At 43.0% G+C, this 143,796-nt stretch overlaps 2 protein-coding genes across 4 annotated transcripts; both read left to right on the forward strand.

The window, feature by feature from the left end:
- The first annotated feature begins 7,346 nt into the window (after positions 1 to 7,346).
- Positions 7,347 to 54,000, forward strand: MRPS6 (mitochondrial ribosomal protein S6). The gene is made up of 3 exons (XM_032181956.1): positions 7,347 to 7,592; positions 41,511 to 41,650; positions 53,381 to 54,000. The coding sequence occupies exons 1-3, from the start codon at positions 7,548 to 7,550 to the stop codon at positions 53,559 to 53,561; spliced, it is 366 nt and encodes a 121-aa protein (XP_032037847.1). The 5' UTR covers positions 7,347 to 7,547; the 3' UTR covers positions 53,562 to 54,000.
- On the forward strand, positions 7,533 to 23,902 carry SLC5A3 (solute carrier family 5 member 3). Of its 3 annotated transcripts, XM_032181934.1 has the most exons (3): positions 7,533 to 7,592; positions 16,919 to 17,052; positions 20,865 to 23,902. In XM_032181934.1, the coding sequence occupies exon 3, from the start codon at positions 21,167 to 21,169 to the stop codon at positions 23,306 to 23,308; it is 2,142 nt and encodes a 713-aa protein (XP_032037825.1). In that variant the 5' UTR covers positions 7,533 to 7,592; positions 16,919 to 17,052; positions 20,865 to 21,166; the 3' UTR covers positions 23,309 to 23,902. The 3 variants fall into 3 exon arrangements, with proteins under 3 accessions (XP_032037825.1, XP_032037816.1, XP_032037833.1); XM_032181925.1 differs by lacking the exon at positions 16,919 to 17,052; XM_032181942.1 differs by lacking the exons at positions 7,533 to 7,592; positions 16,919 to 17,052 and adding an exon at positions 20,406 to 20,463.
- Positions 54,001 to 143,796: the final 89,796 nt, after the last annotated feature.

Consider the following 143,796-nt stretch of genomic DNA (forward strand, 5'->3'; position numbering starts at 1 on the left):
CAGCTGCCTTTTACATATTTCAGGACCGTTATCACGTTTCTTCCCAGTCCTCTCTTCTCTAGACTAAACAAATCCAGTTCTTAGAGATTTCCCTCCAGGGTTAGCTTCTTAAGACTTTTAGTATTTTTTGTTGCTCTCAGGACTTTCCCTGATTGCCCGTTCCCCTCTTAAGCCCAGAGTGAGCCCATTTTCCTGACTGAGACTTCACCAGTGCTGGGTAGGAGTGGAGAAATTTTTTCACATCTCACCTAAGCAGTTTATACATTTCAGCACAGTACTTGCTTTCCCACACCGGTATAGCATTGCTAATTCGTAGTCAGCCTGAGATCGACCAAAACCTCCCAGGTTTATTGCCCAAGTGTTAACAGATTACACCTGTACTTGCTGCATGGACTCCTTGTGTTTTCAGACCTTTTCCTCTATTAGTCAGGATGCCAACCCTGCTCACAGAACTTTCTCAGCAAATTTGATAGCTGTTCTCTACACATCGCCTTCCTAAACACAACAAAAGTAGTGAGTGGTGCAAGTCCCAGAAAGGGCATCTACAGAACTGCTTTCTGTAATTCTTCCACATCAACAATGAGTTGATGATAATTACTCTTCTAACACTTCTTTTTTTTTTTTTCCTTTCCAAGCAGCTCTGAGTCCACCTTACAGCAGTTTTGTTCTAGCTCACTTACAAGAAATCACAACAGACTGTGTTGAAAGCCTTGTTCAAGTGAAGATACGTAATATCTATTGTCCATATGGCCCGCTACTTGTCAAAGAAGAAAATCAGCTCGGTTCGGCATGATGTGTTCCTGGCAAGTCTTTGTTGGCCTCTACTTATCCAGTCATTATCGCCCATGCACAAAAGAAAAGTTTGTTGAATTACTTGTTTCAGTGTATTCCCAGGAATTCCAGTTAGGCTGTTTTCTCTGCCTATGCTCCTCAGACTGCTTTTCTTCTTTCCTTAGCATGGGTACTGCCATCGCCTGTCTCTGGTCTCCCGTTCTCCAGGTTGTTGTGGGAAAGGATCCCAGTTCTCCACGTTCTTTCACGTGAGTTGTGTCAGGTCTGGCTGGCTGGAGAATAACTCAAGTAGTCTGTTCTGTTCTTCCTGTTATTTAGCCTTAGACATTAACAGTTCGTCAGCTGGTCATAACTAAATCTTTTAACTGAGGAATGAGGGAGAAAGGCATTAATCACTCTGGCTTTTTCTGTGGCACCTCTTACTAGGTTTCAGTCCTGGTCAAAGGGTAGATCATTGCTTTGCCATTGTTTTGCTCTGATTTGTAACGTACAGAAGCACTTTCCTGTTACTCTCACTTTCCTTTGTTAATTACATTGCTTTTTTTTTTTTTTTTTTTTTTTTTTTTTTCCCTGGTCCTTTCTGGTTTTATTCCTACAGGCTCCTACTATTCTTTTATTCGTGTCCTTAGTTTGCTGTAGCATATGATCACACTGGAGGACCCACTTGCTGAGGTTTAAAGAAGTGGCTGCCCGTAAGCTGGGGCACAGAAGCTGACAGTACACCTACTGGGGCTCTGAAGCTTTCTTTCCAGGGTCTTTTTCTACATGCTCATTTTATAGAGGTGTTTCCTTGTCATCTTTTATCCCTGGTAAGCTACCATTTGCAACCTGAACGCTCCTCCCCAACCACATCTTGATTTCCGCAGCGCCAGAGCCAGTACCTTCGTCTGGAAAAACTGGACACCGTCAGAGCCCCCTGACCCTCCACCACCACTCCCATCTCCATGTAACTGTGTTTGACCTGTTCACAGCAGCCTTCCCACACCATCTGGGATTTGGGATTTTGGTGGGCAGGACACTTCCTTGGATATCAGGCTGGACAGCACGACTCCTCTTCCTCCTCTTTCTGCAGAAAAGAACTCCCAGCCTTAAATACTTTTTGTTACCTCTTGGGTGCAATGGTTTCAGGATGGGCTTGGGTTGGAAGTATCTGTAGTTTAAGGGTTTTGTAGATTTTGATGGCTCAGTTTGAGACAGTTAATATTTCAACTGAATATTTCAAGACATTGCTATGCTCTCTGTTCAGAGCACTTTATATGTCCAGCACCAACTGAATTCAGTTTCAGCTGGGATCATTCAGCACTTCTGCAAATTAGACCACAAAATCTCAATTGAGATACCCAGAAACTAGGAGCATGAAATTTATGGCCACCTGCAAAAAGTGTGGTTTAACCGACTTATCCAGCGTTAGAGAAGAACTGTGCAGCAAAGGAGGGATTGAATCCATCCCTAAGGCAAAGCTCAGCTGTTTTAGCCAGGACTTCATCCTTCTTTTTCACATGATCCTGTACTGTCACTTTGCTGCACATCTTCTGTTTTCTGAAATAAATGTGAAAAAACTCATGAAGATGGTGGCCTTCCCCACTATGTAGCGCCTGACATAGCTCCAGAGCAGCTCCACCCTGAGAAGTAAATGTAGAATAGACCCCATGGAAAGAATAGTATGCAATTATATTATTTGCAATTATTTGAAAATGCGTATGCAAGTGAGAGGAAGGATAAAATTACACACATTATGTAGTATTGATTTTGCGACCTAATCCTCATTTAAAGCAGATTTTATATGTGCAATTAGCTAGCTTTTTAAAAAGCAAACAGTTAAAAAAAAAAAAGAGAGAGAGAGAGAAAAGAAAACCCCTTCCATCATGTGGCATCATATTGCTGTAAATGTCATTAGGGCTGGAGCCTTTAGATCTATGGCAGAGAGCCCTGCCACTCTGAACTAACAGGGAAGCTGATAAGAGCAGTGGCTTGTCATCCATGTGTGGACAGGGGCAATATTAGACAAATTACTTTGTCAGGAGATTCACAGGTATTTGCTGACAGAGGAGGACTGGTGGCTGTGGGTAGGCGGGAAACCCAGACGTGCATTTTTATGAGAAGCTCTGAAGTACACGATTCAGCCTGGTCACTTCTAGCATGGCCCATTCAACTTCCTACTGCCCCATCTTCCCCTACCCTAGTCTTCTTCAAGACTGCCCTATCTGAACCCTAGTCTTTCTCCATCCATTCCTCCCCTTTCCCCCCTTTTATATCCTCCCTTTAAACCCTACTCCCAGTTTGAGAGCATCACACCCCAATCTGTTCCACATTCCTTCCTCCTTGCTCCTGTCAGCTCTGCTCTGGGCTTTTTGCCCCAGACTTTATCCTTTTTCTTCTTTGATTTTTCCTTCATTTCTTTCTCAGCTCTGTTTCCTTTCAATCCTCCCTCCAGGGAAAACCCTTCCCATGTTCCCACAGCTCCAGCTATTACTATCATCTCCTTCTCTTCAGCCTGGCTTGCTCATCTTCTCCCTCGGATCAGATGACTTCTGGCATTTCAAAGCTCTGATCCAGCTCCACCCATCACTTCTCTGGAGTAGGTTTAAACCACAATCACTGCCACACTGCAGAGCCACACAGGTATTCCCATGATGGCTTTATATGAGCTAGTTCACTTCCTGTTACTGCAGGTATACAGTGCTCAGCTACAAACCCTGCCAGGAAGGTGAGCAGATATTAGGGAGAAGAGGCATGTGTATCTGTATCTGTATTTGTATCCGGATCTGTATTTCTATTTGGATCTGTATCTATATCCCTGTCTGTGTCTATAGACAAACACGAGTACAAGCAAACAAAAATACACTTGGCAGTGTATCAGTGTACAGCAGATCTCTTTCCACAGGCAATTCCTGTTTTCTACTAATGCCTCTGAAAGTCTGTCCTGATTTGGAGTTCAAGATGGGCAACATCCTACTACTAAACCTATGATAAATTTTGATTTTGGGTTGGTATTGTGTGAAGTATCACAGCTAGAAATTAAAGCTTTGATTAAGAGGAGAGTATTGGCTTTTCTGTGGTGCACAGAGTACTTGTTTCACAATGAGGTATACTCCATCATAAGAAAGAAATCACAGAAGCACAATATAGTTATGCTCAGGCTATTAAATATCATCTTAAGGTTTTAAAAACGCACAATACATTTTATTTTCTTTTCTTTTTTTTCCTTAATTCCTACCATACTGGACCAGCTTCTTCATCAGAAGTCTATGAGATATCGCATGACATTTCTGAATTCCCCAAAACATTTCCAAAAGCTTTTTCAGAAGATAGGTTTTGTATTTACATATGCATATAGGATGCACGAGGACGTATTTTTATCCTGTGCTCTATTAGAAAGAGTGACGTTACTCATTAGTGCTCTCTGTGCTGCTCACTGGCACAGGGATGGGTATGAAAGACACTAAGGGGTAGAAAGGACGGCTTGCCTTTGTAGCACCCTCAACCTCCAGCATGAAAAAGCCATGACTCAGGCCTCTCAAGTCACATATTTACACTTATTACTTTTTAAAAATAAAATAGAATATCGGGGGGTGGGAGCGGTTTATGTTTGCTTTCCAAGTCCTCAGGGCACGGTCACTACATGTTTCTCAGACCTTCCCCTACTAGTGTGTGTTTTGAAACGGTAAACGAGAGTTTCCTACTGTCTTTGGATACTTGTGGTTATTGCTCTGAGGAACAAACAAACCCATGAGATTCAAGGCAGCAGTGGACACGCTGCAACAGCAGTGAGAAAGTCAAAAAGTGTGAGGAACTCTCACGAAGATACGGGATGTCGCAAATGCACGCAGTAGCCAGCTCATGAGTGAGTGTGCACAGCTGGACGTGGGCATGGAGCCTGAGACCAGAGGTCTGCATATGTGGTATTCAGACACAGGTTGATAATCACTGTACCTGCGTCACTAATATGCACATCAAGAGCCCCTCAAGCATGGAGATCTTGTTCAGAGAATATACACGGGAGCATGTATCTGGGAGTGTGTTTGTTAAATCTCATGCACAACCATTTCTGTGTGCGTGAACAGATGGCAGGCCCAGGCGTAAATGGGCTCAGGCTCACTCTTATGTTGGTGAGGTCTTGAGATGTTGCGCTGAAGGACACGTGAGGGTGAGGTTCACAAACAGGGAAGGGGGGCTTGTTGGCCACATGCAGAGGTGTATTGGTGGGGCTTGGATGTGGAATGTAGCTAAAAGTGCATGTGAATGGTGAATATAAATGTACATCCAACTGAGATTAAATACTGACATTTGAGTGGTACTAGAAATTTCAGTCTATAGACTTGGGGATTTCTGTGCATGAGAAAGACTTCAGGAAAGGAAGTTGAATGTGTTTCTTTTTTTTTTTTTTTTTTTTTTTTTTCTGGAAGATGAGTGTTTTAAGCAGGTAGAGCATGGGTAAGAGCAGCAGGACACAGATTTCATTCTATGGGACGAGAACAGTGTGCTCATGTGTGACTGTACCACCACCAGCAGGGTGGGAACTGCTGTCCATTTGTGTCTGTGTGGCAGGGGTGTCTGGGCACCCTCCCCTCCATAGGGGACCACCATTTGCAGACTATGTGGATCTCCTCTGGAATAACTCAGGCAGCTGTTCAGGACAAGGAAGAAGCTCTCTCCACACAATACCATATAAAAACCAACCAACCAACCACCACCAGCAACAAAGAAAACACAAAGCAAAGTGACCCAGGGAAGGCTTGTATGTGGTAAGCACCAGCAGGCAGTAAATTATACCTGTCAGCTGGCAGATTGGCAATGAGTGCCAAAGCACAGGTGTTTACCTGAGCTGGGGGGTGTAGGCTGGGAGTATGTGTAAAGACTTGTGCACAGGCAATTTATCCTGAACAGCTGACAACCTGTGGTGGTGCACAGAAGTGCCTAATAAAACACAGCCCCTGTGGGTGCTGCCTCACCTGTAGGGAATGACCTAGAACTCGAATTTGGAGAAGATGAGGGATGCCCACGACGTTAGCAGTGCTGGCTGTGCTGCAAGTCGCTGTGGGAAAAGTTTTCAGTTAGCAGTGCTTGCATCTCGGATTCGTTTTACCAGCTACTATATCACTGCTGTGCAAACAGAGCAAAAGCAAGCAATGCCAAGTTGATGGTAATTTTTTTTTTTTTATTATTTTTTGGTAGAGACGGGCAGGGATGGGCAGCTGAGGCCTCTCTGACTGGGGTGGGGCTGTAGGCAGGTAGTCTGAGTTTCTGAGTTGGTGAAAGTACACGTCAATGCAGAGTGAGGTATGAATTCCCCTTCCATTTTACAAGGAGGTTAAAGATGTACGTAAACGATGAGTAAGAGGTTAGGCACTATTGAAGAAAAGAGCAGGGGGCGTGGGATTTCCAGCATATTTTGGAGAGAATGTGGGCTCAGTGTACAAGGGGACACGGGCATACAGCAAGAAGCTGGGGTGCCAGGATATTTCATTAAAGTTTTTTAGTCTGGAGACCTGCCTTCTTCCCTGCATCCTCATCAGCTGGAGCCATGGCTGGTGAGGAGAGGAGAGATGTGCCACCTTGTGAACATAGGCAGGGCCAGGCCAAGAGGGCTTCAAAACCCAGGGCAGAAACTCAGCACGAGATCTCTCTTTAAAGCCAGCTCTGTGCTGTGTTTTTGGGACGCTCTTAAGCGTGTGCGTGGGATTAGGTGGTACCCTCAAGGCATGTTTCTATGCTGTGGAGAACAGAAATCCTTCTGAAACCAGCCTGACCATGCCGTGAGGCTCTTCCAACGTGCCTCTTCTGGGGCCGTGGGTGTTTGTGGACTGGCAGCATGGTCAGGGCTGGGAGCTGGTGTGTGGTGACCCTCCACTGGGGTCGCCTCACCACTGTACCTCAGCCTAGGTGTCCCTCAGGCACCTACACACAACCACGTGCTGCACTGAGATAAAAAAAAGAAGGAAAAAAGGACAAAAAAAAGAAAAAAAAAATTAAGAAAACATTCACTGGGAGTGACCCCAACTCTGTGGGCACCAGGACGCCTCCACTCAAGGGCAGCCAGCTTCCCGTGAGGGAGCAGGGCGGCCACGCCGCCGCCCTCAGAAGCTTCTGGAAGGGCACCTGGGGCACCCACCCGCGGGCCCCCCTCGCCGTGCCCCCCACCCGTGAGCGTGGAGCCGTGGCCGCAGCCTCCCGCCCGTGGGCTGCGAGGCCCCGCCGGGTGCCGAGGGGGGGAGCGAGGGGCGGTCGCAGTGGAAATTTCCACTCCCTGCAGCACCAGCAGGCAGGAAGGCGGGCGCAAGCCCGGAGCCACCGCAGGGGGGGGGGAGGGTGGTGGAAGGAGGCGCGGCTCGGGGGGCTTCGCCATCGTCCCCCCTTGTCCCTCCGCCCCGCTGGGGGCCGCAGGAGGAGGAGGAGGAGGAGGAGGAGGAGGAGGAGGAGGAGGGAGGCAGCGGACCCCGGGCGGGCGTGTGCGGGGCAGCGGCGGAGGCGGCGCCAGCGGCGGGCAGGGGGCGGAGCGGCGGAGGCTGCGCAGCTGCCGGCGCCCTTTAAGCCGCGCCGCCCGCCCGCCCGCCCCGGTGTCTGTGCCGCCGCGGAGCCGCGCGGGCAGGAGCCGCCGTTGGGGACGCGCCTTCCTCTTCCTCCTCCTCCTCATCTTCCTCCCTTCTCCGCGCACCGCCGCCCCTCTTCCTCCCCGCTCGCCCTCCGCATCCCCGCTCCTCCTCCTCTTCATCCTCCTCCTCCTCCTCCTCCTCGCGCCGCCGCCGAGCCCTGCGATGCCCCGCTATGAACTGGCTTTGATCCTGAAAGCCATGCAACGGGTGAGTGGGGGGGGCGGGAGGGGAGGAGGGACGGCGCCTCGCGGACCCCCCCTCAGCGCCCTGCCCCTGCCCCTGCCCCCCCCGGGGGCACCCCCTTGGCCCTTCATTTTCCCTCCCCCCCCCCTTCCCCAGTATTTTGGAGCCGAGCTGCGCAGCCTGCCCCAGCCCCCCGCCTGCGCCTCTCCCTGCCCTCTCTCCCCCTTTTTTTATCTTCCATTTTTCTCATATTTTTCCCCCCCAAAAAGACTTAGTAGCCGTGCACCTAGCAGCACAGCCCCCGCAGGTCTCAAGCCCGAGCACCAGGGTCTTAACCCCCTATACCCCCCCCATAGCCCTCCCCAGCCCCATTGACCCTCGCCCACCCCTCAGTCCCCCCCTTGGGGTGCTGTGGGGTGCTATGGGGTGCTGTAGGGTGCCCATCTGGTGGCCTCCCCAGCCTCCTGGCCTCGCCTCAGCAGAGGCAACACTGCGGGCATCCCCTTGCTGCGGGCAGGAGGCTGCCAGCCCCGCGCCCCTCCGGCCCTCGGAAGCCTCAAAGCATCATTTTTTAAAATATATACGTACATATAGCGTAGTTAGTTCATTTAACGCGCTTATTTTCCGTTGGTAACACCAGTTGAGCCCCGCTGATAGGGCCGGCCGTATCGCCCCTCCGAAGGGCTGCCGGTGGCGGCGCGGCGATAAGCCCGGGGTGACGCGGTGCTGGGCCAGGGGTGTGCGAGTGGACCTGAGCGTAAATATTAATAACACAGAAGCATCTCCATCTAGGTAGGACCCTCTCTCTTTTTTTTTTTTTTTTGGGAAAACAGTAGCTGGTGCTGGTCCTCCGCCAGTCCTTCCGCAGCCTTTTGTTTATCTGCCACCTTCCCGCTTCATGTGCGGTGCTGGGGTGGGAATGTAGCAGCCCTTCTGCTAGCCTGCAGCCCTTCTCATCTCGCCCGGTGTGGACACCCTCGCTCCTGCCTTTAACCTTTGTTTACAGGATCACCTCTCTCCGCAGTAGCATATCAGGAAGCTAAATAGCGTTGCTCTGTTTCCTCCGTAGTTACGGGAGCACGTCTTCATGCTTTACATGTGCTACATATACTAGTACATTTCCATTCATTTTACATGTAGCATCCACATGTCAGGGTTGGCTTTTTTTTTTTTTTCAACTTGGCTTAACTGCAGAAGCTGTAGTAGACTTCTCAGGTGAGTCCCCTAGTGGAGAAATACGGCAACTGGAGCAAATCTGGTGGCATCGCTGCACCACCTCATGGAGCAGCATTCAGCCTGACAAAACACGCTTCTCTTGCTGGGCTTGTGTCACAGGGTGACTTCCATCCCCGTCCCCCCAGTCCACGTGTAAGCCGTAGGTAAGGTGATGAGATGCTTTCTGTATATATGCTGCTCGTGTGGGAGATGCACTGCTCTGTGCATCTAAATGCAGAACAGGGCAGAAGGCATAGCAAATCTGACATACTGAGACACCAATAAACTGACTGCCCTGAAAGAATGCCATAGAGTGCTGTGCTGGTGAAAAGCATCTTTGACTCCAAGTGTTTGAGCACTGAGATGCAGGGATAAGCTTTTAGTTGCAAAATGCTTCTAAGGAGCCACTGATGCACTCAGGATTTAACATCTGCAACCTTTTTCTCTTTGACTCTCTAGTACGCTCTTTCCTAGTAGTAGATGTATCTTAATGTGTCCTTTGTGGTGGTGGTAATGCACCGAGTTTTGGTTCAGGAATACTGCTGTTTCTAACCTGCCTTTGTCATAGTTCTAAAGTCAAGGGAGTTAATCTCTAGATGCTCTTTTTTTTTTTTTTTTTTTTTTTTTTTTTTTTTTTTTTAAAGTATCTTACTACTGTTGCCATTTCTGAGCAGTGAAAACACTTGAAGAAAATTTCTGTATGGGTTCTATGCTACGCAGTGTTGCTGCATCCTGACAAATGATCCTAATGATCCTGTAACAACGCACAACCTGAAGCATAATGCTAACTTTAATTAGTCAAAATACGGAGACCTGAATTCAGTCTGAAATTACACAGCGACTACGTACTTCTTTCCTGTGGAAGCTGGAGTTTTCCTATGCAGTCCTGAATAAATTACGTGGCTTCTTAACGCTAGTGCTCTCTGATACAACGACCCCAGGCAGATGCTCACCACGCTAGCGTGTCGGTCCCTCTGTGCTGTGGCTGCACGCTCTAATACCTCCTTCAGTCTGAGACTGGAGCGAGTGCTGGCTCTTCTCTTGGTGTCTGCGGTATTCTTCCTCATCTGATAGCTCCCCTGCCCTGCAAAAAAAAATAAGCCCCTGCAGCCTGTCTTTCTTACGCTTTTAGCACTGTTGTTAACTCCTGCGGGCTCCCTGGCAGCTTGAGCGCAAACCTTCGCAGAGCTGCAGTCTGGTAGGCTTTCACAGCTCTTTCTTCGGAGGCAAACATCGTGATTCTACGGGGTTTCCCCCGCCCACAATTGTTTTTAATAGTTGCCTTGGCATTTTCATAGATCTAGGCGGAATAACCCCTCCCCCCCCCAGATCATTTTTGTTGCTTTAAACTCCCTTGCTCCCTAGTACTACCTGTGTCTGAGGTGGGTTCAAGTCATTCTTCTCTTGCACGTGGCTTCTGCCGGGACTGGCAGAGTTTGTTGAGCAGCAGCAAGGCTCCTCCGTATCCAGCTAGCCTCGGTGTGGTTGCAGGGCCCTCTGCTAGGACATTGTGACCCTACAGTCCCACCTGATGCTCCTGTGTCCATTTCTTGGCAGATTTCCTCCGTCTCTTCAGCTTTCCTTTTGTTGCCTTAAAAAATGCAGTACCTAAAAGCCTGGGGGGCAAGGGGAAAAACTGAGACTTTTCAGACTTTATCACTGGTTGCCTGCATGTACTTATCTCAAAAGATATGATGACTTTATCAACCATTCTCTGCCCTGTTGTGTAGGTAGTGTATGATCAGGTATTTGACTTGTAGTAAAAATCTTATTTGCAGATTGTTTGTGCACAGAGTTCTCAGTCAGCAAGGACCCTGGTTTGACTCCCAAGAAAAATCTAAATAATAAAAAACCCTAAAAGTGCCCCCCGAAACAAATACCTTAAACAGAGCAAAACCCCACAGCATTTCTTTGTGGCTTCACTGTCTTAGAGAAGCAGCTGCAGGGGGAGGCTTGGATTGTATTGCTGTGTGTTTGAGTACGAGGAGGAGATGCTTTTGGAAAAAGAAGGATGTGAGGCCAGTGAAGTGAAATAAGTGTAACTTATGGTGGAAATAATGAATTTTGCCTATGTCTGTGGCTCTTTACACTCAAAATGCCAGTGACAAATAGCATGAGGAGCTTGGAGAGGTTGATGGCAGGCTTGTTGCTGGTTATCAGTAGCACACAGCCGTGTGTAAAGACACACTGCCAACCTTCCAGAGCTGAAGTCAAAGACTGCAGTTGTGGGGAGGGTAGAGATACGAAGTGAGGACATAGCTGTTCGTGCTCCAAACTTCACTCTCCATAGCCAGAGATGATTTTCTAATTATTTCCAACTTTTTCCCAGGAGAGCAGCTTTCAGCGGGGGGGTTCTGGCAGGACGGGACCGCCAGCAGGAAGGGGCAGTGACCTGCTAGAAAATTTGCAGGAGCTCTCCCTGTGGGGAACAGGTTGTTTTCCAGGCAGGCTTCCTCTTGCTGCCCTCCTGATCCTGCCGAAACTCCCGTGGGAGCCTGGGGAAGGAAGGAAGGAAGGGAAAGGGAAGGAAGAGCTGGAAATGGTTTCCTCGTGCTCTGCTGTTGAGCAGCCTGATAGCCAGGCGGCAATGCGAGGCGCCCTGCTCCGATCCCTGGCCACCAGGGACCCCCCCACTGCTCTCACTGCTGCGTGGCTCATGGAGTTTGGGCGCCTGTCCTCAGCCAGACAGTGCTGCAACCGCAGCTGAAGTGTCTGGGCAGCTTGAAGACTTCCCCTTATAGAAGAGTGAGAACACTGAGAGCGAGAAAGCGTGTTGAGACTTTACAAGCAGCATGGTCTTCACCCGCAGCACATCACGAATCCACAGTATGTACCATAGTCTGAGCACCTTGTTTCAGCAAAGCCCTGGGCTGGGGGACCCTCTGTGCCCCGCTGCAACACGATGGTAAACCTGGGCTCTCAGTCTGGCTAGCAGGTTCACATGGCGTGGCTGGTATTCAGCACCTCTTTGTTGCCTTCTGAGCAGGTTGCCTCATTTCAGAAATGCCCTAGCTGCCTTGGAGATCGTTCAGCTATTTTGAGAAAGCCAAAGTAATGGGCAGTAGTGTTGCTTGACATCTTGACTATTACACTTAATTGCTGCGTAGGCAGCAGCAGCAATTGGGCTTTTGATTTCTGCTAGGAGGAGGGTGGGGGACGCGCAGAGGGCAGTAAGCAGGCAGGTACTGTTTTTATTTTCTTGCCTCTTTGGTGAGCCTACCTGTTCTTGCAGCTGAATTACAAGTGCAGTTTTTCCTGCACACTCTTCCTCCCCTTCCTGCACTTGGTTGGGAAGGTCTTGTGTACTGGGGGAGGTGCTGGAAAGAAGGCCAAATAGCTGGAACCAAAAGAGGATTGAAAAGCCACAGGGTCTGTAGTTGACTGTCCTGTAGTCATCAGCCTTTTGTTTCCTGCCCTTAGCGTTTCTGTCAGAATTGCTGGAGTTGACCTGTTGGGGGAATGATACCCTCTTGGCTGACGTTTGCCGTTTTTCTATCTGAAGACCCAAGAATAGCCTGTCTTTTAAGTTTCTGCCAAGTGTGGGATATGTGCCTGGCTTGGATATGGGGGAGGTAGAGGATTATTCTCTTCCACGACGTAGTTTAAACCTTTTTATAGCAGATAGTTGTTAGCGAGATGAATTTGGCAAAGTTGTCCAAAGCGAGTACTAAGCTGATGGCAGGAATAAGATAGCCAAAAGCCTCTTGGTTTAAACAGCCTTCAGCTGATGAACGTGTGTACTGGGATGTCCAGGTTTAACTCTGCACCTCTTGTTCCCGAAGCTTTCAAGCCACGAGCCTGAGTGTTGAGGCAGGACGCTGGGCAGGACCTTGTGCCCGTGCTGGGACAGACAGACTTCGGTGGGATTTGGCTAGCTGCTCGTCAGCAGGCAGAAACGGCGGCTTAAACTTTAAGATAAGAGCTCCCCTCTTTGCCCCTGCTACCTGTCCAAGCTGTGCTGTTCTCTTTTGGCTCTGCATCTCTTCGTTTGCTCACTGTGTGTGTATATGGATATACGTACACACAGCACATATGATCAGGGAAGCGCTTGTAAAATGAATGAAGGAGAACCTGTTGTGGTGATAAAATCATGCCATTGCTCTTTGTTGTTGTAAAAACCCTTGAGTGACTCTTAAAGATGTCCATTACGTCAGTTAGACTCACCTGCTAAATTAGCTCAAGTCTGAATGTATTTATACACTTGCTTTCTTCTCTATAGTTTGTAACAATGAAAGTTCTTGCTGTCTTACCAATTCTTTCAGGATCTCATTTCTCAAAGTCCCTTGTTCCAGAGCCGTAATGCTGGTGGTTTCCACCAGAAACTTGCTTTTGGGGGTTGTTGTCTATTGATCAAGTCACTTGTCTTGTTTTTGTCAGACTCCAACCAGAGCAGGCTGTCAATTTTTTTTGTGCCACAGCTGCTCAGAGCTCCTCCGCTACAAATCTCTGGTAGTGTAAATGTTGATTATGTGCAAACAGTTGTCTGATAGTGCTGCTTGTATCAGCCTCTGTGCTGTTTAACTGAGAGCGTAAAGAACCACCAGGTTATTCCCTTCCAAGCTGCCTACCTGCTGGACCAGCAGGGCTGGCTCTGGTGTGCGTCCTGCAGAAGAGGCAAGAAAGAGGTGAAAGGGGGATTCAAGGAGGGGGAGGACAGACGGGTGAAATATACCTAGTCGTGTAGAAGAGGGACAGAAAAAAATGAGAAGTGTAAATTCAGAAAGCAGAGCAAGGTTTTTTGCAAGCTAAGGACCTGTGCCGTGGGAACACCAGCTCAAATACTGGCGCTGGAAATGAGAGACTACAGAAATGTAGGCTCCCGGTGCAGAGAGGGAACAGAAACAAGCACAGGGCAGCAGATGGCATAGAGTGTCATCAACCCTGGAAATGTGAATGGGAGGAACTACACATGAACTGCTGTTCTGCTATTTCTTGCCTTTTTAAAATCATTTTGTCCTGCTTTGTCCTGTTTTTGTAGTCTTTGTACTTCAGTTACACAAATGTTTAAGGAATAATAAGTAAAAGCAGAGGTACATGCAGAGCATGGATGGAGGGGGGGAATGTGTTCAATAAAGCTCTTGTGTTGACACTCTTTTAAAACAAATTGGGTAGCTTTCACTGTAGGTAATTACAAAGAATAGTACTAGTTGTTCTTTAATCAAGATAATTTCACTTATGCCTCATTTTGGTGTCTTGAAATGCCTTAGCAGGATCAGGAATCTGGCAAGACCATCAGCAGACTAAGAAGCGTGGTGGAAGGCCTCAAACTTGAACTCTAGGATTATATATGCCCCAAAAAACTTCGGTCTCACCTATCAATTAAACTTGTGATGCTTCATGTTGTTGGAAAGATGGTGGGCAACCATAAATGTGATAGGAATATGGCAAAGTCCTGAATAAGCTTAATGAGGGTGTGTTTTGTGTGTTTCTCTTTAGTCTGGGAAATTCTGGGAAGAATTGCTTCCTCTTCTGCCCAGTTGCATGGTGACTCTCACTTCCAGTGCTCCTTTCTCTTTCTTCAAGTAGGTTCTGAAGTCCCTACGCTCCTAGTCAAAATCCTCTTCAGATGGGGTGAACCAACACATTTTTCTATCTGAATTATGTCAATTATTTTAGTTATTGGTGAGTGCTGGTAGTAACCACCAACTGGATTGCGTCTTTGTGCCTTGCAGCTAAAGAAAATGATCATCTTGAGCAGTGGTAGAGAGATGCATTTGCTTTCTGATGGTGTGCTTCTTACAGGATGGTAACATCTGTCCTACTCCCCTGATTATGTGTTCCCAAGTCCTCTGTGGAAGTCAAATACTTGCATCCATTCTCTTGTTTTTGGTCTTAATCACTAACTACTTCATTAAACTGATTTATCCACAGATAAGTAGTGCCTGCCAGTGGAAATGTTGGCGCCTCTGAACGTCGAATAGGCCACCACAAGAAGGAATTTGAGTTTTCAGGCTCAGTGTTCCTCCACAGCTGCCAACATAGTATATCAGCTGACATCTTTACAAACTTACCTGGCATGGCAAATTCTGCCTGATGCCAGAACCTTCTCCCTTTTGCCATCTCCTGGAGGAGGCACCCCTCCGCACCCCAGTAAGAATGGCTTGCTGTCCCTCTGTCCCCTGTTGTGCTCTTTACCTAGTTACTGTTGACCACGTGCATTCTCTGTACCCTCCTTCCTCTTTTGCTTCCAGTTCCTGTGTAGGAGGAAGAAGGTCACGTGTCTATCTGGAATTGCAAAGGAAAGCATGGTTTTCTTGCTGAGGGAAGGAGCTGCCTGCTCATAGTGGCAGCCCAGCTGTGGGCATCTGAGCCTCGTGTCCATCTGCTGGAGTTCTGGTGAAGGCATGAACGATTCTGCTCATGTGCCAGAGAAGCGTGGTCCAGTCCCTCAGCGGTGCTGAGCAGCTGTACTTTCTACTCTCCTCAGGAACTGATAATATCTGTCACCTGTGTAAACATCAGCCAGCTCTTTCTTCCGATAAGCAGAAGAGGAAGTCCCTACCTATGTGTTTTCATTGAACTAGTAGTCAGTTTAACTTAAGCTGATGGACTAGTCTTCCTTAAGACCCGAGTTAGCAGATTATGGTATGCCTAGATAGGCATGGAGCAAATGGTCTTTCTCTCTGGTAGCCCTCTGTTTTAATAAAAAGGAAATTTCTGCTTCCCTTCTTCTGTCCTTGCCTTCCTCCCTGTAACTGTGTGGAGTTCTGAGGAGAACGGTACAAACAAATAATCTGTTACTCCTGGCACAGTGCTGGGGATTTATGAGGAAAGAAGCCATCCGAATGTGAAAGCCACAGGCAGTGGCATGAAGTGGCTTGCTGAGGCACTGCTAGTGATGTAGGTTCCAGAAAATAAACCATCTTCCTCTTGCTTTGTCATTCTTTAGTAGCCTTGGAGCTTCTGCTGTGCTGGGAAGTGCTGCGTAAGCACTACAGTAAAGCTGCATCCTCTTCTGCTCATTTTTTTTCCCCCCTTAATTTGTGACTTGGTGGGGGAATGAAAGAGTTATATGCTTTGAGGACAGGAGGTTGGGAGATAAATATTATATACATGCATATATATAATATATATTTATTTATATTATATTTTTAAATAATAATAATAAAAAAACAACCTTGATCTACTGTGCTAATGCTGTCAGTCATACTGGCCTTCAGCTTCAGCTGGCCTCACGATACTCTAGTTATGACTTCTGTAAGAGACCACAGTAGCATTTCCTTCCTCACGGGCAAGTGTAGCACACCTCTGTGAAGATGCATTTCTCTGTTTCTTCTGCTGAACTGCGTGCTGTGAGTTACTTACTTCTCTCACGTTTCCTTCAGCAGTCCTTTAGAAAAGAATGTATTATGGAGCAAGCTGCTGCTTCTGATGCTGCTGTAGAATGATGAAGAACAGCATTGGAGTGATTCCTGAGACCCCAGCCATAAAAGCGTGTTACATGTTTGTAGTAACTCCTTTGAGTGGCCGACTTGACTTGAACTTTGCACCTTAAATCAGGCTTTTATGGTGGCAGCAATTTACACAGGTGCTACAGAGGCACCTGTGTTCTCCAAGGTGGCAGAAGTGTTAACGTAGGCTCTGCAGCCCCGAACTGGAACTATGTGGCAGACAGGCTGAGCCAGGCAGCTGCCCTGGTTAACTGTAAGGATGTACTCCTCCACTCCAGCATGTTGAGCTGCTGGAAATGATGTTGCAGGCTTTATCTGGTTTATTAGATGCTACAAGTCCACTGCTGCCTCTGAGGTTTGCCTTCTTCCTGTGATGTACCTATGTCTGTCTCGGGTGCGATCTCGCCTGTCCCATCTGACCCAGTCATTTTTGAGGGCAAGTCCTGAAACTCAGTTCCTGGACGTTTAGGGTTGTGTTGAGCAGCCCCTGCTTTCTCAAGGTCATACATTAAGAAGGCTACATTAAGAATAAGCTGATACATATCAATTTTTGATGAAGAACATTTTGTTCTCCTTTTTTTTTTTTTTTTTTTTTTTTGTATTCTAGAGTGCTGTAATAAAATGTAATACATGGAATATAGGTTTCTTTTTTTTTTTCTTTTTCCTGAGAGATAGGCTGCCTCAGACAACCTTGTGTTTACTATGGAGCATTGAACAGGTAGGAACTTACTTGCGTTTCTGTAGCAGGTAGCCTGCAGTTTGAAAAGGACAGACAACACGCTCGAGGGGTTGAATGTTGTACAGGCCTGCTCAAGGTGTGAAATCGCGGAGAGATCAGGTGTTGAGCCTGGCAGTCTGGGTACGTTCTGCTTATGCAGGTGAGTTGTGCAATGGGTGAAATGCTGCTAGAATGAGTTACCATACCCCTGGTTGAAAAAGTGAGAATGAAGAAATGCTATTTCTGAAAAAAGACCCTCAAAACTGCTCTGTAGCCTATAAACAAAGTTAAGTATATGCTTCATTTACTAACAAGTGAGAGTGGAGGCTACTCCGTGTGATACATGGCTCTCTGTATCCTCAGGTTAACCCTTACAGCTTTGGTCATTGAGACCATCTCTTTAGCTGCAAGAGGAAAGGGAAATAAACTGGGAAACTTCCCATCTGCAAAGAAGAGAAATAGACTAAGCACAAACCAAATGGTTGCTTCAGGGCTAGAGCAGTTTGATTCTGGCATATTTAAAGGCCCATCTTATTAGAAAAGCACTGTGGAGAAAGTTTTCCTTTAAAGCAATCATATGAATTTCTCCTAAAAATCCCACCCTCAATCTGCTTCACATTATCTAGTATCTCTTGAGGGAATTGAGACTTTTCTTCTCTTATAGCATGGGCTGCCTGTTGGAGAGAGATGAGCATTGTTTCACCAGAGTTGTAGCCTTCTATCTTCACACAAGAGGGAAAAACATTGTTTTGCGTCTTTGATACGATCCAGCCAGAAAACAGCTCTAGGGAAAAAATTCACAGTCCTTGGCAGCGATGCTGTCTTTCTGTCTTTTTTTTTTTTTCTGTCAGTGCCACAATGTATGCTGCTCTAATAACTGGAGATTAAACTCGCATGGGGCGTCTCAAAAGTCCTTCTCAAGACTTGAGGTCATAACTTGCTGAAAGTTCAGAGGGACGAGTCTCATTTTTGTAATGAAAAAAAAGTTCCAGGGTTATTTTAGAATTAGGTCTAATAAGAAACTGGTACAAGAGGCTACTTTAGTGCAGTAATTTAGTGACAGTGCAGCAAATTTGTAGCGGCTACTGAAAACTTTCCACCTTCCTCCTAGAGCAAGCTGAACCCTGCAGATTTCAGATGTTGATTACAAAGGTGATGGTACAAAGCCTCTGTAGACTGCTTGTTTAAAATGCATGATTTGGCTGTACCTTCCAGTGGAAAATAATCAAGAAACTTCACGTATTGTTTATTTTGGTTAGGACTAGCCCATAGTAGTTGGCAAGTATCCTAATTGAGAAATGTCACAACTTATTCAAGGGCAGCTGCATCTTCTACTTACACATTTTGCAGAGGGATTGAATGTGCCTGTAAGTAGCCATACCGTGAGCTGGGTACCTCTTCTGTCAGGTAGATGTAGTTTCATTGAATATTGTCATGATTTATATATGTCACAGTATAGCATAGTTCTGCAAGGTCATTGATTAACCTACAGGGAAAATGTTGGAAAGTGAACTAAAGTTCAAGTCCAACATTTTTTCAGCAAAAGAGCAGGACGGTAGAAGAGGGAGAGTGTAACTACTTACAATTTCTTTATCTTGCCCATTATTCGGACTCTCTGTGTAGTAGTTTTTCTTCTTTTCCACCATGTGTCAGTTACCTCTTCTTCCACTTCCCTTAAAATGCTTGCATTGTTGGCATAAATGTTAGAATGTGGTTGCACTTGAAAACTTAGGGAAATGTAGCAAAAGAAGCAACACTATTGAAGTGTTACCTGGAAGTGCTTAAGAGCAAGAATAGCATGCAACACTTGCATCTGATGGCACCACACCATCCGCAGTGTCTAGAATTTTATGTTGGGTTAAACTAAACCGTGGAGTAGACCACTTAACTTCTGCTGCAGTTGTGGGTGGGGATAAATACGAATTCTTCTATGGAAGAATTTAAAATACATCTGTGGCTTGAGGCTTATGAGCACGATAAATTTAGCACACTACTGTAATCAGTCCATTTTGTGCCATGTCTCCATAGTCTCTCATTATTGGCTATAGCTCCCGCAGAATGAATATCTGTATTCTCATGTGGGTTTGTGGTGGTGGTGGGGAACCCTTATTATCTCGTTCTGATTCTGAGCTACTGTTGAAAAACAGCCAGCTCATACAAGTAACATGATTGTGAATTTCTCCTTAAGGCTGAAGCTGTGGTTTGCTGTAAGCTTTTTTTAAAAATGCATCTGCCTTAATGAGAAGTGCGCATTCCTATGTCAGCACCTCCACTGCCATCATGAAGTAAGGCAGAGGGTGTGTGCACACATGTTTTTCCACCTGAACTACAGCTTATTATGGTCTATTTGAGAACGTGTAATGTTTTTATTTACTTCTAAATTTTTAACAAAGTGAATATACTACAGGGGTGCTGAACAGGAAACCGCCCATATACTGGTATGTTATCTAGGTGCTTGTATTAATCAGAGATGAATTCAAGGGGAAACGTGAGCTTCAGTGATTCTGCAAATGAGATGGAAGGGGGAGTACCTAAAAGCGATGCTTATAGGACTTAGAAGGCTTATAGACATTATGGTCAGAACAGCAGTTGGTGATCTGTGTACCTACCTTTGTTAATGTGCAGGAAAGAGGAATGGGGTCAGACCCTGTTCTGAATAAGCTTGAATACCAAGGCTGTGCCTATTAGGTAATGGGACCAGAAAAACCTCATGTTCAGCCCTTTGTAAACCCATTAAATGGTTTTGGATGGGCATAGGTGAATATTTTCCAATGTAGAAATAGGAGATAGGAGCATCCTTTCTCCATGGGAGAGACAGGAATCCTAATGCAGCTCTTTAATCCCCTCATCCTTTCCCACTGTCTTGGTTATCTGCCTGTAACCCTTTTTATTATCCCCTTCCCTCCACTTTGAGTGCTGCAATCCTTGTTGTTTAAATAAGTTCCCGTGTTCACTGACATGCTTTGGTGGAATGGGGTATGACTGGGGGGCTCAGGAATAGAACAACAGGGTATGCTTGGCTTCCAGGATTTCTGCCCCTGAGGTTAATGGGATCCTCTTCATGCTTGGGTGCAAAGGGGTGGTGCTGGGAACAGCACTTTCTGACATCCTAGCAACTGGAAGCTGCCAAAATCCACCCGGTTCTTCCTCCTGGTGCCTAGAGTGCTCCCAGAGGATCCCAAAACCACATGGGTGCAGGTATAAAAAGGCATGTGGAAGACAGAAATACCCTAAAGTTGGATGTCAGGCATAGTTTTGCTTTTGTCATCTGGCTGAATGGGACTTTCTTCACCCTGTGTGTGTGTGTGGTATGTGTGAAGAGCTTTCAGAATAAAATGTAACCCTGTTGTGATAATCTGTACCCCAGACAGGTGCAAACTTGCTTAAAGCCTGCAGAATAACCTTGATTCTCCAGGGGATCTTAAATGTATGTTGTTTTTTGACAGCATTATGTCCTCACTTTCCTAGTTCTAGCAGCCAGCTGGTGTCTCCAGTGCATGCATGTTACATCAGGATCTATCAGGATTTGTGGGGTGAAGTGCTAGAGAAATGCAGGAAATGACTAGCCAGGGTAAAGTTCCTTTGTGTTTTCTCTTTTTCCTAAGATTGTCTGCAAGGGGAAGGCCTTTTTAGTGGCTTGAGAAATAGACTTGAGAGACTGTAAAGTAATGAAATAATAAAAATGCATTTGTGTTTCTTGCCTTGTTCTGGGGAATTTGGGTCACTTAATAGTCCGGAATTGCCGCGCCTCTTAAGGTACTTGTTAAAGTTGACTTATAAAAGGAATTACGTCTTAGTTTTACAAGTATTTAATGTATGTGTGTTATGGATTGCATAAATGCAGCAGGAAATATAAGGGGGAAAAATCTGTGGTGTTCAGTGATTGTTTTGCTAGACTTCAAATTTTTTCTCATTACTTCATGAAATTCTTCTCTAATTCAATCTTTGTCTTTTGTCTTTGCTGCCTTGCAGGGTTGGTACAGTAGGCCTCACTAAACTTAGCTGCAACTAAGAATTTCTCCTACATCAACTGAGTTAAGGCTGATGCTCTTGTGGAATGTGGATTAAAAGTGCGTGCTAAGTTCCAAATTTCCATTTGAGAAGCGGAGAAAGTAAATGTACCACAACCACCAGCATCAGGACAGCAAACCAAGGGACAAAGAATTTGATCCGCAGTGTTGATATATGTTAACTGGTTCACGTGTTGCTTAAGAGACGTTTGCTGGGGGGCGAGAAGTGGACGTCAGCTGTGCGAAGTCATTTTGTTTACAAAAATGAGGGCTTCTTTGGAAACAGCAGACATTGCCATTGTGGCTCTGTACTTCGTGCTTGTAATGTGCATAGGTTTTTTTGCCATGTGGAAATACAATCGAAGCACCGTAAGTGGCTACTTCTTGGCAGGGCGTTCTATGACCTGGGTAGCTATCGGTGCATCTTTGTTTGTGAGCAATATTGGAAGTGAACATTTCATTGGGCTCGCAGGATCTGGAGCGGCGAGTGGATTTGCAGTAGGTGCATGGGAATTCAACGCCTTAATGCTTTTGCAGCTTTTAGGATGGGTCTTCGTCCCCGTCTACATCCGGTCAGGAGTGTACACCATGCCTGAATACTTGTCCAAGCGTTTTGGAGGGCATAGAATTCAAATCTATTTTGCAGCGTTGTCTCTCATTCTTTATATCTTCACCAAACTTTCAGTTGACTTGTATTCAGGGGCACTTTTTATCCAAGAATCGCTAGGTTGGAACCTCTATTTGTCAGTAATCCTCCTTATTGGAATGACTGCGCTGTTGACTGTGACTGGAGGTCTTGTGGCTGTCATCTACACAGACACCCTTCAAGCTCTGCTTATGATTATCGGTGCCCTCACACTTATGATCATAAGTATTCTGGAGGTTGGTGGGTTTGAAGAAGTTAAAAGAAGGTACATGTTAGCATCACCAAATATCACGTCTATCTTGTTAACCTACAACATTTCCACTACCGATTCCTGCAATGTGGACCCAAAGCCTGACGCTCTTAAAATGTTGCGTGAGCCAACAGACGAAGATATTCCCTGGCCTGGATTTCTGTTGGGACAGACCCCAGCTTCTGTCTGGTACTGGTGTGCTGACCAAGTCATAGTTCAGAGAGTTTTAGCTGCAAAAAACATTGCTCATGCCAAAGGATCCACCCTGATGGCAGGCTTCTTAAAGCTGCTGCCGATGTTTATTATAGTTGTCCCAGGGATGATTTCACGAATACTGTTTGCAGATGATATCGCCTGCATTAATCCAGAACACTGCTTTCAAGTCTGCGGGAGCAGAGCTGGATGCTCTAACATTGCCTACCCACGGTTGGTGATGAAACTTGTGCCAGTTGGTCTGCGGGGACTGATGATGGCTGTGATGATTGCTGCACTGATGAGTGACTTGGACTCTATATTCAACAGTGCCAGCACCATATTCACGCTTGACGTCTACAAACTCATTCGGAAGAGCGCGACGTCTAGAGAACTGATGATTGTAGGAAGAGTCTTTGTGGCGTTCATGGTAGTTATAAGCATTGCCTGGGTCCCGATAATTGTAGAAATGCAAGGCGGTCAGATGTACCTTTATATTCAAGAGGTAGCAGACTATCTGACCCCACCGGTGGCTGCTCTGTTTCTTATGGGTATATTTTGGAAGCGTTGCAATGAACAGGGGGCGTTCTATGGTGGAATGGCTGGGTTTGTCCTCGGAGCCATACGGTTGGTACTGGCGTTCATCTATCGCGCTCCGGAGTGTAACCAGCCGGATACTAGGCCAAGCTTTATCAAAAACATCCATTACATGTATGTCGCTACAGCCCTGTTCTGGATCACTGGGATTGTGACCTTTATAGTAAGCCTGCTTACGCCTCCGCCTACGAAGGAACAGGTTCGGACAACCACTTTCTGGGCCGTGAGAAACAGGAATGTGAAAGAGCATACTGCAAAGGGGGAGCTGTACAAAGTGCAAGAAAAGAACATCTTGAGGTGCAATGAAAACGCTAATCATATCATTCCAAACGGCAAATCTGAAGAAAACATTAAAAATATTAAGCCTGAGGATATCAATCTTCTGGTCACTTGCAGAGATGACAGCAACCCGGTGATTTCTGTAAGTCACTCTGAAGTCGAGACACCAGTTGATTGCTATTCGAACGGACAAGCAGCTTTGATGGGTGAGAAAAAGCGCGAGGAAGAAACTGATGATAGAGAGAGACATTTGAAATTCATAGATTGGTTCTGTGGCTTTAAAAGTAAAAACATGAACAAGAGAGCTGTTCGGGAGATTGAGGAAGAGACTGTTTGTTTACAAATGCTGGAAGAGACTCCAAAAGTTAAGCTATTACTAAATACTGGACTGGTCTGTGTCTGTTCGCTTGGAATATTCATGTTTGTCTATTTCTCTTTGTGAGTGAATAGTGAACTTTTAAGGGTATGGCTAAACATACAGAAGTTGATACAGGTCTCTGGAGATTTTTTTATTTTTTTTCCAAATAACATAACCGCAACCCAGGCATTGTTTACGCTATAATTGTAAAATCAACTCAACTTTAGCCTATTTAGAGACCATTTGAGACATGTTGTCCTATCTCTGCTGAAGGCAGAATGTGTTGTGTGGTGTCTTTCCCTTTTCCCCTTTGTCTTTTTTCTTCTCTTTTCTTTTCCCCATTTGCAGTATTAACCTTTTCTTTTTCCACAAATACGTGTATAAATATACCAAAGGCAGGCAGGTGGCTGTGTTTGAAGTCAGGCAGCTCTAGAGTTCAGTCAACATGAAGGTGAAGATAACAAGAAGTAATCGTTTACCTACGTGTAAAATCTGAAACGATTAAAGCTGTGTTGAAAGATTTTCAATGTAAGGCTGTGATACACATTATTGTATAGTTGTTCTTTGTAACGTAACTGTGTTACCTTGGCCAACTTAATACATATGAATTTCGCTCACTGCTTCTAGGTGTTTCAGTTTCTCAGTTTTCTTATGGCAACAACAGGATGATATTTTTTCTCATCTTGTAGTATTTAAAATGTGATACCTATCAATAGCTTTCTGTCATTTTTCCCTGCAAGGAAATGTCTTTTCTTTTTAATTCACTGTTAATTTCATTACTGAAAAATTGGTATATCTGAAAACAAAAACACCCTGAAGATTACAAACCCTCAATGGGGGGAGGAGGGAAGGAATTCTCTTTATTGGACACTTGTAGTATGCTGAAAGATTATATACTCAACCTTGTCTGTCCCAAACCTTTAGCCTTGTGTTGTCATTGACATAATTAGGGTTAGCCTCTTTGTAGAGAGAAGCCTCCACGTAGGTTCTACCACATGGGAGAAAGAGAAACGGGAAGCTTGCATGTCTTCAGTTTGGTAAACACACCAAAAAATAACCATCTTCCTCTGTGACGTATGTCTAAAAGGGAATATGCCGCAGCCCTACCACTGCTGGATCTGTAAGGGGACAAAAAGAAGGGGGAAGGGAGGAGGAGGGGGCTGGGGAAAGGGGTGGAAGTGGTCCTTAGTTTCTAGAGTCCTTTTACCTAATGCCTTACCCTACTTCTCCTTTTGCTCCCAGACCTTTTTTAAGGAATGAGTCCTGAGGCATTCTTTGTCAGGAGATGAGGAGTGACTGCAGTAGTCATCTGTGCTGGCATTTGAGGATTCCTCAAAAAAAAAAAAACAAAAAACACAACCCCAAAACCTGAACCTTTTCCTGGGCAGTCACAGGTGGTTAGTAGGTGTTGAGGCAGTCAGGGTCTCTCCTCCCAGAGGACGGTGACGAAACCCTCTAGTTCTGTGGGGTACATGTGCTGGCGGGTCCATGGGCTCCAGCAGACCAAAAGGCAGCAGAGGGGGGGTTTTGGCCATTGCCCCCTCAGTAAAACAGGAGGACCTGTCCCCAGCCTGGATGCTTTTGCCCTTACTGGAAACCAGCAGTGCTCGGCTTGGTGGCCATCACTTAGCCAGGCCACGGCCTGGTTACGTGCATAGTCACAGGCTGGACGAAGTCAGGGCTGGGTGTCGGGCACTGAGGCCTGCTGACAGAGAGTGGCCGTACACCTTCGAGCTGCCTTACCCCACAGAACTGCCTCCAAAATTAATTTCTGCAGCTGTCTTTGCTCCTGAGCTTGTCTGGGGAATTGTATGGGAGAGCAGTAACTGGCCAGGCCAAAGACAGCCCAAGGGACCATGCTGACTGTGTAACGGTGTAGATTCAAGGGTCCAGAAACGTCTCCTCGGCACAGTCTAATTTCTTAATGTAAACTTAAGAAGTTCTGTAGAGATGAAATTTGAGTTAATCTTGCCATTGACTGCTAGAGAAAGTTTGCTTTCCATTAGAGTGGTCCCAGAAGCTGCAGGCTGTCTAAAGAGCTTATAGTAGTATGACATATATAATGCATATTTTCAGATAAACTGATCGATGTCTAGTTGTGTGGGGGATTTTTTTGTTTTGTTTTGAAATCAGTTGAATCCTATTAGTTCTGAGCCTTTAATTGGAGGATGTGATGTCTAACTTTTGTCCACTTTTAGTTGTTGCCACTGGAAAGTAGAATAACTGGAAATACGGTAATAAGTGTCCGAGCTGTCTTGGTATATATGGAGGAGAGTTACCGTACCTGAGTCTTAACGTTAATACCAGTGCGACAAGACACGTTTTCTTAGTTTGTGTGGCTGCCTTCATTCAGGAAAAAAAAATAAAATCTTTTTTAATAGGACTAGGTGAAGCCCTAGTATGTGAGGTATGTTAATGGAATCTTAATTCATAAGCGGGGGGAACTGGGAAGGATGATATTATATGTAAAGTAAGATACAAAACATAATTAATTGCTTCTATTCAGGATAAAGTAGCCTAGGATGAAACTTTATTGATCACAGTGGAGTGAAAGATAAATTTGGAGGGTAAGGATAAGCCTCAGATCAGCAATATCTCCTTGAAAAGCCTAGGATCTAGAATGTCAGGTTTTACACAAGGAAAGAGACTCAGGTGCCAGGCACTGTCCCGTAACAACTCGGTGTATTTTTCCATCAGTGGCTGGTACTTGGGTTTTTCAGACCAGTCCTCTTGGCTCTAGTACTAACAAATACATTGCCACCTAACCTGTGAAGCCAGGTTAGCTCAGGGACCCTGTTGCTTCATCCTTGCTTATTTTTCCAGGGTGCCTTACGTGGTTATGAAGCTGAAGGCATGGCTTTTATTGCCACCTGAATAGTGGTTTGCTTCTCATGTCTTTTCCCTGGTTGTTTTTCCTCATTTCTTCCCCCAGGCCATTTGCTCTTTAAACAGAGCTCTGTTTAAATAGTTAATGCATAAGATGCATGTATCCTGGGCAGTATAACTACAATCAGATCCATGATGAAATTGATTCTCTGACCATCATATGGAGTCACAATCCTCCCCAAATGTGCAGTGCAACATTTGACTGTTGAATCTGAGACACTCTGCATTCCAGTTAATATATTCCATCTTTTGCTAAACTAACAAGTTGCTGAATTAATCACAGTGATAATTGGCAGGCAGTCAGAATCTTTAAGAAGTATTACTTTGCATCCCCCCACCTTTCAGACTGTTATTGTGAAGAAGCTTTTAAGCAAATTGTTTCTCCAGTGTTTTTTTCTCTTAGTTGAAAGCGTTTCTATGCTACTCTCTGCCTAACGTCGGCCTCTTCAATTGTGTTCTGCTTGTATGTCTTAGAGGTCATAAAACTTGCTAATACTATTTGCTGCATGTAACCACCTAATGAAAACCCTTTATTCAAAAAAATAAATAAAAAATAATAAAAAAAAATAAGGCTTCAAGCAAACTGTTGGTGAGCAAGTACCTCACCTTGAGTTACGGACTACAGTGTAAGAAGCTGCTTGAGGGTTTTTTATAGCGTAAACATGCCTTTGCTAATTTTCTGGTCATGACCTACCTAGAACCCCGGTTAATATGTTTTGGTTCAAGCACCAACTTTCCAGTCTGGTAAAACCACAGAGTGTCTCCCACAATGGACAATCGGTTCCATAAATTTTAATGACTGGCCTCCTCCGAGGTGGGACTGGCTAGCTGTGCAGGGGTAGAGCCAGGAGGACACTTGGCTTCTGTCTCTGCAGCGAGGGGTTTATTTATTGCCTTGAACTTAGAATGACAGTCTTGAAAAAGTTGTTTTGGAATGACACCTTTTTTATTGTTATTCCCCTTAACTTATTTTTCTGTTAAGATATTTTAATCTTCTCCCAGAAAATTGTTAAAGCCTTTTATTTAAATTAAAAAAAAAAGTCAAAAAAAAAAAGAAGGCTTCTTGAGCACTTAATAGTATGTTCTGGGAGACTATTCTTATTTAATTTTTTTTAAATGAATGATTTGAAGCTATTCTCTGCCAAAGGTTTTTTTTTAACTGTTTTGTTTTTGTTTTTCCTGTTAGCTTTTGCTAATACCTGAAAGGAAATGGTGAGAGTTTTGTAAGAAATTAAAATGGCCTTCAGTATACCCTTTTGTATTTTTTTACTTCTCCAAATCTGTGTTTCCCTTTTCACCCTTATCCCAGAAGGGCCAGCATGAGACTTCTGATGCAAGTCATGAAAGTACTGTAACTGAGTAGTGGAAAGGATTTCCCACAAGGTTACAGTGAAGTGGGCAGAGCCGTCAAAGGATCTCTGCATGAACACTTAAAGCAGAAGATGCTTACAACTTTAAAACATACAGCTTTATTTTTTTTATATATATATTTTTTTAAATCCTGAGATAAAGGAGGTGTTGGGAGATGCTCCCTTTCAGAGAACAGGATACGTGGAAGAAGTTGGAGTTGATAAGCTCCAACTCTTTTGAGGAAATCTTTGGATTTAGCATGTATAGCAAAGCAAAAATACTCATCTGTTAATTTGGTATTCTGTATGTTCTGTGCCCTTAAATGTAATTGTTTTTGAAAATAAAACTAACCTTGTTACGTGATGTTAAAAAGCAAACTTGTGTGCAATGTTTTAAATTTTTTTTAAGAAAATGTTTGTATATAATTAAATGGTTTAATGTGCTTTAATTGGCCTAAGGTAAAGAGTAGTCCTAGAATGTAAACATATATAATTAGATTTCTGATTTCACTGTGAGATCTCTGAACTCTCTTGTTTTGCAAAGTGGTTTGTTTTGTTTACAAAACACTTTCTATGATTTCTTTTATGGTGTTGGTTCAAAGGCATTTGCTTCACTTCTGTTCTAATATTGAATTCATGGTATAGTGACATCTGGTGACACTTAGCATTATCAGTTTCACTGTGTAAAGTCAGACACTTTGAGCAAAAATGGTAATGATATGACAATTCTCTGTGTCTATGAATACACGTTTTTAAATGAGGTGGTTATAAAAATAGTTGCTGTGCAAAATGTTAGTAGTCTTCTTCAAGAAGAAAGCAAATTTTCTAATATCACTAGAGCAGTCTCTTCATTCATCTTATTTTTGAAGCACAGTGTCAAAGTGATGCTGCTTTACCTTGTATCTCTATGTTTTTTTTAAATATCTGTGAAGTATTTTTTGTTGCTGTTGTATTTTTCTGCAGATTTTATATAAAATACCAGTTAATGAACTGCCTTTTTTTTAAACTATTCTACTAAGATACATTTCAGACCAAAACCAAATGATATCATATAGCATTTGAAACCTGCCTTTTTTCCTTGTCCCTTGTTTTTTTTTCTTTTTTTTTTTTTCTTTTTTTTTTTTTTTTTAGGTTCTGTTTTGTTTTGAAATAAGCCAAATGGGCATGTAGATAAGATCGCTATAATGGATCCAGGTCTCTCTTTTGGTAAAGTGTTATTTAAAGGTCTATTAAGATCTTATAAGACAATATACTGAAAAAATTATTGTAGTAGGAATATAGTTTTAGAAGTGTTAATGAGATTAATACAGCTTAATTATACTTGTAAGTTGCTACTGTCCATAATGACAAGCTTTTTGTCATAGAAACGATGTATGATAAATTAATTTTGGTCTAGTGTATAGAATTATCATATTGCTATAAATCTTTGAAGTAAATCTGATGCAAATTTTCATAGTTAGCATTGCTGGCCCTGTGTATACTGTTCTTTGTATACTGTATGCATATTATTTTGCCTACTGCATTAGTCTTCAAACTAAAACTCTTGTTAGAGAGTATTTGGATACTTCAGACTGTGTTTCTTGCAGTTTACATTCCTTTACCATGGCATTTTGTCCTGTCTAAAAGTATTGTATGGAAATGTTTAAAACTTCTGTACAAAGTTTCAATAAAAATAGAGGAAAAACCAGAATAGATACTTGTGAAGCTATTTTGCAGAACCTGTACATAATTGTGTCTCACGGATTCTTGCCTGTGATAAGCCTCACATCTACGTGAGAATACCTCCCCCCTTGCAGAAGGGCAAGCCTCTTGAAGCAGGGCTTGGGCACTTGGTTGGAGGAGTAAAACAAATCGAGAACAACCATAACAAAACCCAAGTCCTTTAAAAACTTCAGCAAGAACTTAAGGATGCAAAATATGGTCTCAGAACTTGGCTGCAAAATTTAAGGCCAACTCATGCTGTGGGTGAGATGTGTGGGTGCTGTGATGATCTGCTCTTTCTGCAACCAGGAGGTCAGGATGCTAGCAGGGGAAGGCTAGCCACCTGATGCACCTTGCAGAACAGCAGCTTACATGCAAAACAAATTATGGGTGAGCCCTAAACTCAGTCTTCCTGGACACTGTAAAACCACATTTTTTTTTTCTCTTATAGGCCAGCTGTTGCTGCATTAAGCAGTTCTGGAATGGGACAGGCACCTTTATTCTTGGTACTGGAGTGTACTTAAATACCTGCAGTTGTGCTGCCACTATCCCTTTGGGACAACACCAGCCTTGGTGGCTTTCTTCTGTTTTACTTCTGACACTGATCTTGAATCAATCCTGGTGCCTGAGCCCTCCATCAGCCTGTGCTGGTGGTCATGCTCTGAGAATGATGAGTGTGATGCTGTTTACTGCCTCAGAGGAAGCAGTTACAGCTTGCAAGAGTCAGTGCTTACATCTTGGGGCTAGGAGGGATACCTGCTCATGATTTGGACTTGAAAAAGATTTAAAAATTGGCTCAGTTCTGGAAGAGGAGACCAAATGGGGTCTTCCGCTTCTCTCCCAGTCCTTCATAATGACGTATTTGAGCTAATAGCCATGGAAAGTGTGGTGTGAATCATGATTTCATTGCCCAGGGAAGAAAGTTCAGCAAGAAGGGGGGCAGGCCTGGTGATTAAACACCTGTTGAGTGGTGTCCAAGATCTTCCAGAACTGGGAAAAATTAAGGACACCAAACACAGATTTTCAGCTGTGCAATAAGTGATGCATCCATCAAAATTATTCTTGATATTCTCTTTTGCTGCCGTCTTTTAAAAGAAAAGTGGAAGCTTGGTTGTTGTTTGTTAAAGGAATGAGAGGAAGGCTTGGGCTCGGAATGAAAAATAAGCAGAGCTTCTTGCCTGCAGACTTAGTGTGGATTTGTGATTTCCGTGAGGGAGTGGAACCCTTGTGTTTTTATTAGTTAGCTGTTAATTAATTGGTTATCTAATTAGCTTATTAGGTGATTATTCAGTGAGCAGCTTTCCATTTCATTGATTTTAAAGGAGGTTCAAGAAGCCTTTGTCACCAGCTGGTTCTATTTGCGTTAATTAGCAATCACTCTCTCAACCCCCAATTTGTGGACGCTTGAGACCTTAATATTTCTTTGGGTGTGGAGTCCTGGCCTAGGCAAGTTGTGGGCACATTTTGCAAATGCTGCAGCAGCATTTATTTTGAGGGTGCACTGGAAAAACTGAAGGAGATGGTGGTAATGAGTACTCTTTGCCTACTGGCGCTAAAGTGAATTCTCCCTCCTTGGATGTGGTTGCCCTAGTTTGTGCTGTGTGTGCGTTGTGCCAGGAAAGTCAGCGAGGCAGAAAGTTTGAATTCGGTGCTTTTTTCCCCCTGTCTGCCTACTAAGTGCATTTAATCAGGGTGTAATTTGCAATTTGTTTTTTTTGATGTTTTTTTTTGAGGAGTATGTAGACTGATAGGGATAAGGTGATGCTTTGATTTCATGGCTGTCATGCTTATAACCCTGAGCTAGTCAATTATTTTTAATACTTACCTAAACCATGAAACTGTTTTTGTAAATTAGCTTTGAATATCTCTGTATATGTATGTGTGTATTTAAATATACGTGTTGTGCATAGGAGAATTTCACCAAGAAATTACCAAGTTTCAGTTTCACTTCTGCACGCCAACTGGTCGAAACAGTGTGATTTCCACCCTACGTGCTATTCTGGGTCAGCGTCGAGGACAGTTAATTTTCTGCATAAGCAGGAGGATTTTAAACCTATGGCCGTGGTCCCACACATTTGTAAAGTTTATTACTTATTCAGTGTTTTTCTTAGTCCTGACACTTGTTATATAGCACTAAGGATGACATTGATGTGTATAACAACTAAATAGTAGGAATCAGACCTCCTGTTCTAGTCCTTAAGTCTAGTCTTTAACATTTCTTTCATTTAAGGGCTTAGACTAGTCTGGTGCTAATGGTACACCCTCACTCTAGAGTGTTTGGGGCTTCACGTGAATATATCCCAAGACTTGATGGCTGCAGTGGATGCTTTGGACGGTTGCACGTAATTGTTCAAGGGTTTGGCTCTTGCTGGAGCTCTAAGGCTGGAAGCTTTTGACCAGGAAATGTTGAAATTAACAGTCTGTGGCCTTTGCAGCTGTGACTCTACCAAACTGGCGTTTCCCTTCTGTAAGGTGTGCAGTGCCAGCCTCCTTTGCTGCTGCGCACGTTTCCCCCAATTACAGAAGTGTGAAAGCTGACTTGAAAAATACCTAGCGTGCTGGAAGTGTCCGGTGCAATTACACTGAAAGAATCCCTTTGGGTTTTGAGCTGCCTGTGCGTGTGCTGTGTCAGACAGCGAGCTGGTCCCCGTGGGGAAAAGCACCAGGCTCAGTGTCACCTACTCAGGGCTGGACAGGGAGGCAGCCAGCATTGTAAAGGCTTGTGATGTTGTGTGCTGTTTGCAACACAGCGAAGCCCTTCTTGTTCATGATCCCTCTGACTTTGTTCCTGAAGTGTCCAGGACAGCAAAGTCACAGCAGCCACGTGACAGAGGTTTGATTCACCTCCCTCCCCTGACTTGCACAGAAGCTGAGGATTTGAGGTGATGGGCAGCTGAAGGAATTGCTCAGCTGTGCGTGTTCAGGCAGCCTTTTCCTTTCAAACACTGATGGTAAGCGGGAAAAATGGTTTTGGCTTACCTTGGAATAGCAGCCATCACTTTTGGACCCCTTCTGTCAGTTTCTGTAAGTCTTCCAAGCTGTAGTTAAATGTGTGTAAAGAAGAAAATGAGAGAAAATACTAGGGGAGTGAGATATGGACACATACACACAAAAGAAATACAATAGAAAGTAAGGAGATGGAAACAAGGATGAGAGAAGAGATACTGGAAGAAAGTGCTTTTCTCAGAATAGGTATCTTAACCCAGAATTAAAATTCTGACTTGAAATTAGTCTTGTCTTGAGAAATTTGATAACATAGATGACATTCTTGGGAAGTATGTAAGTCTCGATTTAAGTCTGCTGGGTAGTATGAATAGCCAGTTGTGTTAGCAGCAGCCTGTTTTTGTAGGAATTACGTCTTATTAAACATCGTAGCAAGTAAAATTGCACCAAAGGACCTCTTATGCAGAGAAGCCATAACCAGCTTTCTCAAGAAAGCAGTAAGCTTTAGGTCAGCAGTGATATTGGAAGATGGGGAGGAGGAAAGAGCAAAACTCTTCTCTCTGTGGTGTTTAAAATCCGGATGATGTCTAAAAATACTGTTGTGAACTGAATTTCATACTTGTCTAAGGATGACTTGATGCAGATCTTTATTAGATTAGGCTGGGCAGCTTAGTTTGGCTTTATGTTGCTCATCTCAAGGCTTTTTGAAGGTGGAGGCTGGGCAATTCCAAACCAAAAGCTTGAGGAATCAAAAGGAAAGTTTGTGAAGTCAGAAGAAGTTTCAGTTTTGTTTTATTATTGTTATTTTTTATTTGGCAGTTGATAGCTCTGGGGACGAGACTTGATTACCCAAATGGGCAAATTGTGCAACCACTTACCCACTCCTAATGTACTCAGGTGGAGGTTTACCAATGAGAGGTACTGGGATGGTAGAAGAAGCTTCTTGACTGTGGTTTCAGCTTCTGTATCACAAAATTGCAGAAGACTTCAGTTCTTCTCACTTCCCCCATTTTCTGTTCTTACTGTTAGCTTTTTGTTCCGTTCATTAGAATGCATTTGCTTTTTCATCTTAAACCTGACAAATATGGAAACAATAGGAATTGTAGGTGAACGTGTGTACATGCACATTTCAAACACCACAGAGAAAAGGCTTTTGGGAATAACTCCCAACATGCTTTTTTCCTTTTTTTTTTTTTTTTTTTTTTTTCTTTTTACCATTTGAGCCTATTTAAGCTTAATGAATATTTAAAATAAACCTGATGAAATGTTCTTCATGACTTTTAGATATGGAGTACAAGGCTTACTTGTAGTTTCTGATAAGTAGACTTTAGCTGATCAGGAGCGTTAGATTGAAGTCTGTGTTGTAATTTATTGTGATTGAGAAGAAGAGGGTAAGTTTCTAGGTGGTGTTGTAACAAAGATGGCTCTCCAGTAGTATCCAATTACTAAGTTCAATATTTCTAATAATAAACCACTGAAATGGCCCTGCATCACTGGGGATTTGGTTATAGTTGGCCAAGATGTTCAGTTCAGACTTAGAAGATACCTTCTAGAGTTCTTTTAGAAAGCATCAACTCTTATAATTTCTAAAAATGAAATAATTATAAGCTAACTTCAGTGGTGAGACTAAAGTGTTAAATTCACTGAAACTTGGTCTTTATTTGGAACTTGTATTCATTGTGTTTTAGTTCAGTTTTGTAGCTTTAATAACTTGCTTTGATGTTAAACATTGGGTTAAAAATATTGTGGAATTTAGGTTCTTTGAAGAATAAAGGTGGATTTGGGGACAGAAGAGAGGTTAGCAGCACTTTGACTTTAAAAGTTGCTTCCTTTGCATCCAGGTCCCTGGGCTTCACATTTGCATCAGGTGAAGTTGATAATGCCTTGGCTTACCCTTCATTAAAATGCAATTAGAGAGCTGTTTTTGGGGGGATGCAGTGCTGCATTTAATTCAGACAGGGGTGATGTTGGTCACTCCCGCAAACTTATCTTCAGAGACTTGCCATCTATAACTTCGCTGTTTTCCAAATCCATTTCTAGAATAGTATCATGCCTTCTTGACTAGTAAATTTTTGGTGAAAATATCATCCTCGGTTCTGTCATTTGTTCCTTATTCTATGTCTGGAAAATTACACCATCATAGTTAGAGAAATCAGTTCCTACCTAGTGCTGCTCTGTGCCCAACTTCCCCTAGATAGTTCCCTCCCCACCCCTGCCTGGCTCTGAACTTCGAATGAGGTGTCTGGAGTCCTGGTTCTTGTTGCTTGCTTTCCAGAGACCCTGCCTATTATGCTCAGAAGTCGCACGCGGGTCATTTTTAGGATGGGTGCAGCAGGGCTAGCACGCTTTCTGTTCACTTGATCTACCACTTTGATTTTTTTTTTTTTTAATACTACGTGTCCTTCCACGGTTGTGCTCTACTCACTGCTGCTGCTCCGTGTTGTTTATGCTTTTACGGTAATTGCAGCTTTGCATCTTGCACCGGGACTTCAAGTTTGATCCCTAAGCAGATAAAGAACTAACCTGTCATGAGCTGGCTTGCATGCCCGGTATGTTTTTTGCTAATATTAGCGCTATTTTGTTCTTTGCTGTCCATTCTCAACCTGCTGATTGGTTTTTCATCTGTCTGCTGCCTCTTGTTGTGTACTAAGAGAGGGTGCGAGAGTTGAATGACTCTCCAGCTTCCCCTTGTTCCTCGTTGTAAAGTTCATCATCTTTCTTTCTTGTTGATCTTGGCAAGTTCACAAACGTATGTGTTTTTATCATTTTCGCTAATAAGTTTTTAGTATTTAATTACGTATTCAGTAACGATATGGACGTGTTTTCCAGTTTTACTGCTTTTGAATTGCAGTTTTTAAACATAGTTTTTGCAGTCTTTAATTTCCGCCTCAATGAATAGTCGCAGAAGAACTTTAACTGTTTAATAACCAAAAAGACACAGTTTTATGCTACTACTACTGCACTGAAGGGAATTTGAAGACTGCTGGATTCCTTTTTGTTTGTATTTTGAAGAGGTGTGCCCACTGGTTTTTAAATGCTTTGTATTAACAGAATGAGTTAGTTCAGAAGGACTTGAGTATAGTCCTAACTGACCCTAAAACTAGGCCTTCGGTGTCTGTTTCCTGTTCTACCTCTGAAGAAAGACTCTTTTAGGAGGAGAGCCCTGGTGGCTTGAGAAAGCTTCTTTTTTAGCCAGTTCTGTTTATTTCTATCCTTCTGACTTCGTCTCTCGAGCTCCCTCTGGCCAGCTCACTAGGTGGGACATGGAGCAGTGGTGCGATCTTTTTAGGTGGCTCTAATTACAGCCACAGAGTTGTCCTTTCCTTTAGGATCGAGCGGATGGCTCCTTGGTTTTTAGGAGACATCAGCATTACAAAAGCTTTATTTCATGCTTTTACCAATTTTCTGGTCTTTCTCAGCAATGCTTCTTGTAGCTTCATAGCTGACGAGCTCATCTTCATTTGGTCTCCAGTAGAGCAAAGGATACTTTGCCATCAGTATATTGCCTGTTTTTTTTTTTTTTTTTTTTTTTTTTTTTTACTTGCTGGTTGAGTGAGTTCTTTACAACTGCTAGAAACTGTACTATAGTTTTTACTCCTGCTGGTGATGTATAACAACTTCCCTTCACAAAGAGGTTGTTGGAGCTGTGTTTTGGTACTCGTTGGTTATTGCTGTGCGTTTGCGGCTTTGCTCTTGGGTGACAACTGGCTGGGTGCCCCCCACCTGTTCCCATTTTTGCAATCTCTTGAGATCCTGAAGAAGTCTGTACATTAAATAGCTTTTTGTTTCCTCGTGACATTTATGATACACTGTAAAGAGCCACAAAGGACATACCATACAGCTGAAGATCTACCCAAACCAACCTTTGACATGGGGTGGCTTTGGGTTGCATGGAAGAAGGGGTGCAGTGTAGACAGGCCTCATTGACTTGGGCATCAGTCAGCTCGGGTCTGCATAGAGGCTATCTGCACTGGCAGGTGGTGGTGATGGTGGTAATGCTGCATGAATATGACCAAATGCCTTCCAGAGCCGGGTTGGCCCATTTGTACGGTGTGATGCCATCTTGTGCTATGGGGATTTACCATCAGGCACTTGATCTTACAGCCTGCCCCCTATGACTGGACAGAAGAAAGACTGGTGAGGAGAAAGGGACAAGCTGTAGGTATGGGGAAATGCCTAGGGCATGGTATGCGGCTGTGGTTTCTGTGATATATGGGGCTGTGCATAGCCTCTGGGCCCGCGGGAGCAGCAGCGTTTCAAGTAAACTTAGCTGGATTATTTGTGGAAAGGCGCCCGCTGATCTTGTGGCATTGGCAGCAGCAGCACCAGGTTCACCCTGCTAAGTGTGGCCACAGCATTCCTCATCTCTGGAGACAGCCAGCCCTACGCAGAAAGTGTCTTTTGTAACGTGCCTCTGCTGTTTTTGCTTGGTCAGCCAGCTACAGGCTTGACTTGCTAGTTGACACGTTTCCTCTGGGCCGCTCTGAGTTTAAAAAGTGCAGGGCAGAGGGGTGAGGAAGGTTGATCCATGGATAATTGTCCTTCAGTTATGTTTTCCAGGGGCAGTTTTCCAAGTAAATGCACTTGGAAAGTCTGCGGTGAGTTCCCCTGTCTTCCTTCCACAGCTTTGGTAGGCTCAGTAGATCTGTACCCCTGAGAATAAGGTAACTCACTCATGACCAAACAATGGGGAACTGAGTTCACTAACGAAGTTCATCAAGTTCACTAAGGGTGAACCCATTCGAAAGGGCTTGATTATGCGCCCAGGAGGGTGAACAAGAGCTAGAATTACATACCAAGGTTTACACACTCTTTCTAGCACTTCCTGCTCTCCAACATGGGTATTCTGGCACTGACTGCCATTTTCCCCTGCCTTTTTTTTCCTTTTTTTTTTTTTTTTTCTTTCCCCTCCTTGTTTCCCCATATCTGTGGTACTGGAATTGCTGCTGGCTGTTCAGGAAAAAAATGTTGTGGCTCCTGGGTTGGGAGCCAGGCAATACCATTTCCTATGTCCTCAGCTGGTCTGGCTCTGAGGCAAACCAAGGAACCTGTGTCTGTGGATATTATGGTTAGCAAAGGCTAGCCTATATATAGTTTGGTTGATGGCTTTAGGCAAGCTATGATAAACCATGATCTTTTTTGGAGAGGAGGAATGAGAGGGATTACAGTGACAAGCTTTCAAAACCAACAGTTTATGTTTTCAAAGTACTTCCACAAATGGGGAGGTTGCAAAAAAGCGTAATATTTTACAATCCTGAATGTAGAAATCTGTGGCTTTCTTTTCTTGTTCTTTTTGTTTTGTTTTGTTTTTAAATATATAGGACTTTGTCTTAGGCTTCATTGTGTTTGGAAACTGCACATCATGTTGGACATGCTGCCACTCAGGGAATGTGCTGATCTGTTGGCATGTATAAAAGAGACGAAAAGCTTATGTGTCATTTGAGGGTAGGAGGGATGCAGAACAATAAGCTTATCCAACACCATTTAACTCAAATATGCATGGTTGTTATAGCAGGGTATGTCAAACAAGTCCACAGCTGGACGTACAGCTGCTTGTATAAAGGTCTCAATCAATTACGGTCGCTTTCGACCAGAGCTCTTTTTATGGATCAGCATTTTTTGTTTGAGTGGGAGACAAGCGGCAACAGTAAACTTAATGGTATTTTTATTCATTGACCTGACAGATTTCTCCTGTGATAATTGCCTGAGCACCACGAAGGCTTCTGCAACCGAAGCATGCACAGCAGGAGAAGAGTTGAATGGCAGATCCTGTTGCTTTCCAAGTGTATGTTTCCCAGCCTAGTGCTGGAAGCTCTACAGGTGTGCTGTAATGCACAAAATACTAAAGCTATTAGATAAGTTGCCCTTTCTCTCCTAAAACTGCTTTTTTCATTGTAATATGGGTAAGTAAAACCCTAATGGTCAGTGTCAGATTCTCGTTTTGAAGTCAGAACCTTCTAGGAAGTAATATTTGCATCGGTGCTTGTTTCACAAAGGCAGCAGTTCTTGTTTTTTCCCTTCTTTCTTGAAAACAGGTTTCTAGTATGGTTCTTAGAGCATGAAGCTGTTACAAGCAAGAGTGCTGAGGTGTGTATTGATAGAAGCAGCATAAAAACGTGTCCAGAGTTTGCACCAGCTTCTCACACCTTTGTGTCCTGTAAGGTGAGCCAAAAGAGGCATATAAGGAACTTGGAAAAACAGTTTTTCCTGGGGAAAGTCTTGAGAGGAGCCTCAGCTCTACTCTTACCCCTTTCTTACAGCATTTGTGGAGAATGGGGTCAAGTAAAGCAAAGCTCTTACCTTTCTCTAGCTGTCATTGATGTTTCTGCAATAGCAGAAATCGTAACAAACACTTTCTGCTGTGGTACAACAAAAGATGGGTGTGGTGGAAAGTAAGAGATTTTTGGTTTATGGTCGATGTTGAAGATACTGTGAAAATGCTGCTTGATCTACTTACTTGGCTTTCCAGAGGGCATGACTTAAACATAGTCTTCTACTACTAAGGACTCTTAAAATAAGGAAAATATTAAGGAAGATATCCAGCATTCAAAAAATGCCATGTTACTGGCCCTTGTTACTCTCTTCTGTTTCAAATAAATACCTTCAGAGAGAATGTTAGTTGGGTAAGCTTCTGCAGCTTTTGGTTGCTAATATGCCACGGTAACACAGGGAGGGATAGAACAGACCTTGAAAGCTGTGTCTCTGGCAGGCTCTGTACCTCATTAGCAAGATTCTGATCTTATTTTTAAGAATGTTCCTATTGTGGAATTTAGTATATTAAATTAAAACTAAAAAAACAAAACCAAAACCGTTTAGAATTCTGTTCCTCACTTTCAGTCCTGTCAGCCAACAGGTGTCACAGTGACCCTTCCTTCCTAGTTCTTGAGTTCAAAGTAATTCAAAGTAATGAGGTAGTAACATCCTGCAGCTGTTGCTTCCCAATTCTTCTCTGATAGTATTTGCTTGTCCTTCTAGGGCTTGCGGAGAGAGAGAGGTCTGTGTGTGTGGCTGCTTGGTGGTAGTTGTCAGATGTACAGAGGATGGAAAACGATGCAAAATATAAGCACATAGAGAAGACTGAGAATCCAGTCTTGGAGGATAATGCTTGTTTTGGTGGGATACTTTGGTATTTGAATGTAGTGTTGTAGTAAGCAGCAGAGTTTGAGAGATGAGGGAGATTTAAAGGAGGAAGAGAAAATATTAATGTGGTCACCATCAGCTGTTGGTCAGCAGCATCAATGTGTAAATGCCTACATAACTTCACAGAATTTTTTGATCTATTTTTCTAGCAAAGTGAGGCCTCTATAGTTGTGGTCTACCTATCCATCTGTCAGTCTCTCCTCGGTAAGTTTTGAACACCCTCGTTTTGTTCCAGATAAGCTTGAAGGAGGAGCTGAAGTCAAATTCAGACACCTGTAACATTTGTGGGAACAGCTTGCTTTGTGGCAAGAGGGCAAAAAGAGTTGTAGGGAAAACAAGAGAGTTCTCCATTTGGGGAAGGAGGTCCGAAGCATGAGAAACGCTTACTTGGAAATGTAATAAGTACTGATGGAGGCAACCAAATGAAGTCAATTGAAAAATAATGTTATTCCTGTTTTTGAGCTAAAGAGTGATTTAAAGTAATATAGTGTAATCCAAAACTCTCTTAATAATGCCTTCATCATATTTTTTCATGCTGTGACAAGAGATACTTTAGTATTTCTCTGTTGTGAGAAACAATAGGTTTAATGCTTCAAACTTTGGCGACGTAGTTCAAATGTGAACCTCTGGTCCCTGTGATGGTTTTACAACACAACCTAAATATATATTGGGGAAAAAAAAATCCCAGGCGTTTTTGCTGACCTCATAACTGTTTAGGCTCTTTGTGTTGAAAATAAATTTCCCAAACAGTTCATCTAGCTGGTGAGGGGGAAATAAAATTTCTGATTGATAGGAGCAGTTAGGTGCAGACTCTTGACTGCCACACGGCAATTAACTCATGGAGGCAAGGAATCGTTTCAGACCATCTGTGCGTCGGGTCTTTCAAAGAGCAGTCAACGTTGCAGCATGTAATATGCCGAACATCTTTGCTCTGCATCTGGAGGCTCCTTCATATCACCTTGCATTTTCAGCAAAAGGAAAGAAATTCTACATGCCTGCATATAGTGAGGTTCTAGTACCACCTTTCTTATGAATTTCCATTAAGGGACTGGGGCATTAAACAACTGTTAGGTGTACATCTCTCCTTTAGACTTGGGAGACTAACTTTCAGTCGTCATATTCATGAAATGATTGAAAGATTACACAAGTTTTCTCCTGGCTGAGAAAAGACAGTGAAATTATTATGGTGATGTGATTTCACAAAATACAAACTACTCAGAAAATCATCTCTTTCATTACTTTTTCATTTACAGTGATTACCATCTTCCCAAACAGTAGACTTGGGAGTATATGTTGATGTGAAATGTTGCAGGGAGCAGAGAAGGAAGCTGTGCAGTTTTTGTTTAGTAGGATATCCATTTATTTTACTTTCTTTGTAGGATATCTGTTTCTTAAAATGCTTCTTGTCACTGAGAGTGTATACCAAGTTCGTAGTTGTTTTCAAAACAGTCTAATTTATACTTTATTAATATTTTTCATAGATATTATTGAGTGTTATTACAGAAACAATTCAGTGCTTTAGAGCTCTGTTATGCAATAAGCAAGAAAATATTTCATCTGCTTTACCTACTGCTTTTTGGCTGCCTGTCCCTCAAACTTGTTCTTCTGAGGAGTGAAATCTCTGCGTGTTAGTCTAATTACTGCAAGTCAGTTCTTTAACTCTTAAAAAGGCTCATATGTCAGCTGTGCAAAAGCAAGGAGAGGTGCAGTGTCTTAACCAAGGGTCCAAATGCCTATAAAGCATGTGCAGTAGAAATGACAATGCCAAATGAAGGTGGTGCTGATTATTGTCCCCTTAGCAAGCCACAGATTGGTGTTCCCCCCAAACTCTTCACTTTTAATGCTGTGGTGAACGATATTAATTAGCATTAATGCTCAGGGACCTTAAGTTGCTCTTTGCCAAGTGTATTTACTCATACCTGTGCAAGGGTCAGCCAAGGTGATACCAGGTGAGTTAAAGCCATTAACTATGTCCTTTTTCCTGTTTGTTGTTGGGGCCTGCCTCTGAAATCAGTGGAAACTTTGCTGTTGCTGTAAGTCACAGAGGAATTGGCTGTTTGTCAGCTGTTTGTTGTTTAAAAAATAATCATAATAAATTAAATAGATGTTTTCCTTGGGAGCAAGTGCTTCCATTTTGCCATCTCAGGTTACTACACGCTCCCTTCCAGCACTTAGCCATGCAAGTGCATGCGTTGATTGTAATCACATAATCAGAATAACCAGATTTGTGTACATTTCCTGCTTTCTCTTTTTTTTTTCTTTTCAAGCCTGAGACCGCAGCTGTGCTGAAGCGCACTGTTGAGGCTCTCATGGAGAATGGAGCCGTTGTGAGGAACCTCGAAAACCTGGGAGAAAGGGCTCTGCCGTACAAAATCTCCAAGCACAAGCAGCGCCACAGAAGAGGAGGGTATGCACGATGTGTTTTTCCTTAAAACCCTTTCAGTGCTCACTTAAAAAGTCCACAAGCCGCTGTCGTTGTTTGGTCTTCCTCGTGCTTTTGGGGAGCAGATGTGCAACGTGTGTCGCCTCAGCAAAGCAGATCATGCTCCACTTCAAGTGTTTCGTGCTGCTTTGTTTTGTGTGCTGGCTGCTCCTTGTTCATGTGCTCCTTGTGTCTTGTGAGTGGCCTGAGCTCAGGCCTCGGGACTGCTTTTCCCCAATGTACACAATGTTATTTTGTTAGGCCGTTTTTACGTAACTGTTTTCCAAGGCAGGCAGGCTGTTTACTGATAAAAGTCTCACTTAATCTGCTGGTTGCTAATTGGCAAGATTGATCCTTTTTCTCTAATGCATCTGAGCTAAATGTTGATTACCATACGCATCCCGTAAGGCTCACTCATGATTTTGGTACAGCTTTAGCTAGAGATGACCACGTAAGCACAACTGGCTTGTTTAGAGGAGAAACATCTCCGTTTGTCCCCACGGAGGAAAACTGGGACATGGGATGTCAGCCTTCTCCTGCGAGGCAGAGCAGAGGAGCTGCGGCCTTCTCCCCTGACTGCCCGCGCTGGCGTTTTGTTGCTCCTTGAGGCTGCCTCCGAAATGGAAATGGATGCTGGCTCTCCGCGAGGGCTGAGAAATGTTGCTAAGCAACCCGTGCTGCACCGGGGCTGCCTGCCGTAATCAAAATAACAATTAGCCGACCGCTTCTCCTCGTCCCCGTAGCACAACTGGGCATAAGTGGACCTGCTGCCTTCCTGTTCAGGCCTTCTGGTTCCTGCCGGCATGAGGTGGCTCTGGGGAGCGCCTTTTAGGAAGCCCTTGGTAGGTTGTCTCCTGAGGGTGCCTCACAGCTTCGCTCCCTTTGCCGAAGACCCCTTCCTTCTCCTGCAAAGTGGGAGCTGGCAGCTCGAGCAGACAGACAGTAAGCGGAGGGGAGGGAATCTCCACGTTGTGCCTGTTGCTTACCCAAAAGGAACAGCGATGTGGCCGTGGTTGTCTTCTGCTCCTGCTCCTTGGTGTCTGTGATTGCCTTCGAAACATGGCTTAATCCCGATAGTTTTGCATTTTAGGATGAAGTCTTGTTGTCTGCATGTGGGAGCTAATCAAAGCCTTGCCTCACGACAGAATGATTCATTACCTCATCCATCCAACATTATTTCCAGGCTGATTCAGCAGGAGAAGGAGTTGGTGTAACTCTGGTACTACAGGTGGAGACCAAAGGCAGAGAGACTGTATTCCACTGATTTGGGATGCTGAAGTTGAGACTTTTAGCTTCTAGTTTCTTTTTTTCTACAGCACTGAGCCCTCTGAAACACTTCACTGCTTTGGATCACAGTTTTCGCTTGGCTTGGGTGGCAATACTCCACCGTCAGGGCTTGGGTTCTTCAGCAGGGAAAAGAGAAAAGGAGAAAACCATAACCAGATGTCACAAGAATTATGTAGAGGTGAATACAAGCCTTTTCTTGAGGGTATCTTTCAGACATGTAGGCTAGCTAAACTCATTTATTACAACAGATTACCTGTTTAATAAGCAGGAGGGGATCAGTAGACTATAATAACCCTCTGCAGAGCTGAGAGCAGACACATTTTGTTTTCTGCTTGAGGTGTGGTTTTAGTGACAAATAATTGCCATCATGTTTTGAAATATGGGCACGAAGCCATCAGATTTATGTCACCATAACTGTTGTTTCTCTACCTCCCAGTTCAAGTGTCTCTAAATTAATCTAGCAGTCATTCTGCTTGCCCTGGATTTGGATCCTCTGTATATGAATATGGCAGTTCCCTGCTCTAAATTGTTTGACTTCCTAAAAGGAAGCGATTAAAAGTAGGTACTACAGGAAAGGATAAGGTTGTTGTTCAGAGAGTTCAAATTCAGGAGAAACCAGATATTGCAATGGGAAGCAGCAGGCAGTTTCAGTACCTGGTAATGTGGGAGAATGCATTTGTGTAGATATGCCAGAGAGGCTGCAGTTCGGTGTACAGCTATGGTGGATTCCTGATCTGATATTTTATAAGGTCCAGAGAGTAACTTGCTCAGAATATTAAACAATCTAGGAATAGGGAGTGAAAAGTCAGTTCTTTATCCACCTCATAAAATCAGTCAGTTCTGTTTTACAACATCTGTAAAAGTAATCTCTTTTTTAACAGGACAACATTAAAAAGAAAGGGAAAAAAAAAAAAAAGCTCTTCAAGATGGTTCAGTAAGTGCACTCGCTAAAAAATCCTAACATCTTTTCTCCTTCATAATGAATTTTTAATTCTGCCTGTCTCCCCTTCAGTACCGAGGTGGTGTATTAAACAGTATAGTCTCTCACCTCTTCCTTATTCTGGGCTTTTTCTGAAATAACTGAAAGGGTTTCTGTGAGAGTGCAAATGAGGCTGTGTGTATGGGGAGAGTGGTGAACCCTTCAGAGCTTCTAATTTTTTTGGGGGGTGGACTTGTTTGTTTTCTTAGTTTGGTGATTCTCAGCAGAGCTTTGGCTAGTTTATTTTCTGAGAATGTGGAGAGGCTTGTGGGCTTAGGATGCATGCTGAATCCATTACTTCCTTTGACTTCCTGGCTGGTTTTCCTGTGTGAAAATTAGGGCAGTACAATATTCATAGCATAGGTCACAGCTTAATGGAGTGCATCTCTTAGAGACAGCTCTTGCCCTAGCGATCGCTACTCAAACCATCTTCCTGTCACTCAGAATGGCACCGAGTCTCCTCAGCTGCATGGGAAAACAAAGTGATTTTCCTAAACAGCCTGCTTCCTTTACAAATGCCCAGGGTTATCTCGGCTGTTCCCCTTACCTTGACTCAAGGGCCATCAGCCTGGCACTGCCAGCTGCTCACAGCTCTGCTGAGACGTGCTCTGTGGCATGTGTAGTATCATCCCTCTCCCAGCCTTTTGCTATGCATCTTTTCATTTAGTTAATTCTATCTGCAGTTCAAGCCTTTACACGCAGTGTATCATAACACTGAGTGACTGACAGAGAAAGAGGTGCAGTACACACAGCAAACCTGCCACTGGGCTCCACCAGGTTTTTTGTACTGTCTTTAGTAAATAGGAAGGAATTAACCTAGAAAATGCGTAGTTGTAGGTCCACGAGCAGGTACTTTTTATCCTCAATACACATTATTTTCTTCTGAGTTCTGCAGTGCTTTCAGCATCATCTGTCTCAGCTATACAGCGTTACAGGCACATTACAAATTTACGAGTATCCAGGACGCTTTGCAGATCGATTGGCAGCAAAATTCTCATTCTCTGTAAAGCTGAGATTTTTCAAAGGCTGCCATAGGGGATTGTGGCCCACAGCTGTCACTGGAATGAACAGTTTTACTCCACCAGCAGCTTTGCAGACCTCGGATCACATGTATAATTGACTTGTTTCTTCTCTGGAAATGGTATTCACTGAGCAGGTGATGCATGTGCATTGAGAGTGTATTAAACCAAATTTAGGTCTTTCTCTTAAATGCATCTTTCTTTTGACAGAAAACACCTTCCTTTTTTAGAGACCTAATGTTGACAGGCTTTGAATTTAGATAATTATGAAAATAGTATGTTTCAAGAACCATAAGGGTACATCTGAAGAACAAAACTTTTAAATTGTTGGTGTACTGATATTTTAAACCGAAGTCAAAGTAGCTGCTAACTCACAGTACTAATTGCTGTAGCAGAATGTTGTTTTGGCTTCAAAGTATTTAAGAGCGTGATTCAAGTACATTCTGTAGCATATCACAAAATTGTAACAAATACAAAGTCACCTTATGGGTGAATGAAATGTGACACATTGGTTCCAGCGTGGGTTAGGTATGGAAGTGTACTTGGGGCACTGAGCCTGAGTGACTTGCCCGTGGCAGTCACATCTCTGGAAAAAAACAGCTGAGGAATGTAAGTAAGGATTCCTGGCAGTATCTCCTAATGGGCAATAGATTTGTGCCAAATATTTGTTCTGCTAGCCACTACTTGTTTCTACTTGTTTATCATTTTTAATGAGGTGTACTGAAGTTGCTTTTAACACTGGCACATTTTTTTAATACTGTATCACACGTATCAGGAGGTGCTTATTTCTGGAATAAACAAAAGTGAACTGATTTAAATAAGGTGTGTATTAGGATATGAATTCAAGGAATGTTAAACTTTGAATTTGTTTGTTGTTTAAAATGATACAGAAGCAACAAATCCCTCAAAGCTGCTTTCAAATAAAGGGTCTAGACCAGGGCTGGGGGATGACATTGCCGAGCCATTGCTGCATATTTGGTCAGTGCTGAACTGGAGGATATTGCAACTGCTCATAAAATGATAGATCTCAGTGGCACAGTCTGTGGGTTTGCACTTTGTGGCATACCTGTTTTCTTTGGCCTTGCCAGGCTGTGCCTTAATCATACGCTTGTGGCACTTCGTCCTTCAAGGCATCAGACCGAGGAGCTGGTCTGGGGGAGGCGGTTGGTATGCCGGATATTTTTGCTTTAGGGGAGCTGCTACAACAGAGGCTGCAAAACAGATCTTAAAAAAATGATTCAGGCACTCCTTTGGGAAGATAGTGGCTCAAACTTTTTGCAGACCAGGTTTGTGTTAAACTGGAAGGGGATAGGACAGCGACTCTGGGAAGAAGGAAGTGGTCGAGTGTAATTGGGGTTTGATTATTGCCTTCCATTTGATATCCTGGTATCCACTACAGATTTGTTGTAAGAGTTAGTGTGTTTTTTTTTGTTGTTGTTTGTTTTTTTTTTTTTTTAGTTTGTTTTTGTTGTGCATCAGCCTGCTCAGTGCTCAGATTTAGTACCATTTCATAAATCAGCACAGCACTGTGGTCTTCTCCTTCCACTTTGTTCTGCGTATGCATGTGCTTTTCCCTGCTTAATCTACCTGTAACATGGTAACGTTTTTAGACCTATCTCCCTACACTTTTGACTGTTTCATTTTCTTTATTTGTGAATTCTCTAGCTAAACTGTGAATAATTTTGGTTGTTCCTAACAATTTCCTTTGCCTTGTTTTCTTTTTCTCTTTTAAACTTTGATTTTTGAGAAGACAGCAATGTTCTTTTGTTATTTGCTTGCTTGTCTCTTAATCTTTTTGTTTTGCTGTTCACTCTCAGTTATCTCATCAACCCACTAGTTCTCTGAAATAGCAAGCTCAGGTCTTACTTCTGTACGTGCTGAGTTGTATTTTGGGAGCTTACCTTAACAAGTGTATGGGGAATTTTCAGTCGGAGGTGTGCAAGGATCCTAGTGATTGCTGGGATCTGTGAAGTAGCACGGAATGTGTATATATAAATGTATGTACCTGCAGCACCTGACCAGAGCAGACATCGGGAAATTAAAGTTACAATTTGAGTTGCAAGGTGGGTATGTTTGTGTGACAGTGGGAAAACTGCAAGGCCCAAAAAATGAGATGCTTTCCTAAGGATGCATGAGGTTTTTAGGCTCTGCAGTGCTGTGATTGGTCCCCAGGAACTGGGAGCAGCTCACCAGGCTTCAGTACCAGCATCCCCTCCGCGATGGTGAGGAAGGCTGCATGCCTCCCACAGGCTGTCCTGGCCTTCCCACAGCTCACTCCCAGCTTCTCTTGGTGGTTTAGGGTCTGAAGCAGTTTCCCCTCCTGTGGAAGCACCTTGTGTTTTGCCTCTATTATATGGCACCTGACTTAATGGTCATTGCCAAAGCACAGGCTCAGGAAAGGAGAATGAGTCTACCTAATTTCTTTGTGCCTCAGTGGCCTAATACACAAGAAATAGGTAGTTATTAAGATTAGTATTTCAGTAATGGAGCATAATGTTCTTTAGGAGATCTGAACATATCTGTGTAAATTATGTCACATGCTCAAACTTTGACTCTTTCCATAAAGTATCTAAGTTTTGGAACTATACTTACACAAATTGATTTTAAACAAGCAGCTTGTGGCAGAGTAATATTCTTTGAGGACAAGAGAAGTTAAATTGTCATCCAGTCACCCATGCTGTCAGGATACAGCTTTACGAGTAAAATAATAGTTACCCATCAGAGTCATTCTCTTCCCAGTAAAATACAAGCTATCATGTAGTTGAAGGACTTCATCCTGAAGATAATACACCAACATGTGTAGCTTCCCTCAGGTAGGCTCACTTGATTTTCATGGCTCCTGAAGGCCAAACAGGGGCAAAGAAAAACAGAGGCAGGAGGATGCAAACTTTCCTTCTTTAACACTGCCAGCCTAAATTTATGGTTAGCGCACAACCTAAGTGTGATTTTTGTTCAGATTTTAGAACATTTTAATGTGTTTCAGCAAAAAGGAGTTCGGGATCTGTGATGTACTGGGATGAGAACAGACACAGTTTGAATGTTTGAGTATGAGGCATGCTTGTAACATTCGCTACTAAATTGATTGTCTTCTTCCACTAGATGGGGCTTTCTCCATTGATGAGTTGAACCATTACTTTTCCTTCAAATGCTTTTGTCCACATTCATGTATAAATGTGCATCTACCTTGGGTACCAGAGCCCTGAAATGTTGAGTGTATTTTTTTTTTTTTTTTTTTTTCCCTCACCTTATCACTGAGGGTGCGATTTGCAGTTTTGAAGCTTTTTAGCAGGAATGGCACAGTACAGTAGTTTGTGATGCTGAGGTGCCAGCATCAATTTCTGGTGCGGTAAATTCTGTAGCATCTTTATGCAAGCATGGTGATTAAATGTGATGGCTGCACTAAATAGTGGTCTTGGTCAGGTGGGAAGCAGTCACTTTTTTTTTTTTTTTTTTAAAGCTCTGAATTAATACTTGCTGTGTAACTGCAGCTGTGCTCATAACAAATATGCAGACATTTCAAATGCTGCCCAGTGAGCGTGACTTTTCAAACACTCCGAGTAGGTCAGGCTTGTTTCTCTTTTGCAGTGAAACAGAATTTTTCTGCAACACTGCAAAATGTCTTTCTGTTATTTAATTAGCTTAATAACAGGCGTCTGGGTATAGAATTTGGCAAATGAAATTTCTGAAGAATGTGCACAGTTTTTTTTTTTTTAAAAAAAAAAAAAAACAGTATTTTTTTTCCCCCAGTATTAGTTCATTGTGGATTATTCGTGTCATTGCTGTGGCACAATCTAGTTACTAAAGCACTGGCTTTTGGTTTTGATCTGGAATGTCTCCGTTGCTGTCCTTGTGATTTTCAGAGGACTTCCATCTATTCCATAGGAGTGTTTTAGTTAGAAGTAGTAACACGTGCATTAGTCCTTCCAGCTACAAAACGATGGTCCTTCTGAGCATAAACTCACCCACCTGCCCTGCTAAGGAAGAATAGTGACCACGAGAGCCAAGGAGAAAAGCAAACTACTGCTCTTCAAGAGCAACGCAGTGGTTCCAAAGATGAAGTGGGCATTCTGGTAGCAGAGCAATTTCATTAACAGAGGATTACTATGGAGAAAACGACTGTCCAGCTACTTCCATGACAGTACTGCAGCTTGCTTTCCTCTAAACGATTTCTTGTTTCCTTCTGGGATGCTTTAGTTGTACATTTTCTTGCCTTTGTATCTTCCACTCTCCTACTGGGGAAGCTTACTTAGACTTCGTGTTGCTGCGTAAAGGAGAAATTTAAAGGAAAGATAGCTAATTGAGTTTATTATTAGAGCTTATCATCTTTAAGCATACAGACGTTTTCTGGGTACAACAATGGCACCACACAGCCTCTTCCAAGTCCCCTGTAAGTGTGCTTTTTCCCTCTGTTCCTCAGGTACATTGAACATAGCCTCACAGTCATAATCCAGGAGGATTTAAAAGTGAGTTTTGATCCAGGTGCCTTTCAGGGTTCTTTGAAGTCACAGACTGTCCATGTGAAAGCAAAATATACAAGCATCCATAGGACTTTAGGACTCAAATTCAAATGATTTCTGGCTTGGATGTATTAAAAAGGATACATGAAACATGGCATTTTTTTCATATGCAAAAGCATGTCCTTCTTTTCCTGAAATCCTATGATTTTCCTCTTTTTTTTTTTTTTTTTTTTTCAATTAACACATTGTTTCAGTACGTTTCAGTGGTTAGGCTGCTCTCCTGTATTTAAATCATCCTTCTATTTACAGTGGAGCGTGATGACAAAAATAACTGTGGTCTCATAGTGAATCAGTGGAATTTTCCTGCATTTCTCCCCTGATGACTCGGCTGACTCCTGGACAGCCTGAACGCTTCTGCATTTTTGCTTGCAGGAATGAGGTAGTTTCCCTCCTGCATTCCTGTATTTTTCCCCATCTTTGAGTCTGGCTGCGATTTGCTTTTGTTTACTACGCAAACAGTGGCGGCAGCGTGGTGTGTCGGGTCAGAGATGGCCGGCTGAAATTAAGGTTACTGCATGCTTTATGGAGAGCGGGCTTAAAAAAAAAGCCCACAGCCTGATGGCAGCTAATTTAAATGCATGTATTTGGAGGAAAGGTGCTCCAGATCTCCTCAGGAATTGCATTATCAATTGCATTTGGTTGTTTTGCTTGCAGCAGGCAGTTTCTGCTCTTTCTTTAATGAAAGAATAATATTTTATTTTTTTTATGCTGGCCCTCTTTTCCTTCCTTCTCTTTTGGCACAGGGAGGCAATCATTGCTTGTTACGCTGAGGAATGGGTGTTGTTTCAAGAAATGGCATTGTCGCCAGTGACTGCAGTTTTGTACCCTCAGATAAAATACCTATTCTGCGAGGAGTCATATAAAGATATGCTGCAACAGCTCATCCTCCCTTCCCCCACTTCTCCTTCAGTTATCAACAGTGCGTCAGTGGAAATTTCCACCCTTTGCTAATGTGAGAGAAAGCACAAAGTTGCAAAGCAGCCTTTTGAGAGGGAGGGGAAAAAATATTGCCGTTTTAGGAACACAATGAAAAGCAGCATATGACTTGAAAGCAGAAATGAAATGAAATTCTGGAGAACTGGGAATAAAAAGGGATGGCAGAGAGCACAGGTTGCAATCCGAACGAATGCTCTTGTGAACCAACTGCTTGGGGAAGGGGGCAGGTGAGTAGTGGTGTATCATCAGCTCGAATTTCTCCCCCCGTCGTCCCATTTATTAGCTGCAACTGATTAAGAATTTGTAAGGGTTCTTCCAAAGGAGGGGATTGAAGTGGCATCTGTTAAATTTACCAGTGTCTTTTAATGGCTTTAACAGAAGATGTGACTTTCCTTTTTCAAGGGGTGTGCATCCTTCAGAAGTTGCTATGCCACAGTTTTATTGAATTTTCCAAGATTAAAGCTCGTTTCTCTCCCTGAACTGTTAACCAGGTGATATCTCCTGTTTACTGGTCTCCAGAAAATAACAGGCAGCTCAGCTTTCCAAATAAATTAAGCTCCGTGTGTGAGGATCTGCAAGGGGGACCAAGCCCACCATATTTCCTCCAAATCCTTGCTAAGGTGAGCTTTTTCTGCAGCTCGTAGCAGCCCTCCTGCTGCTGTCAGAGGAGCAGCACCTTAGCTGACGTGAACTGGCACTGCTCCCTCGGCTTCTGTGATGCTCGGCCACAGCCCGTGCCAGCTGGGCACCTCTTCTGGAGGACTGGTTCCTTCCAGGCAGGCTGCAGGGAGATTTCTTGCCGTCGGGCCCTTCACACATGAGAAATTGTTGCTTCAATCTGCTTTTTCTAAGAAAGACTTCAGACCTGAATTGTGGCTATTAATATACACGCATCCATAAGAGGTTTGGGATTAGGACGTCTGGCTGAAGGGAAGCTTCTTTGCAGCGTTTGCCATGTGTGGATTCCACCCTGTGCAGCAATCCAGCACACGGTGCTTAAATCATTCCTGACCTGGTGGGTGTCCTCTGTGTGTAGTATATCTTGGTGTTACTTGTGCAACACATTTAGGTGGGTGAAAAAGAACCCCATGTGGGATAAGCAGTGTAAAAAACACAAATCTGTCTGTTGTTGGTGACCCCACCTCCTCTATTTCCTCTTCAGCTTCTTGTCTTGGGGACTTAATCCTCAAAGATTGCCTTTACCAAGGGGGACTGTGCAGTGTGATGTTTGCCCTACAGTTACAGAATCACAGAACTGGGTTGGAAGGGACCTTGAGAGATCATTGGGTCCAACCCCCCTGCCAAAGCAGGTTCCCTGGAGCAGGCTGCCCAGGTAGGGGTCCACACGGGCCTTGAATATCTCCAGAGAAGGAGACTCCACAACCTCCCTGGGCAGCCTGTCCCCGTGCCTTTGTAAGTTGCCTTTGTAAGAATCTGTACCTCCAACAGGACAAAGTCCCACCAGGTATACAGCTCTTAAATGAAACTGTGATGCTAGATCCTGCTTGGGTTTAAGTGATTTAGGAATATGGTCCTTGGCAAATGTGTGGTATGACTTCATTTAGAAGATGCCGCTTTGAAATTATCCTGATGCTTCGTGAGGAGGTGTGTTTGCGTGGACTAGAAGGAAAGGAGAGCGTTAACAGGAGGATGCATAAAAATTAGAATGAAATATCTGAATGGTGAGTTCTGTCCTGAACACCTGGCCTTCAGATTACTGTTAGTCTTCGAAACAAGGTAGATGGTTTGATCCCTTTCATGAGATTTCTGAGGCAGTTGTGGTGTCTTTTTACGATAGTATAGTTAGTGCCATGCCAAACACAGACTGACTTACTATAAAGTTTTTTAATTATGGCTCTATTGACAATGGTAGTTTATTCACAGAATTTCAAGGGAGGAGGGATGGCCAATGACACGGCTTCTGTATCAGCATGGTACCTGGCACCAGGTCACCCATAACTTGGAGGAGTGGTAGGCATAATGTTGCAATGAATTCAAGGTATATCTCATTTTAAGAAATTTGCGTGCCTGAGATTGTTGGTGTGCAATACTAGCTGTGTCCCAGACCTGAAGTTGCATTACTCATGAAATGCAGTTGGCCTCTTCACGTGTCTGAGCCTACTGGAGTTCTAAAAGCCTCTTGCGAAATTAAAATGGAGCTCACGAAGAAGGTGCAGTTCTTCAAAGCAATTTATTGCAGAAGTGATCTTGGTGACCTAAGATATTAACGGGGAGCAGCGTTCTCCTTTCTTTGTGTAGGGGTAGTTTTTTTATTCTTTGTAGATGTCAAAGGTAGTCGTGTGGTGGACATGAAGCGCTTACCTGGTGCAGTGCATTTTGTACGTGCCGTGTATGTGTGGAAGGAAGACCTTTTCAGTCCTGCCAAGATCAGCAAGACAGTAAGCTTGTCAAGTGCAAGCTGGCATTTCCTACATGCGTCTTCAGCTCCTGCCCTCAGATCGAAAATTTAAGCCATGCTCACATTGGAGAGGTGCCTAATTTGGCATAAATCCATCTCTTTGGGTTTATTTTACTTTTTTTTTAATGTACATTCAGCTCCGAAACAGAACTTTAAAGAACTGTGTCCATATACATGTAAGCTTGAGGTGCTTCACACTGACATTTGTTCCCCAAAGAAACAATGCCATGAATTCAAAGGAGATCAAGTTTTTCCCTCAACTGTTCAAATCGAGATGTGTAGATGAATGGAGTAGGTACAAGACGAGTAAGGTCTCTTTAATGTCCTTGTGTAAGAAGTGCTGTGCAACAAAGAAGAGTTCAGACTGAAGCTGCTTGAACTGAACTCTTTGTGTTTGAAATCAAAATAATACCGAGCTTTGATTTAAAACAATTCTGGTAGAAATATTTAAGGAAAAAATAGAACTTTTCATTTAAGAAGTCCCACAGAACAGCTACTTGAATTACATTTGCAGTACAGGTATTTTGTTTTATTGTGTGTGTGTGTTTCTCATTACAGGTATTTTTTGGTAGACTTAGAGGCCCCACCTTCGATTGTATCAACCATGATGGATCATTTAGGACGTGATATTGATGTAATTAGACGTGCTTTTATAAAACATCCCGTGTCAAAGACAGAAGAATGCAGTGGCATAATCCCGGTCAGCTTTGAAGACAAACTAGCTGCCAAGAAGAAATGAATATTTTAAATTGCATGTTTGAAACTTTTAAAAGATTTTTTTTAGTCCTGCTTTGAATACAATTGTGATAACTAATGTCCATCAAAAATTATCAGTTTTAGCCATATTACGTGTTTGGTATAGTACACTATCTTAAGTTATTGTAACATTTGAGGTTTCTTTTTTGTTTAAAATAACTTGAGTAGACTTAATCTGTTTGCTTATTTTGATATACGACAACTCTGAAAATTGATTTTCTTTTCCCTTAGAGCATTACATTGATAAGATTTATCCATCATCAGAATGCTCGAAATAGCATTCTTTTCCAAAGACAGATTACTTAAGAATGTGTATTTACATAAGAGATTAAGAAGTCTATGGTGTAATATAGCGGTATAGTATGTGATCTGTTTGAGGATTTTTCTGCTTGCTTTTGGAAAAAAGGTAATAAAAGTGTGCTTAAAAATAAAACTTGACTCCTTCTCTGGTCTTCAAAAAAAAAAAAAAAAGTATAAGAAAAAATAGCTTACACTGCCAAAAGACATGCCGAACTTCTCTTTAAGGTTTTATCAGAACTCTGTTCAAAGCACAGGTAAAGAATTATTCAAATAATTGTATGAAATTATACAAAAAGCCAAGAATTTCCAAGTGGCATGTGAAAGAATAACCATACGTCTATATGAACAGAAGAATAAAAAATGTTTTATTTCACTATCAACCAGGCCCAGGCTGAACATTCAAACTGAGAAAAATGTCAGGAAAAAAGTCTTGATGTATATTTTGCCTTTTTTTTTCCTCACATAAAAACAGGACAAGCAGCAATGCATATGAAAGCTTATGTTACTGTCATATGACCTCCTCTTGGTCTGACGTACAAATTCATTAGTTTCTAGAGGATTTCCAGATTTTCCCCATGTTACTGAAGGAATGCACTTCCCATTTATCCCACTGAAGGTGTATATGTGTGCGTATGGTAATTTTTGTAGGAAAATGAAGTTGACATCAATCTGTTGTTATGCACGGAGGGTGTTCTTTACCTGAATGAGCTTCACCAAGAAACCTTCACTCCAATGCTAAATGATGCCAGAGGGAAGGCCCGTCCAGCAGCTGAGGTCAGATTCCCAGGGAAACGTGATGGGTCTCATTGGTGTGACTGCTCTCCAGCGTGCTGTCTCTTCATGCTCTTTTTCATGGATGATGCTTTTTTTTTTTTTTCTTTTTTTTTTTTTTTTTTTTTCTTGGATACAGGACTTCAGGGGGAAATGAAACTAACTTTTCTTCAGAGTTTTTTCTTTTAAGGAAAAAGTAAGGTAGAAAAATGAAATTTTCTTTCTGTATGTCCATATTTAGGAGATGTGAACGTGTGTGTGTGTGTTTTTTTTTTTTTTTTTCTTCTGTTGTTAAATCTGCTTTTAAGAGCAGACTGTCACATTTTGTCTCTTATTTCCTGGAAAAAAAAGTGTGCCTTTAGTAGAGTAGGTACACTCCACTTTTTTTGTAGCTGTTGCCATTACTGATCATGTGGCTGCTATGTACCAGTGCCTGTTCCAGTGCTGCTCCTATCAATAACTTTCGCTTGTAGGGCAGACCTTTTTTCTATACAGGTGTGAGCTTAGCTGGGAGGAGCTGTAGGACTGAATGTTTGTGCTGTGAATTGGGATCCCTCAGCTGTCATTTTTCTCTGGCCCGCTGAAAATTCAGACTGCCAGCTTAGAAAGCACAAGCTACAAATAGGGAAATATGCAATGCTTTAAAGAATGTGCTTTACTTGAGTTTCTCAAGTTTTTCTTAATAGAACACAAACAAAAACCTATAGCTTAAAGTCAAATCGAGATTCCGATCTTTTGTCATAGTTCCAGTGTTTTGTGGCATCAGGGCTTCATTGTTTTTAACACCTACATAATCACACAGCAAATTAATGTTTTTTTTTTGTAAAACAAGACCGGTTCTCCCTTGTATCACCACCTCTGCAAGCTATTCACCTACACCTCTCCCCACCTTAAAAAAAAAAAAAAAAAAAAAAAAAAAGGCTTAGGTGACCAAATAGAGTATTAGTTTGTTCCTCTGATGTTTTATTCTTTAAAAAAATTGCTTTCAAGTCTAGCTTACAGCAATTTCCCTCTGGCTAGGACTTTGGGCCCTGTCGTTCATTTGAATAGGAGTATATAAGCTTTCAGCCTTGCAAAATGAAGAAGATTGAAAGCAGAGGCTGTACACATACAAATGTTGTATGTTTGTCTTTATTCAATTCTCTTTAGCGTAGTATTAAGTCTTGCACTTAATTTGTTCCAATTTTGATGTAGGTGCCCACGTTCAGTAGGAAAACCCTAGATGCTCATTAGGGGTGACTGTGTCAGCTTATCTATGGTATGTGTGATTTGTTGTGAATTTAGGACCTTAGGTTAGCCAGACTTTCATGTCCCTGTGGGTCCCATTTCTGATCTGAACAGAGGATGCCAAGAGCAGAAGACTTGGGCACCTGAGCCTGGCTAATCCCAAGAACGGATCAGAAGCAGTGAATCTCTTGGAGCCTCAGCTGACCCCAAAGAAACGTGGCAGTACCCACTCTGAGAGACAGCAGTCCCCAGAAGGCCACAAAACAAAGCATGTGGAGATGTTACCAATCCAGTTCTCCTCTGTTCTGAAGTACTGAATGTGCAAAAGCGGAAAACTGAAAATCTTTGCCTTTGGGATGGAAATAGTGACCACCGAAAGTCACCGGCCACAAGCACTGCAGCGCTTGCAGGCCTGGTGCGTGGTTACACAAGCACTCGTGCTTTCTCAGCAGCAGGATTTATTTATAAAAGGTCTGCTGAATAGCTGGCTCTTAACTGGGTGTACTATTTTCTTCATAATTGATAGTTTCTAATATGAACATATTTTTTTTTTTTTTTTTTTTTAATAGGGATTGGGTGGGGGAGGATGAGGAAGGAGTCTTGGGTTGCAATTTGTTTAGCCCAGTCAGCCACCCAGACTAGTAGTTAGCTATTTCAGGAAAGTAATGCAGAACAGTGTGTGCATTCTCTCTTGGTAGCTATAAATGCCGGAATGGGCATTGGATTATGTCAGAAGATTTGAGCAGTTTTGGTTTTGGGCAGTCCGAGTTGTCCCAAACTATACCTTGAGCAGTCGCAAATTCTCCCTACAGAGAGAGGGGCGATCTCAGCTCATCTTTGAGATGTGTTGGGGGTTCACTTCGCCTTTCTGATAGCTGTTCTGTCCCACTGGACTCTTGATCTCCAAGAATAAAATTTCAGGATGCTATGTGGTGTCAGTGGAGAGCCAGGAGAGTCGGTGCAGCTGGACCGTGGCAAAATAATAAAATGTCAAACTCCACTTTTGGCATTCCCGAAGGCGTAAACAATTTGAATACCAGTACCTTAAATTTTGTTTATCTGATAATGAAGCTCTTCCTGCCTTTGATCATGTTCCCAAGTGAATAAATGAGTAGTTTTATACTCCTAAATGCTCTGTTTTTCTTGTGGACTGTGGAGATGCACTGAGGTTGGTAAGTATTAAAGTAACAACTGGCAGTTCTCCTGCCTCAGAAATGTTTTCTGTTCTCTCTCCCACCTTCAGCAAACAAACGAGCACAAGCGGTTTCATGGTGAAGATCCTAGGCACATCTTCAGTCACTCATTTTCCCCGATTTTCTCTCTCTCACTCATTTGAATCTTGCACTGGGCTGCTTTCTCCGGCAGGCTGAGGGCACTGCAGTGTCAAAGCACTTAGCACTCTGCTCACAAAGCCCCTGGTGTGACTTGACCCTAGGAAGTTTGTGCACGCAGCGATTTGCTCCCACTGACCCAGAGATCAGTTTCTGTTTAGTAAGTTGCTACACGGTTGTGAAGCAAGACTTCAAAATTTAAAGCAGACCTGTTAAAGTCACAGATTTATTTATTTATTTATTTATTTATTTATTTTCTTCCTGAGACTTAACCCATCTGCCACATTTTATTCCTTCTCAGAGTAGCATTTAGGATCTGTCCAGCACTGCCAGTGTCTCCGGAACAAATGTTCAAAAATCATGAGGCAAGCCCCACAGATATTTTGAAGCCATGGCATGTAATCATGGGCTTAAAAATAATGAGCATTGATTCAAATGTGAGGTTCTTTTTATTGGCCTTTTAGACTTTTGAGCTTTTATGATTCACTTTTTTTAAACTTTGTGGCTGGCATGATTTTCACATAACATCTGACTGAAGAGCATTTAGAATAACACAGCTATAGCAAATGAGATCCTTGATAAATTCATTGGGGCTGGTGCTATGGCCCTACACCCACTGAAACAGAACAAGGGAAATTAAAAAGGGGATTGTTATTTTGTCCTGCCTGCAATTCTGAGCTTCAGATAACCGTAGAAGTGCGAATTGACGCGGAGCCAAAACATGCATTTTTCCCAACTGCTGCACAAAGGGAAGATTAAAAATGTGTTATTTTCTGTGACCTATGTAATGTGTTGCTTTCTTAGTGTTGCTCCAACAGACCTTTAAGCACAGGCAGGCTGCAGCTGGTGGATGCCGTTTGGCTAACGCCGCAGCTCTTTGTGCAGTGCTGCGGAGGAGTGGGAGAGTCACCACTTATTGAGTGCTGGCTAAGAGGGGGAGTGATGCATTGACAGATTCCAGTGCTGGAGTATTCAAGGTTGCCTCCTAAAAGCATTTTTCAAGGGGAGGTAACGCTTGCTGTAAACCCGGGAGAGTTTTCATCCCTGTTATTTTTGCATTGTGCTTAGGCTGCCAAGCCAACCTTGTTTGGGGAGTGCTAACTTGCCCACAGAAATTCTGGCTTATTAAAAGCTTCAACATGTTGACATTGGGACAGTTTTGGGGGACGGTGTGGTTCCACTGAGTCGGTAAGAGGCCTCTTGCTGAGTTCTGTAGAAACAGGGGTATCCTGACCTTAAGGTTTACTTTCTCCTAAGATCAAGCCACCTTGGTAGGGCCGGCTTCACCTTGAATGCAGCCGTGGGGTGAGGCAGGGTGGAGAAGGCTTTTCGTGGCGTCCTCTGATCTCTCAGGCTGTCTGCTTTTTGTGTGCGACAGGCAGAATGGAAATGTCACACGTAATCTGTGTCATCCGTATGCATTTGTACCTGAGAGAGAGAGAGATGACTGGGGAAAATGTAAAGAGCAGGATGTTTATTATCTTATTAGCGCATGGGCATCGTTCCCGTTCTCTTGCTCAGCAAGTGGGAATGTCAGGCAAGAAATACACTCACTGCTTAAATGTCAAGGAGGTAGGCACCTCAGAAATGCTAGGATCCATAGAGTGGTGTGGAGGGGTGAGTGGGGTTGAGTATCTTGTTCAGAAGTAGTGGTGATAATGGGCCACACCAGGTGAAAGGGGCAATGGGGAAGGGTGTCAAAGGAGCAAAGGGTCTGAGTGGAGAAGCCGATGGGTCCCACGCTAAGTACAGGCCACAGCGGCATGTAGGAATGCTGGGGGGGGAAAAACCAAGCGCATCCCTGCGTCCTGCCCTGAAGTAATCTGTGTGTTTGCACAGAGGAGCACTGGAAGCAGCTGGTGGGTATGGGTCTGTGCCCAGCTTGTTCAAAGTGTAGACACAAGACTTGTGCTGCGTCAGCACGCTGGAGGAGAATCAAACCAAAATTGTTTGATCCTCCAACTTGCTAACTGTGAGGCAGGGTAGGATATTGCCAGTTGTACCAGCCACTGGAAAGTGCAAATGGTTTGCTTTAGTAATCCCTGTAATCCCCTATAAATAATGCCCTCCCCTATATTGATGAAAAAAAATTACATAACAGCTACACCCAGCCAAGGGGGAAAAAATAAACGAAACAAAAAAAAAATCATCCAATGCACTCGTGATGCTGGTCAGCTTCATCTGAGCCGCATTAGGAGAGCTTAGGATCGCAGCCAGAGAAAGAAGGACTATCATCAGGAAGGAAAATCTGCGTAATCTTCGGCTGGAAAAGCAGTTTTCAAGAAATTCCAGACCCCAAGGCTCTGTTTGTTGTGCTGTATGCAGGCCGAGCTGGAAGGTGGAGCATTGGCACGCTGGGTCACGTTCAGCTACTTGTTCGTAGGGACTTTCAGCCTGGGATTCCCACTCTGGTCTCCAGATCAGCTGCACCAGCTGTGGTGTGGTGGCTCTTCCATTTTCCGTGTGTATGGAGGCATGGGCCATAGGGTTATGCTTTCTGTATATACCATAGCGTTATGGAGTGTGTGGAGAGGCAGTGCCAACGAGGGCTGCTGCTACACCTGCCTTTCTCCTCCACCTCCCAGCAAGCACTCCCCCACCATCCTGTGCTACCCCTGCTTGGACAAAAATGGTCCAACCACCTGGTCCAACCATCCCCCTACCACCAATATCACCCATTAAACCATGTCCCTAAGCACCACGTCCAACATTTCCTTCACCCTGGCTTTGTAGCTTAGGATCCGGGGAGGTGGAGAGGGCTTGCCTGAGATGGGGAGGATGGGGAGCAATGGCCTTGCATGTGACAAAATGGTGTCAGGACCGTGTGTGGTGCCTGGAGGCACCACACGTGGGTGGAGGAAGGCCACTGGCATGGTGGCTGGTGTGGTCTTTTCTGAGGATGAGCAGCAAGTGGGCCTCATCCCTGGTACCAGTGTGGTCCCCATGCACTGGTGCAGGGGGGGATGTGGGACCTTGGAGGAGACATGCTGTCTGTGGTGGGACAGCGAGCAGTTTGGGTGTGCAGTGGTTTGGCCTGTGCTGTGTTATCCTGCGGGTGCAAGGGATTTGGGCAGCTCTGGGACAGCCACTTATGAGGTTCCCAGCCTGTCGTACCAGCAGAGGGGCTCTCATCATATCCCCACAGACAGCCTGAGGCCAGGAGAGCATGGAGGGTCAGGGAAGGGGCACCAACCAGGCAGCATAGACACAGCCTGTCCTTCCAGTTGAGGAAGGCTCTGGAGGATTTCTCTGCAGGCTTTCTGTGTGCAGTGGGTGAATCACCGTCAAGAAGAGCAGCAGTTCTTCTTGTGTAGGTCTGTGCTTCTGGCTTCTCCACAGCCTCCGCTGGCACTGAGTAATTGCTCTGAGACAGCGGGGCCGATGACTGTGAAGAGGACTGTAAATCACAGCGTTGCGATCGCTCCTGCATGTGACATTCCTGTTGACCTCTGGGGACTCTAAAAACAGCTGTGGTCTAAAACCCCCCGGTTAATTGCATTGTGAAAATGAATTGGTAAGAGCAAGAGCCCCCTCTGAGTGTTATTATGATTTGAATTACATGGTCCTTAAATGCTGGCATTTAAAAAAGTACAATAGTGGTCTTCCTCATGTGAGAATCCACAGAAATGTTATGGGTTCTTTTAATGGTAAATGTGGCCAACCCACTGAAGCCAGTTGGAGTCCATGGTATATGGCTTTACCAAAAGTATTTGCTAAGGTATTTTTGTAACGATGAAAATTAAGAAGTCCAGATGGTCAGCAAGGTATCTCATTCCTGGAAACACATATATATGCTTTGTTTTATTCCTATGCCACTGATTTTTGTTCTCGGATCTGGGGGAAAAACATCTATTTACTTTGGATCCCCTATTGATTTCAGCCTCACTGCTTACTTGCACAAATCTAAGCACATACCTGAAAATTTGCAGGACCAGCAACTTGCTTCATGGCATCCAGGACTGAAAATCAGAGCTTTATGCAGAGTTCTTCCAAAAAGACTTCTACCAAATCTTCCTTGAAAAATATTCATTTTTTGTTTATTTATTTATTTATTTATTTATTTATTTATTTAAATCCTGGAAATAAAGTCCAGAAGGTCACTGCATACCAATCATGTCCTCCAGATGTCAGTTTCTCCTTAGACCTAGGTGAAAATAAAAGTCTTAGAAATTCTCACTGAGCATTCATCTATTTTGATACCTATCTGTGTTAGCAACAGAGATCTTTTTTTAAAAAAAAAAAAAAAGTTGGCATAGAAAAGACTCTCTGGGTGGTCCAATTAAGTTTAATGAGTTTTCTCCTCTTTGCTATGTGTGTCCACTATCTGAAATTAACTTGTAGAGTTCATTTGAGAGCCTCCTGAGGTTTATGGAAAGCCTGCTGGTTTCTCCAGGGTTGTGTGTTTGTAGGCATGCTTAGGGAAGGATGTAGTCTTTTTCTGATTTCTAATAAGCCGATACCATTTGTTTCTGACATCTTTTCTACATTTTACCATAAAGAAGTCCAATTATATCTTTTAGTTTGAGCTTTATTGTCAGGAAACAAACCATTTCAAACAGGATATATCACTCCTCTTGCTGTTGTAGGAAACTGCAATTCAAAGGTACTTGCACTTACTTGATTTTCAAGCTGTTCCAGGTGTCTTCCTATAATTAGATAAATTTTCACATATTCTACACTTCTGTCTTCATGTATTCCTGAATTAATTTCTTCTCTTTTGACTTCTGATTGAGCTCTTCTATTACCATCCATGGCCAGTGAGCTGTCTGAGGAACTTTCCGTCTTAACATTGCTAAGATGGACTCTGCAGAAATTATGGTGGATCAGGTAAGCTGCACAGCAAGCCTTTGAAACATTCAGAACTGCACCCTCCTGGCATCGTAGAGTCATAGACAGCTCAAGGGCCAGAAAGTGCCTTAGATCATTTAGTTTAATCTACTGGTTATCACAGGCTCTACTTACTGCCATACTCCAAACAGTTATGAGTTGGCCCAACAAGTTCGGTTTGGCATAGATTCTCTCTCTGAACGGCGGCCAGACTTGAGATGAAGATTTCAAGTGAAAGCTAATCTAGTCCCTCCCCTGGAGAGCCTCTTCCACTGGTTAATCACTCACACTGTAAAATATGAGGGTTGTTTTTGCCGAGCTTCCTACAACTTGCCATCTGTTTGAAAAAGGCAGGTTCCCACTTTGGGGTTTGAGAAATACATAGATTTACTTTCTAAAATGCATATTCTCCTTGCCCCATTGACCTTAAAAAAAAAAAAAAAGAAAGTAAAAAAAAAAAAAAAAAAAAGTGAGATGAGATGTTGATGTATTGATTTTTAGGTACTGGGTTTTTCCAGATCTGCCCACTGTCTTTGATACCCTTCATACTGTCTCTGGTGTTGTAGACAAGATTCTCCACATCCTCCACTGGTAGAAGAGTGGAAGAAGCACGAAGTGGAAGGCATAAGCCCAGAACAAAGGCAGCCCAGGGCACCGTGCCTGTCACCTTCAGCAACAGAAGTCAAATTGTGATTGTAAGAATGCTCGTTTGTAAGTCTTACACTGCTCATGATTATATTTTTCTGATGTACAGCTTCCCATTAGAGTGAACAGTTTTATTAGACGCTTTTCAGAAGTCATCTATATTTATACACATATTGTTTATTTGTAGCTTTGTATATATATATACGGCAGATAAGTATATACATTCCAAGAGTCTTTCCCTGGAGGATCAGTATAAGGCAAGAAATTTAACAAGAGAAAAAGGGAGAGAATCAGGGGAAGTAAAAGAAAAGATGCAAAGCTTGGACTAAGGGAAAAAGTGATTTTCAAAGGAAAAAATGGGAAGACTCGAAGCAAAGGAAAATAATGAAATAGTGTGGGGAAACACTTGACTAAAACAACCAAGTACTCTAATCAGAGAAAAGAAAATTCAAGAGTGACTGAGGAAAGAAATTATAGAAAACAATCATCCAAATTATGGCCTTCATCACTCTTCGATTTGATTTCCTAAGGTATCCATAAACTGTTTGAGATCAAAAAGCACAAACACAGAAAACATATGCAGTGCCTACTTATTTCAGGCATTACATTCACACTTGAGCCTGAACTCCCTGTGAGTTGACTTTCTCTGGCCCTTACCTGGGCTGCAGCAATTTGCTGTCTGGGCACGAAAGGTTAGGTGCAAGGGAGGATTCGCTTACACTCAAGCTCTGCTTCCACAGGCACTTTTGATACCACCAACTCACATTACTTACACCTCCAAGCTCAGGTCTGAACTCCAGGCCAGCCACCTTGCCTGTGTGGACAAATCCAGGTGCTGCATTTGCGCTGGTGTGGCCAAGACCACATCATCTGCAGATGCTGCCGGTTGGACTAAAGAAGGTTATGACACAGAGCAAAGTGTGATGGCAAGCAAGTGTGATAGAAGGCTAGGCTCTTGATTTTATACCTAATGACCAGGTATCTGAATCTAGGTAAATCTCTCCTGCCACAGATTGCTTCCCTTTACACTGGAGACTCTTTCCTTACACTGAACTCCTGGCACTTTTTTTGAAAAGCTTAGGCTTGTGCACTTGGCTGGGGACAGATACTAGAGCTTTAGGTTCACTGTAAAGCAAAATGTTTCCAAATGCTTGTCCAGCAGTACGAAGTTAACCAAAATCTGGGCAAAAAGGCATGTAAACCAGGTTCTGATGGTCTTCTGAGGCCTTTCCACAGCAACATGTGTCTGTGTTTTCTGGCTTTTGTACTTACTTGCCCATTCACTGCCTGTTTGCCTAAAGCTGCTTGCTGGCTTATGCACACCTGCCTAGCATTTTGTTCTTGATATTGTGATACTCTGTTTCTGCATTGTTCTGCTTTCTTCAGCCAGCTGTAGACGATGCTGTCCCAGTCTGCTGACAATTGACCAGAGGAACGTGTTTTGGCTTGTAGCTAACTACAACAGGGAATGTGCTTTGGGAAGGGTCACTCAGCTCCCATACTTGTATGGAAAATTGTCTGGAAAGGGACTGGCATCGGGGTGGTCTGAGAAGCTCTTAAGGCTGAGGAATGCCCACTGCAAAGCAGGCAATAGTAACTGTGGTTATGCCTATTAGTTTTTCTGCAGGGAGTTCATCTCGCTCTGAGTCTTTAAGCTGTTCAGCCTGAGATATCTGGAATTTAGAGCCTTGCAGGCATGCATATACGTGGCTTCACTGGAATGGCTACCTATGTACCTTACAAAGCCAGGACATGAGCACCCTCTAGGTCCTTGCATGACGCCTGGGTCAGTACAGTTCCAGTATGGCCACGCATGCTCAGATAAGAGCAGAACCAGCTAAGTTTGTAAAACTGAAAAACACTCGAGGAGAAAGGATGCATCTACGCATATGCCATCATAACCTGTATGAGCTTTATAAACACACACATATAAAACTAACTGCTTATTTTGAGAGCAGGTGCCAGCCCTTCCCTCTGTGTAATGCTCTGTCATTCTCAGGTTGTGAAACAAAGTCCCCATCATTACTCTATGTCCACAGCTACACTTAGGGTAAGATTTGTTGCACTGATGGGAGATGTTACAACATAAGCAACTCTTCTCCCATAAAGCCACCAACTATTAATGAGATGCTTTCCTGTTAAATCAGACATAATATTAAGATACAGATCTTAATATCCTCCAGCTCCCAACATTTATTTCCCCTGAGAAGTTGTGGGGTTTTGTTTTTACTGCCAGACACCGGCTCCAACCTCAGCCCACTGCAGTGTCTATCTGGAGCAGACGCTCCGAATCCAATCTCAAGCACAGCAGGGGGCTGCTTCTGGTGATGAAGCTATTTTCTCTCTTCCACTCTTCATTAGGAGAATTTCTTTACTTTATGTAAATGGGCTTCTTAACATCTCAGGCTGTCAGCAAAGGGGAGAAAGAAAGTAAACAAGCACCCAACCAACTCTGACTTGCTCCCCACACCATTCACAAAGGGTGGTAACAGCCATGCCCAAAAATCTGATGTTCACCCCAATATGGAGCTGGACAGCTGACAGCAGGAGGGTGTCCTGGGCTTATGGTGGTTTCTGAGTGCCCAGAGATACAGGGGGAGGTGGCGATGGTGTGAGTGAGGCCTGGCTGGCCACTTCCCGACAGTGGGGACTCTGAGGAGTTTGGGATCTACTGTCCACCCATTTTGACATGAAATTTAAAATAACCCTGATTTAAAACATGTTTATTTTTATTTATTTATTTTTAGCTGCTTAGGACACCAGTTAAATAAGTCCTGTCCGGCCCTGCAGGACAGGTGGAGGCCTGATGGTCCTAGGGGATCTAATGGCTGCCACATGTCACTGTGCATGTTGCAAATGTTGAGTTCCTGCACAGAAGCCCTGGCCTTTTTCTTTGAACCCCACCCGAATAAAATCTGCCCTGTGGTTCAGGCAACAGAGATGCTTTAGCACTCTTTGAAAAATGCCAATATTTGAATGTGTTACTTAGTCATGGGCCTGGGACTGACTTTGAGGAGCTGCTTGTGGCCTTATCTTTAGTGAGGAATGTGCTTCTGTGTGACTGCTACTCAGGCTGATTTGTCTCTTTTGCATGCTTCACAGCTGCAAATTCCAGCTTTATGTTTTCTTGGAGTTTTGGCAGGTCCCTGAAGGGCCGCTGTGTGCAAATTCGAGTGAGTACACACCATGTCAGGATTTCTTCTTCCGTTGCACAGGCATCAGCAAAGCTAGAGATGCTGCAGAAAAATGTTTCCCTGCAAACATAAAAAGTCAGGTAGAAACTGTTCACTGAATTTAGTTATTTTGTGCATTTTAAATACTGGGACAAATTGCTTGGGTATTATCCCAGTATATTCCAGATCACCTGGAGGTTATTAGAGAAAAAGTAAAGATAAGGTGTGATCGTTAATTAGTAGTGACACAGAAATGTTTAAAAAAAAAAAAAAAAAGAGAAATTTGACATGATTTTTTTTTTTCTTTAATGCCTTCATTCTCTTTGAGAAAGACATTTTCTGAGCCTGTGTTTTTTTGCTATTCTCACAGAAGTGATTCTATCAGCTTCAAAGAAAAATGCTTTCATCAGTAAGATGGAGCCAGATTTGGGCTCAGAAATTGCAGCAGAATGAAATAGATTGCTACTCTCTTCCTCCTGCTGCACATTTTGTTTTGGAAAAATAACATAATTTTGTATACTTGTAATGTTATTTTTATTTCAAAGTATTTTTATTGCTTTATTTTGTATTTTTCATTGTTTTAAACTATTTCTAGATATTGTATGTGCTGTTAGCATTGATGTAGCGCATACAGTATGACATGCAGTTCAAACATTCTATCACTTAAATTTTACTTTTTATTTTATTTTAAACGTAATTTAGAGGAGCTTCTGCTTAGTGCTGACTGCAATATTTCATCTTCCTTTCTTTCTGTGTCAAAGCATCAAACTATCCTATGAGAGAAAAAAAGATGTTTTGATCAGTACTAGGCAGCAACTGCCCTTAATGGTGTTAAAAATAACGCTTTTTGGTTGAATAGAAGGATATTTACATTATGATATGTCATATTATGACATGCCAGTATTAGTCAGTGCATAATTCTATTGATTAGTCATGGAATATCAGGAAAATATGAAGTAAGAAAATTTCCATAAAATAAAATATGTTTTAAAATTAAAATTCTGTGTCCTGTAATTGACTCTGGAAACAACATGCCTTTCAACCTTTTTTTTTTTTTTTTTTTTTTTTTTTTTTTTTTTTTTTTTTTTTCCCTCTAGGTTGTCCATTTATTGAGAAATTGCTGAAACATTTGGTTTCATGCTTGGATCAAAACCAAATTTCAAAATGTCAGACTTCAATGAGAAAAGTTGAGTTTCAATCAGCTCTGAAATGAATGCATGTTGTTGGAACTACAGTCACAAAATGATCTCAGGTCATGTTCGTGTTCATATTTTATGACTTTATGCTGCTACAACAATATTGCATAATATTAGAAGCCATCATACATGGAGAATTTTACTTTTTTGAAACTTGCTTGTAGAGATTTTATGAGTACAATAGAGTTTTATTTATGGTAGAATTTAAAACCACTACAAAGCTCTATTCAGCATCTGAGACACAAGGCCAGTTTTAAATATGTGCCTAAGTTCCTTTTGACAGTAAGGGAATTCAAATATGAGCCTACACATAAGAGGCTGATTCTGCTGAAAAGGCGACCACAATCCCCTGTCCTCTCCTTTCCAGTGAATACTCATGGTATTAATGCCAGTGAAGTCATACACCATGCCAAGCTGATCTGTCTGAAAACCAACCTGACAAGAAAGATCTGTTTACAGATAAATCAGTTCCCTCATCTGTATGACTATCTGACCTCTTGAATTCTTGGTGCACGAAGGCCCCAGGCAGAGCGAGCAAAAGTGTGCTGATGTGCTGTGGGCTAAACACAAGAGCCATGCAGACTCGGTCAGTGGCAGCATAGACTTGTATTGATTCAAGCAACCATGTAAGCACAGCCTAAGTAACTTCAGGCTTTGTTTACTTGTGTTCATAAGACTGTTTGGGCATACTGGTTCCTGGCTAAAAGAACAAGTACATACACGCTGTGTGAGAGCGATGGTTACAGATAAACATAACACCCATTTCCTCCACCCCCAAACAAACAATTTCAACGTACGTATCCTTTTGTGGCAAAAAAATGTGAGCATTGAGAACGGAAAAACTGGAGTATCATGTGATAGCCAATGTCTATCTACTTTTAACTCTTTCTCCGTCCCTCTCCAGTGGCAGCGCCTGCTGAACTCGAACTGCTCTCTGCCTGTCCATTATGCTCCTGTGCAGCATAAGTGACTGAGAGTGCTGACATTTGCAGGCCCTCTTTGTATGTGGGAAATAAGCTATCGGTCTCAACAGATAAGGCCTTGCAGCTGCCGAAACGTCCCCAAACATTGCCTAGCTTCCCCTCTGAGCGGTGGGGCTGCTACTTGTCTGCTGTCTGTAGAGTGGTGAGAAGAGGCGAAGGTGAGCGTCACCTCAGCAGCCATTAACCTTAGCCATATTTTGGAGTTTCTGGTGACTGTCAGCATTTTACCCTTGGGTGGTTTAAAGCTGGGACAAGTCACTAATGCCTTGCAGAATGTCCAAGAAGAGATTTCAATGAGAACATGCTCTCAGTTTACTCTTCTGGATCCTCTTGGCTTAGCATTTACCACAGTAGGCCTGGAAAGATTGATTCATAAGACCAGAACTCAAAACATTTTGTCCACCATCACATTAGAAAGCATTAACAGTACTTACAGTTATTGGTGTTAGATAATTGAACAGTTATATTAGAATTGCCTTGCAATTTTTGGGTACAGTCAATCTGTCCTGTTTATGGTGCAGAGAAATGGGGTCTTGACCCCTTCCCACTCTTCCAAGCCTATCCCCTGCTATTTCTCAAACCTCACTACATAAAGAAGTCATTTTTTCTTGATTTGATGGCATAGTTGTCTGTGTGAATACCCCTTAACCTGTTCCAATCAGAGCGCGTCTGCTGTGGCAGCAAAACCCTATTGTATAAACAGTTTAAATTAACTTAGCTTGTTTTGACTGAGTTTGGCAGATGGAAGAGGACAACAGGAGGGCAGTGACCTGTAGTGGCTTCTGTGATGCTGCCTCTGAAATGAGGTGATCAGGGCCTTTTTGCTGCTGTTTCTGTACCTCTGCTTAGGTAGGAAGCTGGGGTGATAATCTCTCTGTTCTGTTCTACAGGCCAGTTCTTCTACATCTACAGGCAGAACATCTTAGTATTTTGACTGCTCTCAAACCCTGAGTCAGGGTAGCCTGGACTCATCTGAAGTGGCATGCATAGCCCTTTGCTGAGCTGATGCAGTTCTGGCAGTTTTCCCTGCAACAAGGAAAGGCAGTTTTCCCTGCACTGTGCATTATTCATGAGTAATAAATTTTGCTTGGCATCATATAACTGTTGTCCATCCTTCTGGAAAATCTTATTGCCTGACAGACCTAGATAACTGTGCACTGTGGAAATGTTGCTGCTTCCGTGCATATTTACCTTTTCAGGTCATCAGCACTTGTCTTTAAAGACAGCAGACCTAGTGTGGCACCATAAGACTCTCATTACAACCTTTGGCCCTGAGAAAAATTGACTATTGACTTTGATGTCATTGTTTCCTGCTTTTAGATAATTTTTGCTGCATGGGAGTACCCATTCTTACAGCTTAGGATCATTTTGTGACTGCAGACCATGGACACCCGAGTGACGGTCACTGTGTTACAATGGCATGGAGATGCTTTGCAGATCAGTCAAATACTGCCTCATTAAACTGGAGCAATTCTGTCACATCTGCCCCACACCTGTGGTGACTTCTTCAGGACTTCTGTTGTCCGTCTTTTGAGTACCTGCAAAACTTTGTCAGCCAGTTCTCCAGTGCCTTTACTTCTACATTCCAGGGAACAGATGACCCAGGAGTTTTGTAGGACAGAAACAAATTCTGTTAGAAATGGTCATGTCTAAGTGATATTCCTGGGGACCTCTTGCTCTTACACTGTTTTAAGCCGTGAGGCCTAGTGGTCTGTAACTCAGCTCCAAAGCTCTCTTAAAAAAAAAGGTACAAACCTGTGCTGTCTTCCCAGCTGTTGAAACAGAGAATGCTTCCAATGAATTTACTGATTTCTTTAAGAACCTGACTTGACTCACAAGGAAGTTTCCCCTGGACTTAAGAGGGTAAACAGAAAGTGAGTGCTCTTTAAACCCATTCTTGTGCCCTAGCGCAAGTCACTACTATTGATGCATCCATCACTTAGTCAGCTGGAACCTGTATTGAAAAATGAAGGTTTGGGATAGTTACCTGCCTCCTCAACATCTTCAGTGCTAAAGATTGGTGCAAAGGAGTCTTTTAGCTTTTCAGAAATGTAGTGTTTACCTTGATTATTTTGCTAAAGGCTCCCCAACTGAGTGAGTTCTCAGGTTACTTCACACATTTCTCCCTTCAGATGTCATTTCAGATTCTCATTTCAAGATTTGGAGACACTGAGGCTATGTAAATGTTAGCACAAAGTGATGTCCAGTAGGAGCAGACCTGCAAAGCAGAACAGCTGGTGCTGATGAAGATGCAGTATCCACACACACTACAAATTTCAAGGGGATTTTATTTTAGATTTGCTCAAGCCTGGTCCTGTAAAGTGACCTCAACCTAGCAACTGCAGCACATTCATTGCTCTCCCCGTGTACATCTGGTTTAATTTCATCCAACAAGAATCCAGTTTGTCTGCTCTGAGATACGAACGAAACATATTAAGTGAAAATGATGAGATTTCCTTCAAAAGCATGCTGCTGATCTGAACTGAAGCACTAATGCAGACAAAGCCTTAAAGGACCTCTAGTTGATTTGTTTTAATACCTCAGGCTATTTATTTTTCAAACTCAATTTTGGCTGTTCTGATTTCTCTCTTTTTTTTTTTTTTTTTTTTTTTTTTTTTTTTTTTTTTTTTGCTCAGTCATTTATCTTTGCCTTCATTATGAGTGGTTTTCCAAACATGCAACTGCATGTTAGCCTGGCCTGAATAGCCTCTTGTATCTTCCCATTTAGCCATATGTTGTTTCCTTAGGGCCTTTTATTAATGAACTCTCATTGGTGATGATTCTGTGTTGGCCCCAGGTGGCTTGTTACTTTTCCTTCTCTAATTTCAATGATTTGTGAGCCTGAACACAGTACCTCTGCAGTCCCACCCCCTCCCCCTTGCACTCCATGTAACAATTATACATTTATGAATGCATTTGTCATAGTTGATTATCTAGGACTTACAACATGCTTGTTTCACAAGTGTCATTTCTACTCTATTGTTCCTTAGGTCCTTGTTCTCATTTGCTTAGAAGCAAGACAGAACAAGCAATTACTGTCAGCTGCTTTGCGACTGAAATGAGGTGACCAGCTTTCTGGACTAGTCCAGGAGATGGAGCAGAGCCAGTGCACTTACCTTGATGAAGAACTTTACCGAAGTCCCATTTTACACGCAGCCTCACAGCAGTGTGAAGGATGAGTGTTGGGAAGGCAGTTTAGTAGGTAGGAAAAGTCACCTCAAAGTCAAATGGTCAGAAGTGGATTGAGAACTCCTTAACTAAGTGCCATTTATTCTCACGATAAGGTCATAGAAGACATTTGGAACTAGACCTTACTGGCTCCCTGTTGCCACAGTACTTTTAAAGTTCACTTTGAAGATTGCACATATTCATTCTGCAGGTATATTTGCATATTCCAGCCTGGCAGTTGCACGCACAATTAGATGGCTGATTATATGTGAACAATTCACTGAGTTATTACCTCATTTGTGCTCAGCAACGGGGAAACTTCAGGCAGGTATTATTATATGAACTGGATTCTTTACTGAAAAATTATCGTAGCGCTGGCATTTTTCCTGTCATCTTTTGCAGCCTGTGAAATCAAGAAGTGCATCAGCTGTCTAAAAGAAGCCTAAATTTTGACTCCCCAATTCAGCCACGTTTAACATCAAATCAAAATTAGCTAATTATGCACCTGCCTGCTGGAGCAGCTTAGCCGAAGCTCTGCTTGCATGCATGAGAACTGTTTTGTGAGCACATGTGGCCTGCTTCTCAAGGGTGCAGGGCACCAAAAAGACAGTTCACAAAATTCTGGTTTTGGCCCGACTTGGAAATTTTCTGCAGTGAAGACACCCTTTGGCAACAAATGTGATCTGGCACTTCTTTCTGGCGAGTTTGCCAGGGATGAGGTGTCTCTCAAAAGGAGTCACTCCATCAGATCCTTTGGCCCCTCTGCACATTTTTGCTGATGCCAGGGTAAATGCTTTTTGCAGCTTTGTGGTGGAGGTATGCCTTGCTTATTTGTGTATGAAACAGAGCAGGCTACAGGACAAAGTGGGTAGTTTTGGCTCCTGCTCTTCCTCCTTGGCCCTCCTTAGGTACCAGTGTGTCTTTTGATCTAAGTCCTGGGAATGCTGTCTGAGATAATTGACCCCAGCTTTGTTGAATACGTTCAGCTGCTAATTAAGGCTCAGCAGGCAGAGAGATCTAGTGCAAATGAGGTGTACCTTGTTTACTCTTTAGCCAAATGGGTGTAGTAAAGGGGAGTAGTGCTGATTCAGGTACTGCAAGTTGCTCCTCAGACCGTGGGCTTCACACCCCTGTCCATCTTGTCTGAATGTTTCACATTGTTCAGTAGGAAACCTATGGCAACCTCAGATTTCCCTTACAGCTGAGACTTGACTAAGGCAAAATTGAATTAGTCTGTTCCTTGCTTCTTTATGGCCTGATAAATAGCTCTCATGGCAAATGGATTATGGCTTGCTAATGTTTGTTTTTTTTTCCTTTTTTTTTTTTTTTTTTTTTTTTTTTTTTAATGTGAGAAATTTCAGGCCTTACATCCCCTCTCTTAGCTGGGGGGTTTCTAAATGAATGAGATATCACTTGAGGTTGAAACCTAAACTACTTCTCCCCTCCCTTACCCCCAAGGAGGGAGGACTAGTTGGATTAAGCTAATCCTCTTGACTTGAAACCTCATTGACTTGGATATTAAAGGACATTCCAGATGGGACCACACTAGGAGCTCTGTGCTCTGTTCTGGGCGTCGCAATACCAGAAAGGGCCTCTTCTCACTTCAATTTTTCTTGTAATGTGGGCTGTGCGGTGCTGTAGGGCAATGTTTGACCTAAAAATGAAGGAATTATTTTCATATGTCCCCAAGAGTGGCACTTTCAGCCATTGGTGAAGTAGTGTCATCTTAAAACAATTGATTAGAAGAAGTGGTGGCATCTTTCCCAGAAACTGTACTCCCTGGCACGAAACCATAGGATGTTTCCTTGATGTAATAGACTGCATGTGGGAACTGCAAGGGTACGGTGGGTAAGTTGAGTCTGGCCTGTTTTCAACTAGCTGAACCTAGGAAATTAGCTGGGAACTGACTGCATATGACTCGGTCAATGCAGTGAGTAGAAATGAATGGAGAAGGACTACAAACTTGCTGTGGCTTTTTTTTTTTTTTTTTTCTTACTCTTTTTTTTTTTTTTTTTCCTCCCCCAAGTGCTTTTCTGAGCTAACCCAGCTCCATGCTCTGGTCGTCCATCCTGCCAGGTGACCTGCTGTGGGCTAATGGAAGGGGCTGTGAGTTTTTTAGCTCAGTAGCTGGTGTTTATTCAAGTAAACTAGGCTAAAACATCACAGGGCAGGCTCAAGGCTGTAAGGTGTGCAGGGCAGGGGTGTGGGCTGAAGCTGGGTCTACTGAGCACAACAGTTTTGTGGTTGAAATCAGTGGGGGCTCCTCTGCTTTGTGATGGGTATTTCCCGCAAGAGAGAAGCAGACCCCTTCTTTCACAAAGAGCCATCCACATTTGTGTCGTTAAGCAAATACTGCAGAACAGCCCCTTGAGGTGTTTTCCTGGGGCTTATGAGTAATGGAGGAGCTGTGAGTGGACAACACAAACAGTTATTCTTCTCTCTGCACCCACCACAAGTTGGTGTGAACTTATGCCAGTGCATCTGGGCTGCTGCTGAGCAGGGGTAGTGTTCTTGGCTGGGACAGCGCGGTACGTGTAATCTTATTTTAAGATTCACTCTGCTAAACATTTAGATTCCCTTATTGGGACTACTGAGAAAACAGAAGCTTAATCTCCAGGGAAGTGCAACATTTCCACAGGGCTGATCCACCTTCCCTCGCCTCCCTCCTTCCTTCTTTCCTCCCTCCTTCCTTGTCTGCTTCGCAGCATGCTGTGGAGAGAGTTCAAAAACACACACTGCGCAGAGAAAGTGAAACTGTCAGTGCATTAAAATGGGTAGCCCAGTGTAGTAAAACGTGGTAAAGTCTAGCTGCAGGCGGCAAGGCAGGGAATTAGCCTCGTGCTGCTGAGAAATAGATGTGTTTTCCAACAGAAGAGAAAATTGTAAATCTCTGTGATATGACAGAAATCCTCTCTGGGATGGAGATGCATTTACGAGGGTGGCACAGCATCTCTGTCCCTCCTTGGCCCTTGCTTGCATATGCAATGTGATGATTAAACCAGGTTGTGAAAAACAGATGTGGCGGGGTGCAGGGGATCTGTGGGCTATGGGAAGTGATGTTTGGTTTGCAGGGGGTGCAACTGCCTTTCCTGGGGGGCCTCGGCACCGCACCCGCGTGCGGCAAAGCTCCCCGCTGAGCTTTGTTTGCTTTTGCTCCGTGTGGTGGGGCGGCTGAGCAGCGAGGAGGTGGAGGGAGCTGCGTTTAGGGAGCAGGGCTAACTGATATTCTGCCTGGGTGTGATACCTAGCTCGGGGCTGAGAAACCTCTGGTGGGTTGTGCAGGATGTGTTGTGACTGTTTTGCAGGTGCTGAGGTGAATGTGTGTGAATATCACGCTTTTTGGCTCCCCTTGCTCCTCCTCCTTTTGCCTGGCCAAAGTGACTTGGCCTCTGCTAGGTGAGCTAGGCTCAATCCTGCCCCTCTGGTCAGGAGCAGCAGTGTTGAGCTGAGTAACACTTCCTAATACCAGGCATGGCCCACTGGGTTTTGGGTTGCAATGTATTCAGAAGGTTTCTTTTGAAGCCATTTTCATGCCATCGCAGCCCAAGAAGGCACTGAGCTTATGAGAAAGGTGATCTCATAAGATTTAAGATTTACATGAACTCTCATCCTACTCTTTGTGGGATTTGCTGTCCCCGAACTCCATAAACACTTTGCCTCTGATTCAGTCTTGACCTAAAGCTTATCTAGAGGCCTGAATCCTGCTTGAGGCTAGCTCTCTGCCAAGTGCAGACAATGGAAACTTTAGGTTACTTAGAGACATGAATATGGACTTACCACAGCAGCAGACCAGTGCTTTATTTCTGGAGCTGCCTCTTTTCACTGAAGGCCACAGACAAGACTGAAAAAATAAGGCTGTCCTTGGAAAGGATGTGTGTGTTTCTATTTGTCCTTATCTTCACTAGCATAGCTGTTTAGCGTCCAGAGAATGATCCTGTTCTTTTCAAAGAGATGCTTGTGCTATTTATCACAATGGCTTTCTGTTGTGGAAAATTCCCCAGATTGGCTCTGGAGCTCTTTGAGAATTATTTCCTTTTACCAGTTCCAAATGTATGGAGCTGTAATCTCATCAAGTGTGTGCTTGTTGCTCTTGTGTGGTATTACGGTGCTTGGTAATGTGGATATTAATGTGGGTATTACTGTCTTCTGATCAGCAGCAAAGCACAAATCTGTTGAGTAGCGAATTACTTTCTCCAGTTGAATGGAGTTTTTCAATCTTTCTGTAATCCTGCTTTTAAATCTCATCAACTCGAATGATTTTTTTTAATATCATTTATATCTAGAAAATTGAAATCTAGAAAATAACATTTCTTTTTTTTTACAGAGAGTAGTAAGTTAGAAAAGTGCCATTAGTTTGCTATGTGAAGTGTGACCATATCATCATCCATGAATGTGCATACTCATGCTGTATTTTTCAAACAAAGTATCAGAATGGAAGTCCTTCATTAAATTACTCATGAAGTTTAAACTTGCAGCTAAATCTCTTTCTGACCAATCTCTAACAATACAGCACAGTGCAACCTGTGTCGGCTAGAGGCAAGCTCTCTGAGGATGCTTTGCACTTCAAAAAGGCCATCAAGAGCAAATCTCAATTTTTGATGCAATTGGCTGCAAAGTTTAAGTGTGGGTTAAGCATCATTGCAATGTTGGTTTAATGGCATAATAGGTCAAACAAAGAAAAAGCTTCTGAACCCAAAGGCTTAAGCTAGTTTTCTGTTTAATCTGAGAGCTCGTTCTCCCTGCTTTGTACACCAGACGTGTTGGCTCAGATGTGTCACATAAAATAACTGTGAAAAAGCTATCCTGACATCTAGATCAGTTATGCACACAGCTTGTTTGCTGACTAAGAACAAGTCCTGTGTAATTTCAACCACGGTGTAAGTTTCAGGACAGTAGTGGGTAGGATTTGGCAAAACTGGCATAGTAAGCATGATTCACTCATTTTTCTTGCACTATTTTATGCCCTTCCATTGGTTGTTGCTGTTCTAACTCATGCTCTCATCTTCATCATACGGTAGTTATAGCCAGCTTGGGACTGAAGCATAAACTCATGTGTCATACATCTCTGGCCTCAAGCCCCTGAATCATGATGATGAGCTGCCTGAAGACCTGGATCTAGGATTTAGCTAAACTGTGCTCTGTTTAGCCTGGTGTGTTGCCTCCAGCAGCCATTTAAAATGCATGTATGCACGGATTGCACACTGAACCTGCTATGCACAAGGGCAGTGATAATGCCTCTTAGCATCTTTCCTCAATAGTTCTCAAAATGCTTCCAAATGATGTCAAGATTGATGTCCCCATTCCACAGAAGAGGAAAGGGAGGCCTGGGGAACTAGAAAACCTCGCTGCAGTTGCTGTGCAGTTTGGTGGTACAGCTGGCAACAGAATGAGCTGTCCAGTATCTCCAGCCAATGTCCAGTCTGTGAGGTGCACAACTCTGTAACAAAAGCTGGTTTAAGCACACAGGCTCCTGTTTACTCAGAAGTTAGGCATGGCCAGATTCGGCACTGTGTGAGTTGCCCTGACATGCCTATCTTGTGCAAATATATAATGCCATATAATAGGATCATGCAGGGTTTTTGAACAGAATACCTTCTGTAGGATAGGATTATTCCTCCAGAGATGAATAATAATGGTGTAGTAAAGGAGAGTGCTGCCTGGAGTCTCATCACTTGTTGCTGAAGTAGGAATACCTGGAAGGTACAAAAAATGGGCTTGTGAGTGCTGGAAGGGCAGCTGCCTGGTAAAAAAAGCCTCGTGCTGGCCTACTCTGGGCTAGGCTGTTGACCGTGTTCGCTGCCACAAAGCCTCTGTGTGATCCTGGGACAATCATTCATGCAGCCACAGGTGGTCATGAATGGCGTGTTCCTTATTTCCTGAATTACTTGCAAGCCTAGGGGCTCATTTGAGGCGCATGCAGAACTGCTGCCAATAGTATGCTACAGAAAGCAATTCCTGCCTATTTCAAATTGGGCATCCACTCTGACCAGACACTTTCATTGCTTCAATTTCCTAACGAGGGAATAATATTGTCTGCCCTGCCCTCCGGGAAGTGTTGTGAAAATAAATGAATTGATGTTGTGCAAGCACTGAGAGCCAGTTTTTCAAAGGTGTTTATTCAAATACAGTCAAATATTTAGGGCAGTATACCAAACACTCCCAGCAATGCTGGTCCTAATTATTTAAAACTCTATTTAAACATCTGTCTGCATTCTTGGGCTCCTGAAAAAAAACTATTGAGTCTCTAGGCCTTGGAAGTGCTAACACTGTGAGTGCCACAGAGAAGGAAATGAGTAAGGAAGTGAATGGGGTTATATTTAAGGATATAAGCTAAAGGAAATTTACTGTGAGAGGTAATGACTTTCTCCACAGACAATTCAAACTGAGGGACGTAGATAATGTTTGTCAATGCAGTTAGGGGAAAACAAACTATTGAATAGGTGTTTGCTAAGAGGTCGTGGGCCATTCCACGTGTGGACTGAGACACGGGGCTGAAATAAAACAGCATGTGACTGCCATGAAAAGCTGTATCGGAGCACAGAGTTGTAAGAGGCAACCACAAGCTGTAAGTTTCAACACAGTCATTTTATCTGCAAATGCCTTGGTTGCTTAGAAAGTCAAGGAAAGTGATCCTGTGTCCAGTCCTCTGAATGCTGAGGCCGGGACATTGAGCTGTGCAGGTATCTTTGCAGCATGTGCACTTACACTACCAAAGAGTAGTAGAGAGCTGTTATTCCTGGTCTGCCCTGCTCAGTGCTCAGCTACATGCCGACCCTTTGGTGCTGCTTCATGTTCCTCACCTTTCCCTTGTCCTTCCTCAGGCCCTCTCTTTGCCGACCCACTGTCCTGCCCAGTCCCAGTCTCTGCTTCTCAAAGGCCTTACTTTGATCCCGTGGCTCTGCTCGATTTCCTCATTGGGTAAATTTGTAATCCACTCTTCCCTCAGGAATTGCTTCTGACACACAGCATACTCCAGTTTTCTGTCTGATACGCCTCTCTTCTCCCATGATTTCTATTTGTGTCCTGTTCCACACTACAGGCCTGTCTGCCATCCACTGTGTTTTGTAAATGGTAGTCTTGTTCCTTGGGCTTCTGCTTTATTCTTGGTCTTCACCTGTCCCCAAACCTTTCTTATCTCAGTTTCTTTGCCTGAACAGGCTCATGTTTCTCTCTGTTGTGTATGACACCAGTAAGATCTGACTCCCCTCACTTCCTCTTCTTTCTCTGTCCTCATTACCTCCCTAGCTGCTCCTCTCCCAGTGTCACTATCTGGTCCTTCACCACCAGTGTTTTTCTCCTCGTCTCTACGCTCTGCATCCATTCCTGTGACTCCCCTTCAACTGTTTCTGTTGCCTTCAGTGGCTCCTGCCCCTGCTGGGTCCAGATCCTGTCCCCCTCACCCTCACGGCTGCCAGTCACAAGCTCTTTGCCTTGTGGCCCCATGTTGGCTCCAGCTCCCAGTCCAAACAGCTCCTTTCCCGACGTGCTCCAGTCCTTTGCTCCAACTCATTGTCATAATTTCTCTCATATGTCCTCCAAACACTGCCTCCGAATGTCAGTGTACCCTTTTTTCTTCTCCCTAGTCCTTTTTCCTGAGTCACTCACTCTACTGTTGGACGCCAGCAGGGGCAGCATCAGAGTACAGCAGAGCTGTCTCCTGCTCTCAGGTCTGGTGCCCAGTCTCATGCCAGCCTGGAAATGCTAAAAGCAGCTTTTGCAGGCTTTTCTTGTTGTTATCTACAGCCTGAACAGCATTAAGAGCTGTGGAAGGAACAGGTTCAGAGAGAGCAGTGCTGCCAGAAACATTAGCTGCCGAAAGTGAGGAAGTCTCTTCTAAGGGTGTGTGAAGTGTGGTTTCTTGTGAGATTTATGATTAGTCCAAATTCACTTGGACTTTATGGCAGAAGGTGCAGCCATAACAGAAATAGGCTACATTTTAAGCTTCTGCAAAATTTTATCATTTTCTCCAATGATATGAGAGTAATAACGTTCTTCAGAGGGAAGTTTATTGGATTTTTTTTTTTTTTTTTTTTTTCTTTCGGTGATATTTTATCACCTAAAAATCTCATTCTGGGAAAGAACGCAATGATTTTGGCTAAGCATTTTTAAAACAAACGGCAGAGAGAATCCCACCTTGCTTTAGTGCCTGTCATAGAAACTTTCATCCCAAATTGTTACAGTTTTTCCAGGTGATGTGTGCACAAAAGCAAGGTGTTATCACAGATACGCTTTGCTGTATCACTAGCTAGCCGTTCCTGCTAACCCCAGTTGGAATTTGTTAATATTGTTTCATTTCCTAGCTTTCCCCTTTGCAATACTATTAACATTAGAAACGCATTTCAGAATTTGTCCTTCAAAAATCATGGCACCGAGTGGTACTGGCTGCCTACCAGGCTATGTGTGTGAGAATTTTTTTTTATCCTGTTTGGAATTTGGTAACTTTATAAGATCTCCCCACACCCTTTCTCTGCAGGAGTCACTTAATTTCTTTGTGAGCTTTGCTGCTAAACTGTGCATAATTTGGGGTTTTCATTGTTCTTACCCTGCTTTTGAAGTTGCTTTGTGATTTTTGAAAAGATGTTAATTTTCCTTTTGTTGTTTTCTGTTGGCCACTTAATCCTTTCCCATTCTAATTGTTATTCTTATTGGTCTCCTCAAACTTTTCTGTTGTTTGAAATGTCTGTCATCTAAAACTTGCCTTTGTTCTTCCAACAATGATTTTGGGAGCCTCCCTGCTGAGCTGCATTCCAAATGTGTGTGTGGCAGTGGATGGGGGGATTTTGGCCTTCCTTGCTCTTTGACGCCTCTCTTTCCTATATGTGGGCTATCAACAAATAAAAGCAACTCCAGAGACAACCCTCCATTTCTGTTTTCTTGGACACCGATTGCCAGACAGCCCAGGATCGCAGAAGCTGAACATCACTTTCCAAATCCTATTGCTATTTTGTTATACTCTACCTTGGTGTATTTATCAGATCTAATTCAGAGGTTGTGGGCTGATGAGTCTGACTGAACCTTTGTTCAGACAATCCTGTTAGAAAATGAATTTCTTTTTAAGTCTCTTGAGCCTCCCAGCTGCTGCTCAGCAGCTCTGCAAACGTATAAAAGCTGTATACTTATCCTTGCTATAAAGTGATAGCAAACCAAAATTATGAATTATTTCTTTCAAAAGTAGTTTAGAATGGGATGAAATATCTGAAGGTATCCCTGGAGATATACACTGATCAGAGGGGAAATCTAGTTTTTATCTTGGACTAAATATTTTCAGTTCAGTTCAGCAGACCTTGGGCCCTAATAACCATCTTCAGTGAGGATGTGGGAATCATAGTTCTGTTGACTTTTGAGAAACTTGGTATTTTAAGGTCCAGATTTTAAGGCTCTTTGAGTACCAAGGGTTAAATTCAGCCACATAACAGCAGTATTAGCTACCTGGGCCTAAAATAGAGATCTAGGTAGCTACTTTCATTGGCTACCACCTTCTGGAGGTGTGCAATAACCAAGTGATGAAAATGGGATGTGGACACTTCCATTCTTGGCAGTTTTCTTGTCTTTTTCATTTCCAGATGAATGGGTGTAAGTGCCAAATATTAGGAGAGGATTTAGGGCTATGAATTCTGTGCAGAGAGATGCCTCATTGCTGCCCTCTGTAAAGTGCCATTTTTAAAGTGGGGGGGTATGGGATTTAGGGAATCAACTACTTTGTGGGTCTGCACTGTTGGCTGACTGGCAGCTCCATGTTTGCTGCATTAGTTTCTGTGGATATTGAAGCAGCTCTTCCCTGACGTCCTCAGAGCTTATCCCAACCTCACGGCTTTCAGTCAGTGGCTTAGGAGGTCTGCACTCAACACTGCTGTGTGAAAGCACTCTCTGACCCTGGAATGGATGTGCTCTGTTACATTTTCACATCTTCTGTCCTGGGTGGAAGTGTTTTAGGAACCTGAGTCACAGAGGTGCTCCGAAACATGTTCCTTTAGGAGAATTTGCCCCTTGCTGAACTGCTGGTGATGGGATATGGTGGAACTGTGGCAGTCCAGTGGCTGTGTTGTGTCCTTGCATAAACTGATCTGGTCTGAAGTGTCTATGCCTGCAAAGCCCACTTAAAATTATCGCATTTTTTATCAAAGAGAGGGCAACAATGTAAGGAAATGGGCTTTGTGTGTCACAACAGGTGGCTTTCTCGGTCAATGCTAAATGCTTCCTCTTTCACTGACACAGTAAAAACTGAGTCTTGAAAGCTTTATTCATAATTTTTTCCAGGTATTACAGCACAAAGTGGTAGCATGAATATAGCCATAAGTCCTGCTTTGTTTTTCTAGCTACAGTAACACATAGACTTCTCAATGACTTCTGCAGGTTTCTTTGAAGCCTTGAAGACTGAGACAGCCTCTTCTCTGCTTCCACTCTGCTACTGTAAGCCTCACCTCTTGGTTTCCTTGTGGTCTCATACTAGTGATGAGAACTGGCTTTGAGTTTGCTGAAGGTGCTAGTGTCTTGAACTGGCTTGTTTCCTGGCTGGCTGCTGGCCTAAGGCAACACTTGCTGGGCTTAAAAAGGTTTGCAGGGCAGAAAATACTGTACTGATGGCCTGATGGCACGCAGATTTGCAATTTCCATCCAAAATGATTTAGTTCATGAGAAAGAAAGCTTGGGATCGACTGTGCAGCTTTGTAAATGTATGCCTTTTGACCAAACTGTCTTGGATAGGAAAAATGCTGACCCTGAAGGAATTCTGCAGAACATCAAACGTTTCCTTCAGGGTTTATCTGAATATGGCTGGCTATAACTCTGCTAGATATTAAAGGAACAAGCTTCTCTCCCTTGCCAAGGGCAACTAGAAGTCTTGGGGGAAGTCCAGTTCTGCCAGGGTAATTGTGCCAACAGTTGGGCTTGCAGCAACTGAGGCTGTGTTGTTGGAGTTCATCCCTTCACCATCCTGACCACTTCAGCAGGCCCACTGCAAGTCTGCAGTGTCAATGTAGTCATACTTCAGCACTCCATCCCCACAACAGCTTCAGACAACTAGCTGATGAACTGAAACCCTCCCCATCCTACCTGCCAGAGAACAGTCATCCTGTTCTCTGAAAGCGTGCCAATTCCCTAATGAATCTCCCAGCCCTGATTTGGGCAATGGTCTGTTTTCTGTTCCCAGTGAGGAGCAACTTTCTTCCCTGTATGAAACACTGACATATTTTTAACTTGACAGTGTCTCTTAAGCTAGTGACAAACTCTGCTTTCATGAAAACTAACCAGTAAATTCCCAGTGATGTTGGTCTGACTGGAGGTGATTTGCCCAGAACATGTTGCTGGGAATCAGTAAACTGCTGTAGTTCAGTAGTCTGTCTTCGTCAGATATGATCTTTACTTCAGTAAATTCATTAGCCTTACAGAGCTTCAGCAACACAGAGACTCCCTTTTGACAATTAGGACCACAAGGGAGGGCTTGAGAAGATGATTGCTCCCTCCCGGGAAGAGATGAAAGACTACAGTTGCAAAGAGAAGAGATTTTTCATTATAGATCTTAAGATTAAACCCCAGGGACTGCTTGTGCTGGAAGTCTGCCTTATGTTTTGTATCAATAAGTGAATTTCAAATGCTTGGCTCCTAGTCATGTTTTTAGGTAATGGTTCTCTAGTTTAGCTCACTCTGATTTCTTGGAGATGGATTAGTACATAATTAAATATGTGGAACAGTGTAACGAAAAACATGATTCTATCAAAGCAAATTAATTGCTAGGCCTGTTTTTGAACTTAGTAGAATCACTGCAAACAATGAGTTTGCTACATCTTCCCTAAGTACTCTCCTACTGCCCTGTCTATTTACATTATTGTCCTTGGTGTTTACTGCAAGAAAACATTAAAGTAATAATTTTCTTGTGCAAATAAAAAAAGGGGAGGGGGAGGGGAAGGGAGGAGAGGGACCTGGAGACCTGCTTCTCATGTATATTAAAGCTTCTGTGTCATCTGATGGAAATTAGTTGGTGTAAACTATATTTAAGCCCCTATTAGGCAACTATAGAGATCTATAAAGGAACCTCCTTGGAGATGAAAACCAGGTCATTTATCTTCTGTTGCATTTGTAAACAGTTTTTCTTAAATGGCAAAGAAACTGCTAGTGCCTGTCTAATAGTGCATCACAAAATATTTGTTTTTGTGATAAGGAGTTCATGCGGAGATGGAGATTTAGCAGGAATCTTGGCCAGAGAATCAGTCTTTTTGGTTTGTGGCTCCACAGACAACTCCATCCTCTAGAGTACTTAACCTGGCACTTTTCAAGCCTGCTAAATAGGGAGGAAATGCTGTCACTTTTTAGTACTGGGCAGGGAGAAGTCTCTGCTAAAGTCATGCTTTTAAGCGTGAGAAAAGCTAAAACTTCAAGCACTGCTGTTATTGGTCTTTATGCTAAGAGGCTGATTTGAAGGTAAATGAATCTCTGTCTGTCCCACACACTCTTACCGTGTCATCAGCCTCAGAGTATTCTGTTAAGATTGCTACAATTTCCACAGAGGCTGAAGAGTAGACAGAACAGGAGATAAAAGAGGCTCTGGCTACCCAAAAGCTAAGGCTCCTCTCTTCCTGTGATTGCTGGAATTGTGTCTGTACTTATGTACAATTTTTAAGTGTAGGGTACTTATATTTATGCAGTTCTCTGGATTTGGTTTTATTTTGTTTTTGCTCATTTCAGTTGTTTTAAGCAGGGGGAGAATGCTTGACTGCAACAGCATAGTAGCCCTGTAACAGACCTGTTTAATCTCCTGTACCTTGTCCAGCACTGATGTGAACAAGAAGGAGCAGAGAGCCATCCACCTTGGTTGTTGCTGCCGTTTGACAGTTCTTGGCATGGCTGGCTCTCCCAGAGGAGCAGCAGCCCAACTATTTACACTGTGGTTGAGTCTACAGTAGCATATTTGAGGAAATCTCCCATCGTTAGGCTGCTGGCAAAGACAGTAATAGTGGGAGAACTAACATTGGCAGGGTGTTGTAGCTTTTAACCATCGAACTGGCTAATCCTCTGGCTATTCTTTATGCCTCTCTAAGTAAAAATTAGGACAAACAATCCAACCCTGAATGTGGCTTTACTTTTCTCGACTTGTTTGCTGGGTCTGCTTTACAGGTTCAGTGAACACAAGTACATAAGCCTTACTGAGTTCTCAAGGTTTCCTCTTGCTTCATTCAAACAGAGACTTGCTTCTGAATTTTGTGAGAGCAGGATTAGAATTTAGTACTGCATCATTAGGCATTTAAGCAGAAGAGAATGCAATTCTATTGATCATTTGCCCTTTGGCATAGCCTTCCTTTATGTTAAAAGCATATACAGTTGTTTAACCCAGTTTTCAGAGCTGTGGTGTGTCCTACAGCAAGAAAAGAATCAGTACTCCTGTGTTAATTTTTTTTTTTTTTTTCTGTTTGCAGTCAGTCTGTTGTTTTTCTCCTCTCTGAAATGCAAGCTGAGGGATTGAAGAGCTAGGAGTATGGCATCATGAGAAAGAGATTCAGACATCAAGTCACTCTTACTAAAAATGCTAAGTCATGGCTTTGCCATTCATTTATTTGGTATTTCTGGCTTGATGATGTTTTCTTAATAGTTTAAAAATTTAGAAACCGGCTTCTTCTGCAGTAATATCTGAAAACAATTCTAAAAACTCCTTGGATGGAAGTAAGAGCTCCTTGTCCCAGAATGTCTTACTTCCATCAATTCAGAGCCTATCAGTCTGAACTGTGGGCACAGACAGGCACCCTTGGATGAATACTCACCAGTCTGCTCTTTTAGACCCCACTGGGCTAGTTGTGTCCATATAAGTTGTATCCACCACCACATTTTCTGTGGGATGTCTCTTTGTCCCAGTCCAGCTAGCCTTACAGTCCAGCTGTATCTAGGCCCTTCTTCCTTATTCCCCCTAGGTACTACACCTATCTAGACACCCACTTTCCAAGGGCTCCATCTCTGCTGTTCCTCCTTCCTGCCTCTCTTTACAGAAGGTGTCTTCCTGGGCAACCATTTTCTAATCCTGATGCTCTGATCTCCTTCAGCAGAGCATCTGAAGAAAAGCTATGCAGATGACAAAGGTACCTGCCTAAGCACAGATTTCATCAGGTATCCTGCCTCCTGGAAGAGTGATTTCTGGGGTCAGAGTCCTGTGTGTTAGATGTTCTTCTCAGTTTGTTTTATAAAATACCTTATAATGTTATTCTGCATTTGGAAGCCTTTCAGATCCTGTAACTTCACCTTCAATATATTTCAAAAAGATATTTCTATTTGATGCCAGCCTGCTGGCCGCGATGAATTATTTCTTTCTATGTTTTCTAGCCTTCAGGTTGCTTAACTCACCTGTTCGGCTTTGAGCAAACTCTTCAGGCTAGGTCTAAGATGTAGCCAGTATCCTTGATCACACCACCTGAGCATCCAGCATGTCCTTGAACACTTCCAGGGATGGGGCAACCACTGCTTTTCTGGAAAACCTGTGCCAGTGCCTCACAACACTCATAGTAAAGAATTTCTTCCTTATATCTAATCTAAATCTACCCACTGTTAGTCTAAAACCATTACTCCTTGTCCTATCACTGCACTCCCTAATAGAGTCCCTCCCCAGCTTTCCTGCAGGACCCCTTTAGGTACTTGAAGGCCTCTGTAAGGTCTCTCCAGAGCCTTCTCTTCTCCAGGCTGAACAACCCCAGCTCCCTCAGCCTATCTTCACAGGAGAGGTGCTCCAGCCCCTTGATCATCCCCATGGCCCTCCTCTGGACTTATTCTAACAGGCCCATGTCCTTCTTATGCTGTGGGCCCCAGAGCTGAATGCAGAGCTCCAGGTGGGAACTCACGAGAACAGAGCAGAGGGGCAGAATCCCCTCCCTCACCCTGCTGGCCACGCTGCTTTTGATGCAGCCCAGGTACAGTTGGCTTTCTGGGCTGCCAGCACATTTTGCCACCTCATGTCAAACTTCTCATCCACCAACACCTCCAGGTCCTTCTCCTCATGGCTGCTCTCAATCCATTCTCCACCCAGCCTGTGTTTGTGCTTGGGACTGCCCTGGCTCAGATGCAGGACCTTGCCCTTGGCCTTATTGAACCTCATGAGATTTTTACAGGCCCACCTCTCAGCCTGCCCAGGTCCCTCTGGATGGCATCCCTTCCCTCCAGTGTGCCAATGACACCACACAGCTTGGTGTCACTGGCAAACTTGCTGAAGGTGCACTCAATCCCATTGTCAATAGTTACTGAGCATCCTGAATTATTTTTCTCATAGTTTTTGTCTGTGCTATTCAAAACCCTGTCTTTCACTGACAGCAGCTAAGAAGCCTTGCTTTTTGAATGTTATGAGCCCCATACCACAGCCTTCAAAGAGCAGAGAGGGAGGGACGCCCTGTTGTACCTCAGAGTTAGGAAGAGGAGGGTTTCACACCAATCCCAGTGCTCTGCTGTGGGACTGGGCTATGGCTGAACCAGTTCCACTGTTTCACCAATTTACTTATCCCCCAAGAGGCCAATCCACATGGCTGGGGAAACAGTGCCTGGTAGCTAGTATGCTCATGTGGGAGAGGTAGGTCAGAATCTCACCAGAAAGGAGGAACAGGCCCCAGATCCCATGATGAAAGCTCTATCTGTTCCTCACACTGTCTGGGATGACAGTAGGACCCTGTGCAAGAAGGGGGTGACTTAGACCTGCCCTTTCTAAAAGAAAATGCTGAGGCATTTCAGTATAGCGAAGGAGTCAGAGAGTGGAGTGGTTTGGAGGCAAGTACTTCATACAGCCTGGAATAAGGCATCTGAGCCTTGGGGTTGGATGTAGGATTTGAATGTATGTCCTTGGCATTTCCTCTGAGCCATCTAGAGCATCTGTTATCCATTGAATGAACTCTTGTGAATCCTTTTGTAAGGGCAGATCCCTAAGCACCCTGTAAAGAGCCTGGCTGCCTAGCCCAATGCTGGGATCCTGCTGTGGAGACCAGCACCCAAACCTTAAACATCTGCAGTGTTGAGTGCTGTAGGTTCAAGTACCTGTGTAGCTAGGCATCGTGTTGGTAACCTAAAGGCTCACATTGACATCAGATGGATTTGTGGGTCTTCAGGATACCTTAGCATGTTATTATATGTCCATATGACTGACTACACCATAATTGTGTGGGCAATTATATTATAACTGATGTGATATATATCAATTATAGTTGATAAGGTAAGATATATATTTATAAGATATATATTTAATATAATTAAATGGGAGTGAAACAACATGCACTTTTGGCAACACCCCTAAGCCTCTGTACTGACTTTAACAAATTGCAACGACTAGCTCTGTAGTATTTTCATCTCTTTTGTATTACTGATTAATCCGGAGCTGGACTGGCCTTTCTGCCTGCAGTAGTCATAGTTCATGTGAAATACAGCAGAATACAGAATGGGACTAACTTATCTAAAAATACCTTTAACCAAGTAGCTACGTAGATTTTATTATTCGAGAACTAAAGTTAGAATTGCTGAAACTTTGCCTATTTATATGCACATGATGTTCTTACTAACTACACAAACATCTCTATTCAGACTCAAAACATCTTTACTGATGAAAATTATGTGAATTATCCTAATTTGGTCTTCCATCATGACAATAAAGTTATTTTTCACCAACGAATTGGTTACGAATTCCCATTGCAAAGCAATTAATTGACCTTCTTAATGCTCTCCAAATGTTAGTTGGGTTTGTCTATCCAGTAAACTAAATGTGCATTTTTTACAGAAGGCTCCTCATTCATTCAGCAGATTAATCTGTCTTAAGAAAGTGTGTCATTAAATGACAGAATAAATCTATGCTTATCCTCTTCTCAGGTCTTAAAGAAGATTCAGCATCTTAGATGAGTAAGTGGCTGCCAGATGAGCCAGCCTGAAACTGTAAGCCAAACCAGCATTTTAAACACGTTAATTGACAATTTCCAAGGACAGCAAACAGAAAGGTGTTTGTGCCAGGACTTTTTATATTATGATTAGCTAGTATAACTGCAATGTCCTGCAGTGTGTGTTCTCAGCAGAACTACTTGTATGGTAAGAGTATGCTCATGCTTCAGTACATTGCCAAAACAAAGCATCTACTTCTTCCTCTCCTGTCCAGTTTGGATATTTATACTGCACCATTGCCTGCAGTAGAAACCTCTTCAGAGTGCTTTTTCAGTGGAATTTTTAACCTGAAATACTTTTTTTTTTTTTTTTCTCCTCCTTTTAAATGAGTACCATCATGTTAGTCAAAATGGAAATTTCCTTGGTTAAAATATCTGGGTTTAATTATATTTTTATGTTTTATATTAGGAAAACTGAGAACTGAAAATCTTCTTGTGTATGGCAATCTGAACTTAAACAAGTGGCTAGCTGTCATCTGACTAGCTGAATTTTTAGAGTTATATTTTTTGATTGTAGAAAACTAGAAAATATTTTGTGGAGGGGTTACAGTTTCATGTTGAGAGTTTGAAAAAATCTGTGGAAGAATGTAGATGTATTAAAAATATTTTTATTTAACACATGTATTTTCTGTATTAAAACCACCTGAACTTCCAAGTGGGTTCTTAAACCGATCACATTGTTGTATTGAAACACATAATTTCATACTTGCACTAATTTTAGGTATGTAATTCAGAAGGCTGACTCCTAGGCTGTCTGTGTAATCCAGAGAGAAAACCTGCTCCACAGCATGATTCTGGACATATAAATCAGAGTTTTGCTCTCAATTTCCTCTTGTAGCAACCTCTCTCTGTCCATTAACCATATGGTATGCCCAGAGAGACCAGCTTCAAACTGGAATGCTTTAAGATATTCTGTGTTGCTATTACCCTTTGAGTGAAAATGGATTGGGTAAAAAAAACATAATTCAGGTATTTTTTGGGAGCATTGTGATATATGAAATTAGCTGCATGTATTTATTAACATGAAAAGGTTGGATAAGATTGTTATGTGTGCACCACGTGTATTTTTCTGTATGTATGAGAGGAAAAAAAAGGAAACTTTATGTGAATAGCTAAATAAAGTTTCCAAAAATATTCTGTCCCCAGGAATGTGTGTCTGCTGGCAGTCTTCCTTACCCATCCCCTTGAATTCTCTATCATTTCTGGCATTTTTGTCTCTCACAAGCCATCCTCATGCCACAGCATCATCATTCCTCCTTTAGCCCCTCTTCCTTTTGGCTAAGAGCCCCGTGCTTCTCTTGGCATAGTCAGAATCTTTCTTTCTCACTTTCATGGTATCTTTCTCCACTTCCCTTCAAGCCCTTATAGTGTCTCACCGCTTCCCTTCAAGCCTTCTTTAAGTAATTCCCAGCTCCCCTGCTGCAGAAGCAAGGCCGTGTAAGGACCTAGAAGGCTGCCTGTCTTCTAACTCAACTGCTTGTCTGGCTCTGGTCAGTTGCTGAGAGTAACCTGAGCCAATGCAATGCGAAGAGGAACACAGAGACCACTCCGTGTGGGTGATAAATACTTAGCTATAGAAAGTTGAAGTGGCTCCATAACACTAGAGGAAAAACTACAGAAAAGGTGGGAATCTTGAAGCACATCTTGAGAGATGTTTTAGTCTCCTCCTTGTTCTGCAACAGGGAATATATAAATAATTATATTCTCATCATCTTTACTCCCCATTCTGCTCTCCTTCCTTAAGCAAAGGAGATTTTAAACCCAGTTGAAGCAGTTGAATCCAGCTGTTGCAGGTGGATACATCTAGGAAAGGACATTCCAGTCCCCATAGTATGCAGGTCCAGGACCTAACTCCTTCCTGTAATATTCCTATTATATGAACCGTCCTATAATATTGCCTCTGCCGTGTTTTCATTTATTTTTTTTTTATAAAAAAGGAGTGTTTCCATGAGGTCAGAGTCAGAGGACTGTGGACTTCAACAGCACCCCTGAGCAAGTTTGGATTCAGCATCACAGCATGCAGCAGACAGTTCTCTCATGCCTTGTCACAACCCATGCCATGGCAAGGTCTGGAGGATTCCTGGGGCTTCCTCCCCAGCAGACCCAGAGTTAGACCTAAACCATACCACCTCTGCTTGTTGAGAAGAATGTGAGACAGCGCCCAGCAGCCAAACAATGCCTTGTATTATTATGTCCCCCAACCATTGTGTCTGTCATCCTTTACAAGGAGGGAATTATATTAGTTCAACACAATTTGTTCTTGACAAGTCCAGCATAATTGTTGTGGTCTCTAGGTACTTGGAAAATGGTAGTTCTATTAAATAAGAGTTTCTGGATTTCAGAGAACCCAGTTTAGCTGATTGGTGTGTAATTCACTCATCCTTTTTTGAAAGACAAATACTGTGTTCTCCATCTACCAGCCATTCAAGGCGATCACTAGACTCTCAGATTACTGCAGCTGGTTGCTTATCATGTGAGGGAGGATTTCCTCAGACCCTGATGATTTGAACATTCTTAATTTATCCAAATATTTTTCACCTGTGTTTTCTACACTGTGGCCTACCTTGCTATTTCAATGTTTAATACTAAGTCATAGTTAACATTTTTTGTGAATACTGAAAGCAGCAGGTTTTCATATATTTTACATCTCTGGCATCTCTTTTCCTTTTCTGCATGGAAAAGTACTACTTTTACTCTTCTAATTTATTTCTTATTGCCTTTATATCCTTTGTCACTTGCTACTCATTTTTATTCATATGTGCTTTATGCTGTTCCACTTCACTTGGTTATGTGCTTTTGCTTTCATTATTTGCACAAGCTCTTTTTGATATTCTGGTCACTGAGGATCTCTGCATTGCAGGCTCATAGGTGGCATCAAGACATTTCTTTTGAAATAGAAACCTTCTCTTGTGGTTTGCCACTGCACATTCAATACAGTATCCTTTGCTAACTCACAGCAATCCCCAATTATCTTCCCAGAAGACTCTACCAGCCACTTGCTTGACTAGTGAAGCTTGCTCTCCTGAGATCTATTATTCCTTTTCTGCTGCTCTCATGTTTCCTTTTTTTTCTTAGAATACAAACTCTGTCACTTCATTCAAATTATCTCTCAATTTGTCACTTGTCAATCAATTGGAATTGGACAAAAGGCATAGCCAAGCCTTAGCATCTTCCTTCACCTTAAAAAAGAAAGTCTGCAGTCAGCATTTTGCATATACCTGTCCCACTGAACTGCTTGTCCAAGAGAAAGCCATGTACTTTAGGATACTGTCTTCAGGTCCTTCTGATACTTGCTCAAGAAAAAGATAATTCATCTACCTCTGCCTTATTTAAGTGGCCATTAGTAACTTTCTAAGATTATATTGGTGCCAATTTTTTCATCTCTATTTTTAACCCAGTATTCAACAAAGCCATCTTTTCTCTTTCTTGAGACTTATCTGATAGAAGACAGATGAATCTCTGTGTTTATTCCTGACTTTTTTGCCTATAGTGGTATTCTAATGCAGAAATTTGTCCTACCAGTGATGTGCATATGACTGAAATTATGTACACATTAGGTTGACATCACCTTTAAGAGATGATCTGGGTTGCCTAAATCTTGCCCTACAGCATATCCCTGCGATATCCATCTCGCTAGGGTTGCACACACATAGCTGAAAATGACATTTAGACAAATTAATTTCCAAAACCTCTCTCTCTCTTGTACCCAACAATAATGCAAAGCTAATAGTAGACTATTCCACCACATTTTCTTCAATTAAGGGTATTTTCTACCAGTTCTATGCTATTTCTTATTTAGTAAGCAGATTCCTAATTTTGGAGAAATTTGTTTCTTTTTCTTCTGGATGAATAAGTTCTTGGATGCTTAAAAATGAAATCTGATTCCCAATTGAAATGGTTTGCTTCCATTGTGAATTTGCCAATGCGTTATTACAGAGTTGCACATGATTGCTAGGCTCTGGCACAGCTTTTCATAGTGAGGATGGGGCGAAAATCTCTGAAGTATTTAATCTGAGGGTAGTAGTCCTGCAAATAAACATCATGGGCCTTGCAAATAGCAAAGGAGACTCAGCCTGCTCCACTAGATTGTCCTCAAGAGAAATTACATCCTGCTTAGGGTTATAGATTTAGGCCAAGTAGTTTTTCTACTGCCCAGTTAAGAAATCAGGTGATTTTTATGTATTTGTCTCTGTTAAACAATTAGAGCAAAAACATGTCTACAGACCCAGACTGGTTAGATGCCTTGTCAACATCTCTTTCTGTGAGATTTTTGACTTCTTTTCCATTTATACACTGCTTGTAAACAATGTTGCTTTTAAAATATATTTTTATTGTGCCAATTCTGGGACAGATTCGTGGGGAGTCAGGGACTTTTTCACTCCCTTTTCAAACTTTTTTTATTTATTCCCCAGTCTTCCAGATTCTTGGAGACAGAGTGAGAGAATATACCACCTTCATTTCTGTACTGAGGCTATATTTAGTCCTGCTCTTCGTAATCACCAAAGAAATATTTCAAACAAAGCATCCCTCATTTGGGGATTACACTTACTGCATTTACTATATGTTTTTTTTTTCTATTAGCTTTAAGTGCTGTGGCAGAAGAATGACCTGTCTTCTGTCCCAAACAGGATATTGATGCTTTTCTTATGGACTACACTGCCAGACCAAATAAGCTGTGTGCTGCTGACCTCTTCCCTGTTTGAATCAGGGATAAGGAACAGGGAAGTGAGGGAGGGTTTTGGTGACGGTGCTTTTGCAAGCCAGGGGAAAGGCTGTTTTGGGAATAAAGGTGCTCCTACAGTGTCAGAAAACTTTAGAGCCTTCTCAGCTTTCCCTTTCTGGGAGATGTGAAGAGACACCTCCCCAGGTATGTGTTTGAAATCCAGGCGCTGTAGATGGATCTGCCTGGAAAGAAGTGAAATACAAGCAAATGGCAGCATTCTCTTTTGCAGTGTAGAGATGTCTTTTCTCTATGTGAAGGCTGAGTTTGGTAACTGTAGATGTAAAAGTAGAACCTCATGTCTACAGACGACCCCAATTCCATGTGTGAACTAAGATGACAGAAAAATTTGGAGTAAGAAGGCAAGCGCTTGCACATCATGAGCTCAGAGTGAAGGTGAAAGTTCAGATTTCTCTCTGTGTCCTACTTAGGAGCTTCCAAGTGTAATCTAATTTGGTACTTCTTGTTTCACCCCCAAATGCTGCCTAACGTGCTCTGAATGGAAATTTCAAGTCATAACACTTAAACATGGAGGCATTACACAACTGTGGCTCCTGGATACAACCCCAGAAGCTGCCTTGGCAGGCTTTAGGCATGATGGTGATTCTTATCGCTTGCTGTGTTGCGAGAGTGTCTGGAGATCCTGGTGTGCCAAGCGTTGTACAAACACTTTGGAGGAAGCAGTCCCTGGCTGAACGAGTGCACAGCCCAAACACCCAAGGCTATTTGCCAGAGACGTGGAGGTGTGGGGAAACATAATGATTTTCTCAGCTCTGCAGTTTGGTAGCAATGGTGTTTCAGGAGGACCTGCCATCTGTGCTGAAGGGTGGCAATGTTTCTGCTCTACCAGCCTTTAGAGTAGTACATCTGGGAGAAAACCCTGCAAAAGGAGAATTTCTTCGCTCCTCATTCTCCTGCACGCTCACAACCAGGCAAACACAGTGTATCCTGTTTAATATTTGGGGAATTTCATGAGAAGATTGGCGTATTATGCTATAAATGAAGTTCCTTGCTTGGCAGTTTAGACCTTATCATGCAGTGTTCTGTGGCTGTCCTATGCACTCAGACACACATCACAAACTGTGGGACTATTTCTGCAATCAACAACAGTTTTATTGTATGTTAAAAGCTGTATATTCATTCATAGTTTCCTGAGATGCAGAAGGCTCCTTTCTTTGTAGTGGAGTGTATCTTATGAAGAATTCTGCTTTAGGCCATAGGACATCAAAGTTATTATTATTATTTTATTTTCTATTTCTCTCCCAGAAACCATGATCTATGAAGATAGATCTTTAAGATAGAGTTGCCTTCAGGGCCATAAATATTGGTTATAAAATACTGGAACATGAAAGAACAAAATAACTATTGTTTGATTGTAAAACACTTTTTTTTTTTTTTTTTTGGCTGATCTAATTTTAAAACGGAACAAAGTAATGGTCAAGCCCAAATGTGCTAAGAACCACTTTTTTCAAAGTACATAGCTCTCCAGCCTGCCCACTCTTAATCCAGTTTAGATCACTTTGCATCCCTTCTGGAGCAGACATCAGCTTCAGAAATTTTCCATTAGTTTCACTGGACTTTGGGCTGGGATATAGGGAGCAGACCCTGTGGAGGCCAAAACAAGTGGCAAAACACCAACAATGTGGTAGGGGTCTGAGAGCACCTTAAGGAACTCTTAACCTTTACCTTTAGGTACTTCTACTTTCTGAACCACCAGGGTTCATACCATGCTATGAGAATGACCTCTGCAGCATGCTCTGTTTTTATGAATGAGCAGAGGCTAACAGAAAATATGTGAAACTGCTGTCTGAAAGACATTTGTAAAGGAAGAAATATTCTTGAGACTGACTTGAGCAATATTTACCTGCTCTGCCATACAGCCTTGATTCGTGCCTGAGTGTATCTTGGCTATGCTGTGGTCTAAGACTTGTGCTCAAGCATAGTACGATGTTTTTTTGAGTTCTTTTGGGGACTGGATTCTAAAACAAGATTATTGGAAAGAAAGTGTATAGAAAAGTATCACAGAAACATCTGGAAAAAGACTGCTAGATGAGGAAGTAGCCATATCCCTCATGGGCAGCAGTAAAATCCTTTGCAGACTTCATGATATGAGCCGTAAGTATTTAGCAAAGAATAAATATATTTGCAATTCTCACTGGGGTTTCCATCTCTAGGTGTTTGCAGCTGTGTGCATGAGTGTTGGCCACCTGTTTTATGCATTGCCACCATGGCGTGAGCTTCAGCTGCCAACACAACAACAGAGCCTCGCTGCTGCTTCTTCTGAGGGTCTCCTGAAGGATCAAATGTTGCAGCAGACAGTGGAAAGTTTGCCATTGCCTTAAGAAGGAGCAGATTAGGGCCTCTAAATTGCACATTTTTATATATAGCGTCCAGTGCTATTTTGCCTGGCAAACATTCGGAGCAAGTGTGGTTCCACATGGCTCCTCCCACTGTGTTGCAGGACAGGGCTCTTCATGTGCATGTGAATATCCCAGATGTTGTGTGTTGGACAAATTTAGCACTCGAGATGGGATGTGGCATCATAGCACGTAGACAGGATTTTCCTGGAAGGAATGGAGAAGCTTGTACTATACTTGAAAGAGTAGGTTGCTACGCAATTCGCTTCACTTTGGTTTGTGCTGTGAGAAATATTTCTTTTTGCGTGACCTCCAGAGTGGTCATGACAGCCAAGCAGGAGTACACAACGTCTAAATTTGGCACAGTCCTTGAAAATGTATCCCATTTTGTTTGACAGATGTCCACTGAGATGGGAAAGACCTTTCCCCTGCCCCTTAGGCTGGCTGGGGACTTCAGCAAGCCTCCTCCCAGGGAATCCTGATGTTGTTATTCTTCATCAGTAACATCAGGTGGTTTTATTTCAGTTCTCTGTTGAGAATTTGTGGAGCTTTTCCACACACTCAAACGATGTGTTGATACTTTCATCGTTTGCCGTTATATTTTTAATGTGTATCCTTGAGAGCTAATATGGAGATTATATCTTAACAACCTACTGAAATCATTCCTTTGAAGTTGCACCTGGTATTTCTGAGTCATCAAAGTAATGAAGGCTTAAGTTGAGAAAGAGCTGGAATGTATACCTCATTAGATTAATACAAATGTTTTTGTATGGTGTGAAGGAGGCAGTGGAGGGAAATGCTTTTGAGTGCACACAGGTAACCAACAGTGGAATCTGACTTAGAATCATGGAATCATCTAGCTTGCAAAACACCTTCAAGATCCAACCATCAACCTGACCTACTGAGTCCCGTCACTAAACCATGTCCCTTAGTACCAGGTCCAGACGTCCCTTAAATACCTCCAGGGGTGAGGACTCCACCACTTCCCTGGGCAGCCTGCTCCAATGCTTGATCACCCTCTCTGGAAAGAAATCCTTCCTGATATCCAATCTAAACCTGCCCTGGTGCAATTTGATGACATTTCCTTGGGTCCTACCAGTCCTATCTGTCCTAAGCCATGAACAGCCAGTTTCTCCAAGATACTACGGGGAACAGTGTCATATATTTCACTAAAATTCAAGTAAACAACATCCACAGCCTTTTCTTCATCTACCAAGTAGGTCATCTTGTTGTAGAAGAAGATCAGGTTGGTCAGGCAGGGCTTGCCCTTCATAAACCCTAGTTGGCTGCATCCGATCACTCAATTGTCCCGTATGTGCTGAGGGTCTTGCTGGGTCAAAGATTTTGCTTTTTCATGTCAGCAGTGTACTCCACAAGCATCCTTGGCTGCTTCATTTCCATTTTGTTGTCTTTTCATGGGAGCAGGTCTTTGCCCAGTAAAACCTGGAAGGAGTTTTAGCCTTTTCCAGCTCATCCCTGACTTTATGCGTGTCCACATCTTTGGCGATAGGCCACTCCAGAAACAAATGAGACACTGCTTTGTTGAAGCCACTAGTTATCTCTATATTAGTAAAATTAGGGCTACTGAAATAAGGGGCCTGGGCCCAGGCACATCAACTTGATTGAACCTACTCTTCAATTCTTAAGGTAATAATTTAATAGTTCCTAGGGTGGTGGTGGCAGGGGGGCAGCCACCTAAATATTTGCAGCACAGGGGGTTAACTTCCTCAGTGCAAGGACCATCCCCAACAGACAACTTGAATGTGTCCACCCTGATTTGTAGGCTAAGAGTATTTAGTAGCACAGATGTGGCCAGTCTGTGCCAGTTGACCTCAGGGTCAATACGTGAGCCTTGCCACTATGCCGTTTGCTAGTACAGGTGTAGCCAGAGATGCAATGACTCTTTCTATAGGTGAGATCATGATACTGAGCCCGTCAGTTTCTGCAATGATCTGTTTTTTCAGACTCTTTTCATGACTGTCTCCTCCATCACAACAGGGTCGTCTACCACTCCCTTCAACCAGCCTGCTCCCCGGCAGTGTGGAAGACCAGGGCTGGGCGTTACTTCTGCATAAGGTCTCTTGTCCCCAGGGAACCAGGAGTGTGCATATAGCTTGTCAGCTCCAAAACACTTATCTCCCCAGTGATATACATGGAGCTTTACGCAGGCTGGCCAGCTACCTGCAGGGCTGCAGAGATACTGCCCTGTCTTAGTGCTTCTGCTCTCACTGAAATCAGCGTGACTTCAGCAGTTCAGGACTGGACAACAAACCGTAGCCATTTCTGGGATCCTTTAAGATGAAAGGCACTCCACATGGGTAAGTTATCATTATTTGTTATTATCCTCTCACTGATCCACTTTGGAAGACAGATGTGCATTCTTTCCCCCCCTGAGAACTGATGAAACACGAAAATCAGTTCTTAGATAAGAACCCCCCCCAAAGTCAACACAATACATTGTGAGCTATTTGGTTTCTAATCTCTGAAAATGAGCCAGGTCAAACAGACACAGCTTCTCTGATAAATTGTTATTCTTAGAGATTTCGTCCTTCCATGGAAAAGTACTGAGCTGGCTCTCTGATCTCCTCTTACACTGTCATCAGCATACAGCAGCGGGCCAGTGGAAAATTGGAGAAAACCAGCTGCATGTAGAGTGTTAAGGGCATTATTTTTAGATGCTTCGTTTCTTTCTGACTACACACACTTCCCTGTGGAAAACAAGGCTGTCTATACTAGTGACTTATTGGCAGCTGCTGCATTATGCACGGTGAAGCTGCTCTTTAGAAATGGGATGCTAAACCAAATAAATAGGAGAAAAACAGATCTATAAATTTGTGTAGTGCACAAGTACACACAAGGTGAGGAAGATTTGAGAGCGAATGCATGGGAGTCTTTGGAAAGCACACAAGCCCTTCTGTCAGTGGAGATATGAATTTGAGGGGGTAACTCCAGTTCAAGCTCCCTTTTTCCCTGACTGGGGATTTTGCTTTCTTATTTCCACTAGCTGTTGTGGCATTTAACAAGTATCAAAGCCGAATGCCCACTTTCCTTGGAAATACTGATCTTCTGTCACTACAGGACTGCTAAAGAGAGCAATCCCCAGTCCAGCTCTGCTGAAAACTATGTTAATAACCAACTGCATGAGGACTCGGATGCAGTTTGAAACACGTGCACACGTGGATTACTCCACTGCCTCCTGCTGCCAGCCTGCCCGTTATCTCCAAGGGGTGACTTGCTGCTTAAGCTGCAAGCAGTTAGGTATGCAATCTGCCAGCATGCTGAAAAGCTCGGTCTTTCCTTTTCTTCTGGCTCTACACAACCTCAGCTGGGTGCGAGAAGGAGGCATCTCTGGGAGTGCAGCAAAACTTTCACCTCCGAGTGTGGGGTCATCCTCTGTATGCCCAGGGCAGCACCTCATGAAGAAAGGACAAGTGTGAAATCTGTGGGAGGAGGACAGCAGGGAGGATCTCTCCACCACTCAAAATCTCTATCTTAAACACTCACACCAGTCATACCAGTTATAAACCTGTCTTCTTTAGGATTTTTTAAGGGAAATGGGAAAGAAGAGTGTAGTGGGGACTCCACAGGCACATAGCTGCCATGGCTCCAGGTCCCGATTTGTGGGGCATCATGTTGATTCTGGACGGGAGTAAAAGAGTCTCTAATTGAATTTTCACTTGTGCAAGTGTTTCACATTTGGGATACAGCTGGATACAGCTTAGATAGCTTGTCAGAGGCCTATTGTTAATTACAGTGCCTGGGAAGTTTTGGGTATAAGGCAATGTGTTATCTTTGCCCCAGAAGCTATTACTGTCCTAGAGAAAAGTGTTACTTTTCTGCCTGACTTTAAAGAAATCCAACAGAGTGTTAACCCTCTCTGTTTTTCAAGACTGTCCATCCTCCTAGCTTTTGGGGCACTCCAGCTACTTCTAAGTTGTGGGCATTGGCAGCACGCCTTACCTCTGAGTACACATCTTCGTGAGCATCCTGACAGCCAGTGGGGGTGAAACCTGGATGTGCTCCAACCTTTCTGGCTACCCCAGGAGGTAATTTGGATGCCAGACAAACTAAAGAAACTAAATGGTGCCAGAGCAGGATGATGCCTGCTATTGAAAAATGAATTATTCTCTCTTGTGTTTATACTTTGTGTACATACACATGTATAGTACAGGTAGGTCTCTCCTAGCAAAGTTTAGATGTACCCATTTTTTTTTACTTTTTATTTTTATTTTTTTTTAATTTTTATTTTTACTTTGCCAGTCTTGAACCATTTTAGTAGGTATTTCCTGGGTCAAGTATCCATTTCAGATTGATGTATTTGGGAAAGATTTGCCTAGATTAGCTCAGTCATTTCCAGGAATTAAGATAGAGAAAATTGTTGTTTTGTCCACATTGCATTAAAAAAAAAAAAAGTAAAAACCTTCCAGAGTTTTTGCTGAGTTTCTTTGGTGTTTCCATGCTTGCGATTTCGCAATGGGATGCCACAGTGTCAGGGGCATGCCTTTTGCTCTTTTTTCCAAGATAAATTGCCTTTATTTGGCCCGCTTAGCAGCTCTTGAAATTTGACAGTCGCATGTAGTCAGTAGATAGATTTAGAAAAGTCGGCACTCAGGCATGCTTCAGACCAAGACCTCGGAAGCTGAGCAGAACTTCCTAGGTAGCTGCTTGGGAATGCTGTAGTGCGAGGCACAGAAACTGAGACAGCAAGGCTGTTCTGTGGCCCTTAGTGCTCCAGAAAGCATGCCAAAGAGCAAGACGGAGGAAGTTTTCTGGATTATTATGAAGGGGTATTAGTACATGGTGGGAGGTGGTGGGAAGCTGAAAAGGAAGAGAGACAGACTGGATCGGTAGAGCTCAGCAAGCAGTGGAGGTCTGTTTTCACAAAGTATGTACAGACTGCAGTTGGCTACGACAGTCAGCCTCAGCATGGGAGACGGTGAGGATTAGAGATAAAGCAGCAACTTCAGCTTAATCCCTGTTGCTTTATATGAGGATTGATGAGCACTTATATTTACATGGGCTGCTTGAGCGTGCTGACCTCCTCCAGATCTCAGCCTCTGATTGCACACGAGTTGTGCATAGACCAAGGCTGGTGCTGGCTGCAGCTTTGCTTGGAGAGTTGCCGAGATGAGGAGGTTCATTGCCAGTGATGCAGAGGGTAGGAGGCAAAGGACAAACAGCCTGGGTCCCAGCAGATGAACGCTGGCTTGGCAATACAAGTCCTCTCCCTGCCTCCTGGGGGAAGTGGCCAAGATTCACAAAGTGATGTAGTTTTTGGATGGGGAAAAGTAACACTGGACAAGTTTTATGCTACCAGGGGTGAAAGCCACTGGCCTTGGTGACAGAAACCAGCAGCACCCTCCTCTTGTCCCCTCCTCCCAGTGAGTCCAGGAGGCCTGAGTTGTGCCCAGCTCCCCTCCCCAGCCTGCAGCAGGCAGGATAGACGGACAGACAGAGCCAGTGTGTAAAGTGCTCTCCCGACTGGGAGGGCAGTCATGCCATACGGGACAGGCTGGGCCAAAATATGAGTAAACACAAATATTTCTAGTGCTTTTTGGCTGTCTGTTTCGTTCTTGTACAGGCATCCTTTCATTCCTCTTCACTTTCTCATCAGAGCATGGGTCTGCAATGGAAGTCTTGCATGCACACAGAAACGTCACCTGCTTTTTGTCCCTCAGTGACAAAACCATGGCCTAGAAGTTATTCCCAAACCAGTCAAAAGCCTCCTTCCTCTACAGTGCTGACCAAATAAGCCTTGTGATCATCATCTCGAGTTTGGAGAGGATAAAAAGAAAAACCACATACAAATCTCTGGGGAAAAGTAAAAAGTGTCTTATTTATGTAAATGTCATATCCATGCCCTAGTATCCTAGATAGCAGTGTTTTGACTAACTACTAACTAGAATGGTTCTAGTTCTCTCCACCTCCAAAAAGGACTCAAAAATATAAAGAAAATCAGTGAACTTACTGAAGTAGAGGCGTAGAGGAGATTGGTTTTGTTTTTGATCTTATAGTGGCCAATGCGATTAAGCCTGAGCAACGTTTTTGCAGTTCTATCTCTGTGATAAACACTGGAAGCTGCTCTTGCTGATAGGATACCTGGAAGCCACTTTGTTGTTGAAGTGCTTCAGAGCCTTCATTTCATTGCTTACGGCTTTGCAAGTGGAACGTGGGCAGCTGCGAAGCTGAGAAAGATCCGGGAGGCCTGCATGCCTCAAGGTTATTCTGATTTGTTTAGTACCCTGTTTTATACACGCTGGAGACTGATAGCATTTCCCTTCCCTTTTTGGTTATTTTGTGTTCCTTCATCAAATCTCAGGAGCCTCTACCATTGTGTCCTAAGGGCAGCCTCCTGCCAAGAGTCTGTTTATTGTGCATATGTCATTATTTACAGGCCTAGTGTCTGCCTAATGTGTCTCAGGCCTGATTTATACTTCCAACTAATGTAAATTTACACCCCAATCTTGTTTAATCCTCTCCTGCCAGGCTCACACACTTGACTGCCTAGCCACGGAACGGATCTTTTCCTATTTGATTGCAATGTCAGACTCTCCAGATTCAGAGCTCTGCCCTGTTCAACACTTTCTAACTGCAGAGGCAGGGAGCTGGCTGGATAGGTAGGTGCTAAACTGCTTGATGTCATGATTTGGAAGCTTGTTTTGTTTATAATTCTGGGTTTGTGCAGCAGTGTGTTGAGTACAAGCTCTCATATGACGTCTCTACTAATCAACAGAGGCAGCAATGTGATTTAGCATACTTTGAGGAGCAATAGAGGGCATTGTACATGCGAAAAAGTGATGGGCTGTGTCTTCACAGGAGATAATAAAACCTGGGAGATGCATCTAAATGCTTCGTCCTTTACTGTGCTGTTCTGAGGCCGGCAGCTTTGCCTGTACAGTCCAGACAGAGCTACCATCACAGTATTTATGTCCCCTTTCTCAAGGTGAACTGGGAAGAACAGGCAATAATAATGCTTCTTTACTGTGAATTGCCTCTGCAGATCCTCACGCTTGGGAACATGCCTCAGCACAGTCTACAGAATATCTCTGGCACAACACCGGGGATTGGTTCATGCATATTTATCAGGCACTTAGATATCTTTCAAGCGAAGGTGCGAGGCATGCATTGCATTATTTGTAAAATCTGGTGAATGCACCGCTCCTTGCATTGCACACTGCTAGGCTGGGCTTTAAGAGTCCACGGGCTCAAAGCAGGCACAACAGGCAGTGCTCAAATGCTTTGGAAATGACTGTGGCAGAGCAGAGCACAGCCCTGGCCATGCACACACATAAACGTCCATGTGCATATCCATCAGCAGTGTGCTCCCAGGGTCGCTCACCTCTGCTCTTTGTGGATTGTCACCTGATACAAAGTCTCTGGCAATTTCTCTTCCTTCCTTTGCATAATTTGGAAAATGCTGTCTCAGCCAGTGGGAAAGAGCTAGTAATGGATGGCTTCCTCTGAACATGTATTTTGGGCAATGGCACTGTTCCTAAAGCCAGGTGTGGTAGCAGAGATGGACCCTTTTTTTTTTTTTTTTTTTTTAATGTTAGACTGTGAGGGGTGCATCTGCCTGGTTAAAAACCACCTTGAAGCTGGTGTCCCACCTTTGGCTATGTGATAGCCCAGATGTCCTGCCTGCTCTGTACTCCGTGTTGAAACACCAAGTGGTTCTGTGGTCCTTTCTCAATGCTAAGGACTCCCACTTACTCCTGTGCTACTGAGTCCTTCTGGCCCAGAAACAGCTTACACATAGCAGAACAGCTTCAACAACAAGAGGGCTGTTGCCCAACAGGAATCTGAGCTGTTCTCTGTCAAGGCTCCCCTTTTTCTGAACCTGCTAATATGTTCCACCCTAGGGGAGCCCCCACACCCATGTGGCCACTGGCGAGCTACTGAAGAAAGAATGATCGGACTGGAAAACTAACCTGGAGCTGGGATCACAGGCAGGTCTGAGCTCAGGAAGCTCGCTGAGCTCTCTGCTTGGTTGTTAGTGCTGACAGAAGAGGTGAGAAACCAAGACGCTTTAGGGAAAAGAGAAGACTTGGGCAGCTTGGATTTAGATTGTTGCTAAATTTCTCCTTTTGAATTTGTAGTGGGACACAAGGCCAGGTTTCACTCCAGTAGTTCAAGTGGCATGCTTTTGCTTTTCCCTCACTGAAGCTAAACATCAACATCTAAACTGAGCAAAGTGGTGCTTGGTGCCCTAACCTGGAGTAAAATGGAAAAGGAAATACTTATAACCAAGCATTGCAACTGATAGGAGACCAAACTGCTGATTTTTGCAAAGAGCTCACTATGCCTTGTGGAGCAGGGCTTTTTTAGAAATATGGCTTATAGTGTAACTGCTTAGAAAGTGTATATATATATATGTGCATGTGAGTATACTTATGTACATGTGTATTTATATAGATGTATATGTAATATATATATACATTCATAAACTTAAAAAAAAAGGGGGACAGCTAGTACAGTTGTAAACTGCCTTCTTAGCTATGTTTGCTTTGAATTTATAGTGGTACTGTTATATGTATTTGCAGGTTTTAGTGATGGTAGGAGAAAAATTAAAGTCACAGTTGCTTAGAAAATAATTTCCAAGCCTGTGGGGGCACACGTTGGTGGCATGTTGCTTGGTGTAACTTGCTGAGGTACTGCAGACCTGATGAGTCCCCATCTTTGCTGCTGCAGAGCACCTCTACAACCTCCAAAATTTGCCTGGTTCTAGGCAGCTGAAGGGAGAGCTAAAACCCGAGCTGCCCACTTGCATTTTGCCATTGACAAAATTTGTTTGGTCTGTTGGTCTCTGAGTTTAGTGTTGATGCTTGCCGCTGTTTTTCTGTTGCAGTCTTTATTCTGTTTTAGGACAGAGTTTTGCAGAGTGTTTATGTCCCGGAGGATGAGATTTCGTTTTGAAGTCAATTAGGAGCAAAGGGCTACTTCAGCACTGTCCTCAATAAACTCTTGTTCAGCTAGCAGAAAGCTCTGCTTGCTCTGAGCCAAAGGGCTGACGTAGGAGCTGTGTCAGTGGAGGACTGACAAGGCACAGCAGGAGCCGAAGAGGGGAAATCTCAGGCAGCACTGAGGAAGAAGAAGGTTCAGAGCAGAGTGCATGGGTGCGTGCTTGGCTTAGGGGACAAGCTGAAAACTTGGTAGGTCTTTTCTCTGCTTCAGGGAGGAGCAAAGGTCCCTCTCCTTCTCAGGCTTTCCAAAAGAAAAGGATCCAAGATGCAGGGCTGATCAGCTCAGCCCAGACACCAGTCAACATCTCCTCACTACACTGCTCTATGCAAAGGACACAGGTCAGCCTGGGTGACTTCTGGCATTGTAGCAGCTACAGCAGGCCCCCTCTCCCAGAGCAGAAAAGCACTTGGGGAAACTGGTGCTTAGTGCCCTAACCTGGAGTAAAATGGAAAAGGGAATATTTATAACCAAGCACTGTAACTGATGTGACACTGAACTGTTGATTTTTGCAAAGGACTCACTACGCCTTGTGGGGCAGGGCTTATTTTCATGTTCATTTTACACTAGCAGAAACCAGCAACCAAAACAGCCATGCACCATTGCTTACTTCAATTCCCACAGCACTCCTCTCTCAGAGACACTGGCACGAGGGTTTTCAAGGCTATAGAGAGAACTGGATTGGCTACTGGTCCAAGTTAGTCTCCCTCTCCAAAAGGAAAGATAAATGTTCTCATTTGATTCACCATCACATCATGAGCACATGGGATGATGAGAAGAAGTGAGCAGCATGGGGTAAGAATAAGCAGCTTGGGGGCTAAAGGCAAGGCCCCTTTTTTGGGGTCCATTTTTGCTGCTGCTAATGGTAAAACAATGCCCAAGCCCAACCTGGTTCCATCACTTGTTTTGAAACCAGAAGAAAACCTCTTAGAAGTGTGTTCTATCTCAACCAGGTGGACCAATTTGGGGAAAATCACTGTGTTTCTGTGGTAACCAGTGACAAGCCTCATGCTGCTTTTAAAAAGGTGCCATTCCCAGTGGATTCATGCATGATTCACGAGCAGCCAGCCAGCAGCTGACTGGTGACAGTTCCCACCTCATCCTGTGGAAGAGTAAGCAAAAGATTGCTTCTTCCCATAATGGGTAGAGGAAGCCACTCTGGTTTGAAATGATTAAAATGGTCCCAGGTGGAATGCTTGAGAATTTACCATCTTCTGCCAAACAGAGTGTAACAGAATTTATCAGTCCACATTTCTCTGGTAGTCTGAAGAGTGATTTCTGATACATTAATTTGTAGATAATTGAAAATATTAATCTAGTCTGATATTTACCTTTTTTTTTTTTTTTTTTTTTTTTTTTTTTCTTCATTGGATTACATTTTTAGGAACAGAGGTGGATATTGCTTACAAAACAAATACATATCAAAGTTGAGCCCTTTAAACAAACAAACAAAACTGTAATCTTCTGCAAACTAAAAGTTTTTGAATAACGCTTTTATGCTCAATATCAATAAAGTAGGAAGATTTTAAGAGGTTGGGGAATCAACATTTTCTATGCTTTCTTATTCTTTTATATAAAGTCAGTTGTAAAAAAAATTGCTTGGGTAATGAATGGTAAGTTATTCATGACTTTTTTGAAGAAGAAATAACAATGTGCCTTCTGTGAATATTAAGTAAAAGTAACCTTAGGGGGATGGGTTGGGCAGTGTGAGTCATGCACAGGTTTTGAATTATTGATGTTCTACAATTGTCAGCCTTTAAAAGCTCACACCGTATATCTTAGTTCCTTTGAGGCAGGTGGAATAAGTTTCTGCAGATCCATGTATGTTTCCACAATAAGGTACTATGGCAGCACATGAAGGAATTTTGAGTTGTGCTGATTTTTGAGCTACCTCTCTGCAGAGCGCAGCCTCTCTTGCAACACAGCGTGTAACTGTGCTTTCCCCAGGGGCTATGCAGGCACACTTTGTGTGCTCCAGCCCAGTACATTTCCATGAGCTACTTCCCATGTGCCTATTTTGAATACTCTGTGATTGCTTTACGAGTGCGGTTTCATTAGCTGCCTCTGAGAGCTGAGTTTTTGATGAAGGTAATTTTGATGGTTAACAAGTCTCTGCCCTATCACTTTATTAGTATCTTCAATCTAAGAAACCAGAAAATGTGAAGATTGGGATGTAAAGCACTCAGAAGTTATGAAGAAGAATTGAATTGCTTGTGTGTTGTCCATTCCTGCTGCTTGCATGTATGCAAGCGCGATATGGTTTCCAATTACGTGCTCATGTGCTCTGTTTTCTGTGACATGATGTCCCCTTTTGGTGTGCTGGCCGGATGGTCCTCATTGACTGGGTCACAATTCATTATTACTGGTTCATTCTCAGCATTCAGCGTGTGGCCCCAGGCCTTATTTACTGCAAACCATCTAAATCCTGCAGAGACTCCACTCTAATTGATTTCCTCAGCTCCACTTTGATTTAATTTATGCCACTCTACAGTATGCAAGCACTAGAGATAAAATTCACCCTCCTGCAACGAGTGGAAAAAGCTTATGCTCCCTTGGTGGCTCCCCTGCAAGCTCCCTAAAGGGAGGTTGAGGGGAAGTCTAGTGGTCAATAGTCCTTGGACTACAGAGGAACTTCATCCCTGTGTTTTATGGGTGGCAGCGGTGGGCAGGCACTACAAGGCTTTGACCATCATTAGGAGAATCAGTGGGGCTGCCTGATGTGTGGAGGTGGCAGAGGTCCTGGTGGGTGTTTTGGCCCTGTGGATGGTGGTCAGAGGGACCCCTTCCATTGCATGTTAAGTCCTTCAGCTGGACACGAGCTGCAGGGCGCACAGACATGGATAGGTCAGAGGGGAAAGCAGAGGGGTTGTCACCCTACCGTGCATGCGTGTGGCAATGTATACACAAAGGCTGTCTGATAGGAGCGGTATCATTTAATCCTCACTGTCTTAGTGGGCCTACATTCAGGATTTAGCATAAGGTGATATAGGAAGTAACATATAATTACTATTAGAGACAGATTAGGGTGAGAATAAGAGCAGTAATTTAGCATCGATGAATAGCTGTTGCAGGCAGCGTGTGTCAGCATAGAATTAGATATGCAAAACAGAGGCTAGATGATCAAGAAATATTGGAGGTGCAGAGAGGAGACAGACGAACTGGGCCAAAATGGCAGAAGACTTTTTGCTAGTCAAGCAGCCAATAAACATATATATTTTTTGGCCTTATTTATATTAGAACAAGATCATACAATCATATCCAGGCTTCAGCCACCCACCCCATCTGTTCAAAGGTCTGGGGCCAGGAGGCAGCGTGACCTCTTCCCCATCTCATTCCTCTCATCCTCAGTTTTGCCCAGAGGGCTGGGATCAGCCTGTAGGGTTACAGGGGGAGAGACACAGCCTTGGTGTGAGTGGTTCTCCTGCTTCCCCAGGCCGGGTCAGTGCAAGTTGTGGTGGTGCAGAGAAAGGTAGAGATGTGGACTTCCGCATGCCCCACAGAGGCTCAGCTGCAACCAGCAAGGCAGCTCCAGGCTTCCTTTGTGCCTGTCCCGAGCAGTAAATGAGGTGCCAGATTGCTGTGTCTTGTGTGCAGAAGCTCAGCAGGCTGAGAAGCTCTTCCCATCTCCTGTCCTCCTCAGAGTGGGGTCCTCCAAGGAAGGCTGCTGCTCAATGCACCACAGGAGGTGACCTGAGAGGAGCCTGCGGTCAGTACTCCCTGCCTGTTAGCAGGGGTGGAGGCAGCCCCTAATAGTCTGAACACTCAAGTGCATTGATAGCCTGCTTAAAATAGAGCGGCGGGGAGTTTTACGACAATCCTGCAGTCTCTTGGGAAACTCTGATGAGGCAAATGGTTCAATGCAAATAAAACCAGACAGGTCAGGAAGAAGCTTTTCAAGCATAAAATACCAGGCCCAGAAATATCAACTGAAAAATGTGCAAACTTTTTTTTTTTTTTTTTTTTTTTTTAATGTGAAGTCTATTCGAAGTTAGCCTTGCTGGTTGTAACCATTTCCTCAGCCCCCACACAGCAGTCTGTCTTCATTTGCCGCTATGTTTTGTTTAGAATCAAAGCTTCCAAGGACTGCGATCTATCTGCTTTATGTGTTTATAAAGCTCCATATATGTCTTGGGAGTTGTTTGAACAGTGATATTAAGTAAATAGAAGGTAGTTTGAGCTGAAATGTTGTAAAATATATACTTCAGAGTCCTGTAAGGTTCTTGATTAAGTATATATTTGATTTGGGACTGCACCTGTGTGTGAAATCAAATGACAGAGGTCCAGGTGATCTCTCAAACTGGAAGCCAGATGTGTTGTGAAGCTGTTTTCATTCTTATTAAGCCCCTGGTGCAGTCTGAAGGGCTAGTCTTTCCCAGACTTCTGTGGTACAGGCCTGGAGTTTTCAATAAAAGTAGGGTAATGAAACTACAGATCAGAGCATCTGCTCTTTTTTTTTTTTTTTTTTTTTTTTTTTTTTTTTTTTTGCTGAGATAAGTGACAGTTGTTGATAAACTGGGTCATCTGAAAAGTGTCTGGAGGTGGGATTCATGTTACTGAACTTTAGAAGTCTGGGGGTAGGTGTCTACTTCAGAGCTGCTCCCCTGAGGACTTTGTTGCCCTAATTTTGGTACCTGCTTGAGGGTGGGATGAATCACGCCCTGCAAAGCACCTCAGCTGGCTGACTACAAAGGAAGCCTAGCTCAGAGGTTGGTGACTGCAGTGGGGGAAGCCAGCATTTGGGGTAGGCAAATCCCGATTTGGAGGTTTTTATGCACAACAACAAGCTGATTGATATCATGAAGGAAAATTTTGTTTCCTTTTGCCTTTCACAGCAGGATGGAGGTGATGGGATCTCTGGGAAATACAGCGTATTGGTTTTTCCTAGGATGCTTTTGCTTCTCCGAAGTTGGTCCTGGAAAGGGTGCTAAGAACTGTGCAAGGTAGAGCTTATTTTTACAGGCTTGTATTTGGGAGTATCATAAAAGCTGGCAGACGGCATATCTTCATGGGCAGGTACAGGCTAACTTCTACCCAGAAGTCAAATATCTGCATCAGCACACCTAGCTAAGAAGCCATCCTGGAGAGCAGAGAAGACCTGAGCTCTGTCTGTACATGTCCACACAGGCATGATCTGAAGCAGTTGTCTATGAAGGATGGCAAAAACCTACTGCTGGAATTGAGAAAGGTCTGGATCCAGCTTCTCTGAGGTACATACAAAAGGTTACACACAGTGAAATACCGGGCAACCAGAAGTGCCCTTGATGTAGCCTGAGAAGCTACATTACAGGAAATATTTTAGTGATGAGGGAGTAAGAGTAGTTAGGGGCGGAAGGGCTGTGGAAATAGCAGAGAAGCAATCTTGGAGGAACTGTCGTGATTCATAATAGCTGGGCATTACAGGGTAGCCAGAGTCAGAGCACTCCAATCAGGTACAAAGCCAGCATCAAGCCCCCAGTCTCTCTGTCTCACTGCTGTTCATAAAAGCAAGCAAGGAGCTGAGGCACACGAAGCACTCTGAGACACTTCTGGCAGCGTGTCCATGGCACAAAATCTCTGTTGTGTGATCTAGCTAGCAGCAGCGACCGTTCACAGCCTGCCCACACAACCATGCCTTCAGCTGCTACGTGACCTGGCAGTGCCGAGCGTTCACATGACTGAGGGATGAACTATGGCCTCAGAAGATGCAAACAGAATATAGCATGTGATATCGAGCTGTTTATAGCAAGGTGTTACTAGTTGCCTTGAAGCAAAATCTTTGCTCCATAGTAATCTCCTCACACAGTGAAAGGGGAGGAAAAAAACAGATGAGGCCTAGTCAGAAGATAAGAAATGTGGGCTGAGACGTTCTCTAATTGCAAAATGGAGGGTCTACATCAGAGGCAGTCTCTGTACACGTGAGAAAAAGAAAGCCAACAGACAGAAATGGTTATGTGTGTCATCATGAGAAAAAGCAGAACTGACAGAAGGGGGAGACTTAGTAACTGTGAGCAAGAAAATATTCTGCTGTCATTTGTTTCTCCTTTTTTTTTTTTTCTTTTTTTTTCTTTTTTTTTTTTTTTTTTTTCTGGGAAATAGGACTTTGTGGGCATACTTTGTAAATAGGATCTCACCAAAGAATCTCTCTGATGTTGTCATTAATTTTTTCCTCCTTCCATAAACAAGCCTAATAGAAACTAGTTCTAATAGTGCGGTCGAATGTGCCCTCAGGAAAAAAAAAAAAAAAAAAAGAAAAAGAAAAAAAAAGAAAAATTGCTTGAAGAGAAAAATCTTGGAAATATGATTTGTGGCACAGTTTTTATTTAGATCCGGATGTAGGATAAGATATAGCCATATTTGGCTCAAACTCTTGACATGAGATTTAGAAGAGAAAAAAAAAGGGGCCCCATCTGAACTGAGGACCTGAGAAAACTTAGGTTCCAGGCATATCCACATGAGACTTTCCAAGATAAATTAACAGCAGGCCAATTTGTAGATGTTCAGCTGGACTTCTTTCTACGGACAGAGATGTGAAAGAAGGCTAAGAACACTTCACACAGCTATGTGATTTGCCAGGGGAAATGAACCTCCATTTGTAGCAGCCCACCAGGAGAGCAAGCAGAAAAAAAGGTAGAATTCAATCGCTAGGAACCCCTTTAGTCAAGATTTGCTTCTGGTAGGCATCAAAAGCAAAAGGCAATTATAGCCTGGTCTATGATATTTTTCAACTCTGTTGAAAAACATTCAAACATTGCTATATTTGATTTAGAAAACAAGAGGATAACGCAGAAATTCAGGAAGGCTGTTCAGCTGATTGCAGTTGTGGTGATGAAGAAAGAGTGGATAGAAAAGGGTTGCCATCTCTTTAAAGCTGGCCAGGAGAGAGACTCACAGCAGCCTAGGGAAAGGTCTTTGGAACCAAGCTGCTGAAGTTCAGCTCTTGTGTCCAAAGGTGGCTTTGGGTCTGGGAACTGGGCAAGAACAGAAGACATTTGTCTACTGAACAGGCAGTAAGGCTATGAAATGCACAGCTGTGACAGACAGCAGTTATATATAGCCATTTCTTGGAGCTGTTAGGAGTCAAGAGAGCACTGTTCTTCAGGACCTTGAGTTCCTGCCTGCATCTTAGACTGTGGGAGACAACAGAGTCAGTGCGAAAGAGAGGGAAGGCTGTATAAGTTGCCTGATAAAGCTTCAGGCTGGAAGAGCTTTTTATTAATCTGTTATTCACTGTGAGTGCTGCTTATTGGCGCACAGATGAAACACCTAAGATTTGGCGGGGCGGGGGGAATCCTGAAAGCTCTGCTTTCTCCCAGGGTATGCAGTTCATTTCTGCACATAATTGAAAATTGGCCATGACATCTGCTGTATCTGTCAGACGCTAGCACAGACACTGACAATTAGCAAACTTTCTCATGCAGTAGCTGAACACGCTGGTCGTTACCACAGCTGAGATTAGAACCAGGAACCACATGCTTCAGAGAAGCAACTCCACCACTGTGTGATGTATGAACCAAGAGGAGGCTTCTTTCTAACCTTGCCAGTGCTCAGCTCGCTGAGGACGAACTTCAGCTATTTTCTCACATTCAGCAATCCCCATGTTCTTGTAGGAAGTGGGAGGTCTAGACAAATGAAAGATTTTAGGCACTCCTATTTGGGGAGCACCCGAGGGAAGGACTGTTTGAGTAATTTGTTTGTACAGTGCCTAAAATAAAGGGGGCCTGATCTGTAGTGTTAAGGGAATAGAAATAATAACAGTAGTCTTTCCTTTTTCAGTGGGGGCTCCTTTCAGGATGAACATAGAACGCAGTAGGCTGGATTTGGCCTGTGACAGACTTGTAAAATTATTTTTCTTTTTATTCTTTTTATTATTATTTTTAAGCTCTGTGTGGATAGACTCTTTCTGACATCTGAATATGACTTATGCTCTATTGATGTTACAAGTGAGGAGGAACGTGAGAGCTGGCTCTGCCTTTGGGTATAGGCAGATAGGTTTCTGTTGAAGACGGAGGGTTGGACAAATGCATCCAAGTGGGGAATTTGAAGTACCAAAATTACATCCTGTGAGTTCTGAGTACACAGTGACCACACTACAGGTTGTTGATTTCCAGACCTATTTTATAGCTGGTGGTTTTCTCCGTGTGACAGACAGGAGATAGCCCTTCTCAAGGACTCTGACAGTCCTGGCTTTGTACAAATGCTTTATCTTCAGAGGATACCCGCATGTTGTGGGGCATTTACTGAGATGTGAAGGCACTGACTTGAATAATAGCTGAGCACTCAGTGTTCCCAGCTCAGCTGGGCTCCCCTCTGGTGGATTTGAGGCACAGAGCGGGAGGGAATTGAGCTGTTTGGATCTTCCTTTTTGTTCAGATATAACTGCATAGAGAAGTAAATGAGTGCTTTCAAACTGAGTCCTGTCACTCCTTAGTGATGAAGATGCTGGTATGTGAATTGCCGTGTTTTCCTCCTTTAGCCCGTTAGCAGTTCATGCTACAGTGGAACTGCTCCCTGCTGAATTTCACCTGAGAGGCAGCTGCTCTTCATGGGGCAGGGTCACCAGGAGTAGAAGCTATCAAAGTGAGCTGGACTTTTGGGGGTTACAAATTGCTTTTGACACATTGCTTTGATCACATCCTCTTCATCAAGGTTCCTGGGTAATGGCCTTATAAACACCTTGCCTCAGGGGCTTGCAGAGCCCCATCTTCATCTTTTACGGTAGGTTATAGGTGGTACTGTGGGCTAGTGCTAAGAGAAGCTGCTCAACCAAGATGTTGGAAAGGTCAGTGCTGCCTTCAGCAAGGAAAAGTTGCTTTACCCTCATCCTTGCTGTATCCTGATCCTTGCTGTTTTACCCTGCAGTTTATTGAGTGCTGATTCCACAGAGGACTTCTCTTGCTTTTTTTTTCTGATTGTTCTGTCACTGAATTGTGTAATTAATGACTTTAATATGGCAATCATAACGTGAGGCAGTAACAGAGACACTCTGGCAACCAAAACAAGTGAAAACCCCTGTAAGATTAATGCTCTTGTTCTTTCTCCCATGGTAAAATGTCAGTATTTTAGGAGAGAAAATGTTTTCAGCTGTGCACAGAAGGGTTTTTATTTAAGTGACCACAATTTCAGAGTTTCCATTGTGTTCTCATTCTCCCTCTCTCTTTCTTTATGAACATGCTAGTATCATTTATTTAAAATTCTCCCTGTTTTCATTGGAATGTAGTTAATTGACTTGGAAGGAGTATAATCTCTTGAAGAAAAACATGCTTACCATGTAAATAGCTCCCTCTGAAAAGGTTTGCAAAAAAGCAGATTATGTACAAATTCTTAGAATGTTCAGTTGTGCCAAACACTGTTGAATTTGTTTGTATTGGTCAAGTTCTGGCACCAAAATATGACATTTGTATGATTATTCACGTTGTTTATTAACTAATGTATAGCTGTAATAGTCTAATTGCTAATGATCTTAGTATGGCCATGTAAGCTGTTCACAGCAATAGCACAAACCACATGCAATTTGGCTGGTTTCAAGTTTAAGCAGGGAAGTAAAAATTACTGGGTTTCATGCAGAACTGTTTGGCCCATGAACCTTTCATCAAATCTGCAAGAATAACTTATTTGTTTTTGGTTCCCCCCTCCCCTTCTCCCTATACACACCCCTATATTATGGAAAAGCTTAAATGAATGCTGTGTTTTTGTTATGTAGCTTTGGGCCAGGGGCTGAAAATCGGGCGTATGGTAGGTTTCCTGGTTGCTGATTGACCCAAACCAATGCCTTTTTGTATAGATAGGCAGAGCAACGTATCTCACTGCCATGGGCCATCCGTCATGAAATGCTGAGAAAGTCCTTGATTATGTCCCAGGTGGGACAAAGGTACTTCAGCTTCGGTGTAAATGTTTGGATTCAAAATTTAGCTCCCTTGATGAGTTGCCACAGAGGCAGCTGGACTCTGTGGTCATCTGCATCTCTGATAAGAAAACAGTTAAGATGTCATTGTGTCTGGGGCTCAGCACCAGCAAAGTTAGCCAGACTGGGCAGGAAGGGTGAGGGGACAGTGCGGATTTATATGACTGTGTCAGCAGGAGAGGTAAGTACCATGCCAGCTCCATGCTGGCACCAAGCTGGAGGGACCTGAGCCAGTCCTACAAGGCATTTCTATGTGTTGGATCTGAGCTGTGCTGGCAGTAGGGAGACCTGCTCTGCCCTTGGATGTGCAAGGAAGGTGCAGTGCCATGCTCAGTGGTGGCACGGGGCTGGGACTGGCATTGGCTTACACTTTTCTGGCTTGGGCAGAGCTCACAAGCAGTCACTTTCTGCATTTGAGAGTACAGACATGCCCTGTAAGCCCCCAGACCAGCTGTTCGGGCCATAGCTAGAAGAGAAGAACCTGGCTGCAAGCTGTAATATCACTGCATATTGAATAGGAAGACCAGGCACAGGCAGAGATATGTATGGGAGCAGCCTATGTGGGAGAAAGGAGAGGGCAAAACCGCCCCGCTCACTTCTTTGTCAGCCTTGGAAAGTCTGGGCATGGATGCTGCTGCTCTCCAGGGAGGAGTCTGGGTCTTTGGGACTGTGACAACCACCCATTTGTCTTCCTTGGAAGCAGGACCAGCAAACCCTGGATTTCCACTAGCACTGCCACTCTGTCTGCCCCTTACCTCTGCATGGTCCTTGGTTTTGGGGCAGCAAAATTCAGTTTTGCTGACAATGCTGAGCTTTTAGCTGGCCTTGGGAGGGAGAGGACTTTTCTGAAAACTGCTGATGGCATCCAAGTCCTGGGGAGGGACAAGGCTGAGACATACCCATGTTTTTGGCATTTCCCACGGCTGGCTCAGCAAACTGCACTTTGTGGCTCTTGCTTGAAGGCGTGCTGCTCTCATGCCTCATTGTGGGAACTGAGGCCCCTGTATCTTGGATGCTGTGAATTCCCCATGGCAACCCAGCATCTAAAAATTAGGCATGGCCTCACAAAGTGTAGCAATGCCCTGGAAAACCTCACTCTAAGACAAAGAATAATGGACAAAGGCAGGTTGGGGAAAGAAATTCATGGCGTTGGACTTACTCGGCTTTGACGGATACACGGTTATTCCAGTTTTTGTTTTCTGTTTCTTCAAAACAGGTTTACTCTACCATCCTTTGAACATTTCATTACTTTTAAGCAACAGTATAGCCTCAGGGAAATGAATGGATGGCTCAGAAGGGGAAGTTTGTCGAAAGGGATGGCTGAGGAGGGAAATGAGAACACTGGTGCTTCGCTTCTCACAGATCAGGGGTGTATTTAGCTGAATTCTGCAGCTCCGCTGTCCAAAAGTACACAAACAAACATGTTTTATTCACACACAGAATTACTGTTTTTGTGCACTTAGGGAGGGAGGCAGGCAGGGAGTGGCCGGACAGAGAAGGGCTTTTTGTTCTCATTTTGCCTTTGGCAAACGCTCCGCCACTCGACTCCAGCAGTGTTTGGAGAAGAGCTGAGATTCTCTGCTGAAAGGTGCAGAGCGCTGGGGCGCTGCCGCCAGTCCTGCAGGCACGAAGCCGGCACGTCTGCAGCATGGGCCTAGCTGTTTTGCAGGCAGATTACCACTGCTTTCTGTCTAAAGTGAGGTTTTCCAAAAAGGAAAGGTGCCACCAAAAAAAAAACACACACACACACAAAAAAAACATTCTTTTTTTTTTCCCCCCAAGCATCAGCATTTCTAAACAAATCATTTTTAACCAGCTTGAGAAAAGGCAAATTAATCCTACATGTTCTCAGTCCATTGCCTTCCACCATCCGTCATTCAGGAGAACGATAGATTTTGGGTTTATAACCCAGTCAGTCGTTGTCGACGATTCCCTCTAATTTCCTTCAAGTGCTTTCTGCATCTTTGGTTCTTTACAATTGCTCAGCACAGGGAAAAGGAGGGGAGTGAGTCAGTTTCCAGATACCTGGTGGGATTTGTGAGTGTGGAAGAAATAGAAAGCTGTTGCTGATATCTCAGGCAACCATGCAACCTGCTACTTCAGAAGCAGTCTCTCCCACCATTTATCAGCCACGCGTGCAAGCCACCCCCAGCCTCCTGTGCTGGAGTCTTCATGCTGTTCCAGTTTTGAGACCCCTACAACTTCGCAGTGGAGGTGCTGACCTGCTGATCTGTAAGTGCTGTATAGGGAGTGTAAAATGTCCTTTTATGGACCCCCTTAAAGGTAGGTGGGAAGGCTTCTGTCCACAGACAAACCTCTCAACAGGCTCTGCAAACTACAGTTTAAAAACTGCTACCTGCAACAGACCTGCACCAAAAGCTGTCAGAGTGCAACGTGTCACCGAGCAGCATCACATCTGGCCAAGTGGACTATCAGCATTCTCAATTCCTGCAGTAGTAGGGTTTTGACATGGTAAAAATACCCAGATTTTACTGAGAAGGGGACATTCTTTGTTGGGATGGAGGAATGGAGGATAACCCAAAGATTTCTGCTTTCTGAGGAGAAAAACGCTTACTGACCTCAAGACTAGGGATTGGGAGCAGATGTGCTAGGTACGCTGACCAAGCAGCGCTGAGGTGGATTTCACTTGTCACCCAATGAGAAGGTCACTGAGAGGATGAGCTGAATGGACAGAGGGGAGCATTTGAGAAAGGGATGTGAGCAGAAATGGCAGAGGAGAAGGGGGACAGAGACTGGGGGCATAAGGCTGATGTTTTCTTACAGAGCAGTGGGAAACAGGCCTGGGGAGAAGGATGGGGATAGCTGAGCTAGCCAGGTTTTTATGGGGACTGTAAGGTTGCTGTGGAGGGAGAACTTGGGAGAGCTCCTGGGACCCGAATTTGAGTTCAGCAATATGCTCAAGATTATTTATTAGTAGTATTACAGGCATGCCCTGGAGTCCTAGGCTGGGACCAGGACTCCACTGAGCTAGCTGTTGTCTTTTGCTTCCAGAACTAACAAATCATGAGGGCAGCCTTTTCTACTGCACAGTAATTGTGCGCCTCTCTCCTTCAAAATCCAGTTTCCATGTGAATCATTTTGAGTGTACCTAATATTTTATTATTAGGTATTTGGAAGTGGGCAAACCAAAGAAAACAGCAGTATCTTGACTTGACTTTTAACGCACTACTGAGGATGTGACTTACGTTTGTTACTGATATACAGCAAGGCACTAGGAGTCTGTGCAGTCTGCAGTCTGACTTTAATGAACCATTTTTTGTGCAGGTCTGTAACACCAGTACTGGCATGCTGGGACACCGTGCCCCAATGGGAGGAAGAGGAGGTCAGACAGGAGGAAGAGGGATGGACTGGCCAGGCAACAGTCAGTGAGGCCTGAAGTTTTTCAGAGAGAAAGGGTGTTAGCATGTGTCCAGCTCCATCCTCGGACCAAGTTTTGGCTTTTATAACAGGAACCTGTAGGTGGGCTGTGTCAAAACACTAAAGGTTTTCATTTGTGAGGTAACTGGAGTGTGAAGAAACCTTCACAGACATGGTTACCAGCTCATTGTGTGCTCTGGAGCTTTCTTACTGCTCTACCTGGTTTTTCCTCTCCCTGGGAGTCACTTGTGTCCTACAGCCTACAGGGGTAGGACCATCACCCTCTTGTAGGAAAGGATTGAACTGAACCTGGGGTAAGACATCAGGCCAGGCAGTGGGCAATGCCTGATTTGTCCTTGTCCAGTGATAAGAAAGCAGGTTGATGCTGCCAGCATCTTTTCTAACCATTTATCTTAGTCATAGTCACCAACTTTTGTGTTCACTTTTTTTTTTTTTTTTTTTTTTTTTTTGACAATCGCAGGGAGACACTGCTTTTTGGGATGGCTTATTCCAACTGCTCCAAGGCAAAAGCTCTTTTCTGAGAAGGAAGGAGCCTGGTCTTGCCAGATCATTCTGAATCAAGGACACACTGGTCTATGAGGAGTGCCAGCAAGGGGAAGTGTCTACCTACAGCTTACAATGCAAGGCTGACATTTAGAAAAATGTTGAAATGTTTCTCTTGGTCTTGTTTTCCCTAGATTTATGCTGTTGGATACTCCCAGCACAGGGTGTTGGACTAGGTGGACTTGTGCTATGAGCTGGTGTGGGCTGTTCTTAGGTTCTCCCAATTTTCTACTGTACAGTACTGCACCAAATCTTTATTAATTGTTAAAATATTCAGAGTAGAAACACCTATGAAAGAAGTTAATTATTATTATCACAGCTCTGAAACATCATTGGCAATCAGTTTCTGCTTTGCTGGTCTCTATTTGAGCATATAGAATGCATATGGCTTAAAAAAAAAAAAAAAAAAAAAAAAAGGGAGAAACTCAACCACATTTTGTTTCTGGTATGCAATGAAAATTTCTTCTGTTGCCAGCCTTGTAGGGCTGGAATCAGCTTCTCCTAAAGGAGGACAACTTTCCCTGATGCTCAGCTGGGTGAGAAAGAGAAGGTGGAGCATCTTGCAAAGTTGCATGGGTCTTTGAGTACCCCACGTTCACTGATGCTGTCTTGGAGAGACACTCTCTAGTATACCTTCTGTGGACTCTCACATGGTCCTGGAGGACGCTGTGAGGCTGGACACCATGGCCACAGCAGGCAGTGAGAAGGCACTGGGGAGCTTGCTTGGGCACAGGAGGGCTGCAGCAGTGCCTGTGCAGAGCTCCACGGGGCTAAATTTAGTGAGCGGAGCAGGCAGCCACCTGGGGTGCCAGCTGGGTGGGGAAGCAGTGACAAGGCTGTTTTCTGCTGTCTGTGCCTGAGCCCTGAGAGGTGAGGTGGGAGCTGGATTATGAGGAGTGGGTGGTTCCTGCTTCAGGGCAGAAGGGGAGGGAGAGGACACAGAGGACATCCTCCCTTCTGCCCTCTGGCAATGTCAGATCTCACCCCCTTGGCAGCTACAAGAAGAGCTTGCTGGAGAGCATTATTGCTCAATCCTTGTGCCTACGGCCTGGGAGCGTGTCCACCCTTTCCCACAGGAAAGCCATAGGTTCTTCCGGCTCTCTGGAACAAGAACAAGTAAGTCTTCATTCCTGTGGGTGCAACATTCACTTTTGCCCATTGTGCTGGGAAGTCTTGAGTGTTTAACGCCCAGCTAGGCATCTCTGTAGTGCAGACAGAGCCTGGAGAGAATCTGTGAAATCGGCAGGCCTTCTGCAGGCAGAAATCCCAGGCTTGGGTTAGCAGGTCCCTGCTGTGGACCTCAGCACCCATCCCAGGTCCCTAAGGTCCCTTGGTACTGACCAGCCCCAACAGCATCCCAGTAACAGAAAGTTCATGGCTCCATAAAGGTCTGGAAGCCTGTGCTGGCACAGTGAGACTTCAGTGTGCGCTCAAGGGCTTTGTTGAACTCCTGCTCGGTCTTACACCGAGGTGTAAAAAAAATCCATATGCTTAAGTGCTTTTCTGAAGCCGAGCCTTAGATGCCACAAACCGATCGGTCGGGAAGAGGCATGTTTTTCTTGCTAGGGATGTGCTTTGTCCCTCACAGCGTGAAGTTTTAAAGCTCCATAATTCCCCTAATAGGCCTAATGCAATAGGGCAGGCTGTGCTCTTGAAGCACGTACGTGATTCCCCTGAAAGCTAATGGAAAGTATATGCAAGTTCAGTAGCTGGCCTAGACTCTAAAGTCAGCTTCTTCATATCAGCCTAGTCAAGTATTTTATTCTCTCTTGCTGATTGGTTTGCAAAGTACAAGCCAGCTTGGCTTCACTCAGAAAAGACTGTCCCCAAATTATGATTTATAATAATCTAGATTTATTTCATTTCATCTTTAAATTCATGTCAAATCAGAGGAGGGTGGTAGTAAAAAACAAACATTTTTCTGAAACAATAACAAGGACATCGTTATGATAATTGCAACATAATTTACTCCATCAATCACATAGTTGTGTGGGTTTTCTTCTTTTTTTCTAAAAAAAAAGAGGATAAATGGTTAGAAAGCCATGCAAAAACAAAACAAAACAAACAAACAAACAAACAAAAAACCTCATGATTTTTTAGCCAAATGTTTGTCTGTTGTTAATTATAAGAATCTGAATTTGCTGGCTGACTTACGACTATCTTTCCACAGAGAATAGCAAACCATATGCCCCTTAACTAGTACTAACCTGCCAAAGTTATGTTTTTTGCTGAAAGCAATCTGGAGTGGCTAGTGCACTCACTGCATCTGTTTTGCAGATTAAGAGAGAGGAGCACAAAGAAAACCATTGTACTCCTGCTTTTTTATTGGCATGTCAAATAATAGCCAGGAGGAATATCACAATGGTTAAAAACTGAGATGAAGGTGATGGAAATATTAGTTTTGTTAATTAAGTATACTAATTATAAGCCTATTAAATCAGGTAGTAAAGTCAAGACAATATGGGACTCTTAGATTCATTTTAGTGTTTTCTCTAGTCTGATTTTGTACCTTGATGAAATTCTTAGGAAAAGCTATGTATATATGCACAATTGAATGCATGTTAAGTTCCAGCCCTTGAATTTGTGGCCCTTCAAAGACCAAGAGCATAGTTTTTGCAAATTTTGTTGTTTCACTAGTTCCTCAGCTGCCTTGTATAAGGCTATTGGCTTGACCTTTAATCTGTAACAAAATTATTGCAAGAAATTTTACTGTCTCACTAAGAAATATTTCTTAGCCTGTTAAATTTGACCAAGGGGGAAATTGCAACATCACTTAAAAAATAAAATAAAAATCTGTTAACTTCATTTTCTAAAACTGCTGCTAAGCATCATTAGTTCATGACAACCCACAGAGAACAGCCCTGGAAGCGACGCCTGCACCTCTATTCATGTGAATGATCTTCCCTCATGTATCAATGAGACAGAAGAGCTCTGCCTATTTGAACAATGATATTTGCAGGACTCTGTGTGGGTCCCCACTCTTACACCAGGCTGGTCTTTATTTTGCACAAGCAGCTCTGTGAAAGCCAATGATCTTCTCAGGTAAATGAGCTCTTCACAGAAATGAAAGGCTGTACCTTTGTCTGGTCCAGGGTCATACCCTGTGTACATGCCAGCAGTTCTGCTAATCCAAATTTCAATCAGTAATGTTTTTCTAAATACTGAATTCCATTCTTGATTAGTAACCAGTCTTCTTTTCTAGGCAACCAGCACTGGTCTGCTTTTAAGATTTTTTGCATCTTGGACTCTTATCCTCCCATGTAAGTTAGGGGAACACTTACCCATTTGTGTACTTTAAGCATTCAGGCATACTGATCCTTACAGCTCAGCTTGTGGTAATGTGCATGGTTGGATGGTTTTTCCAAGCTTGTATCAGTGAAAGGAGAGTGAAAACTACATTTTGTCTGACAGGATTCAAATGAAAGGGTAGCTCTTTGACTGTAGGCATTTTCTTTATTTTAGTGTCATCTTCCTAAGATATTTGTGAACCTTCTTGTATTGATACTTAAACACTGCAAGAATAATGAAGCAACAGACTACAAAAATTTTTTTTCTACTTCTTGCTCTTTATTGAGACAGTAAGAGGACTGGAGATGTGTTTTTGGAAAGCTCTTTTACTTTTAGTGAAAAACTTCTTTCCTGTTACTTGCCTCTGGATGGCAGATCCAAAGGGTGTCCTGCCTACAGGTATTATCCACACATTTCATAGAATCAGAGAATGGCTTGGACTGGAAGGGACCTTAAAGATCATCTGGTTTGAACCCTCATGCCGTGGGCAGGAAAGCCACCCACCAGACCAGGTCGCTTAAAACCTCATCCAACTTGGCCTTGAACCTTGAACCTTGCCCAGGACTGGGCAAGCCCATTCCCTGGGCTGCCCAGGGAAGCTGGGCATCCACAGCTTCTCTGGGCAGCCCATTTCAGTGCCTCACTACCCTCAGAGTAAACGGAGTAAACTTTCTTCTTCTTTATATCTAAATCTACCCTCTCTTAGTTTTAAATCATTCTTTCTTATCCTATCACTACACCCCCTGACAAAGGGTCCCTCCCCAGTTTTCCTGTAGGCCCCTTTAGGTATTAGAAGGCCTCTATAAAGTCTTCTCAGAGCCTTCTCTTCTCCACGCTAAACAACCCCAACTCTTTCAGCCTGTACTTGTAGGAGGGATGCTCCAGCTCCTTGATCATCCTTGTGGCCCTCCTCTGGACTCGTTCTAATATGTCTGTGATGTATTAGATACTTCATGCTGCTGCAGAAATTAGCATTTCTCCATCTCCAACCATTAATAAATTGTCCAGGAACAACCTGCCTTTTTTACATTGTTTTCTCCTGGGATAAGCAGGGTGACAAGAAATTCTTTGGATGCCTCTGCAAAAGGTGGCCACTCTCCTGGGAGTCCCAACTCCTTACAGACTTCTGACTGAAGCAAGGGAATATCTGTCCTTGTCCAGTGTGTTACATCAAGCTCACATCCTTCTTCTGTGGTCTCTCATTGCCTCCCCAATCTGGTTCTTCATGATCTCTCTCTTATATTTCCCTCTTTCCTGTAAATACTATGTTTTGATTTTGAGAGGGATATTGCAGGGCAAGGGTTAGTTCTGCTGTTGTTATTATTAGCTGTTGAGCATCCTCTCAAGGACCAACTTTGCAGTGTATAAACACAAACACAAACAAACACCCCACCAAACATAACAAGAAGCCTCTTGTCCCAAAGAGTTAAGAGTTAATACACAAAAGCAATACTAGGAACTCCAAGTGGCAACCAAAGCAACTGTCCAAAGGAGATCAAGGTTTCACTAAGGTAGTATCAAACAATATTGAGGGTGGATGACCTTTGAATCTGTTGGTTGTTCTTAGCAGCATGACTAAAGCAGATGCACAACCCTCTCCTGTGCTCACAAGCTCTTATGTTAGTTTACCTGTTGTTAAGAGCTCATCACATTCACAAGCTCCCACGGGGAAAGTATCCTTAAACACCACTTGAGAAGATTCCCATCATTATGATAAGCATGCTTGCAGCACACCAGGAACCTAAATGCTGTCATGTCTTAATCAAGGACTTTTTAGTTCAGAGGATGTTGGAACTGGGCCTAATTTTTTATTTTTCTTTTTAACCAGAGTTTCATCCGCTGACCCATGCTGAACAATTGCATTGCTCTGTCCAGGGGGCCTCAGCAAGCCCAAGGAAAGGGGCAAAGTGGGACTGTAAGTACTGGGGAGGTGGCCTGGTGAGAGGGTATCTTGTGCCATCCCTGCATTTACCCAGCTCCCATGGTCTAATGGGAATAATTTCATTTCCTTCTCACTCTAAGAGAAATATTGTAATACTTTGATATGTTGGTGGTGGAGCACAGAAATGTACTTTTTAAACACAGGCATGCACAGAGGTTAGGGATGATTCTCTGTTAAAAAAAAAAAAAAAAGAATTGTGGCGGGACAAACAAGTGGTTATTTGACCTACTAAACACAGGAAGAATTGTTTTCTCTGAGGCATCTTTTGTGTGTGTGTGGTTTCTCTGGTGTCTGATAATACCTTGTAGTAATTCACACTAATATAAGCGACTCCTTCACTAGTCTACCCATTTTCATGAAATACTGTGTGAATTTATTATCTTTGAAACTTCTGTCAAGTTTTGAAAATTGGCCAATTGCTTCAAAAAACATCAGGGAAAATGGGTAGTGTGTGAATACATAAGCTTGATTTCCCTAAAAAAACATGAGAAAAACCTTGGGGGGGGGGGTGGTGGTGGTGGAAACCATTACCTGTAGCACAGCAATTGCAGCTAATGTCATCTACCTGTTTAGAACCGGGCCTGATATAAACACAGTGTTTTATGGTTGACCACACTTCTCCACAAGGTTTTTCTCCTGTCTTGAGATCCTAGAATAATTTTTCCTAGCTACAAATTGATAGCTGTAATCTTTTAAGAAAATATAATGTTACTTTATAAAACAAGGTGACATTTACATATAAGGTACATCTTGGATTTCCTCCCCAAAGGAAAAAAAGAAAAAGTGTAGTCCAAGAAATCTGCAAAATCATGAACTTGATGTTTGTCCAATCTTTGCAGAATGTCTCAATTGTTTTGAGTATGAGCCAGATGGTCTCAACCTCTGCTTGAAACTAGTTTACAGTAACGTTTCACACACACACACACATACACACATGTAAATCATTACAAAGGTATATTTTAAAAGATTTTTAGTAGGTGGGGAAGGATCAGGTTTAAAATTGTGATTTTTTTTTTTTTAATTGAATCAACTGATTCAATTTATTCCAGTTAATACTTACATAGATAAGAAGTGACTGCTTTATTTATTTATTTATTTATTTTTTTGCTGTAGACTACAAATAGCCCTTCTAAATCCTAGTTCAGCTGGATATGTACATGTATGTCTGGCTCTGAGCAAGTGACGATTTCCAGTGAAATCACTTGTATTTTTAAACTGTGTCTTTATAATTACAAAAACAAACAAAGAAAAACAACAACAAAAAACAACAAACACCAAGTTAGACCACATAAAACTAATAGAACTGTGATATTCTTGATAGCAGCCATGCTGTAAAAGCAGTTAGTAAATAAATGGCCAAATTGAACAATATATAATTTAGTCCAAGCTAATCTTCATCATCTTCATTTTCTAATTTCAGTGGTGTGGGGATTTATGAACTATCTCAGACAGAAAAAGCAGGACCTGTCTTCCAAATTTTGACTTACTTCCCAGCATGGCTGCCTTTCATTGAAGACTGTATACTGCTCACATCTTTCATTCCACCTTGATTATTATTTTAAATGGGAGTTGTATCCATGCAGATTATTTCAGATTCAGAAAAAAGAAAATGTACCACCTAATACTCATATAAGCAGAGAACATTAGAGTGATTTTTATTTTTATTTTTGATTAGGGGTGAAATTTTTGCCTGTCAGGATTCATGTTTTGCAACTTTTATGACAACCTTGTTCGAGCAACTTGCTTGAACAGCACGAATTGTCTGAATACCTACCAAATGATAGGAGGACTGTGAGCAAAAGTGGTATGGGGGTAGGTCTGTATGAGGGATGAGTCTCAGCCTCGCTCTTAAGGAACTTACTTGAGCCAGGAAGATTTGCATTGCTGCTGAGCCAACAGTGCTTTGGATGCTACATTTACACACTGGCAAGGCCACCATTCAGGGACTGAAACCTAATTCGGCTTTTATACCATGAAAGCTTTTCATGAGCGTGATTCCTCCCAAGGCCCTTGCAACTGCACCACCGACCGTATCACTGGAACATTTTGTTCTGTGTCCATCGCTGGGGGAACATGTGTATTGCGTGTTGCAGCTGGTCACGCCGGGCTGTGGCCAGCATCACTTGCTGTACATGGTGCTGGTGGTGGCTCCTCTCCCATCTCTCCCCCTCATAAATTGATGTCGGGCTACCTAACACAAGGTGCACTCGCTGAGTAAACCAGAGTAGCTGCAGCTGCATCGTCTTAGCTGACAAATTGTTTAGGAAACAGGGAAGCCCTCAGAGAAATCCGTCCTGCGAGGTGTAGGCGTGAAGGGAGCTTTTTGGCAGTTGGTGTGTGGGATGTGAGCAGCTTTTTGGGCAGCCACCTCTGTCATTGTTGTGGCCTCCTTCCCTTGGAGAAGTGGTGTGTTTGGGGACACTGGTGTAGCAGTGTGGCTGGCAGGACCTGCCACGTGGCCTTGGGGTGCCACCACAGCTCCATCCCTCCTTTTCCACATGCTGTCCCTTGGCAGTACTGGTATCGTGACCTTGCTGAAGCTGGCCCGGCTGGTTGTCCAGTGCCTGGCACAAGTCCTTAAAAGAGGAGAAAGATTTTTGTACGTACCTAGAGGAAAAAAAAACAACAGCTGGAAACATAAAAAAGATCATTACGGTTTTACACAAAATCATGAACTTAGTTTAGCCTGTCACTTAGAAGTACAGTTGTAGTTGTGCGTTGGACTGAAGGATGAAGTAATGTGCAGTGCAGATGAAAGCTCGCAATACTGGGCCTGATAAAGCCCAGCAAGCTGTAAGCAGAGGGACTGCGGTTACACTTCCAGAGACGCGGATCCTGCAGACACCTCATTGCCTTGCATTACACAATTGTCCAGAGACAGATGCTAGAAGACAAACATTGTGCCGCGGGGGGATAAGGGATGTGCTGTCACATGATATCTTCATCTGCCTTAACCCTGGGGCCCTGGCTATGAGGTCAGAGCTTGCTGGCATGTTTTGCACAGAACTTTAGGCTGTACTCTTTTTTTTTTTTTTTTTTTTTTTTTGTATCCTCATGAGTTTTCTTGTATAAATACTTTTGTCAAATAAAAAAAAAAAAAAAAGCTTTACTTAAAGCCAGAGGAACTGTAGCTAAGGACTATTAAAAACCCCAATTATTGTCTGTTAAAGTGGCTTTTTGTGACCTCTAAACGACCTTCTGAGTCCCCATAGAAATAAGGTCCTAAAAAGCTGGTTGAAAGCAAGAGAGATCCTCCTGGAAGAGCATGAGATGGAAGGTGAATCTGTTTAGTGTGGATCCAAGGAAAGTTAACAATGGTTAAGCTATGTATCATGCTTATGTGCATGTGTTCGTATATGTGGACATGTTTTTGTTGTTGTTTTTTTTTGTTTGTTTGTTTTTTAATATGCAGGGTTAGCAATTGCCCATCATGCAGAAGACCATAGAAGAGAACAGATACCCTTCTGTAATGTGAATGGGAAGGGTATAATGGTATGAGAAATATTACTTTACAAATAGTACAGACAAAAACAGACTGAATTGAAATAATAATAAAAAAGGACAGGTTACTTAGCATGTAATTATGTTTCTACAGCTGCAACTTGAGAGTCACGGGAGATGGATCTTTTCCTGCTAAAGAGGGCAGAGGGCTTCAGTAGTGTAAAACTGAATACGGGGCAGAGCTAATCCCATTGCAGTATGAGTAGCCTACTGCACACGTTTCATTGTTTCTGTTAGTGCAAAAGTATGGCTCTATCATATTTACTCTGCCTCTCTTAGGGACTAGAAGAAGCCTCTCACATGGCGGAGAGAAAATCTGTATGAACCGTATCTGAAAGAACAGGGGATGTACTGGTGTGTGATTAACACCAGAAGTACCTCTGAGAGGTATGGTGTTCATTAGCTGGAGGCTGCAGTTTCTCAGCAAGATTTCCTACTAGTTCAGAGAAAAAAATCAGGTTCATGCAGTGCAATTACAAACAAAGAAGATAAAAACATTGGTATTATGATTTTTGGCTTCTTTCCTTTCCTTCTTCTGCCTCTTCCCAATTCTCAGATATGTTTCTGGTCATTGTCCAGCAATTCATTCTTTCTTCGCATCTGTTCATTGTTCATTTGCATGCTTCATGATTCTGCATTCACTTATCTTTCTTTATTCTCTTACACTCCTTTCCTTTTTAGTTTTTACTCCTTTTTTCCCCCTCAATTTCTGATTTGTCTTAGGTTTAGTTACCCTTTTGCCTCTGTATCCCTCTTTTCTTTTTTCTAGTTCTGTTTCTGCTCTCTGTATGATTTCCTTGTGCATTAACTGAAGCTGGTAGAAGTTGTCATAGCTGTCCTTCCTCTGACATTAATCTTTGCACACCCTTCCTGAGAAGTCAGCTATTCAAATTTCTTAGAGACTTCTAGGAAATTCTGCATTACTGATATGTTCAGACACCTCACTGGAAAATGTAATCTGTCATTGTTGGATCCACTGGAAATCCAGCACCTCATGCTCATGAGGAATGCCTCATACTTCATGAGATTATGAATCACTGTTTTGCAAAGAATAATTTTGGAAGATGCTATTATTTTATAAGTCCATCCAATAAATCCGCAGTTGTAGTGCTGTTTACTATGACTTCAACTGCTTTCATAATCCAAGGAGCCAGGCTACCTGCCCTTCCTGCCTGTTTTCATGCTATCTTTCACCTGACCACCTGAAGGCCAAAGGATATGGCTCACAAGGAAATCGTATTTCTGCAGGGTATGTGAGTGGACATGAAAAATGCCACACTGTTTGTTAGAGATCTTGTGATGTGGGAAGTGGTAACTTTCTGTATAACTCAGTACGTGGCCAGCATGTGCTGATTCTACCCTACATTTCAGAGAAAAAATCAAGCAGCAGGCAGTTTGCACTGGTTTCTTGCTCTGTGTAATATTAGCAGCATAAACTCTGATAAATTTATGGCAACATTTTACTGCCACGTTTTGCTTTGCCAATCTCCATAGGAGTTTCAAAGAGAAAAAATTGCACAGTACTTCAGGTAGTGTTTACCTCACCTCTGAATCAACATTTAAATATTAGTTACCCAGCCTGAGCTAGTTGATTAGAAACTCTCTGGGGGTCAATATAGAGATATAACTTTATCCTTAGATGTGTTTGGCTGTCTTTTAGACTGCTCTCTTTCTGTACAAATTGCATGGGAGTGTAACAGTCTGTACTGCAGTGCTGTGCTTCCTGTAGATGACTCAAGTGAGGTAAGATGAATTTCACTTTTCCGAAGTAATGTCCAGTGCTATTTCTCACTCATTCCATACAGATTTGTCTGTAAGTGGACTCATTTCTATGGCATGTGAATTGATGCCTATGCACAGACTCAATCAGTTAGACAAATGTTGTCACCAGGGTTATGGTTATTATAGTCTTATAAGTGTAAAATTGTTTTTATTTAATTTTCTTTAGCACCTGTTTGAACTACAAATTAGCTGCTCCTCAGTTCTGAAATAAATTATTTCTCAAGAACAAACAAACCTCTGATAGAAGATAGTTCAGTGACACGTTAACCTTTAACTGCACTTCATGTCCTTTCATTTTTACACTACTTTCCAGTTATTTCTAGTTGCAGAGCTATATTTATCAAAATACATAGTTAACAAAATCACTGGTGATGTCAGCTGTATTTTCAGCCCATTGTCCTTCAGTGTTATGGGTGGTCTTTTTCAGGCCATTTTCTTGAAGGAATTATTTGGGGGCAAAATAAGAGTTCTTCTGGCAGTTCAGTTCTTGGATGGTACAAGAACTGTACGAATACCCGTTGCCTTTTTTACTGGTCCCAAAAATAGTTCCCAGGGGTATTGTGCAGGTTTGAAAAAAGCATCAGCCCAGATGAAGTTTTTGAATAAAAGCAAAGCCAACGTACCAAGCTATTACACTATAGGCAATTGTTCTGTGTAGTATGGACAATCAATTTCTCCATATTTCTTTCACCGGAACTTAAAGTTAATGGCACATTGTACAGTGGTGAATTCACACGATGATATCACCAAGCTTTCTTGCAGTTAATCACATACTTTTCCAAACACATTTAAATGTAATTCCAGTGGAATTTTTGGAAGCTTTCTGGACATTGTCTGAAAGGCCATTCTGCTGACACGTATGCTGACTGCAAACTGGCCTCCTGGCTGCAGTCCCACCTGGGGAGGCAGAGTGGTGCTGTAGCGGTGACTGTCCTGCATGGGTGGCTTTGGGCAGCTGCCTGCAACAGTGAGGCTGTGCTGCTTTCACCTGGTCCTCTTCCCTGCAAGGATTTGCCCCTTTCAGTTTTGCAACCTGGGCAAGGGCTAAGGTTTACTGATTTTTTTGCTTGGGAATCCCCTAGATTGTAATGCCATAGCTTCCATTCACTCTGCACTCATCTCCATGTCTGTGTTCGGGGACAATATCAAGCCATCCTTACCTGCTCGAGGCTCAGCCTAAACCAGTTTTTCTGATCTTCTCCTTAATAAATCAGAGGATCCAAGACTCTGAGATGAAATAGCTGGCACTCAAGTAGGTGGAGCTAGTCTGATGCACACAATTAAAAAAGCCTTGATAGAGGAACACTGCTTGCTGAAACAAGAAATGCTTTGGGGAAAATGTTTGGGGAAAAGCCTGGCCCTCAATCTGATCCCAAAAGAGTTATCTTGAGGATGGATGCTTTGGAAGAGGAGTCTGAATACAGAGTTAGATTTTGCCTTCTCCTCCTCTGGGTGTGGGAGAGGACGTGCAGCTCTTGGTGCTTCCCTAGGATAGCACATTGAAGGTTTGTTGCTGTGATTCCAAACGTTGTCATCTGAGTCCCCTCTATCTCCAGTGACTGCACATTGTACAGACCAAAAATGTTGCTTATGCAAACAAGCAAAAGATCACGTGAATATCATAATTTTATAACACATCTGCTATCACCAGGAAAGCAAAGTGAATACTGACGCCATACACATCCTCTTGCTGCAACCTCTTTGTCAGGGACTGGTTTATCAAGACTAAGCCTTTTCACTGCTTTTTTTTTTTTTTTTAATATGCAGGAAACAACAGACATTATCCTGTAACTGCAGGTTTTCTTTGGTTTTGTTGTATCAGAAGGGGGACTTCCAATATATAGTTAATGAATATCTGTTTGTGTCATCGAAGATAAAAATCCTGCTTTGGAAATGAAGAATTTTTTTGTTGAATTCAGATTGTGCCAAGTAAGACTGTAGAGAGTTTCTATCTATTTCCCATTCACACCATCTAGACTCAGCAAATGAAATGTGTGTGCACTTTTTTCTAGGTGCATCTGAAGGCTTTTTGAAACATTGGTGAGCAAAGTCTGGATTTTGCTCTTTCCTGTGCCTTTAGCGCTGCTGAAGTTAACGGGGTTACTCTTGTGTAACTCAGAGCAGAATCTGGCCTCACGGATGGGCGTAGCTGTGTTATAAATTAGAACATGATACAATATGTAACCATGACAAATGCTCTATTAGGAGACCAAACCAGGCTTTGGTGCCAAACTGGTAATAATTTACCATCTGGCTGGTCACCTCAGGCTTCTCTGCAGCAAATTAAAAAAAGGAATAACTGAGATTGTACATTTAATGCTAGGCACTGGCCTGCTCCATTTGCATAGAAATGTCTGTGCTGGGCTAGCTGCAAGCTGACCGACTGACAGCTGGGGCTTTGCTCTGTAAACATCAAGGCAGCATTTTTGTGGTGCCTCTATTCCGTGATGCCTGAGGGGAAAGAATAACCTCGTAGCGATAAAGTCTATTTTAAAGCCCTTGTCCTTACTTGCTGACCATTTCTTCTGCTGTGGAAAGGAGGGTGCCTCTAGTGAAGGGTGAACTTCAGGAGAACAAGACTCTGTTCATGTAGGCATCCATTTTAAAGCCTGAACACCAGCCCTGTTTGGTCTGGAGGATATTCCTGGAAATTCCAGAGCATCAGTGCCATAAAAAAGAAAATTTATGTCTATGGATAAATTGGGAATGAACCTATCCCACCTACAATACAGGTGATTTCACCTGCCTCTGATTTATTCCTTCTGGTCCGTTCAGCCGATTTGCTGTAAGAGGGATCTATGAATACCCTAACAGGGATCTGTGTTCCCTGCAAAACTGAGAACTTTTGAGAGCGAGCGATGAGAGAAATAAAAAGCATTCTTTTGGCAAGTGAAAGGACAAAATAACCCTGGCATCGCATGTGGCCTGGCTAAAACTCTCTGTGCACTCCCAGCAACCCTGTAGAGGTCTAGAGGAACTGCTGAGCTCCCACAGCTAGAGCAGGAGTGAGGGTACTTCCAAAGGTAAGAATTATTATTTTATGGGAAAGCTTTACCCATTTTTCACACAGAAAATGAAGTCTCAGCAGTTTCAGCTGTGTGTTGCAGGTTCTTGCTATGAACCTTATCCAGTGTTAGAACAGTGTGTGCATACAGGAGAACGGAAAAAGAAAAAGGAAAAAAGAAAGAAGAGATGTTATAAGGTGTCCAGTGCGATGCTTCTTGCAGATCTTAAGCTGCTCTGCGGTAAAGAGAGGGCTTCTCTAGTGCCAGCTTACCTACCTAATGAGACATTTCTTGCAGCGAAGCACAGGTGCTGGTTATATGGGGTTTGGGTTTGGTGGCCTGTAGGTACGAGCAACTGAGTGCTGTGTATGTGCAGGAGCTCACTGAACTGGATGTGCACTGGAATGGAGTTTGAGTCTGGTCTGGAGTAAAGCAAAAAACATGTTTCAACCTCATTCAGGTGCAATCAGGGGAGATTCAGAATTACATTTTCCATTTATCAGAATTGGCTGTTATCTCCAAATAACTGTTGTGGGGTTTTTTTGTTTATTTGTTTTGTTTTGTTTTGTTTTGTTTTGTTTTAATGTAAACTCAGGAGTCCTTGCTGATGAGGTCCAGTAGTGTAACATCTGGAGGAGAAAGGTAGTAAAGCACCTGAAGCATTCACCTCGAGGTGGCAAGTAACAATTTGTTCACGTACTTAATAACAGTGCCTGAGTTCTCAAAGGCAACGAGGCACCAGAATTTCTTTACATCATCAGGGCATTGCTCTGCCTTAAAATGCTGCACTGACCCTTGTTATTGGTTTTTTTTTTTTTTTTTTTTGTATGTGTTTTCATTTAAAAAGCATTAAGAGGAACTTGGCAAAGTGATTTGGCTAGGCTACAAGCTACAATAGCTTAATCCAGGTTTTATTATACTGAGACTTTGTTATACAAAGTGAGTCACTCTGCAGTAAGAAGTGAACTTCAAGGAGTTTGAGGTTTTGCAAATCACAAACTAGTTTGGGATTTGTGAGCAGTGAGCCTTTTACCACTGTGGTATTCATCCATTTCTTTCTTCAAGGCAGTGGTGAATTAAAACCCCTGTGGCTAAAGCAAGCCCAATGTGTGAGGGAGAAAACACTTCCTCAGAGTTATGCTGGCAGAAATGCATGCCCTACATATGGTAGGTATGCTGTGTTTTTAGATGACAAGTTCTGTCTTGCTCCCTCATTTTTTTTTTTAATTTCCTGATCAAAAAAGACATGGACAGACTGGGGAGGGTCCAAAGGAGAGCCCTGTAGATGATCAAATGGTGGAGAACCTGCCCTATTGAGGAAAGACTGAAGGAGTTGGGTCTTTTCACCCTGGAGAGGAGAAGGCTTGGGGGGGACCTCATCTCAGTTCTACAGTGCTTATAAAATGGCTACAAAAGGGGATAGCAGTTTTCTCGAGGAGATGACATCTCCACATCCACATCTCCACAATCTCCTCCACATGGAGAGGACAAGGAACAACAGGTACAAGCTGTAGTGGGAGAGGTTTCACCTTAATATAAGAAAGATTTTTTTTGCAGTAAGAAGAGTCGATCACTGGAACAGCCTCCCCAGGGAAGTAGGGGACTCCCTATCACTGGAAGTTTTCAAGACGCAACTGGACAGGCTGCTAGATAATCTCATCTGAACTCCCCTTTCCAGGAAAGGTTGGACCTGATGATCTTTCGAGGTCCTTTCCAACCTGGGCTGTTCTATGTTTCCGATCTGTGTGCACTGATTCTTAAACCCACTCCTTGCCACTCCTTGCTCCATTTTCATCTTTTTTTTTTTTTTTTTTAAAGCAACTGGCTTTCTATTTCTCCCTACTGTCTTCTTCCAGCAAAACACAAACTTGAATGTTATTAAGTTTATCATGTACTACTAGCATGCTCACATGGATTCCAACAGAAGGCAAGTGTCTGACATCACAGAAAGGACACGAGGAAGGAGCCAGTTAAGGTCATGCACATGGCTAATGGCTACAGGAACAGAAACTGGGCAGAAGCTTAAATGTATTCCCTGACCATATAGACACTTCAAACTCGGTGTAAACCCACAAAACAAGCTACTACAGAAGATGCAGCAGTTCATCCTTGCTTTTGTAAGGTAACACCAGTATGAAGGAAGGGATGCTGATGAGTTTGGGTATGGACCCTAGCAGGGCAAGCACCAGCATGCTGTGGGTAAGTGGGAGCTGTCTTAGCACTGAGGCTGAGACATCCAGGCTGCCTCTGGCCAAGTCCTAGCTTGGGCCATTGTGGAACACCTGCCTGGGTATCCTTGAATCCCGGGTGTCCTCAGGTGCTGCTGTGTTTCTCTTCTTCCTGAACCACTCCTGACCATCTTGATCCATCTCCCAGCCACTGGATGTTGCTGTGTCTGTGGTGATGGGGATTAAAAGATTCGGTTATTTTCCCTGGCTTATCCATCTTCTCCTCCCGTGAGCCGAATAGCATGAGGTCCCAAAGCGTGCCACTGCAAGAGTTTTTTCTGCCAACCGCAGGATCATTCTCAGGCCCTCTTTTTACTTCTGTTTAGCATTCCCACATCCTTCATGAAGTGTCATGTCAAATTCACCCAATTCCTTTAGCCAAAAACACAAACAAACCCCAAATAGAAAAAGAGAAACATTTCACTTCAACTGTCCTAAACTGAAACATTCCTGTATTTGAAATTCAGAGCAACAAATAGTTCAGATATGCTTGAATTTTGTTTAAAAGAAAATTGAGTTGTTTCCCTTTTGGTCAAATTAAACATCTCACTTGGCCTACAAAGTTTTTTGATCCTCAGACTTAAGGTTTACTACAAATAAATACTAGAAAAGGTTACTATTTCTGATTGATTTGAAATGCTATGAAGATTTTATTATGATCTGCTAGTTAACTGAAATGTCAATAATATATTGCCATTCTTGCTTTGAGTCCCATGGATAAGGCACTGCTGTATTTGTAAGAAGCCAACAAAAATATCCTTTATTTCAGTCAGCTGCCAAAGCAGCCTAACATGCCTAGCCATCCTGACAGTATCTCTTTAAGTTTACAAGGAATATTTTTCATTTTCTATGTTGCTATCAAATGACCTTACATTTTTGTTTTTCACCAGCTACCCATCTTAGTTTGGTAAAAAGCAAATAACTATCCCTGTGGATCAGAGTGGTTTACATTATTGCCAATAGTCTGATGAATTTTACATACTAGAATAATTAAAGAATCACTTTCAAGTTTCCACATGAGAAAGAAAGCCATCGGGCACTGGTCAGTCATAAGTTTTGGTACTTTATTTTTAGAAACTCCCATAAATCAAATTATTAATAAATAGAGGAAAAACAGACACAGCTTTTCTTTTTTGAATGTTTTATCATAGTGGGATTCACATATCACTTTTTCCCTTCAGGGAAAGAAGACACTGGGGCTTGGTGTATCCTTTTGTGGAAGGTTTTCTTTCTCAAGTTGTAAAAAATAGCTCAGCCTTGATTGCACACTGACCACATCTTTGAGGACTCTCATTCCAGGTCAGTGTAAGGATGGGTTGTTCTTTACAGTGCAATTACTGCAGTTTTGTCTCATCTACTTTTTAAATACTCCCAGTTCCTCTCAGTGGTTACTTACAAAATCCACAGCAGTATTTTCTGTCTCTCATAGGTGATAGATGTCTTGACATCTTCTCTTGTGACCTTGCAGAGGGGAGAGACTTCTCACTAGCTAATGCAACCTGTTGATATCAAAAGGCCTCCAAGAGTAACTGCAATTACTTAAGTTCAGTGACTACTGGCTGGACCAACAGTTGAACATATGCATAAGTGTTTTGTTGTGTTGTGGGCTAGCTCTGGATGGATTTATAGCTGGTGATTTGAGGAAGGCAATGTAAGTGTGAGGTAAAGTAATACCAGCTTGAATTCCTCATTTCTGAATTTCTCTTTCCGGGTCATGATTAAAAAGTGCGAAGCATTATGCAAAAATTCAGAAGCTATTTCAATTTATAGAATGAGAGAATAAATAGCTCCCTCCCTTTCTTCCTCCCTTCTGAACCTCAGCTGCAGACAATGGAAATATCAACACAGAGCAATATATTTCAGGAAAATCTCAATTGGTATTACAAGGAGAGTGAAGGAAAGATCTAAACGGCACAAAATGAAATACACTGTTAAACAGCACATGCTCTAACACTGACCTCTTATGCATTGCTAGCCCTATATTTTACATGATGCTAGCTTTTATTACTTTTTCTTTCCTATCCTTTAGCAGCTCTGATCTTAAAATTACTTATTGCCCCCCCAAATAATTTTTGATTCAATTTTTGTTAAAAACAAACAAACACACACACACACACACACAAAACAAAAACCACACACACACACACAAAAACCCACAAAATATATTTGGCACTGGAAGTAATGTTTTACTGAGAACCTAATATAGCTGTAATACTTGTCTTGCTTAAAGTATATTGCAGTCATTTTTTTTTTTATTGTGTCAAAAAAGGCAGCCGTATCTTTCTTGACTAGATTTATTGTCCCATTTATTGCTCAATAATCTGTTATTTTCCAGATGTTCAGTAATTTATTTTTCTTGATATTTGTTCCATTACTGCTAGATACAGTAGTCAGACTTACGAGGGGGTAATTTTGGGGACCATTCAATTTCCTGTTAATTGCTAGTCATTTCTGTTGTTTTATTTTGAAGGCATCTGAAAGCCCCACCACGATCAGGGCCTATTGTAGAAAGCACAATATGTACATTTAAGAGGAGACAAGATCAAGCTGCCCATTGTAATAACAGAACCTCCCCTTTTATTGAAAATCTGAATTTTGCTTTCCTCTAGCACTGCAGTTCCTCCAGTCCTGCACAATGAAGGAAAAATTATTGGCATGGCAAATTCATTGAGTAACTCCTTTGATACGCTAGAATGAACACTACACGGCTAAGAAAATGTGTTTGTATCTCACATAATCCCTCTCACATTCTTTCACAATAGTTTTACTGCTTGGTGAGCATATAAAATGGATTTTCTTACTGTTCCTAGTTAAATGTGAATCTTAGAAAGGGAATTAGCACATTTTGGGGCTTTTATGAATTCAGACCTACCCCTTCAGCTGTCAGTAGATGTATTTCCCATAGTATTTCCTTACCTCTCTGAAGTTGTCAGTTCTGTTCGTGTTCAACTTGGCTAACATCACTGCATAGTGAGGGGGTCTAGTTTCTGATAGCTCACTTGAGACCCTCTAAAAGCTTGAAATGGAGGGCACTGAAGGAGAACTTAGTCGTCCTAGTTGTGAGCCATCGGATGATCATGAAAAATGAATGGCAGTGAAACACTGAAGTTAGCTCTGGCTGAGCTTTGTTCTGCCAGACCCAAAGCCTGATTGTTTAGGGTTATTCAGGCACCTCCACAGCTGCTTGTGATGTGCCGGGCAGATACATGTACACCCCTTGTCTCTAAAACCTCTCTTTAATTATGCCTTTGTTTTTGTTTGATATTATGCCACTTCCATAAGCTGCTGCTATCACCTGCTTGAGGAACATCCCCAGGTGAGCACAGCTGAGACCTAAGCTAGACCTTGAGTAAAGTTCTCTGACATATAAATTTGGCTGTGAACTTCTATGCCCTAATTTAGAACTAGGGCCTAGGGATCCCATATAGAAGTCATTTGGAGTAAAGATGCTATTGTCTTTTTCTCTCAAACTCATGTTTTTAAGCTGTCACCCATTCTGAGATGCAGAGGAAGGAGGTCAGGACTGTGGCTTCCCAGACAACCACATTGTAGGAGATGCCAGTTTGCCCAGGCTTGATCAGAACACCAAGCAGACAACAAGAGCTTCATGCTTGTTCCTTTTGATCAATGCTCTTTAAGCTCTAAATGTGGCACGCACCCTTATAAGCCTGGCAGGCTGAAACGACCTTAACCTGCTCAGTAAGCTGTAGCTTGGAATATCCAGAACAATCCCTCATACTCATGGAGAGCTCTTGGGCTGCTCATGCATTACTCATCCTGTGCATATGGGCATGTCCATGTGTCCCAAGCAGCGTCCAGAAAAGAAGGAAGCTGCCATGAAATAGCTGCCTTTGGTCTACTTCTGCTGGAGCAGACTGTGAGAAGTATTCTCATGGCAGAGGCCTGTGTTGGCTTCCCTCTTTCTCCTGAGAGCCTCTTGGAGTCAGCACCCGGGTGCATTGTAAGCCAGATTAATTTCTCTGGCAGTGCTGGTAGCCCAAGAGACTTCCTGGAGGCTCTGTGCCCCGTGTGTCCCCAGTAAGATGTGGTGGGAGAGGCTAGCAAATACCCTAGAAAGGAGCCATGTAAATCTCACAGGAGCTGGCCGTGAATGTTAAGAATTGTTCTGGCAGGCCGTAGATCTTCATGTTCCTCTACTGATACCCTTGGTTGCCTTGGATTTCAAACCTGCAATGCCAACAATGTGGGCGAAAAAATACTCCTCGTGGATAAATTTGGTGTGTGTTGACTATTGCTTGGCAATATTTGCCAGTGGGACAATCACCAAAAACTGCCTCGACATCCCAGTTCTGAGGCAATTTCCTTAGAGGCAGCATAACAACCTCCTCCAGTAAAGTGTCTCACTCCACCTCTGTTCGTGCAGTTTGACCCAACATTAAGCCCATTCTGGCATGGCACCTGGAGAGTCTTTGAAAAATCTCTTGACTTGAAATCACATTTAGTATCTACATTAACCACGTTAAACAAGATGGCAAATGTTTGGGTCTTCTCAGGTTTCTTTTCTTCTGAAAGGAACCCAGAACTGAAATTTTCTTGTGGTCCAAGGAACATATTTTCCACATCTATAAATTTCACACAAGAAGTGGAGCAGTCATGTAGCAGCACAAGTTTTGTTCCCCACAAATTCTCAGTGGTGGTTTTGCATCCATAATTAAGATGTCTGTTGCTACCACATAACTTGTTATATTATCTGCTAATGACCCAAATGTTTCATTTTTCTGACATGGAGCTCAAGGATATCAGCATTATTCCTTACAGAAGGCAAGAAACCGCTTGTGAGGCCTCAGAAATATGTGGGATTTGCCTCTCAGTAAGGCCTGTATTCAAAAGCTAAGATGGGCTAGAAATGGGGAAGGAAAAAAAACGCATTCTTGTGTTGTTGTTAGGACCATAAATCAGAGTGACTGAATCATAGGGCTTAGAAAAGTTGCTCTTCCTTATTGACCCGGGTGGGTGGTAGCCTGAGATTTGGGTGAGACTTGCCCAGGTGCTTCCTTTGGTGACAAAGCTGTGAACAGATTCACAGTGGCCATGAGCAGCAGGGTTGAATCTCAATTAGCAGTGGTCAAAAAGGACAGAAGGAAACACTGGAACTAATAAGTATTTAACTAATATGTAAGTATTCATTTGTCTATTTCTTCGAGGTCCTGGATGCATTTATCACGGGAGTAAGTGCATCTATCTTCTCAAAGCAGACTTGCTTTCTGCTATATTGCCTCTGACATGGTCTGTGAGCATTTAGGTGCCATTCCTGCCACAACGTTGTGAGTGGGATCTGCTTCCAGGGTTACCTCTTGCATTTTCAAGAGTTGGGTGTTGGCTAAAGGCTTTCTCTGGGAAATGTGTCTTGCAGTCTGGGAACCTTTCAGCTAACCCACTCTGGGCAATAGGTATTTTTCTTGCATGGAGATCTGGAAATGTGTTCAAGTGTATGTTCCTTGTTTTGTAGCACAATGCTCAGTGCCAAGTTCTGCATGCTTTTCTTGTCTCAAGCTGTTACATGTTGCTCTCTAAGGGTTTGGACTAATGTTAGTTTTTAATTCCCCCTCCTTTTTTTTTTTTTTTTTTTTTTTTTTTTTTTGCTCTCTTTCTCTCTCTCTCTCTAACCTGGAAGCACAACAAAATGGTTAGAAGTATCCCAGACCTTTTTTGTTGATGTTATTTAGTTACAAAGTCTCTGCACATACAGTTTTAATACAACAGGTTTTCAAATAATTGGTGATTAAGTCAAGAGCTGATTTATGCTTTTAGCCACCTGGGCTAGATATTGGCAGCAGCAGCTAACTGGGAGATTGCAAGGATATGACAAACACTATAGAGAGGTCATCTGCCTACTAAAGTCAGCTCAAATTATAGTAACAGCAAATAATTAAATCGTAGCTTGCTTTCTAGACGTGAGTCCCACTCTGGCTTGGTATTCATGTACTATTTGCCTGGCTTTTTACTTTCAATGGTTTATAAACTTTCTTTTCCTTCCTTGAATTATCTTCTATTTTTTCCAGGACTCTTAAAGCAACCAAAAAACTTTAAGGACCTTTCTGTTTGTTTGTTTGTTTCCTTGCTTGTTTGTTTGTTATTTAACATTTTTAGTCCTGTCTGACTGTAGCTGAAGAATCCAGAGTCAGTCTTGTTTTCTCTGGGATGCTACACCCCTTTGATGAAACCTGTTATGGGTAATTCAACTCACAATATAGAGACAAAGACAAATTAATTACTTAAGTTCTACGAAAGTAGAACAACTTATCAAGCCCTGCCCGTGTGTGCTTTCTTGCCCTGATAAATAGGGGGTGGTTTCCCTGTACCCTGGTGGATATGGGGCTAACTGACCTGTGCTGGCTGTGGAGGAAGCTTGGTGGGTGTGCACAAAGTGTTACCAGACCAGCTGGAGATGCACACCTGAGTTTACATCTTGGTGCCTGTTCCTGTTCATGTCCCCCCAAGGTATTTTTGGGACCATCCTTTTCCCTGTTTCCTGCTCCTTCTTCCCACACAGACATCATGTGGCTGGGATCAGTGTCTTGGCCAGCTGTGGAGATCTTGTTTCTGGGCTGAGTCTTCCCTCCTCCCACCCCCTCTCCCCTTCATCACCACCTCATCTGTGTTGGCATCCTCAAGCTTTTCTGTGTCTCCTGCATCTGAGGAGCTGACTTTCCTTGGTTTCCTTCCCACTCAGACCACTGGCTACCTTCCTTGCCTTCCCTGCAGAGCAGTGCTGTTGGGTTTGCTCTGGCACTTGCCCTTCTCCCTGCCCAGGAGGGTGGATGCCCTCTGAGTTAAGGTGGTGGATGTCCTGGCCCAGCCCTACAGATGTGCTGCTGCCACCTCAGGAAAATGCATGCATCGCTCTGTCTCTTTCCTTTGTTCAAGGGCTTTTTGTTTACAGCTATCCTGACAGAAAAGCAACAGCTTTCTCTGTGCTGTAAACCCACTGAACTAGCAATAACTCTTTTATAGTTTTGCTGCCCTTGCTGTTAACAGAGAAGTGTTAAGTGTCTGTATATTCTTACTTGGCTGCTGGCCACCCTTTCAATTTCTGGTGCCTTTTTTCTCCTGATACCAGAGCTTCTCATTGTAAAAGCAGACCAGGTATGTTGCGATAGCCTGGGTATGTTGGAGTAGCCTTAAATTTTGTAATCACTATGAATTTTTTTTTTTTTTTTTTTTTTTGTTAATGGACTTACTGTTTCTTTCCATTGCAGCTGTCTCTCTTCAATACCTGCCAGTTGCCAATCAGCTCTGTGCAACTATCCAGCACTGACAAGAATTTGTTAGGTATTTGCTGGATAGGACTGAGAGAGAGGAACAGGAATGGGTGACAAGAGGGACATGCAGGATGCAAGGGACAGGCGGGAGAACCTGAAGTAGGTGGGTGGCCTGGAAGCTGCCTCTGACGGGGTAGGAGCCTAGCGTGGGAGAGAAAATATTTTGCTTGATTGTTTGTCTGTGCTGCCTGCTGATATTTTGGACGTGTCACTGAATATCTTCTCATGGTAGCAGTATGGTATGTGGGCCTACATGCAGCAGAGAGTGTGGGGAGGCAACTGACCTCTGAAATTGAGAAGGTCAGCCAGTGGAGGAAAAACAAGACCACTGTACTATCTTCTAACATGGATGTAGAGCCATGTGGGCCAACCCAGCCTTAGATCTCTCTGAGACTATCAGGTGGTCCCGGTGCTGCCTTCTGTCACTGAGAATATGGCTAGCAGTACAGATACAGGCTAGTACTACCAGTATGGATAGTAGTACAGGTTTAGTAGAGCCATTGGGAATAGCTCAATAACCCCATTTTGTGTGAGAAAAGCCCAGGCAATTTGTGAACCTTTCAGCATTGAGGAGTCCTGTTCACAACCTTAGGGGAAGGACAGACATTTTCAAAAGCCTGGGGGTAACTCTGGGTATGTATTATCAACTGGATGGGGTGATTCCATGGAGATCACAACAAGTCCAGCTGGACAAGAGGCCCACTCCTATTTCCCAAGCTTATGACTACGGACTCAAGGAGAGGTAGGGCTTAAAGCGAAGTGGATCACACTGGCTCAGTAAACGTGGTAACTTTGTCTTCCATATCCAGATAAGTTTGAAGTTCCAGGGTCTTCATTTTCATTTCCAAAGTGGCACTGTTTGACTACCACGCTGCAGAGCTTTAATGAGATTGTAGGTGGGATTTGGAATCTCTGGTGACTCACCTTGCAGAATCAACAGAAGAAAGGATCCATCAATATACTGCTAACAGCACTGTCCACTTCCCCTTGACTACCACCTTGTACAGGGAGCTTGTGGCAAGCAAGAACCAAGTTGGCTTTGGCATGTTCCCTGTATCGCAGTGGGCCAAATCAAAGCACCCCCAGTGCTGCTGTGTAGGGGTTGTTGTGAGGTTGGGTGAAGTAGTGCTTGGTTTTCATTAGCCAGCCAGTTTGTCAGCCATTTATACTGTCTTGTTTCTTTTGTGTATTAGCTGGTGGTTTAGCTGGTCTGGCAGATAAACAGGAAATAAATGAGTAGTGACACTCCCTCATGCACAAAATATTGATCCATCTGTCCCATTCAACATATCACAGAAGATGACTAACACTATAGCAGCTCACCTAATGCTATTCATTCTTAGATAGCAAAGGGATATTTCTGCTTATCCAGTGATGCAAAATACCTCAGGAGATAAATATTTATTCTTATGATCAGGGTTTGCTGTTAAAAATGGATATTGCTTGCAATAAACTAAACTCTTTATTCTTTTGCTTGAGTTTCATGTACTTTATTTTAGGCCTTTGTTATTGAGACATTGACAATTTTAGTAGTGTTAAATATGCTCAGTTGACACTAACTATGTATGAATGTGAGTATCTCATGCTTTCAAAATTCAGTTCTTAAAGGGACGTGTACATAAACAAATGCATACAGTGGAAAAGTGAAAAAGAAATATGTGAAAACTAGCTTCACTTTTGTTGCTAAGATCTGTATGCAGTGGAAGTGTTGGCCTCTCTAATTTATTGGTACCTGGAAATCTCATGCAAGAGATCATCTGTGTGACTTTCATGATCTCTCCTATTCCAAAATAGATGCACTGGACTGTTGCAATGCAACTAGAAGTGATAAATTTGTGTGTCACTCTGACTAATTCTTCGGCCAGAAGGACAAAGGGACTTAGGATGGAAGCACTTCAAAACATGAGTCACCCAGAAACAGGGATGATTTTCTCTTCATTCCATGCAGGATCTACTTTCTACTAGAAAGCACAAACATGGAACCCATAGACCTGTGTCTACAAGAATTCATCTTTGTTGTTTCTAATGGCTGTGTTTTTCCAATACCAGGTGTTCCAATATTAATGGATTTTATCGTGTGTTTTTGAAATATTTGAAAACTAGTAAATTTCCATCATACTGAAATAGTTGCGATATAACTGAAATTCATTGATTTGGTTGACCAGCTCTAACAACAACAACAATAAAAATCTTGTTTCTACCTGGGTAGTCTAAGTTAATCTGATGGAAGCATGCAGCAAACATGTTATAAGACAAGAAAAAAATAGTACTAATATTCCTCATCTCTGTCAGGATTTGAGGGAGAAATCACGTAATTGATCCAGGCCCTCAACTGAACAAGCTTGTATTGGAATAGCTCATAAGGAGACAAGGTTGTAGAGCCAGATATCATGAAATCCAAAGTCGTTTTGCTTCCAGTTGCAGTGATTAGAACAGGACTAGAAGTTTCTTCCCACAGTTGCTTTCAGGGTTGGCTGGCCCATGGACAAGACCTGTGTGATCCAAAGCCTGATGGTTGAGTTACTGGCTTGGCATGCAGGAAATCTGGTTTCAAGTCCCTGCTTTGCCTGAAGCAGCGCTGACGTTTTTCATTCCAGACCTTTACTGCGCTTCAATCTGGGTGACTTGAATTTAGGACTCCATGTGCCAAACACAGTACCACAACCATCAGGGTATGGAACATTTGTCTTGAAATGGAAACATTTCCATTAAAACTGTAGCGTTGCTGACAAAGCGACCTACTTAGATTAAATGGCATTCGTTTGTTGAAGGTCATTCCTTAGACGAAATGACTTTCTTGAGAACAGAACCATTCAGGAGCTGGTACTCGC

Source organism: Aythya fuligula, chromosome 1 (genome assembly GCF_009819795.1).
Source record: "Aythya fuligula isolate bAytFul2 chromosome 1, bAytFul2.pri, whole genome shotgun sequence".
NCBI classification, from domain to species: Eukaryota; Metazoa; Chordata; class Aves; order Anseriformes; family Anatidae; genus Aythya; species Aythya fuligula.

What these genes read in the sequence shown, in the direction of transcription:
- MRPS6 (XM_032181956.1), top strand. Translation starts at nt 7,548, where the DNA reads ATGCCCCGCTATGAACTGGCTTTGATCCTGAAAGCCATGCAACGG. An exon ending in TCCTGAAAGCCATGCAACGG is followed by an intron (nt 7,593 to 41,510) that starts GTGAGTGGGGGG and finishes TTTCTTTTCAAG; the next exon opens with CCTGAGACCGCAGCTGTGCT. An exon ending in CAGCGCCACAGAAGAGGAGG is followed by an intron (nt 41,651 to 53,380) that starts GTATGCACGATG and finishes TTCTCATTACAG; the next exon opens with GTATTTTTTGGTAGACTTAG.
- SLC5A3 (XM_032181934.1), top strand. Translation starts at nt 21,167, where the DNA reads ATGAGGGCTTCTTTGGAAACAGCAGACATTGCCATTGTGGCTCTGTAC.